This window comes from Chenopodium album, chromosome 2 (genome assembly GCF_948465745.1).
Source record: "Chenopodium album chromosome 2, dcCheAlbu1.1, whole genome shotgun sequence".
Lineage (NCBI taxonomy): Eukaryota > Viridiplantae > Streptophyta > Magnoliopsida > Caryophyllales > Amaranthaceae > Chenopodium > Chenopodium album.
In genome coordinates this window covers 8801249-8916299 of record NC_137835.1, presented here as the reverse complement: position 1 = coordinate 8916299, position 115051 = coordinate 8801249, and the positions used below count along the sequence as shown (strand labels likewise).

Genomic DNA, 115051 nt, shown 5'->3' with positions numbered 1-115051 from the left:
GAAGATTTCAAACAATTTGTAACAAAACCTTTGGGTTATTACCTAAGAAAAGATGAGTGCATCATCTAATTTAGGGGAAATTTGTTCATGATTACATATGAAAACACATTTGTAGGACAATGTTTTTTTCAAATTTGTTTTACACCCAATGTTAATAATTTTCAATTAAACGTTGTTGAATTTAAATTTATTTTATTCATTTTTAATAAGGTAAGCTAATTAGATTTAAATTAATTCTAGTGTATATAATGTGTGTTTTTTTGTAAAGAGTATGAGAGTAATTGAAATTGAAAATAAAATTAATACTCTGTTTTGCATCAAATTGTAGATCAAAGTTTTATTTAATATAAGTCTAAAGTAACTATGTTTACATAGGATAGATGAGAATGAGCTATCATTCTTCGTCATGTAGCATCAGCATTTCTTTTTTGTTTTTGGTCTTCTTTTTTTATGTTGTGGATTCTGCGTTATGTGCTACTTTTGCTGTTGACTCGATCTCTTCTATTTTTTGGCTTCTGTCGTCTTTCCTGTGAATTAATAATATTGATATGAGTAACAAAAGCAATTAAATCTCAGAAGCTCAATAATATAATGATTCAGAAAAGAGAACTCACAGTATCATGGACACACTCTTTGATTTCCTAAATCTAATCTCCCTCTTTCATCAACGTACTCCTTTTATTGTTCTTTAATTATATCTTAACATTGCTTTCATAATTATATCTTAACAGTGCTTAGCAACCAAAATTGACTCCATTATCTAATTAAGCTACAAACATAGATACATTCTTCTTGCTTAAGAATATTAACAAAAATTTCTCGTCATTACCTTACTTGATTTCATTAATTATAGGCAATAGTTCAATAATCCACATTAGAAGAACACTAATTTGATTGTACTGAAATTTAAATTAACAATGAATTCTTAATTGTTAAATTGATATTCGATTATTAAGAAAAGATAGAACAACATCATACCTCAGAAGCAACTTCAAGGAAGGAGAGAAACCTAAGAATACGCTGTAATGGAGAGACAGAGAAACAGGTGCAGCGTTAGAGTGAAACAAATGTGAAATAGAAGCAATTTCTAAATCTTGTTAATTAGGGGTTTCAATATAATGCAACAAATCAACAAAATCAGAATACTAAGAATAATAATCGAGTATAAAAAAAAAACCACAAGATGATAGAAACTCACTAAATGTGAAGGTCTTTCTGCATATAAATTTGATGATGGAGGTACTATGTTATAGAGAGTTAATATTGCATTGAGAGATGAGTGAATAAATACCCATAAATCATCATTATTATAATTATGGGCAAAATTTGTAACCGAAAACATGATTTAAGAAAATTAATTTGTGGGAATTGAAGAGTGGAGATGAAGAGGAAGAGTTGTGGGTTTAATTTGCTGAGGAAGAGTTGTGGGTTTAATTTGCTGAGGAAGAGTTGTGGGTTTAATTGATTGACATTGGAGCGGCTAGGGGATTATGAAGAGGAAGATTTGTAATATAGGCATATAGTAGACACCTCATAAAGGTTGAAGATGCTTATGTGGCTCACACCAAAAAAAAAAAAAAAAGGAAAATGCACATTTGTTTGTACTACCTTACAATTTGTTACTTTTTAAAACTTTTTGAGTGACAAAAATCGAGTAGTTTGGTAATATTAAAAATAATCGACTGTAAAAATCCAACCAATAATTTATTTTTAAAATATTATGTAATATTATTATAATGTAATATTATTATAAGTTTTAATAAATATTGATTTTCTGTCAAAAAATATTAATACTAATATTATTATGTATTGTTATTATTATTGGTTTTTAAGAAAATGAAGTATGAATTAACTACAAATTCTTTTTAATACTAATATGAATATGAATAGTCTTCAAAAAAAAATATGAATATGAATATGTGGCACATTTGATTAAAATAGTGAACATGTGGCACATTGAATTGAAATAGTGTACACTTGGACATTGGATTGGAGGAGTGAACATAGGATGAAGACATGTGTGTATTATGGTTAGAGTTTTTAAAGACTAAGTATAGAAGTGTATATATATATATAATCTTCAACATCAACAAAAAAATAAAATATTACAAATTATAGGGCCTCGATTTATTCTTTCGCCCTTGAGCCCCCGAAATCTCAAAAATGACCCTGAAAAAACCACACTTGTTCTTTTGTTTTTACGATATCAAATTCGAATAAAGGATTAATCTTTCTATGTGTTAAACCTAGAAATGATAATTTAAGATAATCATGGAGATTAAACTTTTTTTTAAAAAAGAAGGAACTTACTTTGTTATAATTAGCAGAAGTAGGAAGAAAGGAATAGTTGAAAAAAATCTTGAATACAGGTGAACGATAAGCAGTTGATGGTATGGCTACCAAAACGTTGCTAATTGCACTTGAAGCCAACATCCTCCTTGCAGGACAGAGATATCATAATATCCAATATCCATTGCTTTCAAATTCTTATTTACTAGAACGTACCCGTGCTACGGATCATATTTTTCGCGAAAGAAAATATGATAGAGCGAAATATTGGTAGTTATTAGAGCACCCATAATAGTGGGGAGCACCCTCCCCACAACTCTCTCTCTCTCTCTCATCCATTTGAGCTACCTCACCATTGTAGGAGGTGACTCATGGGTAACCCATAGGTTGGGGATGCCCTCTCTGGCGGGTCACCTGACGCCTCGGCCCACGTGAAGCTCAACTCATCTTTTCATTTTTTTTTCCATATTGTGAGTTAAAACGGTACTAATAAATCATGGTGGGGCATTGATAAAAGTATGAGAGAGAGTGGTGGGGTTACTCACCATTGTAGGAAAAATAAGGGAGTGACTCAAGATAGTGGAATATGATGTGGAGGGGGAAAAGTAGGGAAGAAAAAGTAGTGAGCCACCCCCAAAAAATGATCTGACGATGATGATGGAAGAAAAGCAGGAACAAGCCAAAAAAAGAAAAAATTCCCTCTTTGCCCCATTTCCTCTTTCTTTCCTGCTTTTCTCATTTTCCCTCAATCTTCTTCCTCAAATCGCCAAAAATAGGAGTTAAGCATCTTGCAGGGGACTGAACTTTCAACAAATTGAAAAGTAGGGGACTGCAGTTACAAAATGTAAATGTAGGGGACTGAAACCGGTTGTTCAAGTAATCACCGGTGTTGTTACCTGTTGTAGGGAGTTTGCAGTAGTTTAAAAAAAATTGAAAAGCCTCTGTACATTTGCAGACCTCGAGCTGTGTGATTAATTACAGCCGAGGAGAAATGCGGGAAACGAAGGGTATCTTGAAGCTTCTATTGGAAGCTGTCTCCTTTTCCTATAAAATTAGTACTTCCATCTTGTTTAATGCCAACACTTCCATTTTCAGAAAGCTTCAACATATATATATATAAATAAAAAAAAAATAAAAAATAAATAAAAAAAAAAAAAACCTTTATTCTCTGTTCAGCTCATGTATTGGGCTAGTGGTCCCAGCTTTGAGGAAACAGCTGGAAAAAAAGTCGCACGTTTGGGTTCTATTGAAGGTATATTCCCTTCCATTTTAGCTTTTTTGTGGTCCTGTACTAATGGTGTTTGTTGGATTTTGTTATTCTTGTTTTTTCTTAATAAATAAGCTGTTATAAAGTTGTTTTTTTTAGTATTTGGTGTTGTCATCTGAATTTGTGCTGTATAAACAAGTATTTTTGGCATTCTCTTTAAGTAAAACATGTGTGGATAAAAATTGTTTAAAAATTCAAGTTAATGTTGAATCTATTGTTATGTTAGGATTTGTAGTTGACTTTGTTCATGGAAATGTTTATTTTATTATGTGTGCTAATAATTTAATTTTAGTGTGATTAATTATTAAACATGTAGTTAGGGTTTTCATAGTTTTGTGTGTGTGTGCTTGAGACCTTAGTTACCAGTGTCTTACACTTCCTGTATGAAATGGCCTAGGTATGGATGCACTTGCAGATGCCCACCCACTTTTTAGCCAGCAGGACTTGCTGGTGACCCATGTGTTCCCGAAGGTGGACTGGGAAGGGAGGGATGCTGTTGAACAGACCTGCAAGAAATGGAGGATGTGGTGGAGGCTTAGGCACTTGGTTTTCACCTACCCCTTCAACGGTCCTAGGGTTGCCATCCAGGAGTGGGTCCTGAAGGATGTCTTGTACAACAATGGGAGGGATCTTCATGCCTGACTCAACAAAGACATGACCGTGTACTTTAACGGCTTCCCATTGCTGTTCAAGGAGGAGGAAGCCTAGGGGCTATGGGTCTGTTGGTGCAGCTGTTGGTTTTTGGGTTGGGTAGCTGCTAGGTTTAAGCTTTTTTTAGTTAATTCTGTAAAAAATTTAAGGGTAGTTCTAATCCTTTCTTTGTCATGGCAACTAGTAAAGACTTGTGACAAGCAATGGTATTTCTTTTTGTGCTTGTCCCTGCCATGACAAAGTTTAAGTTGTTTTAGTTGTTGTCTCTGAATCTGTTGAACTAATGATGATGATGATGATGGATGTAATTATTAAATATTTTGGATGTAATGAATGGTTTAATGGACTTAGGTCCATGTTATTATGAAATGAAGTTGGTTGAAGTACACACTGCTGTTTGATATGCACATATGCTTGTTTAATAGATTGTTCATACTTTTGATTGTTTGACATTGCTATTACTACTATCATTAGTAGTGTATGAAATGATAAATTAGATTAATTGCTATTACTACTATCATTAGTAGACTATGAAATGATAAATTAGATTAATTGCTTTGAATACTATCATTAGTAGACTATGAAATGATAAATTAGATTAATTGCTATTCCTCTATGACACACAGATAACATGAATCTAAAACCATGTATGATTGTTCATCATGGTGGGGAATGGGTACAAAGCACATGACACCTAATCTACAATGGTGGCAGAGTTAACCTCTATGATGACATTCCTGATAATGTTGATGCAAAGTACTTGAAAGAAGTTGTTGATTCTTTGGGGTACACTGATATTGTGAAATTGCACTTCTTGGACCCTAGGAAGGATATGCAGACTGGTATTAGGTACTTGGGGTTTGATAGCAGTAGTTGTGATCCTTTCCTGTCACTTTTGCTTGAGTTCAGACTTATTCATGTATATACAGAGCATGAGTTAGGTAATATCAGTACTGGTCAGAACAATGAGTTAGGAAGAGGTTCTTTAGTTCAATTATTAACTACAATGGAGGGCCTAGGTAGCTTCTCATCCATACCTAGAGATATGGATCCTGAAATTGATTATGATACAGAAGGATCAGATGAGGATGATATTGAGTTAGTTAATGCAAGGAATAGAGTAAATGAGGAAAAGGTGAAACAAAAGTCATATGAAGATGAGATAGAGATACTGAAGAGAGTAGATGAGTCTAAAGACCAGAATAAGAGGAGATATAACAGTGACTCAGAAGAATGGAGTGACAATGAAAAGCATACTGATTATTCAGCAGATGAAGAATCAGATGAAGATGATTTTGGATATCTTTTGCAACCTGAATCAAGTCATAAAAAGACACAAACAAGGAAAGAGTTTCACAAAAGTTCTCCCTTTTATGTTGGTAAAAGATTTGAAAGTGCTGTTGCCTTTAGAGAAGCTATCACCTCTCACTCAATTGAATCTGGCAGAGAAATTAAGTACTCAAAGAATGTGACTCAAAGGATTGGTTGTCACTGTGCAAATAAGGATAAAGGCTGCCCTTGGAAGATTTGGGGGTCATGGGATCAAAGCAGCAAATCATTCATGGTTAAAACTCATATCAGTGATCATACATGTGGTATAACCTCAAAAAATAAAAGAGTGACAACAGAATGGATTGCAAAAACCTTCCAGGACAAATTTAAGGTCAATCCATATATGAAACTTCATGACATTATGGAGACCATTTGGTTGGAGAAAGGTCTAAAAGTGAGCAAGTATAAGGCTTTCAAGGCTAGGCAGATTGGTCAGAGCTTGATAGTTGGAGAGTATGAAGAACAATATGCTTTACTTTATAGGTATGTTGCTGAGATCAAGAGAAGTAACAGAGAAAATACCATCAAATTGAAGTTGAATGGTTGTGTTTTTGAGAGAATTTACATATGTTTTGACTCCTTGAAAAAGGGTTTCCTGGCTGGGTGCAGACCCTTTCTATCCTTAGATGGTTGTTTCTTAAAAGGACCATTTGGAGGGCAACTTTTAATTGTTGTGGGCAGAGATGGGAACAATCAAATGTTCCCAGTAGTTTGGTCAGTGGTTGAAGTTGAGAGTACTGAGACATGGACTTGGTTTCTGGAACTTCTTGCTGATGACCTAGAGAATACTAAGGGTGCTGGGTATACAATGATGTCTAGCACTGTCAAAACGGTTTGACAGTTCGGTTTCGGTTCGGTTTGAAATCGGTTTGGTATTTAATCGGGTCGGTTTGGAATCGGTTTAATTGTCTCACGGGTCGGTTTTGGTTCGGTTTAAATAGTTATCGGTTCGATTCGGTTTCGGTTTATTCTTAAGCGGTTTTAATTCGGTTCGGGTTGTTAACAGTCCGGGTACTAAACGGTTCGATGCAGATGGGTTGCGGTTTGTTAACGGTGCGGTGTAAACGGTTTTTATCCCGGTTCAAACAGTTTCGGGTTGGAAACAGTTTCAGGTTAGAAACAGTTCGGTTCTTTTTTGGTTCAGTTTATAACTGGTTCGGTTCTTTTTCGGTTCAGTTTTTAACTGGTTCGGTTCTTTTCGGTTCAGTTTATAGCTGGTTCGGTTCTTCGATTGTTTAACCACTTTAACGTTATTCATATCGGTTCCATTTCAAGTTTACTAAATTATAGTTGAATCTGAATTAAAACATAGCCTAATAGTATATTCATGTCACTAGCACACTCCCATCTTTATTTCATTATTACTTACGGAATCAATGTAATCATATGCTTAATAGTCTCTGTGAATTAATTTTATTTATTGCGCCTTCATCCAAGCCTTGGTACTTAATATTACAAGCTTTTTGTTCATTTGGTTTCATCACCTCAATTATATACATGACTAGAGGCAGTAGTGTTGCTAATAGTTTGAGGCAGGGCCTGAGCCTGCTTGTTTTGCTCCTGTTTGTGAACACTGATTATCCTTAAGACCTTAATGAATGATTTGCCTTGCTATTTAAAAAAAAATATTCTAAGATTTCTAATATTTAATCCATTTAATTATATCCCCGTCAAAAAAAAAAATTCCATTTAATTATATAAAAAAGTTTGTAAACGGTTCGATTTAGAAGCGGTTTGGTTCATAAATGGTTCGGTTTATAACCAGTTCGGTTTACAATCAGTTCGGTTTTTAAATGGTTCGGTGCAAACGGGTAGCAGTTTGCTAACGGTTCGGTGTAAGCATTTTTTTGCCAGTTTAAACGGTTTCGGGTTAGATACGGTTCGGTTCTTTTTCGGTTCGGTTTTCTTTCAGTTTGGTTTATATTCGCTTCGGTTTGTTAACGGGTTCAGTTCTTATACGATTTAACATTATTCGGGTTGATTCGGTTTCGGGTTTACTAAAATACGGTTCGGGTCGGTTTTCGGTTTCAAAAAAATCGGTTTTTAATCGGTTCGGTTCTCATTTGGGTCGGTCGGTTTCGGGCAGTTAAAAGGTTACGGTTTGAAATTTGACAGCACTAGTGATGTCAGATCAACAAAAGGGCCTCCTTGCAGCAGTAGCAAATGTGTTGCCTTCAGCAGAGACAAGGGTTAAAGTATTTTACATATAAAGTTTTATAAAAGTAAAATATGTTTTGGGCCAAACATTTATTAATTATTGGGCAATGTAAATTATTCCTACATACTCTTATTGGAATAACCCATTCCAAAACCCATAACTTAAGCTCTATCCCATAACTCAAGCCCACATTTTTATAAGCCCAAATTTAACCCTACACTTTCTACTCTATAAATACCCCATGAATCCCAAAAAATTTCCCACACAAAAAGGTTAGTCTTATTTTCTCTCTCCTTTGTTTTATTAATTTGTGTAATTATAATTATTGATTTATGGGTTTTTATTTTATTGTTTGAAATTAATTTAATTAGTATCAAATTGTATTTTGATGATTAAACTTTATAAGTTTCAGATTTTATAAATTTTATAACCTAGGGTTTTTAATTATTGAAAATCATGATTTTAGGGTTTTTATGAATAATTGATTTAGGGCTTTTATAGTAATGATGTTTTGAAATTTTGGTGATTATAACTACTTATTAGTTTAACTTAATTCCAGATTATTTTGAACACGTAAATTCATGTTTTAATTATTAGATTTCCGTTTGTTAATATTAATCCCGTTTTAATCCCGATCAGGTTCTAAACTTCTCCGATTTTGATAAAAAAAGTAGTGTTTTTCGAGTGGAAACAACGTTTTAAGAAAGAGATAATTTCCTTTGGTAGTGAGCACCACCCTCTCGTGGCCAAATTCAGCCTCTAAATACGATTTTCGAGCAGTTTTTGATTTTTAACGAAGTTTTTTTTTATGCTTTAAATTTTATCTTTGAGTTTAAAAGGGGTAAAAGATAATTTAATGGTTCTATGGATAATTTAAGTATAAAGATGTATTTTGATGAAGTTTTAAAGGATTTTTGATTAGTTTAAAATGTTGGAATTTTATTTAAAGTAGTATAATTGTGATTTTTAATAAAAGGGTGTGATTATCCATTAAAAAGGAGTTTAATTAGGGGTTTTTAAATAATTTTTAGATTATTATAAGTTATTTAAAGTGAGTTTAAGTTGCTGGAAATTGTGTATACAAGGATAATTAATATAGTATTATTGTCCCTTTATGTAGGAGACTTGGTTCGGGAATTGTTGTAGTGTAATCGGCTACTTTAAGGGCTTATTTGAGGTACGTTCGCGTACTTAGCATATTTTGATGATGTAGAATCATGCTAGGCTTGATTTCAATCAATTACAAGTAGTATCATGCTAAGGTTTATGTATGGAATTGTGAATTAATGGTGTTGGTGATTGAATTGTGAAGCATGAATTATTTGTGATGGTTTATGGATTGGAAAATTATATTTTTGGCATGTTGTGTTTGAACCACATTTTTATTTATGGCATGTTAGAAGGCATGATTAATTAAACTACATGTTTAATTATGTTTGGAATATTGAAAAGGAATTTTATTATGGTTCAAATAATTTTTATTGATGCTTTAAGCATGAGGAAGGAGCTATATAAGTGTCTATGTACACAAGGAATAAATTGTATGTTGGTGCCTTTGTGCACTTAAGGTGTTTTTAACACCGAGGGATAGGATTTTTGGCGCATTATGCGTTTAAGGTGTCTTTGACACTGAGGTAGAATTAAAAAGGGTTCAACATTAAATAATATGTGGTCACTAATTATTCAAGAATTAAATTGGTATGTTTGGTCGATTGAATAATTATTGTTGATTGATTTATTATGCTTTGAGAGTCATCACCAAGTCCAATAACATGTAAATAACGTAAAGTGAAAGAGATTACGCACCAAAACTCTTGGAACGTATATACCTTGAGTATGAACAATGGGGGGAGTTATGGGGTTTTATATTTAACCATAACTTCTAATGGAGTACAGGACGCTGTACATTCCTTTTTTTTTATTTTTTATTATGCGCAGGAATTCTGCCACCTTTGAGTGGTTTTGTGGCTGGCACGGTTAGCTCCCGTGTCAGTTAACCTCAAATTTATTTGGGGGAGGTTAGGAGGTGGAAACCCGTTCGATGCGTAATCAACGCTAAATGAATTAATTAGTGTCTAGTCATTGTGTCTTGTTGATTGGTGTGTGTGTGCTTGTGAACAGGTGCATTGAGGTAAGGGTGTGTTGATAGGTGAAAGCATGTAAGTGTACGTGTTTATTTACGCTTATGTACTCAGCTTTGCTGATTGTGTGTGTTTGTGTGTTTGGCCATGTCTTTACTTTGGCCCTACGACGACTCATTTTCTAATGGCGAGTAGTGGGGACAAGTAGAGAGGAGGTTTTCAGGTGATGAAGCGTATTCATGAATGGGCATGGGTGAAGAGCGAATCATGCTAGTTTCTATAAGTATATGATGTGTTTAACGCTTTAATTATTTATGATATTATTATCATGCATGACTAACGCAAAAGTTTTAAAGTCGGTTTGGTTTTAATAAGGGCCTACAATGGTTCCAAGTTGTAGGATGGTTTTATTTTACTTCGTTTGACTTTGGTTTTGACTTTACTTTCGTTGGTTTCACTTTTCAAGTTGACTTGTTTTGAACGGTTTTGAAGTTAGTCTTCCGCTGTGTGTCTTTGATGGTTGCCTTAGCCGTTTTCACGGTGGCGGTAATATCTTAGATATTCCTATTTAAATTTTTAAACAGGGCAAAACGTGTATTTTGAAAGAAAGGAATTTCTAGGGTGTTACAAATTTATACTGTTTTGTTTGCATAGTCAATTTTGTGATTATATGTAATTGCATTTGCTATTTGAAACAGGACACTGGACCTAAGTTAACTTTAGGAAGGGAACCCAAAACCAAATCCTAAAAGCACAAGAAGATCAACCCTAAAGAAGGTTATGGTTCTCTTATCAAGGGTAAGTCCCTTTCAGAATTCATAATTAATCTATCAGTTTTTTTTTAATAAATTTTTTTTTTTGGGTAATCAAGAAAAACTTAGTTGTTTGCATCGGTATTCCGTTTGTATTACTGTAGGCGTCGTTCGAAGTGCGCCTACGTAAAAGCATGTTGTGAATATGCTTGGCACTCATAGGAAGTGGAAATTGACATATACGATTAGGGACAAGGAAAGTAGGGAGCCGCCAACAAGTTTTTAAGGAACTTGTAAACCGTTCACGGATCATAAAAGACAACCACGATAAAGGGACAACGATAGGAAATAACGATTGACCCGTGAAGGTTACACCCCATTCATAATCCATGATATTACTAACTCCATATGGTTCGGAACCACGAAAGGAGGATCGGGGATGATGGTACGAAGTGAGTCATGGAGTCACATTCGCCCGTATTGGCCTCTACTCGATTCTTATAGTGAAAAGTGATTCCTGCGATCTCAAAGGCATACAAACAAAGATTCAATTTGTTCCAAACTATTATTAAGCTAAATTGGTTGAATATTAATGCACCACATAATCCTAAAATATCGTGACCACTTGATTAAACAATAAGATTAAAAAGGAACCTAAACCGGTTGTCCAAATTATCTTATTAGGCATGATTTTCAATTACATATTCCCTTTAAACATGCAATATGGTGATCATAAAAATAATAGAATAAACATTAACATTGGAAGCAATTTAACAATAATAGCGTTAGTCAAATCAAATAATAAATAAATCTAATCATATACTAGCAACAAGAATAAAAATAAGAGTAATTAAGTGATTAATTACTCACTTTCCGCGCTTCCTTGAATTGCTACATCATGAATAAACTGTTAGTAACTTCAATAAAAATATAAATCAAATTGAAATAATTAAATTAAATTAAATAAAAAGTAGAGTTAATTTGGTCCAAACCCTCGGTTATTTGTACCTTTCACACCTTGGTTTAAGTATAGAACTTTGGGTGTTGTATGGACTCCTTGGAGTGCTTAAGGAAGAAATGATAGAATAGGGAGGCTTGTGTTTAGGATAAAGAGGGAGAAAAGAATTATTTGATGATCAAAATTGTTGATGATCGAAAAGGGGGAGATATGACCTCTATTTATAGAGAAAAAAGAAGGTCGAAGAATCAAGAAAAGATAAGAATTCGAATCGGATAAAACTCTTGCAATAGACAGCAGTTTTTGCGGTTTTTGTTTTTATCATATCTTTTGATCCAGAAATTGGAATAAGATAAATAAGATATCGTTGGAAAGCTCTTAAAGTATACTTTCTATCACAATTAGAATCAGATTAAAATATTTTGTATAACAAAAGATATAGCCGAAATAGTGAGACGGTGTCAGTTTTGGATAGAGTTTGACATTTTATTCATATCTTTTCCGTTATATCTCGATATTGATATTATAATATATCATTAGAAAGATAATTTCAAGGTCTATCCAACCATATAAAATTTGGATAAAAACTATGAGGGAAAAAATTAATATCTTTCTATCTTTGAAGGTCTTTCAATTCGGATAGAAATAGGATTTTCAAAAAGAAAAGTTTTATTCAATTTCAAACTCTTTTAATCTTATCTTTTCAAAACGGATAATTAAGATCTTTTAGAAACTTATAGAAGCTTCCAATTAATCCTAATTGGTTTAGGAATGGTATTAAATAATTTGGACCCTCCACATGATCATAGGGTCGTAGGTAAGGTGGGCTTAGGTTCGGTTTGGGCCATTTTAATATTTTGGCCATAACTTATTCGTTATAACTCGGATTTGGGCATATAATACATTGTTGGAAATCTCTTTTAAAGACCCATCCAACTATTTAATCATTGGACCCATATTATGGACAAAAATAAACTAGATTAAACGTTTTTATAAAAAGGACACGAAATGAATGATTTTAAAGGACACGAAATGAATTATTTTGGGTTTAAAGGCACGAAAAGAGGAAAATAAGTTATGGTTTGGGGAAATGGGATAGGATTTGGGTTGGTTTATGAAATGGAAATATGGATTTAAGCACTCCAAGATTAAATACTCAACCCGACCAATAATGGCGGTGAAAGGTTGTTCATCATTGGGTTTGGTTTTGGGGAGACATTTTTAGGTGTCTACAATTACTATTATATATGTTTTATTACAATTGTCGATGCTTCCTTGTCATGTAAGCCTACATGTTAGGGATTAGGTAAAAGTAATCATATGAGATTATGAGGTATTTTGTTAATAATCTACGGACTAAAGTAATATAAATTTGCTGCTTTTCCTGAAATAATGATGCTTTTTGTAAGAAAAGAAGTAAGAACAAACTATTTTTCCATCTGAAAAATGAAAAGTTTTTTGAAAAGTTGATAATAATTTCCCCATAAGTTGCTCCTCAAGGAAACAAGTCCAAAACCTAGGTCAATTAATAATTAGATGTGTACAATTTAATTGTATATAATATGTTGCTTGCAAACACACATTGTTATTATATCAGACAAATACAAAGTAATGTATCTGATTGAAATATAGGTAAATTTTTATCTCCTTATATATTCACTTCAATATATTTGTGAAGAATTTAGTCCAGAAACAATAGCATTAGATGTAAAACTGTAAAAGAAATTAATTAATGCATGTCTCAGTGGCATTGGGGCCATTCCCAGGTTTCCTGTTCTAAACATAGTTTTGTCGTCTGTATTATCTGTGAATTATGGTAAATTTTCTCCAATTAACCCCTGTAACAGTGTAACTTGCATAATTTAAATCCTGTTATAAATAAATATTTGTGCTATTAGGTAAAATTGGGGAAATTTATGTTTGTCTGGTGAAAAGACTAATGCTTAAAAACCTTCGGATTCAGAGAAGTGGAAAGAAGATCTGAAGCAACGAGTTTCTTACTTTGCAGCCGCGTCAGAGTTTACTCCTATATTCCAGAAATAGCTAATCTTCTCAAGGGGGTTGCTTTGCAACAAGTTTGTGAGAACAAGTGGGTTGCTGTGAGCTAGATTTTTCAAATTGAGAAAGGCAACTAATGAAGTAATGCTTAATTTATACTCCTGTGTAACTTATATTTTTTTATCTAGAAATCAGTTAGATTCTTAGATAAATTTTCTCGTACAGACATCTGAAAAAAAGACATTGAGACTTGTTTGTAACTTATAATGGACTAGCTAGGTGTGAACCTTATTTTCTATGATGCAGTTTTTTACTGTTTTATATCATTATTTTCAATCATCTATGATTAGTTGTCTGTGATTGTCATCTTATTTTGAGGTGATGAAAGTATATTCTAACGAAGAAAATATATAGTATGTTTGTTACTCCATAGTTAACAAGATGGTGCTCCAAGCCCAACTCGTGCAATATTCTATGTAATCATGTATTCGCCACCATTATACTTGTTTAAGGACAGTTGAATTTCGTTCCCAAAAAAAATAAAAGGACAGTTAAATTTTATTCATCAATTTCTAATTGTTACAAATATGAAAAATGCTCTATTGCAGTTTACTTTATACGAAGTATTTGCCAATTGTTAAGTTATGGTGATGGATTGATGAACCGAGAGTTTGATGGGTGTGCTTTCAAACGTATTTTAGTTTGACGAATCAATGATTCATAAATTTGCATGTTTACACATAAACTATGTGAAGGTATTATTTATATAGTTTAGTTTTTTTATATCGAGTAACCTATTATGATGCTAATATTATAATTTGTATACATTGCCTCTATTGAGGTGATGTTGTAAAGACAAGATTTTAAATGGATGGATTTGTTTGATGTGAAATTATTTATTTTAGGATTATAATTTAGATTTTGGTAATCAAAATCTATACTATTTGGCATACCTATTTATTTTGTAGGTTGGTTTCTAATACGGAGTACATAATAGTCTGTATAAATCTTTAATTTCTTCATATTGTTTTGCTCAATTTATGGAGCTGATTTCTTATTATTAAGCAACTATAATTATTACACCATCCTATTAAAATCACCTCAACGAAATACGTTGAATATTTTTGTTGGTTAGTACTTACGATGTAGTTATTGTGTTGAAATATTGGATGAGACACATATCACGCATTTGCAATATTTTAAGGAATTTAAGAAAACTTAGGAAATTATCTTAGGGGAAAGAGAGATGAATGAAGACAGAAAAAAAAAATAGGACAATTAGTTTAGAAAATAGACTTACTAAAATGCACGTGAGAGAGAGATAGAGACTACTTATGTAAGATCACTTAAGAAAATAAGACGATTAGCTTAAGAGAAAGAGATCACTTAAGAAAATCAGGTCAATAAATATAGGAAAGAGAAAGAGACCAATTAAGAAAAAATCACTTAAGAAAAATAGGACAATTAGCTTTGAAGAAAAGACAAATTAAGAAGAAAAAAAGGGGGGGGGTCAGCTTAGAAAAGCAGAATTATTGGCTTAGGAAAAGGTTTACTGAAATGCTTAAGAAAACATAATTAACTTAAGAAAACACAATTACCTTAGCTTAGAGCCTTAGAATGAGGGGTAAGCTAACATGTATTGCCTTTATAATATCAACAAAACCATTAAAACAATTTGGATATATTATAACATCAGCAAAACCTAAATTAATACTTTCAATAATTTTTTTTTTTTAAAAAAAATAAAGTATCAATATAGAAGGAAATATTTAGTAAAATAAAAGAAATTAGCATAAGAAATTAGCATAAGAAAAAGACTTCCTAAATGCTAGAGGGAGATCACTTAAGAAAGTTCACTGAAGAAGAAAAATCACTTCTTTTTTGAGGAAAAATCGATGTAGAAGTAGGATCACTTTTAAAAAATAAAGAACGCATAAGAAAATCAAGAGACCATTTTTAAAAAGATCACTTAAGAAATTCAGGGAAATTAAGGAAATTAGCTTAGGAGAAAGAAACCACATAAGAGATACTACGTATCACTTAAGTAAGTTAAGGCAATTAGCTTAAGAAAACTCTTTTTACCTACGAAAAAGGCTTATTAAAATGCCAAAGAGAAAGAGAGAGAAGACCACACAACAAATATCACTTAAGAATAACATGACAATTGTGGAAGAAAGAAGTGAGAAACAATTCAAGAGACCATTTTGAGTGTTAATTGTGGAAGAGACTTAGAAGCTATGGAAGAGGAAAATGGAGAAACAAATGGGAATATTAAATAAAGAAGGTAAAATAGTGATAGGTTTGAAAGAAGGATAAAAGGATGAAAAACTGTTTAGAGGATCATCTTTAGTATGTAATAAAGGAATAGGCAAACAATACTTTTCAAAAATATTTTAAATAATTTTGTAAAACCATATAAGTCAAGTATTAAAATGTAAAGGAAGATGAAAAAAGGTGAAAACAAATTAAACCCACCAAATTAACCTTATATTAAAGAGTCAAGAGAGGGCATGCCATAAGAGGAGAGAGCATACCGGGAAAGGAAAAGGGTCTAGAGAGATAGGGGGGAGGAGAAAAAGTGAGAAAAAGAAGGGTTAGGAATGAGCTATGAGAAGAGTGAGAGAAAGAGAGGCCGGTAGAAGAAAGTAAAAAAGGGGGACTGGAAAGAAAAGATTGTAAGATAGAAAGAGGGAGAGAAAGAGATAAAGCGCCAGAACAAATGGAAGGTGATCGAAATAGAAAGAAATTAATGGAGCGATAAAGAGAAAAAGGGGTCGATAGAGAGATATAGTGATAAAGACGGAGAGAGAGAGAGAGCGAAGGAAAGTGAAAGAGAGAGGTCGAAAGAAAGATAAAGATAAAAAGAAGTTGAGAGAGATAGAGGGACTAGGGGGAGAAGGAGAGGGGCCAGGAAAAAAAAGGAGCAAGTGCAATCTATAATTTTCAAAGCTTTTTAAAGAATAGTACATGGACATACAAGAGGTATAGGAAAGAAAGAAAGAAAATGAGAGAAAGAGTTTGGGCCAATAAAGGAAGGATTAAGTGAAAGTAGAGCAAGCGCGACCTATAATCTTCAAATCCATTAGAAAACATCTCTTGACTAACCTAGCCTCCTCTGTCCCTAGAGACCAACAAGGAGAAGTGACAAATAATGAAGCAAATGCAATAATATTTTGGCTAACAAGGAGTATGTCATTCTACGGTGCCCGTTTTTATAATAATGAAGCATGTCTAAGATACCTATGTCGGTTGGGCAAATAAGTCTGTAGTGACTGGGATAAAATATCTCGTATGCAAAAACTAGATGTTCACCCTATCAATCCCTTAGGGCCCAAACCGCGATCCAGAGGGTGTAGTTATCTAACAAAAAAATGTTTTTACTATTGGAAAGAGGAAAACATGGGGGAGCAAAGGGACAAGGCTAAGGCCGGAGAGATAGATAGATAGATAGATAGAGAGAGAGAGAGGAGGAGGAGGAGGAGATAAAGAAGGGTTGGGAGAGAGAGGGAGCCTTATCATGTGACATTGCATGATTGAATATGTATTTATTGGATGTGTGCCTGCTGGGTCACGTGACTCAGTAGGGGAAAAAAAATTAAGTTTATAAAAGAAGAAGAAGAAGAAGAAAAAAAAAAAAGAGAAAAAAAAGGCAAAACGCGTGAATTGAAGCAAACAAACCAAACTCAAACGACACAAGCAGTCAAGCACGCAACCCTAACTCTCCCTCTCTCACATTCGGATTGCCGACGCGGCAACGCCGGAAGAGCCACCAGGCTACTGTACCAGTACCGGCGTACCACAGTAGGCACTAACCACCATCTACGGCGACCACGGACCACCAGGCTTGAAGCCGTAAATCAGAGAAATTGAGCAAGGTTCATCGTTGTGTTTGGTTCATCATTGTGTTTGGTAGTGTGGGTTATTTGGTTATTGTTTGATACTTTGATTTGTTTCAGTTTTAATTGCTATTTGATTATGTTAATGTCTTCTATTGAATTGCTGAATTTCTATGACCTGTTCAATTGATGAATTTTTTTGTTAATTCTTTTAAAAATTTGTTAATTCTTAGCTTAATATTTTCAATTTTTTCCTACTAAAATTTCCAGTAATCTTCTAAAATTATTATTTTTGTTATGATAAAAAAGATAGAGTGGAAATGACTAATTTTGAATGCTAATTGACTTATCTTTAACATTTTTTTTAATTGGAAATGATGATAAACCATCGTATTTAATCATTTTCATCTTAGATTACTGGAAATTTTTGTACTTTCACATGGTGACTCACGGGTACGGAAATCCTGAAACTGGCACTGTATGTATTTCTAAGAAAGAAAACACATTATCAAGCATTACATGTTTACATGTACACATTAGTTTTCTTAGAAATACATATTCAATCAACCAATTAAATTAAAATTTAACTTACTCAAATGTACAAAGCCCTAAGAGCTCTTTCCTAAAACAACACTAGAAAACCTATTTATGTTTGTTTAAATACAACCTTAAAGATAAATATTAAGTGAATATATACAACTTATAATTATTATAAACTGATTAATTAAATTGATAGAGAATATCCATAGATTAAATAAAAAAAAAAAGAAATTTCAAAGAGCAATACTATTGCATAGCGGAAGCAAATTTATGAATCCCACCGGTGGGTTTAATATTCTAACCCACCGGCAGGGGGAGTATTTGTGTGAACGGTCCCAAGATTTAACCTGCTCTTGATACCATGATAGATAATATGAAACTCCTCGATCAGAGTGATTTCCATTGATCAATATTTATAGGGTTACAATGAGAAACCTAATCATATTAGGTAACATAAGATATGTATAGATATCAAAGATAATCTTATACAAAATATATCCTAAACCTAAGATGAGAATATTCTATGGATATTCTCTATCACACCCCCGCAGTCGGAGCGGGAGAAAATCGGATGCTCAGACTGGATCTGAATCACGCATCGAGCGGTAAGGATAGTATGGTAACCCATGATCAAAAGGGAAGTAGTAGACATGTGCCGATGATGACGATGAGAAGCAACAACCACGACCTACGTAGAGTAGAGATAAGCACTGCTAGGCCGGAGGAGAAGGAGAAGAGTCGCACACAGGCTTGGGCTAAGTTGCAGATCCAGAGAAGAAGAATTTAAGGGATCAAACCATCATCGGGGAGAAGACACTACACTACTACGTGAAATCACAGTTGAAGAAAAACAAATAAAATTGCGCAAGAAAAGATTAAATCCCACCGCTTGAAATTAATCAATTCTCAAAAGAGAAACCAGGTAGCAAGAATTAATACTCCACAAAGATTCCAAGTGCTGCAACAATAAAAGGAGCAAACTTGATAGCAAAAGAGATGTGCAAAAGTTGACCTTATTGTGATATACCACCACCAAAACAAAATCTATGTGATTATGTGTAAAAAAAACCAATGAGGCAATGTAAGGATCATTGTTGGTCATGGGGAGGTGGAAATAGAGTGCGGCACATGGAGTAGGTTGGCAGATGTGGTTACTGCCAGTAGTGGGAGGCGGTAGTGTATGCGATTGCCAACAACGATGGAGGAGGCTTTCGCGATTGCTACTGTTGGTAGGAGGCGCAAGGTTACATAAAGATTCTAAAAAAAAACTTTGAGAAAAGAAAAAAAAAATCTATATGTGTGTTTGCGGAAGCATAAAAAACTTTGTATATCCCGCCGGTGGGTTTAATTTTCTAACCCACCGGCAGGGTGATAATTTTTTGTATATGATCCCAAGATCTCACCTAAGCTGTGATACCATGTCAGATAATATGAAACTCCTCGATCAGAGTGATTTCCATTGATCAATATTTATAGGGTTACAATGAGAAACCTTATCATATTAGGTAACATAAGATATGTATAGATATCAAAGATAATCTTATACAAAATATATCCTAAACCTAAAATGAGAATATTCTATGGATATTCTCTATCATAAATCATAATAAACATATATCATCAACTGGGGATTATTATAGACCAAAGACGCTTGAGCGCTAAAATCATTTCCCAAACATTTATAGATTGTTTAAAGAGATTCCTCAGTATCCTACCTTTATAGTTTCTAATTCGTACACATATTTGTTACTAAAAACCATACAAAGTACTTGACTTCTCTAATAAGTCTAAAGTCATTTTCCAAACATTTATAGTTGTCAAGAACTACAGCTATAAGAACCTAACAAGTTGTTACACATTTACCTCTTTAAAGAGATTCCTCAGTATCCTACCTACAAATGTTTGGGAAATGACCTCTTTCATTAGTATTTGATGTCTAATACTGCACTAAAATGAGCATATGTTGTGGATCCTAAACAAGCCTAAAAAGAGTTAAGCATAAATGAATAACATCACCTAACTCCATAATTCATGGCAATCATGAAATCATATACTGTCATCGTATTAATAGGCATCTTGTATTACTGAGAAATCACACTTATTAGGTTACTTTTTTCTAATACGATGTTTTAGGTCACTTCTTTCTAATATGACGACTTTTATGAAATCAGTGGGTGTTATTAGACCTAAGATTTTAAACGGATTGTTATTTTGAACGATACAACACATTATGATGGCTAGCATTCTAAATTCTAACTAACAAGACAATATTAAAAGACTAGAGAGCTTCATTTTCGAAAATCAAACATAATTATAAATTAAAAATACCTAATCATAATAATTTAAATGCATACAAAATTTAAACACTTCGCAAACAATAATTGAGCGAGGCATAGCTTAGAGAAAGCCCTTTGTTTTTCTAGGTTTCAATGTTTCCCTATTACATTGGAAGTATCAATTTAAATGCATGTAAAATTTATACACTTCGCAAACAATATTAACATGTAACAATTCCATCGTATACATAATTTACAATTATCACCGCCATTGGGGGACCGCGTCTAAATAAAAATCAAGCCATGATCAAAGGGGGTCCATTAATCGTCTATAATCTAAAAACCATAAACCAATCAATCCGTTGATTCGATTCGTTTCAATTAATTGATCGAAGCCGGTATATTATATATGTAAATATCGGATATAGAATAAAGGATAGGAACATCATCTTCGCAAATATGAATCGATAAAAATATAACAAGGAAAAATTGATTTTTTATTTTAATTAACTCCTACAAAGAAATATTTTTTCGAAAAAAATCTTCTATTACATTACTCCTCGTTACGTTCTACTATTAGTTTGTTTATAGTCAAATAGTATAGTATTGGTGCGTTAATCCTAGTCGTACCTAATTTTATACAAACAAAAATCGAATATCGTCAGTAATAAAAATATCAACATAGTAATGGCTCGCTATTTCTTCGGTTTGAGTCATAATCATTGTGTATGAGAGATGGCCGAGCGGTTCAAGGCGTAGCATTGGAAGTGCTATATAGGATTTTGTTTACCGAGGGTTCGAATCCCTCTCTTTTCATCTTTTACTTTCACGTGATTGAATTCGCCAACATTTCTAACTTTAACAAATCAAATAACAAGAAATACTTTATTTAGAACATAAGAGTTAGATCCTTCTTGTATTTTGATATATATTTCTTCTATTTCAAATTGCTGCGATACCTAAAATACCGGAAATAAAATAATAGACAAGGAGTGAAAATTTTTCTGTGTATCTAGGATACATGAATAGGAAAAAACCGGGATGGGATAGAATATATGAGCGGGAGAAAATCTAGGGCAAACCCCCCACTTTTAACCTTAAGTCATTTTCCGTTTCCAAAGGAAAGGGGCCAAATTGTCCGAACCCCTTTCTTTTGTATTTTAGTTAGGGTTTCGTCTGACGTGAATAATATTCTACCACCAGCAATTCATTGATTTGCAAACCGACCCACTTACCTGTTCTCATTGACTGAACTGAACTGAACTGAACTAAACTGAGCTGAAATGAATATTTTATAAGAGATGGAAATTAGGAGCTGAACTGAACTGAATTTCAACGTATGAGAACAGGCCCTTACTATCTATTATTTGATTGACTAATCCAGTAATCCTTTATATGGAAATGGGTTAAGGGTCAAATGTTTAGGTAATTCCTCACGGGGGATAAATCAAGAGTGTTTTGAATTAGAGCTGGGATTTTTGTTCATCCCTCGCCATAATAGTATCCTTGGGTTTGCGACAATAACTTGGTATATCTACGGCCGTTAACTAAAATGTGTCTATGGTTAACTAATTGGCGGGCTCCAGGAATGGTCGGAGCTTTACCCAATCGAAAAAGGATATTATCCAAACGCATTTCAAGTAATTATAGTAAAACCTGTCCTGTTGACCCTTTGGCTTTTCTGGCGATATGAACGTTATTAAGTAATTGTCGTTCTGTAATACCATAATGAAAACGTAATTTTTGTTTTTCTTCTAGACAAATACGATATTGCGATCTTTTCCCAAAACAGGATTGGTTTCTGCGCTCGGGGCCACAACTAGTAAAACTAAAATATCAACAACCTAACTTAAATATCTACTGAAGACCTGAAGTAAGTAGACTTTTAATTAATATCAATACAAAGTTTCATATGTGGCTGGCTATCAATAAGTGGAAGACTCTTGAGTGGTTTTTCGATTTGATTTTTCGGCCCATGGCCACGCACGTCATTCACTTTTCTTTTTTGTTTTTTTTTTTTAAAAAAATAAATAAAAGCACACTAATAAGACTACTCAACTGCTGAACTTAAATAAGAAACTCAAATAGAGCGTGAGAAACAAGGGAATAAGGTATGAGAGAGAAAGTGATTACTAGAGAACAGAGCATTCCAAGAACAGAGAAAAATTATTCAACAGTTGCCATGATTCACGGCTGGGTAAGTATGAATTTTACAGGTATAGATGTACTGCTATTTGACATATCGAATGGATTATTAGGATTCTGTTCTCCTCCCCCCTTCCTCTAAGAAATTAAAAAAAAAAAAAAAAAAAATATATGTATGAAAAATATTAAAAAAAATTAGTATGCTTTAAACTGTGTTCCTTAGCTAGACAGTGTGCAAGGCTTTAAGAACCAGAACACATCCAATGTTCTTCCTTCTTTTGCAGCTTCTCAATGTTGTCATCATCAAGCTCATCCCTCAGTGTCTTCTTCTGTCCCAACTCTTGTAAAATCTCTAAGCTTAAATTTTTAAACTTGTCAACAGTATATGGAGCTGACCTTGTAATCCACATCATACAAAAAGGAACCAAATGCCATTGCCTCCAAAAGTAGTAATCGTAATCCATGGGGAGTTATCAAAATGACTTCATCGTTCTGTACCTTCATTTTCGTTTTAGCCACATCTGCACATCTGATGTCGGGGAGATCAAATAATGCTTTTACTTGCCTCTCCACCAATGACTTAGCTCTATCTGATAATAATTGTGCACAGCTCTCTAAAGTATCCTCATCAAGGTGCTGCACATAAGACCTTAAGTCTGTGTACCAGGGAGCTAAATCTTCAACGATTGAATCAGGGCTGTCATGCATTTTAATAAATGCTCTCTCACGTTCAAACCTACGTTCAACACTCCGGAGAAAATGTGCATACACAACAGAATCAGCATACAACAACCCGAGATCAATATTGCTGCTCTCTATAATGCTGATCTCATCATCAGGCAGTGTGGGATCACGAAGTTTGACCAGTATGCTATGCATCATGATAACCAACTGGCCTATGATCATATCTTGTAATCCTTTTGAGTGTACAGCTCTGAGTTTTTCTCCATTCAATGGCCAGAAATCTGAAGTTGTCAGGGTTCTCTTGGAAAACATCGAAATGTTTTTTTCCATAAACCTTTGTACAATTAAACAATACATAATATCTTCTACATCTCTTCTCTTTGCCTTCTCATATCTTTCAAGTGCTCCCCTGAAATCATTATACAGCAAAACTCAGTAATCAGAGGTCAAACAAAGGAATACATCAAATTATGCACTAAAAGCACTCAAAAAAAAAAGTTATTTAAATCCTAATGTACTTTTCTTCATATAAATGTGCATTACCACTGGATTTCAAAAATGACAGGCAAGGAAAATTATACCTGAATTGGTTTTTTCTACTAGATGGCGGAAATAAATTGTCATACTCATCCCTCTCATCTCGGAGGCTCACGAGCTCCTTTTCAACATTTGCAAAGAAAATATGTGGGGCTCTCTGCAAAATCCTTGTCAGCTTTTTCCCAACTGCAGACTCTAAGAAAAGAGGAGCAGAAGGTTTCGGATTCTCTACAAAATCATCAGTAGCTCTCACCAAAACTCTACGCTTTCCATTGCAGAACAAACTAAAGCCCTGCGTACATTGATCAAAGAAATGATATAATTAAAAATTTAGAATTATGGGCAGCCTACAAAGCTAAGCTAGTCTAAGTTAGTTAAATATATAGATAACAAATTTCTAATGCTACATGTAATCATGCAATTTTGAGTGTAAACCAAAGAGATGAGTGCTAGCCTACAAAGCTAAGCTAGTCTAAGTACTTTTTTATAGGTACCTGCAATAGATCAGGCTAGTCCATCCCAGCCATCCAAACCGATTCAAGTTTATGTAAGGAAAAGGCACAAAACAACAAAAGGGCAGGAGCAGTAGAGGACAAAAGAGAATTTTTCTCTGAAATTTTTGGTGTACAGCCACATGGCAGAGTATGACAGGGTTCTATGAATTCTAGGGTAACCTTGGGAAAGGGTGACTGAGTATTTAAGGGGAAAACAGGGTTTTGTAAGGGTATGCCGATTTTGATGTAATCTCTAGACTAGTAGTAGCAGTAGCATTTCTTCCAAGACTCCACCTTTATTGTAATAGCAGCAGTAGTACTATACCTTGTAGTAATCTTCCATTTTCAATTAAATACCCTTAAGCTTTCCTCCTATATTTCTGTGTGTGCTTGTGAGTACTGTTACATTGACCCTCAAACAACAGGCTAATCTACAGGCTACAGGATATAAGTCTCTAATCTCTCTATCATCAGAATTGCAAACAGGAAGTATAGAAAAAACAAAATTTAGTTCATCCAACAGGTTTTCCTGTCTCCCCAATAAGATTTTATTTATTTTGGAAAAAGCAAAATAAATTACTCTAATGCCTCTAAAGAATCTTTCGTCCAGGCAAGGCAAAGGGAGTTAGATGAACGCAGCCATGTCTATGCGATAACAGAGAAGCTGCTGACATATTCAGCAACTAGTGTAAGCTATTACAAATAAGTACAGGCTTATAGAAGGCTGTTAAATGGTGCCAATTTTTCCCCATTTTGACATTTATTGTACAATATTCAGATTTTCAGAATTAAGGAAATACGGATATGTTAAATGTATTTCGAGTCTTGTCAATTACAAAACTTAAAAGCAATAAGCACCCCCCTCCCTGATAAGAATATAAAAAGGTTATATAAAAAATTGACATGCCCTCACATAATCACATACTTATCTCCAAGTGGGAAAATAGCAAAAGGCAGAATTAAATCCAAAAGGAGAATTCAAAGTCTTGACTAGAAAATAAGTAAAGCAATTTTGCACTTCTACTTCGAAGTTGGGAAACAGGAAACAAATTGGGTTGATTGTGAAATAGCATTGATAAGGAAACTAGAGTCTGCCAGAAATACTTGAGGAGCAGAAGAGAATTTCTAATTTAAGGACCAGTTAAACATTGCAAATAATAATACGCAATCCCAGGGCTTCAAGGATACAAGCTTCATGCAATTGCAGAATGTATTTACTGTCTGATGAAAGATGGACATAGGTTAATGCGACATATGCCTCACATCCAATTAGACAAAAGAAATTCATAACAGCAGAAAATTTCCATTTGTTTGAAGAAATATAACCCAATTTCCAAAAATGGCTACAGATAGCATTCCAGGAAATGAATTGATCAATAATATAACTTACTGCGTTGCGATAGTAGTGAAAATGTTCCTCCGCTGCAGCAGTAACACCTTTAGGCAACCTTCCAGTTTCTGATTCTCTTTGTATTCCAGAAATCAGCTCTGCAGGGATATACAGATCGTTAAGGGAAGATATCACACACCCAAAAAAACAAATAAAAAATCTAGACTCCTTGGTCTTAAGAATGCCGATTTGAAGGTATTGACAAACTTTATCAATACATGTGTCAAAACATAGTTCAGTAGCAGACACTTCACAATGCCAAAGTACTTAACAAAATTTCTTCATTGTTTGATAATATAACAATAGACCCAAAATTACTTTGCAAAATATGGGAATCAACTCAATGATTCGAAGGTTAAAAGTATTTTCATTGGGAGGGAAGGAAACTGTCAAGAAACTCTGAAAAACAGTATTAAACTTGTCACTTGCTCTTTTAGTCCACAACCCTACAACAAGGTCAACAACTAGACATTACAGAGCTCAAGCATGCTTAACTGCATACAGTTGTCATCTACGAAAAAAACGAAAGGCTAAGTATAGAGATACACTTAACAAAACAGGCCACAAAAGCAGAGTCATCTTAACCTGAAATCCCTCCCTAAAGGACATCCTACATTTGGAAGTAGGAATCCTTTTTCAAACTTCACAGGAAGTGCATTAGGTTCCCAGACAGTCCTTAGATGGGTAGTCAAAAACTAAAGAAGCACTTAACAGTAAAAGAGATTTCATTGGCATTCAACACGGTCAAGTCATCATCACATCTAAGTTCCATATTGGACAGAACTTAATAACCTATCATTTAGAACAGCAATTCTGAAAAGATGTGGAGCTTGGAGCTTTAAAGGTTGAGCCCAGTACCATATATCATGCCAAAGAGGCATCCACTTTTACTTAAGACCATCTTGAAATCTACTGAATATACCATCATGAATCCCAGCAATAACATAATGTACTCTTAGATGATCAAAATCAAAATTTCAACAATAAATCAAAATCTCAAGCCTTCTTTTCTAAATTGTGATTTGTCATTAAATCAAAATGGTCATTTGTTGGGTTGATTATTGAAGCACAATTAGATTTAAAGGAAAGGAAAGGAAAAAATATTGCTCACCATAAGGCTATTGTATCAGACCAGCTAATAAAAGGTAGGCAACAAAAGCATGATATAAGAAGATGCATACAGCCATACAAGTTGCAAATTTTTCCTTCTCTCTCCACTTATTAAGTGTTGGTATGCGATATGTGAAAGCACAAGAACTCATCAGCAATTGAGCTGGCTAAAACAAACTCTAGCTAATCTCCACTATATCATACTTCCTAAGCAATTAGGCAGTGGTCACTCACTTCCAAAGAGAATGTCACTACTTATCCAAGTAAAGTTAGGGATGTTTCTACTTTCTAGTATGACACTCATCCTTTCACATTTCAACAGAAAGCCTAGAGTGATGCTACTTTCAGAAGTTAGAGCATTAGAAACAACTTAGAAATTACAAAGAGGAAAGGAAAACTTGTGAACTGGATTAGGAGGCAGGAATCTACTCTACATCATATGCTTCGTGGGAAAAAAAACAGCAAGTCCGCAACAATCTTGAACTATGCAGTTCAAGATTGTTTCATCCTAAGAAGTGAACCAACAAAGGACATCTCTCTCTCTCTCTCTCTTTCCTAAATCCCACATTGTTATCTTTTATATGATTCAAATTCTCTAATCACTACAGTACATCAGTCAAGTAAATGCAACCAAAACATCAAACGAGTAAACAAACAGAGCAGGAAAAGAATTGTTCAATTATCAATCAGTATATTATGTACCAGTTACGAATCCTGCAATACAAAGGATAAAGAACTTGTCTCCAATTTCTTCATCAACAAATAAACACTAATAATAATTATTCCGCCTCAAAAAAATTCTAATCAGATAAAGAAAAAATCAGTGCTCAGATGCTAATCCAACAGCAATCTACATTTTAGCATATTAAATAATTCAAGAAACTGCTTATAATAGTAAATTAATCAAGAAACTGCATATTAATCCAGCAGAAAATTGTCTCCAATTTTTTCATTAGCAAAGAAACACTAAATTGGACACTATCTCAAAATTTTCCGACCAGATAAACGGAAAATAACGCTTAGATGTTAATCAACTAAACTCTACATTGCAACATATTAATCAAATTATAGAAAACAAAAATATCAACAAAAGAAAACTGCATATTAATTCAACAGAAACTTATCGCCGATTTTTTCATAAGCAAATCAACATAGAATTGGACACCAAAAATTCTCAAAGAAAACTGCATATCATCTACATTTCAGGCATTCAGTTATAACAATAAAGTATAAACTAATCAAAATAACGCGCAACTAACTTATGGAATTTCTTCATTGCTAGCAATAAAATGCAGTAAAACGAATAATAAATAGAGAGATAATACACCTTCAGCAGAACGAACATCAAGGTAAGTTCGAGAACGAAGAGATTGATTCTTGAGTGCAATCTTGCGATTATCCTCTTCAGCAGCAGAATAAGAATCAGAATCAGCAGCAGAAACAGATGAAGAAGACGGAACAGCAGCATCCGCCATTAATTTGAGCTTGGAAGAGCAGCAACATAGTAACGAAGAGTTACTCCGAGTGAAAAAACTCCGACGAAGAACCACCGCAGAAAACGCCGAAGAAGACGCCGCCGACGAAGAAGAAATCCTATCTTTGAGCAGCTCAAGAACGAGAGGAGTAGAGGAGGATAGCACCGACATTGTTAATGGTTTCTGGAAATTGAAGAGAGAGAAAATGCGAGAAAGAGGAGAGAGAAAATCTGGAGGTTGAAGATGATGATTGGTGAAATTGAGTTGCAGGAAAAAAAGAGGGGAATGGAGGAGAGAGAAAGGATATATATGGTGTGGGTGTCTGAAGGAGTGTGGGCATGGGGTTCAAATGGGGTGGGTAGGGTCGAGTCAGGTGATTTTATATGTTTGAGCTGGTCATAAAATCAAGATGGGTTGAGTAAGAAATGTACGGAGTATGAACTAAATAATGGAGGTCAAGTAGAAGGGACAAAGGGTCATGAAAGTTCACGTGTTATTAGAATTATAATTTACACTTTTAGAGGAAATTTTGAGGTTTCGGGCCTGGTGATAAAAGGTATTGAGACCCTATGAGATATATCTCGGGGCCATATTATGCTGTTTCAAATCATATATGATCATTATATGTTGTCATAAACGTTCGTGGTAGGCTTGAGTTTACGAAACACTGCAAGTTGTTAACAGGTAAAATGATTGTTTAAGGGCATATTAGATGGTTCCACCGACCCAATTGAACTCCCGGAGGGGTATTAGGGACCATGGTAAACATCTCAACAATTTTTACTTCCGGACGAAAAAAGGTCAAAAAAAATTACAAAATTGAAGGCTATAATCCACGCTTTTTGAGGAAATTTTGAGGTTTCGGAGGCCAATGGCGAAAAGCCTTGAGACCCTAAAAGATACATCTCGAGGTCATATAATGTCGTTTGAAACCACATAGGATCATTATATGTTGTCACAAACGTCCGTGGTAGGCTTGAGTTTACACAATCACAACAAGTAGTAAATGGGTAAAATGACTGTTTAAGGGCATATTGGATGGTTCCACTGGACCTAATTGGACTCCCTCCCGAAGAGTATTAAGGACCATGGTAAACATCTCGGTAATTTTTATTTCTGAGCGAAAAAGGTCAAAAAACTACAAAATTGAAGGCTATAATCCACGTTTTTTGAGAAAATTTTGAGGTTTCAGGGCCCGCTGGCAAAAAGCCTTGAGACCTTAAGGGATACATCTTGGGGACATATAATGTCGTTTGAAACCACATATGATCATTATATGTTGTCATAAACGTCCATGGTAGGCTTGAGTTTACGAAATCACTACAAGTTGTGAACGGGTAAAATGACCGTTCAATGGCATATTGGATGGTTCCACCGACCCAATTGGACTCTCGGATGGTATTAGGGACCATGTTAAACATCTCAACAATTTTTATTTCTGGGCGAAAAAAGGTTAAAAATTTACAAAATTGAAGGTTATAATCCACGCTTTTTGAGGAAATTTTGAGGTTTCGGGGCCCGCTGGCGAAAAGCCTTTAGACCCTAAGGGATACATCTCAGGGCCATATAAATGTCGTTTGAAACCACATATGATCATTAAATGTTGTCATAAACGTCCGTGGTAGGCTTGACTACGTTTACGAAATTAGTGCAATTTGCGAACAGGTAAATGACCGATTAAGGACATATTGGATGGCTCCACCAATCCAATTGGACTCCCGGAGGGTATTAGAGACCATAGGTAAACATCTCGGCAATTTTTATTTCCGCGCAAAAAAAGTTCAAAAAATTACAAAATTGAAGGCTATAATCCACGCTTTTTAAGGAAATTTTGAGGTTTCGGGTCCCGGTGGCGAAAAGTGTTGAGACCCTATGGGATATATTTTGGTGTCATATAATGCCGTTTGAAACCATATATGATCATTATATGTTGTTATAAATGTCCGTGGTAGGCTTGAGTTTACGAAATCACTACAAGTTGTGAACATGTAAAATGATCGTTTAAGGGCATATTTGATGGTTTCACCGACCCAATTGGACTCCCGGAGGGTATTAGAGACTATGGTAAACATCTCGTCAATTTTTATTTCCGGGCGAAAGAAGGTTAAAAAAATAACAATATCCACGTTTTTTTTTTGAAATTTTGAGGTTTTTGGGCCCGGTGACGAAAAGTGTTGAGACCCTAGAGAATATGATGGCATATAATGTCGTTTGAAACCATATATGATCATTAGATGTTGTCATAAACGTACGTAGTAGGCTTGAGTTTACGAAATCACTACAAGTTGTGAACGGGTAAAATGACCGTTTAAGTCATATTGGATGGTTCTTTTAACCCAATTGGACTTCCGAAGGGTATTAGGGACCATGGTAAACATCTCGGCAATTTTTATTTCCAGGCAAAAAAAGGTCAAAAAAATTACAAAATTGGGCTATAATCCACGCCTTTTGAGGAAATTTGGAGGATTTGGGGCCTGGTAACGAAAAGCCTTGAGACCCTAAGGGATACATCTCAGGGCCATATAATGCCGTTTAAAACCACATTATTGTCATAAATGTCCGTGGTAGGCTTGAGTTTATGAAATCACTACAAGTAGTGAACAGGTAAAATGTTTGTTTAAGGGCATATTGGATAGATCCACCAACTCAATTGGACTCTCTGAGAGTATTAGGGACCATGGTAAACATCTCCACAATTTTTATTTCCAATATAAAAAAGGTCAAAAAATTACAAAATTGAAAGCTATAATCCACGTTTTTAAGGAAATTTTGAGGTTTCAGGGCCTGATGGCGAACAAATGAATAGGTAATAGTTAAATAATTATTTTCTTTCCTTTAATTGGTTTCATTTTCATTTCGTTTCCATTATTTGAACCAAACGACCCCTACTTCAAAAATAGATTAATATGGAATCTCTTGATCTCACACCAAGGGATAACAAATTACCAATAGAAACATGTCATGATAGCAAAAACGTTATTGTAAAGATGTGTTTCAGTTTATTTTCAAGCCAAGTTTAGTTCACCTTCACCTTATTACTAATTTCATATTAAACTAGACTAAATAAATTCTAAACTTAGGGTTCGTTTGACATTGATGTGGTTTTTTGTTTTTTGGTTTTTTGTTTTCTAAATGTATTTGATATGAGTCCCATAATGAATCAAAAATTATATAAACTTATTAAAATTATGATAATTTTGAAAACTGACAACAGAAAAGTAGAAACACCTTTTTTTTGTTTCCTTTTTTGGTTTTTGGTTTTTTTAAAAAAAGGAAACTGAAAACCAAAAATTGATGCCAAACAAGCCCTTAGTTTATTGTTTTATGTGCAATTTTTTATTGCTGAATTTCGTAAAAATTGATTGAATTAGGCAGTAACTTTGGATCAAATCGCGTAAGTAAGCAAAAATAAGATGAATTAAACGGAGACTAGACGGAGGAAGTTAGTTTGGGCTAGGCCCTAAGCCTATTATAGGCTAAATTTGGGGTTAAACTAGCCTAGTGGGCTTTTAGTTGAAAAAAAATGGGCCGACATAGGCTAAGATTTTCCTGTTAATCGTTGGATCTTGGTGGTGGTTTTTGTTTGTGTGTAATGTGGGATGTTGTTGTGAAGCTTACAATGCTGTTTCAGACCTTACTTAATTTCCCAATTGCATTGTCCTGTTAATTTCTTGTTATAGGAGCAGATTTCGGCTACGAGCACCGCGGCTGTGAATCCCGAGTGGGCCGGGTTATAGAATCATAGAATGCGCCTCTCTTTTATTTTTTTTTTTTTTTTTTTTTTTGTCCCCTTTTGTATTCAATTGTTTAATTTAGAATGCTGAAACTCGATTTTTGAATTCATCTTGTCATCTGTTTGTATTGATAACATGCTGTTACATTCCTTGTCTTGTTGGATACTATTTCAGCTCATTTTCCTGTGGTGGATCTTGTAAATTATGGCATGAATGGTTACTTCATAGTTTGTTTTGGATTATTAAATGTGTAGAATATCCATGAAATTGCTGAATTTGACACCTGAACGCGTAATCTTGTGCAACACTTGTAGTTGAGTTTTAGTGACATGGGTTTGGTGTGGAATGCTGATTTTGAGTAACACTAGTTTTTGATATTGAACGTTTATTAGCGAAAAGCCTTGAGATCCTAAGGGATACATCTCAGGGTCGTATAATGCTGTTTAAAACCATATATAATCATTATATGTCGTCATAAACGTCCGTGGTAGGCTTGAGTTTACGAAATCGGTGCAAGTTGCGAACGGGTAAAATGACCGTTTAAGGACATATTGGATGGTTCCACCGACCCAATTGGACGCCTGGAATGTATTAAGGACCATGGTAAACATCTCGTCAAATTTTATTTCCGAGCAAAAAAAAGATTAAAAAATTACAAAATTGAAGGCTATATCCACGTATTTTGAGGAAATTTTGAAGTTTTGGGGCCTGATGGCGAAAAGTGTTGAGACCCTAGGGGATATATCTCGGGGTCATATATTGTTGTTTGAAACCATATATGATTTTTATATGTTGTCATTTTTGTACGTGGTAGGCTTGAGTTTACGAAATCACTGCAAGTTGTGAACGGGTAAAATGACCGTTTAAGGGCATATTGGATGGTTCAACCAACCCAATTGGACTCCTGGTGGGTATTAAGGACCATGATAAATATCTCGGCAGTTTTTATTTTTGGGCGAAAAATGATTAAAAAATTACAAAATTGAAGGCTATAATCCACGTTTTTTGAGGAATTTTCGAGGTTTCGGAGCCTGGTGGCGAAAAGTGTTGAGACCCTAGGGGATATATCTCGGGGTCATATATTGATGTTTGAAATCATATATGATCATTATATGTTGTCATAAACGTACGTGGTAGGCTTGAGTTTACGAAATCAATGCAAATTGTGAACGGATAAAATGACCGTTTAAGGGGCATATTGGATGGTTCCACCGACCCAATTGGATTACCGGAGGGTATTAGGAACCATGGTAAACATCTCGGCAATTTTTATTTCCGAGCGAAAAAAGGTTAAAAAATTACAAAATTGAAGGCGATTATCCACGTTTTTTGAGGAAATTTTGAGGTTTAGGGGCTTGATGGCGAAAATCCTTGAGACCCTAAAGGATACATTTCGAGGTCGTATAATGCCGTTTGAAACCATATATGATCATTATATGTTGTCATAAATGTCCGTGGTAGGCTTGAGTTCGTTTACAAAATCGGTGCAAGTTGCGAACGGGTAAAATGACCGTTTAAGGGCATATTAGATGGTTTCATCGACAATATTGGACTTCCGGAGGGTATTAGGGACCATGGTAAACATCTCAGCAATTTTTATTTTCGGGCGAATAAAGGTCAAAAAATTACAAAATTGAAGGCTATAATCCACGTTTTTTGAAGAAATTTTGAGGTTTAGGAGCCCGAAGGCGAAAAGCCTTTAGACCCTAAGGGTTACATCTCAGGGTCGTATAATTTCGTTTGAAACCATATATGATCATTATATGTCGTCATAAACGTCCGTGGTAGGCTTGAGTTTACAAAATCGGTGCAAGTTGCGAAGGGGTAAAATGATCGTTTAAGGGCATATTGGATGGTTCCACCGACCCAATTGGACTCACGAAAGGTATTAGGGACCATGGTAAACATCTCGGCAATTTTATTTTCAGGCGAGAAAAGTTCAAAAAATTACAAATTTGAAGGCTATAATCCATCTTTTTTGAGAAATTTTTGAGGTTTAGAAGCCCGGTTGCGAAAAGTCTTGAGACCCTAAGGTATACATCTCGAGGTCATATAATGCCGTTTGAAACCATATATGATCATTATATGTTGTCATAAACGTCCGTGGTTGGTTTGAGTTTACGAAATCAATACAAGTTGTGAACGAGTAAAATTACCGTTTAAGGGCATATTGGATGGTTCCACCGACCCAATTGGACTCTCAGATGGTATTAGGGAGGCTATTAGATACCATGGTACACATCTCGGCAATTTTTATTTCCGGACGAAAAAAGGTTAAAAAATTACAAAATTGAAGGCCATAATCCACGTTTTTTGAGGAAATTCTTTTGGTTTAGGGGTCCGGTGACGAAAAGCCTTGGGACCCTAAGGGATACATCTCGGGGTCATATAATGACGTTTGAAACCATATATGATCATTTTATGTTGTCGTAAACGTCCGTGGTAGACTTGAGTTTACAAAATCGGTGTAAGTTGCAAACAGGTTAAATGACCGTTTAAGGGCATATTGGATGATTCCACGGACCCAATTGGAGTTCTAGAGGGTATTAGGGACCATGTAAACAATACGACAATTTTTATTTTCGGGCTAAAAAGCTCAAAAAATTACAAAATTGAAGGCTATAGTCCACCCTTTTTAAGGTAATTTTTAGGTTTTGGGGCCTGGTGGCGTAAAGTGGCAAAATTGAAGGCTATAATCCACCCCATTGTTCGAGTACAGGATGGGTTTAGATCATTGTCGGTTAAGGTCGGGTCCTTGGGTTTCAATTCGAGTCAAATTCAAATCGCATTCAATTTCAGGTTCGGGTTGTACATTAGTAGAAAATACGTAATGGCAAGCGGTTCAAACCCCTAATGGGAGGCGATTCTGAACCGCATGCCTTTAGAGGGCTTGCCAATTGGTCTTTAAAATGGCAAGCGATTAAGAACCGCTTGCCAATTGTAGTGAAGGGGCAGCGGTTTTGGCGCCAAACCGCTGCCCATTAGGGGTATTAAAAATAATTTTTTTTTTGGTTTTTTTCAATTAAATTGATATATAATCAAATCATATGTAAAAACATTAATATTTTTATTAATTAATTGTTATAATATTACAATTTCTAATTTTTCTTCAAAAAAAAAAAATTACAATTTCTGATTTTCAATCACAAAAAAAATAAGGAAATTTTGACTTTTACCACCAAAAAATTTGGACAAATTGTTTTTTACCACCTACTATTTTAAAAGTTGTATTTTACCACCAAATAATGTTCTAAAAATTGTTTTTCACCACCTACCGTTAAGAAAACCGTTAAATCTAACGGTGTTAAAAAACATTCTTCGATTTTCGTGCCCGAAATATGTTTTTTATAGGTCAAAATTGATAAAAAAAAAATGATCGAAAATACCTCGTTTTGCGTGTTCACGCAATTTAATGTATTTTTAAACACGCAAAACGAGGTATTTCCGATCATTTTTTCATCAATTTTGACTTCAAAATGGATCTATAGAGACAAAATGCCCCCTAAACCTATGAAGAACATATTTTGGGCACGAAAATCGAAGAATTTAACAAAATTCCGTTAGATTTAACGGTTTTCTAAACGGTAGGTGGTAAAAAACAATTTTTTGAGTTTTATTTGGTGGTAAAATACAACTTTTAAAATAGTAGGTGGTAAAAAACAATTTGTCCAAATTTTTTGGTGGTAAAAGTCAAAATTTCCAAAAAATAAATTAACAAAAAAATTAATAATAATTACAATTTTGGTTTTCAACCACCAAACACCACCAGCCACCACCACCACACACCACCATCCAACAACCACCACCCCACACCACCAGCACCACGACCCCCAGCCACTCAACCACCACGACCCCCCACCCAAACCACGACCCTACCCACCAAAAAAAAACCCTCACCAAAACTACAACCCCCAGCCACCCACCCACTACGACCCCCACCCAAAACCAGATCCCCACCCACCAAAAAACCCCTCATCGAAACCACGACCCCACCCACCAAACCAGATTCCCACCCAAATAACGACCTCCACCCACGACCCTAACCCAAACCACGACCCCCCACCAAAAATCAAATTAAAATAAAAAAATAAAACTAAAATCGAAATAAAAATTAAAAAAAACCATCGATCTAACCCACCACGACCATCTAACCCACCGATTTTGGCTTCAAATTATGGTTTTAAAGGTCAAATTCGACCATAAAAACTCTAGATCTAGAGTTTTCATGGTCGAATTTGACCTAAAAAACTTATACACCCACACGCATGCACGAATTTGCTCGAAATTGTTCGAAATTTGGTTGAAATTATCCTCGAAATTACCCAGTTATGTTCGAATTTGATGAGATGAGAAAGAACAAAGGAAAAAGAGAAAATGAAAGAAGAAAGGGGCGAATTAGAGGGAAGAGGAGAGAGAGGGAAAACGAGAGTAGAAAGAGGAGAGAGAGAGAGAGAGAGAGAGAGAGAGAGAGCAGCCGAAATGAAAGAGGAGAGAGAGAGAGCTGGGGTAAAGAAAGAGGAGAAGAGAAATAAAAGAAGAGGGGGCGCGCGGGTTTAGGGTTTTTTTTAAATGGCAAGCGGTTTGGGGTTGAACCGCTTGTCATTATATATATTGGCAAGCGGTTCGCGTCAAAACCGCTCGCCATTTAATATTACAGGTTTTTTTTTTAAAAAAAAAGGGTGAATGGCAAGCGGATTTTTAAAATCGCTTGCCATTTGGGGCTTCCCAGGCCATCACTTATTTTCTACTAGTGGTATGTGAGTCAGGTTTGAGTGGGTTAATAGATAATACATTCGGGTTCGAGTTAGTGCTATGTTGGGTTTTGGTTCAAGTTCAATTCCAATAAATATCGATGTGCTCAAGCTGAACCTATATGGTTACACCTTCCATAATTTGATACGCATTATCAAGATTTTATTAAACCTATATATGAGTAATATAGAACAAAAGGTATACAAGATGAATCAGATTGTGGGTTTACTGATTTGTACCAGTATATAAATTGAACAAATGACATATAAATTTTATTAAACCTTCTATGACTCGGGTACAGGTTCTAATTGGGTTGGGTACTAGTTCGGGTTCATAATGTTGTTGGGTCGGATTAAATCGGTTGACGGTTACTCTCAGGTCAGGTGCAGGTTCGGGTTCAGGTAAAAAGTATTGGATCAAGTTGGTTGTCGGTTAACATCAGGTCAGGTTCAGGTCGGGTTGTAGGTCACTAGTTTCATCCCATTGTCCGGGTACATGTTGGGTTCAGATCATTGTCGGTTCAGGTCGGGTTCTTGGGTCGGTTCAGTTTTTGACAACTCTACTTGTAACCTTGTTTGAGTAGTTCACAAATGTGTGCAGTGCGCATTGCATTTCAAATTTAAGCCAAAGCTTTAACAAGCTTACACTAGTAGAAAAAACGCATTAGGCAGCGGTTCAAACCCGGTCTAAGGCACCGGTTTGAACCGCTGCCTATTTGAGGGGTGCCAAAAACCTACTTTTTGGCACCGGTTCAAAACCGGTGCCATAGGGTTTAATAGGCACCGGTTAACCGGTGCCATAGGGTAGAATAGGCACCGGTTAACCGGTGCCTAATACTGCTCTCCCGCCATTTTTTTTGGGTGGTGGATAGTTTAGGCACCGGTTCCTGCCTAACCGGTGCCTTTTGTATAATTTTTTTTTTTCGTTTTTTTTTTCCATCGTGCAATAATATTTTTAAAAAAAAACCTGCAATAATAATAACCTGTAATTCCAGCAATTATATTAAATATAATAATTAATAATTTTATTATTATAATAACTAATGATAATATTATTAATTATTATATACAAAAATAATATTAGATACAAGAATTCAATTATATATATATATAGATATAAATATTCCCAAACGCAATACAAAAAAAAAAAGTTGATTACATATACAAATAATAGTAAGTACACATATATAATGAATAATAAGTTATATATAGTTCAAAAGTTAACATAAATAATTTACAATTACAATGCATGCCATTTACATGTTGAAGGTGATGAAAGACGCCAACATGTCACGAACTTCATTAAGCTCCTTGATTGTCAACGGACCATCCTTTTGGACCTTGCAAAACTTGAAATACAAAAACATTATTTTAAAAATAATTAATTAGGCAAAAAATATGTATTTTTATCAAATATTACCTATACGACTTCTATATAGCCCATTTACTACATTACTTATCAAATGAACTATTTCTTTCTCATAACATGTCAATGTTGGGTAGTTGTATGTGTGTAAGCCCTAAAATTGTATAGGAGAGCATTTTGTTAAGGTTTATGACGGTTTTTACCCAAAAGGGCCCGAATATGGCCTATATGACCTTACTTTGCCCATTTCCTACATTTCTTATTAAATGAACTTTATTTATCTCATAACATGTCAATATTATCTAGTTATAGGTGTATAAGGAAAGAAATCACATCAAAAGAGCATATTAACACAAAATGGCCCTAATATGGCCCATATGACTTCTATTCAACCCATTTTCTACCTTTCTTATGAAATAGCCTTTTTGTTTCTCATAACATGTCATTGTTGGATAATATTAGGTGTCTAAGGCTAGAAATCACATCAATATAGCATTTTAAGAAATTTAACAACGCATTTTACTCAACATGGCCCAAATAGGGCTTATATGACTTCTATGTAGCCCATTTTCTACATTACTTATCAAATGAACTATTTCTTTCTCATAACATGTCAATATTGGATAGTTGTATGTGTGTAAGCCCTAAAATTGTATAGGAGAGCATTTTGTTAAGGTTTATGACGGTTTTTACCCAAAAGGGCCCGAATATGGCCTATATGACCTTACTTTGCCCATTTCCTACATTTCTTATTAAATGAACTTTATTTATCTCATAACATGTCAATATTATCTAGTTATAGGTGTATAAGGAAAGAAATCACATCAAAAGAGCATATTAACACAAAATGGCCCTAATATGGCCCATATGACTTCTATTCAACCCATTTTCTACCTTTCTTGTGAAATAGCCTTTTTGTTTCTCATAACATGTCATTGTTGGATAATATTAGGTGTCTAAGGCTAGAAATCACATCAATATAGCATTTTAAGAAGTTTAACAACGCATTTTACTCAACATGGCCCAAATAGGGCTTATATGACTTCTATGTAGCCCATTTTCTACATTACTTATCAAATGAACTATTTCTTTCTCATAACATGTCAATGTTGGGTAGTTGTATGTGTGTAAGCCCTAAAATTGTATAGGAGAGCATTTTGTTAAGGTTTATGACGGTTTTTACTCAAAATGGCCCGAATATGGCCTATATGACCTTACTTTGCCCATTTCCTACATTTCTTATTAAATGAACTTTATTTATCTCATAACATGTCAATATTATCTAGTTATAGGTGTATAAGGAAAGAAATCACATCAAAAGAGCATATTAACACAAAATGGCCCTAATATGACCCATATGACTTCTATTCAACCCATTTTCTACCTTTCTTGTGAAATAGCCTTTTTGTTTCTCATAACATGTCATTGTTGGATAATATTAGGTGTCTAAGGCTAGAAATCACATCAATATAGCATTTCAAGAAGTTTTAGGACTTACCTCATCAAGCTGTTGAGTGTCCGTACAATGAGTCACAATGTCAAGCATGAATCTCATCACATACAAAGCACAATCAAGTCCATTCTCTTGTTGTGCGCACTAGCATATGACAAACAAATCACATCAGTGAAACGTGCAAAGGAAATGAGAAAATATTTACTACCATAGATTTTCAAGATAATCACAATAATATCATGTAAATTACCAACGGTGTCTTCCATGTTGGACCCTTTGGAGCACGACAATGTAGCTTCTTCATAACACTGTAGTATAAAAAAATACAATCAAATTTGATTAGTCGTATGATTACTAAATTAGTTATTATTAGCAATAATCATCACTATAGGTTGCTATATATATTTACTTTTGCAATATAGACTTCACGAGCCACTTCTCCGATGATCGAGCTGAATCAAGGTGATAAATTGTGTTAGTGGAATTACAAATCACCATGAGGCTCCAATGCTCCCTACATAAGTTCACAATAGACAAGGTAATTAATATTTAGGAGTCAACATATAATGAGGCCAAATCGATTGAATTTGACATGGTTAGACTTACTCTCTATAACATGGGGCGAATATGAACTTGTCTCCCGCACGCGTTGATTCCCTTATACTCTGTTCAACATAGTACAACACATCATGGGGGTTGCCTATGATTTTAGTAGTGGATAACTGCTCGGGGCATAACCACCCAACTTTACAAGGAGAATCAGTGTCAGTTAAGTGCTCCTGTAGTGCTCTGCGTGCATGAACATTGATTAATTTATCAGATGTAGGATAATCACCATCAATTTGAATAACTTGAAAAAAGTATAGATTATGTGGGCATTGAAGTACCTCATGAATGTTTGAATGAGGGAAATGTTAAGCTTTGCACCACGTAGAAATTCCTTCACATCTTCTTTGTTGATCCATGCAATTGCATCCTCATCATAGTGGAACATTGCCTTAGGAAGTGCAACTTCCATGGGATCGACCAAATGACAAGCACGGTTGTGAAGAAAGGTCATGTCAGTAGAGAGCGATTGAAGAACAATGTCTTCAACAAGTGGAGTAGGTGGCATGGGTGAACCTTTCGAAGAGTGCAACTTCGACGCTTGTGAACTCTTGGACTGTTGTTCACTTAGCTTCTTCTTAGGTTGATCAATTCTTTTATGCTTCTCCACCCTCTTTCTTTTTGAAGTTTTGCTTCCATTGGAAATCTGAAATAGTTTGAGAAATAATAAGTTTCAACTCACAATCACTTATAATAGCCAAGTGAGTAGCCATTTCGGGTCAAAATGGCTATTTTTGATGAATTGGACCCAAAAACTTAGAACTTGGCGATTTTTATGTAATTTCAAATTACAAACACTTATAAATATGTGATTATGAGTTATTTTGAGATGCAAGGAGTTTATAAGTTGAGAAATGAAGAAAATAGTCATGTGAGTAGCCATTTCGGGTCAAAATGGCTTTTTTTGATGAATTGGACCTAAAAACATAGAACTTGGCGATTTTTATGTAATTTCAAATTACAAACACTTATAAATATGTGATTATGAGTTGTTTTGAGATGCAAGGAGTTTATAAATTGAGAAATGAAGAAAATAGGCAAGTGAGTAGCCATTTCGGGTCAAAATGGCTTTTTTTGATGAATTGGACCCAAAAACTTAGAACTTGGCGATTTTTATGTAATTTCAAATGACAAACACTTATAAATATGTGATTATGAGTTGTTTTGAGATGCAAGGAGTTTATAAGTTGAGAAATGAAGAAAATAGGCAAGTAAGTAGCCATTTCGGGTCAAAATGGCTATTTTTGATGAATTTGACCCAAAAACTTAGAACTTGGCGATTTTTATGTAATTTCAAATGACAAACACTTATAAATATGTGATTATGAGTTGTTTTGAGATGCAAGGAGTTTATAAGTTGAGAAATGAAGAAAATAGTCATGTGAGTAGCCTTTCGGGTCAAAATGGCTTTTTTTGATGAATTTGACCCAAAAACTTAGAACTTGGCGATTTTTATGTAATTTCAAATGACAAACACTTATAAATTTGGAATCATGCAGAAAGGAAATCCCAAAAATCCCACTCTCAGACTTGTAGCATAATTAACATTGTGCTTTTATACACAGTTCTTTAAAGATTTGAATATGAATTTTGTTGCCCTTAGGTTGCATTTAAACTTAGTATAAATTATATTAATTAATCGGACAAACAAAAGCTGGGTTCTTTATCTAAATCAAATGTGCAAGTAACAAATAAAGGGGTTGCTAACTTAATGGTCAAACGGATCAAAAACTGCCTATCGAAGCGAAAAAAACTAAACTTATATTAAATCAGGTTCTCATACAAGTGTCTTAAGTAAAACTTATACTCGGTGCTAAATTCTTTTATATAGCAGTTAACATGTGAAAAGTTTTACAAAACATCAACTAAATGTAAACTCCTATCCTAATAGTAGGCTGACCATTAAAACAATGCAAGCACCAAGTTAAGAACAGCAAAAGCAGCAAACCTGAGGTAGAAAAAGTTGTAGGGGCTTAATGCTTGATTTACCAAGAAACAGATCAAGGATCAGGACCTAGTACATTTCAATTATATCCTGCGACGGAAGCACATCAATACTTTATTGTTCAATTTCAAAATAATTGTTCAATTTTTAACAAAAAAAATAAACACTTACCCTAAATTAGTTGGAGGTGGAAGAAGCTAAGGGGATGAGAGATTGAGGACGACTCTCGCGCTAGTGGAGGTAGCAGCGGTGGTGCGCACTAGTGGAGGCAGCGCGGAGGTGGAGGCGGTGCGCGCTGGTGGAGGGAACAACGCTGAGGTGGAGGCGGTGCGCTGCTGTTTCAATTCGACCAATGCTGGTGGCTGGAGGCCGGTGAAAGACAGAGAAGGGCAAGGGAGGGAAAAGACAACGACAGGGGATAAATAAGGCCGGTGGTTTTCGACAATTCGTACAATGCTGGTGGTGTTTCAATTCGTACAAGGCCGGTGTTTCAATTCGACAATTCGTACAAGGGCAGGGGAGAAATAAGGGCGGTGTTTCAATTCAAACAACGCTGGTGGCTGGAGGCCGGTGGCCGGTGAAGGTGGCGGCTGTGGTGGAGGGAAAAGGGGGAGGTTCGTTGTTCTTCTATTCGTCTCTAATGAAAGAAGTCAGGTTAGAAAGGAATGAATTGAAAGAGAAAGAGAGCGAGGAAGGAGAAGAAAGGAAGTAGGAAGGCCGCGGTTTTTTAGTTTTGAAAAAAGACCCGGTTCAATTGGCACCGGTTCAAACCGGTGCCTATTTTATTTTTGGCACCGGTTCAACGCAAACCGGTGCCTTTTGCCTTTGTTTAAAAACCCGCCCAATTTTGGGCCGATTTTTGGCTCCGATTTGGCCTGAACCGGTGCCATATGGGGGGTGCCTAATGCTTTTTTTCTACTAGTGTTAAGTCGAACTTTATAAACACGTAAGTGGGCCTCAAGAATAGAGGTGTCAATTCAGGTGTTTGGATCGAGTTTAGTGAGGTAAGGTCTAGCAAAATTATTGTGTTCATATAATTTGAAATTTAAATTAGGTTTTGTTTGGATTGAATTCAGATCGGGTCAGTTTTTAACGTACACCTCTACTTAAGAAAAGTTATCGAACCATGGAAATTCATAGACAAAGCATGATTTTAGGGAAATTCTTTAAATTTTGATTAAATAAAAAAGCCTTGAATTGCTTTTACAAAAATCTTTATACTTTTCATTTAATCTAATTAAAAAATTTCTTTATCTTTATAAAACGCAATTGCATATCTTTATAAAACTTGTATTTTATAAGCTGGTACAATTTTTAAGTTTTAATTTCCCATAAAGATATGCAATTGCGTTTAGACCGCTTATAAAATACAAGGTTTTTATTTTATAATTTTTTTTTGTTTCGAGTTTGAGTGAGCTTTTATAATTGAATATATATACTTCCTCTGTTAATGGTTAATTGCAACAAAGGAATATTATATATCTCACAAATAATGTCCCTTTGTTGCAATTAACCATTAACGGAGGAAGTAAATAAACTTATACAGAAACTTAAAAAGTTATTCATGAAAATTAACAAGGCAAGCATGAATTTGTTTTAGCTTGGTCCATTTACTTAACAAGTTTAACATTTTTGTTCAATCTTTTTATTAACTTAACAAACAATTCAAGCTTCAAAAGAAATTCAACAAAACATGTAAACAAGTCCTTCGTCGTAAACGTACCAGCTCATTTACTTAAAATTTTACGTAGTGTCTCTAACTTCTTTCAATAAGTCATATACTCATATATAAGTAGACTTATATCAAGTGTCCTTTCTGTGAGCTAAATGACATTAAGTTAGTAGGAATCTTATGATAACTCTAATCTTACTTACTAATATCTTAATTAGTACACATTCACAAAAAAATAATAAATCTATATCTTAGATTAACCGCTTAGACTTTAGCCATCATTTTTTCGCCTCTTTCCATACTTCATGTCGTATGTCTTCAATGTAGGAAACATGGCATTACATTGTTATTTTATTTTAGGATAATTAATTCACCAATGTTAATTAATAAACTAGCTGTATTACGCTTAGAGGTCATTACTTTTTCACATTATTATAATAGTTAGTCCACCTGTAAAAATGTGAGTGGTTGATTAATTGGCTTAATTATTCGTGTTAATAGTATGTTTGAGGCTTTAAGCAGAAGCTATCAGATCGAAGTGCATGTTTCCTAGGCGTCGTGATTCATGTTATACTATATTTTAGGTCATGCATGACCTAACATAACAAGGGGTCTTCGGTTGATTAACTGACTTAATTAAGGTTAATTTTTTTATTAAATTTTTATAATTATAAAAATTTTCTTTGGGGTACTTGTGTTTTTATTTGATAAATTAAGTGAATAGGGTATTTTGTACGTTATAATTAATGTCATCTCCGTGTTGAACCGTTGAATGTTTATTTAATCTTCTCCTACCTCTTGTTAAATTTTATGGGTAACATCAGAAAAGGGCTGATGTTTGGGTTAATTTTCTTGCATTTTAAATTATTACTTATGGAGAAGCAAGTCATTAGATTGGTGTTTTTAATTTTAAGCCTCAAAATGATCATATACGTAGTAGATTACATGTGATATCTAACCAAAATGAACAAACCGTGGAAATTATTAAGAGATTTAAGACACTTTAAAAATTAAGGGTATATGTCAAAACTTTTATAATAATATGCCTAAAGCTGTTTTCATCGAGTTAAATAGTTAATGTTATAAAGTGATGGATACATTGATATAACCTAATTAATCAATATTCAATACAATGGTTTAAAAAAAGAGTGCTGAACATGATTGAGATTTCTATAGAACATTTTAGTAAGATCAAATGATTGATCAAGTAATTTCAATTAATTTAAGGCCTATTCTGGTCACCTTATTTTCACTTATTTTAGATCTAATAATTTAAGTTCAGTTAAGTTAAGACAAGATAGGTTTAGAAAAAATAAATTCTGATAAGGGTTATTCAAATACAAATTATAACTAAATACACAGAAATCTTATAAGTTCAGATAACTAGTCAAGTACAAAATACAAAACAGGTGAATAGAACACACCTTTAGGGTCTGTTCCGATTTACTGAGCTGAACTAAACTAAGCTGAAATAAATTGTTTACGAAAGAAGGAAATTAGAAACGAACTGAAATGAAATGATTGGAGCTGAACTGAATTGAACTGAAATTAAGCTAAACATACTCCGTAATAGGGTGTTAATCAATTAAATTACGGAAATAATATTGATTCATACTTGTGATCAAATTGCATCTAAAAAGAAGATGAAGAAATGGAAGGTAATCGATCAAGTAAGTTGATGCAAATTGAGTAGAATCCAGCAGTCCCATGTGAAGTGCGGAGTTGCAGAACACCTGATTGCTGGCAATGATCAGCACCCATTTGTAGTATTTAAGATACTGATTAACTTATTTTAATCACTCTTTTAATTTACTCATTTCGTTGAAAAAACACAAACGCGTTGAAACTTTAAATTGTTAAGACTGACCAACAGTAACGACTTTTTAGTGAGATTACTCATTAAAATAAACAGAGTGGTAATAGATTAAAATCGTATACTGAGGATAATTAATTAACACACCCAAATATTAAGTAAATCAATCTTGCTAACGAGCGTCCCGGGGCGTTAGATAAGGATAAATTATATTAGTTGAAATAATATTAAGTTAGGAATTCATGACAAAATCACGCGTCGTTCGGTGTAATTAATGTTAATTTTACTCTAATATTTGCACTTTAATTCTTTTATCTAACGCCCCGAGGGGCTCATTAGCTTTTGCCTAAATAAAAATCCATGGTACAATGAAAAAGATTTAAAACAAAAATGTGGTTGTCAATCAGCTTAATTATTTAGGAGTACTTCATATGTTTTAGATTTGTTTTGACATTTAGTACAAAAATTATTACTTAATATTTGACACTTCCCTTTTACCAACCCTTTTGCTGTTAATCCTAGTCTCCTTTGTGGTTTGCTCATCAACAACAAAAATTACTCCGTCCTTCTCTCAAGTGCTCTACTAGTTCTTGCAACGACCCTGAAGTATGATCCAAGCCAAGTGAATTTGGTTTCAAGCAACCGAAATCCTTCAAACAAGAAGTTTTCAAGTTTTTGTTATTGCTTATGTTGGTTTGTAAGAGCTAGTTTAGCTCATCATTTAAGTGTTTTGATGTAGTTTGTATTAGTTTGATTTTGCTTTTGTCAAAAAAAATAAATAAATAAAATAAAATAAAATAAAAAATTAAAAAATAAATAATAAATAAATTAATAAATAAATAAATACAGTAAATAATTGGTACTATTCATACCAATGTTTATTTTAGTTGATGAAGAAGTAATTGGTACTATTCATACCAATGTTTATTTTAGTTTACACAAATACACACTCCTCTTTGTCAAAAAAAAATAAATCCTCTTAGTCATCTTTAGTATTTTTTATTTAATCTACTAGCTACCTCCGGTCCAAATTACTCGCAACTTTGAAATATTTTATATCTCACAAATAATACCCTAAAATTGCGAGGAATTTAAACCAGAAATAGTATATTAAACATATTGATGATCAAATATGGGCGTTAGCAAAACTAGCTCTTGAACTTTTTATGAACCAAATATAATCTCATTAAATAATTATAAACTACAAAGGTAGTTAACACAACTGTATGTCCAAACACACAGATCATATTAATGGATAATTTGTCATTTTGCCCTCATTTTAAGCCTTCCAAAATTCAGCTTTGACCTTTTTTATGTATAATTTTAAATTTGCAATGCACGTATGTCCCTTAAATAACTCAGACTAACTACGGTTGTCTCTATAAACCACTATTCCGTACTTAATCTTTACGCTTTTTCAATTAATTAAGAATTAAACAACTTTAAAACAAAGGCTGAGAATTGTATCCTTAATTCTTTAATTGATTTATCTTGAGGAGTGTTTGTTGCCACGTTCATGCATCTCTAACCTCTTCTTTTCTTCTAGGAATTTAGTGAACAACTATTTTTAAAAAAAATCATTACTCTCTCTTCCTTGCAATTTTAGATGAGTAATTCCTAATTCTTGTCACATTTAAGTATTTAACCAAGAATATAGCATCATATCATTAAAGAAAAAAAATCTTCTTAGTTTGAATTTTTCTGTGAGACAATCAAACATTTAGAGATGGAAGAATTTTTTTTTTTTTTTTTTCAATTGCGTAATTTAAGTCATCCCACGTTCAAAAACCTAATTATTTAAGCTAAGAGTATTACCTTTTTCACAAAATGATATGCATATTAATTGTTAAGTAATGGTTAATAAGTTCAGATAGGTTAAAATTATATTTATTTAAGAAAAATAAGTTAATATATATGTTCTAATACGGGTTGATAAGGCATAAGGATTATTCAAGTTCAATTTAAATTAAAACTATTCTAATAAGGTTTTATAAGTTTCAGATAAATTGATCACATAAGTTTAAGTAAGATAAGTAAAATACTAGTACTAGAAATTGGGTGAGTAAAATGCACCTTAGATAGATATGAGTCTAATGAGATATGTGCATTGATTGTGCACTAAAATCTCTTAGAGCTAAAATTTTTATAACATACTTGATCAACTAAAACTTAAAGAACCCTATCAACTTTTTATTTTAATTTCTATGTTCATGAGCAGGGTAAAGTTGGTGCAAAAACTTACGTATGAGGTATGACCATGTTATATGATATACGTCAAGTTTTTCTGGTGTTATCATGTTGAATATTTCATTAATAAAATAAGGGACATTATTGAATCAATTGATTATAATGGATTTTATGGATAAGCTGTGTTTTAACAGTTATTAAGACAAACCAGTCATCAAATTTTAAATCAAACAAAGAAACCAAGTTTATCAATGAGTTTTTTTTTTTTTTTTTTTAGATTATACTATTAGGTCTAGTAATAGTTCTCTGATCTCAAGCAATTGACTTTTTAAAGTGTTGTTGATGTTTAATAATGTGGCTATAGGACTATACTCCATTTGCACTAACAAAATAGAGCCTGGGTACATAACAGTGAAAAACCATTACCAAGATGACCCAATTCTTTCAATACTTACTGCCAAAGAAAAACTTAGGGCCTGTTCACTTCTGCTTAATTTTAGTTCAGTTCAGTTCAGTTCCTAATTTCCTTCTCTCATAAAATATTCATTTCAGCTCTATTAAGTTCTGTTCAGTTTAATTTAGCTCAGCTCAGTTCAATAAATGTGAACAAGCCCTTAGATTGATCTCTCAATTCTTAATACGAAGTTTCATACATGTATACTACGTACTTCTACTCTATATATATTATTAAATTTCGGACAAAGAAGTATTATATACAGAATTAGTACACAATTAGTATTTAAAAAGTTGATATACATTTTGAACCACTTTGAAGTTTGATGAATTGACTTTTGGTTCATTATATACTTACATACTCCGTAGGATACAAAGAAAAAAAAAATTAACACTATATAATTATATTACTCCATAGAGTTTGAATAAAACCAAACCCTAGCAACTATCGATCTTTGACTTTACTTAACAGCACCAAAACTACAAATAAATACTACCTCTGTTAATTGTTATGTACAACTTTGAGAGATTATTTGTGAAATATAAAATATTTCAAAGTTTCACATAACATTTAACGGATGTAGTAATTGGAATTTTATAATACTCTAATATACTTGTATATTTGCTCTTGTCAAATAAAATAAAATAAAAAAATTGCATCTTTCCCCACCCCTTGCCAATTTGTAAGATCATAACCCTCAATGTTGTGGAGTCCCCATGAATGAAGAAAAACTCAAATATTAATCATGTGTAAATCCTTATAATAATGTTTAAATTTAGAGCTTGATTTTACAAAGTTGCAATAGGTCATTGTCATTGTTAGTATTTGTAGTCTTGCCTCTACCCTTAATTTAATAAATATTTGTGTAAGATCCATCATATTATCATAAGACCGTTTTTGTGAGTCATTGCAATTATATGATCATATCTAATTAATTAAATTCTCTTTAGTTTTCACAGTCCAACTCACATATAAGGAGGTCTTATGAGCATAGTAGATTAGTAGTTATTCCTCGTATTACTAATTTATTTTAGGATATAAAACCTCCACTAAATAGTCATAGTCTCCTTCTCATTATTGATGAGTGTAGTTCAAACCCAATCATCTATGAAATTTAAAACTAAAAAAGGACATAATTGTACGAATTTCAATTCATGAACGTGACACTTAAAAAGTTGATTGTACGCATTTCCATTGATGAATGTGACACTTAGCTAGAAAGTTGATCAAGTCTAATTGCCTCAAGTTGCACTTAGAGAGGTAGTGAGGTTACCAATGTGGTGGCAAACACATGGTACACTTGCACGAAAAAATTGTACTCTTATTTTGATGATAATTATTTCGTCTATTGCGCATTCAATAACCAATAATACACGTATAATGTATGGATTTCTTCCTTTAATATTTTTTAAAAAATTAAGTTTTATTGGAAATGAACAAACACAATACATTTAGCTAGAAATATGATATACAGAATACAAAGTAGATGTTATGGGGTACTATGTATTGAACAATTTATGATAAAATAGTACACCAAACAACCTCACCTTAGTTAACAATAAAATTCGCTAAAGTGGTGATCAGATTATATAAATTAATTGGAGTTTTATAGAAATAAGGGTTAGAAAAAGAAAAACTCATCTTGAGGGGAATTTCTAATGCGAGACAATTAAATTTGATTGAGAAGATTCTACTATAAAATTTATACATATAAAACGTGGTATATCAATTTTAAAACATAAGAGCTTTCTTTTCATTATTTATATAGTTTCGCAACATGTATATAAAGTAGCTAGATTTGCAAGACAGTATAATTATTACTCAAAATTATATAGTAAATAATATGATGACATATTTTTAATAAATGGCTAGAAAATGAGTAATTCTTGCGATTATAATTAATACTATAGTTACATGCTTGAAGAATCTCGCAATATTCAAATTTTAGGAGACTTCATGCATGCATTTTGTCTATCAAGTGTATACAAATTATATAAAGAACAACCATAGTTTACTGTCGTATAGTATATTATTATTAGTCCTCAATAAGTTAATGAGCTATGCAATGACCTAATGCGGTATGAATGATTATTATCACTTGCTACACAAATGTCTAAATGTTTCTATATATACTTCGTATCTATTAACTTGGCTAAGTCGGCTGATATTTTAATGTTGATGAATTTGTTAAATGTTTTCAATTCTTGATAAACAAGAATAATGAATAACGCCGAGTTCAAATATAAAACATGAATAATGAATAATAATGCGAGTTCAAATATAAAACAAGAATAATGAATAATGCCGAGCTCAAATATAAAATTTTCAAACCGTGCTTAGCCATACTTTTGTCCCGTCCTTACTAACTATTTCTTACAATGTTGTCTAAACCTTACTTGGAGGAGGGGTGCTTATGATGCAAGTTGAGTTCGAGTTTGGGGTAACTCAACTTGAGTCGTTAACATATCAAGTCGAGCTTAATTGAGTTGAGTTTTGATCGAGTCGAGTTTTGACCAAATTTGACCGAGTCGAACTTTGACAGAGCCAATTGCAAGTAGCTTACAATTTAATTTCGTCTTAGTACGTAGATCTCTCTATTTAGAGTAACATCTCTCCATTCTCTTTAATTTTGTCATTTAAGAAATACACATATGATGATACGAGTACATAAAAAATGTTTTATTTATTAATTATTAATGTAAAAAAATTTATTTCAAAATATTTTAATTTTTAATGAATATAATATTATATAAAGGAATTCGAGCTTCTTACGAGCTTTCGAGTTTAGTAAGGAGCTAGGAGCTACTCGACTCAGCTCATTAACATTTCGAATCAATCTCGAGCCCGAGTCAAGTTTTGACCTAGTTGAACTCGAGTAGCTCACGAGTTGTCTCGTCTCATAAGCACCTCTAACTTTGAGACTTGGGATGAAGAGAATATTACATAATATTTTGGAAAATATTCCCTTTGATTCCCAAAAGTTCGACTTGCTTACTGGAAATTAACATGAAAAAAAATATATATATATATATATATATATATATATATAATTTAAGTAAGAGAAATAAGCAAAAAAGATGGGCAGTATAAGAAATAATGTGGGCTAGGGTATTAAATTAGGGGTAAGATAGAAAAGGAGTTTTCCAAAAAAAAAAAAAAAAAGTAAAAGCGAGTCAAACTTTATGAAACGACTTAAAATTATACTATAGAACGTTTGAAAGCTGATAGAGCATCAACAATACATAAAATAAGGCCAAAAAAAAAAAGAAAAAAAAAAGTAGAAGCATAAAATAAAAACACCTCAAAATAGAAAATACACAAAGGAAAGGTTATCGAGTCACACAAAGGAAGGGGTATCGAGTGTGATAGAGTATATAAATTGAACCATCAACTTAAACTTTTGGTTACGTTAATCCTCTAATATGGTATTAAGAGCCAACATGACATAAATATACATTTCGAGCTAGGTATGAAGGAACTCATTTTATATCTATACTTCAATTTCTAAAAAAATCTTATGTGAAGGAGCGTGATAGATTATATAAATCAATTATGGGTTTCAACCAATATGTTTGCTCATAATAATACCGACCAACTTTTTTTTTTGGTGTTTAGATAACCACAAGGACAGGTGATGAGAATCAATCCTAAGATTTCTTGAAATCGGAAGCGGAGCTTTAACCACTTGAGGTACCAACCAACTAACAAACTAATCTAGTTTACGTCAAAACTATCCACATTCATAGTTTAGTAGAGAGTTGGTGGTAAGGATAATTAAAAGTCAAAATGTCTATATAAAGGCAATTTGCCAAAATGGTCCAAGGTATATCTATTAATAAAATTAATATTACTAAATAAAAGTACGTGTCACATTTAATCCATATTCGTTAGATCCATAACTGGTCCTGCTCATATTCAGTAGAGAGATACCAAACACATACGGTAACATACATCAGTAACATGGGTCATATTTAATGTGAATGAATAATAATGGTAGATGCTAACATAAACTAACTTAACGAGAGAATTAAATTTTTCATACTTTATATTATAACTAATTTAGTAATGTTTTGACTAAATATCTGTAGTTAGTATGTAATCAGTAATACTGAATCAGTAGTCGGCAAACCTTGCTCTCTAAGAATCACAGAAACCCAAAATTACTGGCTAGCACATGTCAATGAGTTGTAGGCCTAATTTGGATTTTATTCTAATAGGTATATATGTAGCAAGCTACTATGCTTAACATATACACCAATCTTTAGCAAAATGTATGAAAACAACATTTTTAATTAATGTATCACGTCTTTAGATTAAAAATTACATAATGGTGTGTTTGGATTCTAGAATTTCATTTGAAATTCCGGAATTGGGACAATTATAGTGTTTGGATGTCCAAGAATTTCAAATGAGGAATTTGCCCAAATTATACAACTACCAAGTAATAACCCATGAAGGTAAGGATTTCAAATGACAAGGTAAACCATGTCATTTGAAATACTCAAATTCCATAATTCAAATGATGCATTTGAAATGAAATCTATCTTCCCAAACACAACCTAACCTAATTTATCTTGTCCTTCTTAACCATAAGATAGATATACTTCGTAACAGATATGTATTAGAGAAGAAAACAAATAGATCCTATTAACCGTGAGATTAGTTTCGTGAAAGATACAATGATAATAAATTTTAGAAAGCTACAACATCAAATTCCTAGTATCCCGAACAATGGCGTCCATAGATCCAATCAACTACTTGATTAGTTTACAGAAAGCTATGACATCAAACTCCTAGTATCCTAAACAAAGGCGTCGATCTTCTAAGGTAAAAAAAGCCTGCAACTTAAATGTAATAGCTATATATATAAAGAGCAGCAAAAGGAAGATCATCAAGAAAGGCAATACAACCTTACAAATAAATTATCAAAGACTGATAAGAATGATAGCTTTGCACCTCATAAGCGATTATGTTATACACAAATTCAATGATAATTTGTTTTTAATACTACTTTCATTTCATATTATTTGCAACAATTTGACATAAAGTAGAGAGAAAAAATGTCTAATCGTTGTAAATAATACGAAACGGAAGTAGTAGTTTTTTAATATATTCATTCAAATTCAGTTACTCCTTATAACTTGTTTCCCTCTCTTTCATTTTTCATAATATTTCACCCCTACCCCACATAAAGGTACTCATATGCATATATTTAACTAAACTGCAAAGTCTTTAGACCCTATCTCCTTTCTTAATACACGAGTAAACAAAAAATGTAACTTAGAGAATGGAGGGAGTGCATATATAGAATATTCGTATCGTCTTTAAGACCTGTGAAGATAAATGTACAAAGGTATATATATAAGTGCTAGATCATGCACACAGGCAGTTCACGCCCAAGTGTCCCAAACTTAAATTTTCTTCCATAAATGTCCTCCTATCTATCTGGTCAGGTTACCCCCAATTTTTTCTGTCAAACAAAAAATGCTCCTACACATGAAATTCAATCTGCATTTTATGCATATTATATAATCCCTGTAAAATATCAGACTACATAATAACAATAAAGAATTAGAGAAAGCATAAATAGTCCAACCTTATATGTAGAATCCTCTTTTGCAATTTCACCTGCATAAATATAATCCAATTCTTTACTGTGAATACTAGCTAAAAAATGGGTAAATCCAGAGTTTACGAAGATGTTCATAGTGTGTAACCCAGCTAGAATATAGCCTAATTAACTATTACATGAAAATTTAGGCTATTTGCAAGTAATTTAAATTTAAAAATGCAAAAAACCAACAGTATCTAAGTCAGTTGCTTGCATATCTTAGAAGGGTATTTTAGATCATAACATTGACATTCTATAAACATATTGACAAGAACATAACAATCCAAGATAAGATCTCATCCTCAAGGAAACTATCATAGATAATTCTAGCAACTAACATTGGTGATGGGAAAAAATCATATCAAATGCAGAAACCAACAGTTAAATATATCTGATAATCTTTGGTAAGATCCAGTTGCATCACACCTCTGTTTACACTTTTAACATTGTCAACACAACGAAAAAGTCCTCGACTTGTGATTCGGCCAGAGCTCCTAAAGAAAGGCCATAATTCAGCCTCGTGCTTCTTATCATGTTTTATGCCGTCATAAATGTAATGCACACATATAATACCAATCATAGGGGTATAAGCACGTAGCGCAAGGAGACTTAAAAGAGAGAGGGGGGAGAGGAAGTATCCAGTAGGCTTCATCGTCATGCTAGGCTTTAAAGAGAGTATTTTAAAGAAACCGTTGACAGCGGAATGAAGAGTGGAAGCAATATCCTTTTTAAAACTGAAGTTATTCTTCTAATCTTTATTTAAATCAATCTCCAACTACTTCTTACAAGTAACAACTATTACTATCATACAGCTTTTCAGAAAATTCCGCAATAGCATAGAAAATGATTACTAATTATATATACTAGTATTATTTTCCTCCAACTAGTTTGCAAGTCATCTTCTCTACCTATTTAAGTAACTTCAGTTAGTAATGCTAAGATGCATGCATGCCAGCACTTTCTGCTGTTCTTTGTCTTTCAATAACACCTTCCTCTATTTCATTTGTACGATAACTTCTGATTAACTCTGTAATCCCGAACATTATCTCATATAATCCCATATTCACCCTTAATCATCCAATTATCAACCATACATTAATCTAACAATCAAATGTTTCCGCTTGTTGTAAGCCTCATAGCAATCGCCATCATAAGTTTGACACATTGGCTGTTCAGATGGTGGAATCCAAAATGCAATGGGACACTTCCGCCAGGTTCAATGGGCTGGCCACTTATTGGCGAAACTCTTCAGTTCTTTGCCCCAAATACTACCTTCGACATTTCTCCCTTTGTCAAAGAACGGATGAAAAGGTAAATACTCTCTCTATCCCATAATAATTTTCACACTTTCTCGATGTAGATGGCCTAAATATTTTTTTTCACATCTCTTTTTGTGCAAAAAACACACATTGATTTCACATAATGCACTTTAAGGGCACATCTCGCAGTTGATGTTTTTTTTTTTTTTTTTCCCTCTTACCTATATGAATAATCAATGCCCCACTACCCCTTTTTAAATTCAACAACTTTGACATGCTGCTCCCTGCTCTTATTCAATATTTGTGCCAAACCCTGTTGCTGTAAGACACAATAAACAAGGGGCGGTCGGGCACTTGAAGTTACAATGTGCAACCACATTAATTTTTCAGTTCTGCTAATCTCTAATTCAACAGTGCATTTACTTTGGAATTTTCAGATTTGGGCCAGTATTCAAAACCAGTTTAGTTGGAAGACCGATTATAGTCTCAGCTGATCCAGAGCTTAGCCATATAATCTTTCAACAAGAAGGCCAAACATTTCAGAGCTGGTATCCAGACACATTTACAGAAATTTTTGGGAAAGAAAATGTCGGGTCCTTACACGGGTTCATGTACAAGTATCTTAAAAACATGGTATTAAGTCTTTTCGGTCCTGAAAGCCTAAAGAAGATGCTACCTGAAGTTGAAGATACAGTGCTTAGACAGCTAAATCAGTGGTCTGAACTGGATACAGTGGAGATTAAAGATGCAACAGCTAGCGTAAGCTATCTGAATTGCAATTGGTGGTCACAATATAATACGATACAACTTAGATTTCTGAGTACTAATTTTTATTCTATTTCCGTGCAGATGATTTTCAATCTCACAGCCAAAAAGCTTATCAGTCATGACGCGGAAAACTCTCCAGAAAATCTAAGGGAGAGTTTTGTTGCTTTCATTAAGGGACTAATCTCCTTCCCTTTGAACATTCCCGGTACGGCATACCACAAATGCTTACAGGTAAACATCAAATGACCCCTCAACTAAACAAGTCTTTATTGTGTCATAGAAAATTATAGTGATGAAATACAAAACTTTTACACACTGAGCGTACAATAGCTTAGTTAGCCCAAATCACATACGAGTAGAAGTTAACCTCACATAGTGGTGACTTTTATGTGATTTGGAGTGAGTAGTCCGTTTTTTTTACAACTGCACCAGTAGTATACAAAACCTGTTGATTATAAACAATAACAGTTTTTAAGTTTGAGCAATCATTGTAACAAACCCCGGAACTTCCAATTCTTAAGATACTACTGTTGTGGCCACAGGGAAGAAATAAGGCAATGAAGATGCTGAAAAAAATGCTACAGGAGAGAAGAATGATGCCTAGAAAACAGAACACGGACTTTTTTGATTATGTCCTCATTGAACTGGCAAAGGAGGGAACACCACTAACAGAAGGAATTGCTTTGGACCTAATGTTTGTGCTTCTCTTTGCTAGCTTTGAGACAACCTCCCTGGCTCTAACTGTTGCCTTGAAATATCTCTCAGATTACCCTCTGGTCCTACAAACACTGACGGTAATATTCATTGAGTCGAAAACTGACTAAATTTTTCTGTTCCCTCCCAATTACATCTTCTATTTCGATGGAACCCAACTCACACAATGACAAATTGACAGGAAGAGCACGAAGCGATTCTAAAGAGACGTGAAAATCCAGATTCTCACCTTACATGGAGTGAATACAAATCAATGACATTCACTTTTCAGGTTAGTTAAAAAAGCTTACCATCACAACAAGTTCACTGACAATCCATCCCAAAATAGAACTAACTAGTTTATAATGCAGTTTATCAATGAAACAGTTAGGATGGCAAATATAGTTCCAGGAATTTTCAGAAAAGCACTAAGAGATGTCAGCTACAAGGGTATGCATAATCTATCATTACAAAATTTATGAAGAACTTCAATCTTTATATCAATGTTTATGTTACTCGAGTATACATACCTTAACATAGAATTTTATCAATGCAGGCTATACCATACCAGCTGGTTGGGGTGTCATGGTCTGTCCTCCAGCTGTACACTTGAACCCTGCCAGATATGAAAATCCCCTTGACTTCAATCCGTGGAGATGGGAGGTATGCAGCATATACTTTCGTATTCCTGCCAATCATATGGGAAAAAAATGATACTGTATAACTTTGGTTCTGTATACATACAAAATATAAACATGAAATTTAATTGTTTGTAGGGAGGAGAAATAAACGGTGCATCCAAACATTTCATGGCTTTCGGGGGAGGTATGAGATTTTGTGTCGGGACAGACTTTACCAAGGTGCAAATGGCAGTATTTCTACACTGCTTAGTTACAAAATACAGGTACAGGCAAATATATATTCCCACCATTTTAAATATTTAAATGAATATTATAAGAGAATAAAAGATTTAACTTATATTCTTCAACAAATGGAATCTCAGGTGGAATCCAGTGAAAGGAGGGAACATGGTTCGGACCCCTGGCTTACAGTTTCCAGATGGCTTTCACATTCAGTTGGCTAAGAAACAGAATCTATCAAATGATTCTCCTTCATAAATATAGCATTACAAGTGATTTCAGGCCACAATAATAAGAGACCAATACTAACAAAAAAGGAATGGAGAACAAATATTTACAGTTTCTCCACCAAAAAAAGAGCAACCGTGAACAGTTTTCTTGTAATAGTTACAGTTTTTGTATACATTGTCTATTTTTTTACCCTTCATCTTTTCAACATCTGTGAAAGAACATATGTTTGAAAAAGAAGGGGTTTAGGTTTCCGATACTTATAAAAATCATTGTTAAAATTCATATCACCTTTCATGTTGCAAGTGTATAAAACATCTATAAAGACAATCACAAATTTTCCCAGTGTTATGACTGCCAATTATATCGATTGAATTACTAGATTACCTCATCTATAAACGCGGACCAGAATGCAGCTAATCGCAAAGCAAACAAGTTAAACAATATGACATCTTAGCAACCTGATTCCTAACTGAAATAAAGTCTAATCACTCAACTACAAGTTACAAACATACTTAACTAGCTAACTTGATATTTTTTTATTTTTTTTAAAAAAAAATGGAAGGAAAGCCCTGAATAACAATTGAATATATAGTAGAATTAATAAAAAGGGTAAGGAAAAATTGAAGTATTAAACCCCTTCCTATACACCTACTTAAGAATGTTAATCTATTACTAGAACTACATGGAACATAGCTATCCATCAACTGCCTGCCTTTTTGCAGGCGGAATTCCATTTTTAACAGCAAATTCACCAAAAACAGATTTAAAAGTTAACCAATCAAGATATACTGTCAGGAGACTGATTAAGTATCCCAATATCCAGAGGCAATTGTGGCTGCTGTCAGGTTGAATATATCCTCTAGATTACATTCAATCTTAACTATGTCCTACAAAGGCTAGTTATCTTCAAATACACAAGCAAGCCATTTGCCTAGAAAAAGTGGTCATCATCATGCTAGTCGATTTTTGAGGTCAGCCAAACAAATGTTAGGCATTCCCTGCATCCATAGTGATTGTCTGACCATACTCCTTCTTGGTATATTGATTGATTAAACAAGGCCTAGAGATTTCAAATTCTCATATGTTTACCAAAACATTACAAATACAAATATTATAAAGCCGTTAAAGGAAACTCCAAATCTTACACAGATGGTTGAACCCCAAGATCGGTTCATACTTCATATACTCTATCAATTATCAAGGGAAATTGAAGTTGGTTCCTTAAAAAACCCTTATAACCATGTAAAAATTGAAAAGAATAATCCCACCTTTGCCCAATCTGCTCAAAACGAGCCAACCTTTGAGTATTCTGGGAACAAGCCCACCTTTCACCTCTATTTTCTTAAAATGGGTCTTTTGACTTGCAACCTCTTAAGCAGGTTAATTTTTTTTTTCCTTAATATTTTCTCCTTAATCTCTCTCCTCTAACTTTCACCACCATTACCCCTCCAATCTTCCATAACAGCCACCTCATCACCACCACTACCCCTCCATAACAGTCACTCCCACCACCTATCACAGCTTACCTCTGCTCGCCACCATCCTAGTTTACATCTGATCACCACCACTCCAGGCCACCACTAACCCCTACCACAAAGCCTCCCTCAATCGAACCACCACTTTTCACCTCACCACCACTCAACTGCGCGAAACACCAGCCAACCCCCAAACACGCTGCATCAGACCAAATCTCCACCGCCCATGGCCCTACTACTGACCCCCACAGACCATGTCCCCTTTAATCGAACCCTATCCCCACCTAACTGAAATCCAACCTTCTCTCACCTAACCACCACTCCATCGAAATCCCATCCCCGAAACCCGCTGCGTCGGACCTAAACCCACCCATTCTGACCCAATTGGACCGAAAACATACATTGTATTATAGTGACATACATACATTGTATTACTTGTACTCGTAATACATAAGTTCGATAAGGAAGAGGTGACCATAAAAGACTAATTCAGCATTTAAAGTATTCGTTTGGTAGACAAAAATACATGGAAAGTTAGATTTTCTAGGAAGTAGATGCATCTACACATGTTTAGTTATCAAGTTCAAAGGAATTAAAACTTCATTACCTACAAAAAGGACGAATTAGCTAACCAAGTCTCCTAAGTACATGAATCTTAAAAATGAAATTCCCATAACAATTTTATAGAACTTTTTATATACACCCAATGCGCCTAAGATAGGTGCAAGTGCAACCATGGGTGATATTTTTTCACATTTATTACAGTATTTTTTTTTTCTCATTTTAAAATTTAAAATGAGCGATAAATATTAAATGAATAGAAAACATGTCCACCTTACACCCGGATGTATATAAAAAATTTCACAGTTTTATATGCATAGTAACGGAAGCAATACTTAGCACATCTAACCAAACAACCACAAATAGCGGAGTATCAATTTAAAAAAAAAAAAAAAAAAAAGAGTTATAAGGCTAAGTATAAGCATTTAATATCGTTCCTTATTTAGTGTTGTATAAATTTAGGAATGCACAACAAAATCACGCTAGAATAAGTGTAAATGAGTAATTAATGTTACAGATATTTTCATTTGTTTTTCTAATTTTAGCTCCTTATATGCACCCCTAAAAGTTATGTATAGCATTTTTCATAAATTAATTAATTAACATGCATAAGTAATACTTTCTCGGTTACGAATTACTCACAACAACAAAGGGTATTATTTGTGACATAAAATATTCATTTGTTGAGTAATATGTAACCGAGTGAGTAAAATGTTAACCCTACAATATAGAAATTTGCAACTAAAAAACTAACATAGAAGAAATGCGTCCATCATGTCTAATCGAAATTTTAATAATTGCGGCATTCTACAATTGTTTATAACTCATAGATTTTAGCATTAAAATACTCCCGCACTCCATTCTTTTTTCTTCTAGAAGATTCAAATTAGATTAACAAAAAAAAAAAATAAGTAATTCACATAGATGGCATCAAATTTTTGTTAGAGCATATATAATTGTTCTTTTTCTATGATATAAAATAAAATGTTGGTGAAATACCTAGGATATTTCAGAGATGACAGCTATTGAGATCGATGAGGGAAGGCAGAGTCGCCGTTGTTATATCGGCCACCTCAAATAGAGGGCATTTGTGAATTACTACCCTAAAATAAAAAAAAAATAAAAAAAGTTGTTGATTACTACCTTTAAAATTGATTAATTGTATCGATAACAACCTTTTTCTCTTTTCCAATTACTTAAGCTTACTAATTACATTATTTTCCGGTCAAATTATAATTAGTGACTTTTAATCCTAATTAATTAAATAAACCCTAAATTACTACCTATCCACCTCCACACCACCGTTGCTCCACTTCCGACAGCCCATTTACCCCGTTCCCACCACCAAAAATTCCCCCCTTCCCTAGCCCCACCACCGAAAATCCACCCTTTACCTTTCCCCCACCACGAAACCCATCCCCTTCCCTTCCCCAACCCCCGATCATTGCCCCCCACCTTCCCGTAACACTTGAAAATCGTCTTATTCCCATACATAACCCCCGATTGCTGCTCCCTTCTTTCCCCAAACCTTGAAATTAAACAGCCCCCCCCCCCCCCCCCTTGCATAGCCCCCGATAACAGTCGATTCCCCTTCCTCAGCCCCTATAATTTCCCTCCACCCTTTCCTTAGCCGCGAAAACCGCCCCCATCCCTAACCTCAAAACCTCATTTCCCCGCGTTCATGGTGTTCGGCGGTGAAGGGGGGATGAACTCATGGTGTTCACCCGGGGAGGGAGGTGGGTTTATGGTGGCGTGGTCCACGATGAGGGAGGGGAGTCGCCGCTAGGAGAGGAGGGGGTTCAGTTTGTGGTAGGTGATAGCCGGATCAATTTTTATATTAGGATTAAAATGATTAAATTAGGATTAAGATGACAAATGACGTTATTAATGAGTTGATTAGCCGGAAAATCCACTTAGGTAGTAATCAGTACAATTTATCACAATTACGGGTAGTAATTTACAATTTTTTTAGGGGTAGTAATTCACAAATGCCCCCTTTTTAAAGTAGTAATTAACAATTTTTTCTAATTTAAGCTAAGTTCACTTCACCCTAAAAAATAATAAAAATCAGTAAAATTGATTTTAGTTTCGTGATAAGCCTAGTTCATTAAAAATAATTTGATTTCATCAAAATTGGTAACTTTAAAAAGAAATATATATAATAGAGAGTTAATAAAAATAATTTATGTGTTAGCAAAAATAAGGTGAACTGAACAAGGTTTTACATTGAGTATTATTTTGTCATAAATTTAAAAACTAACAGTAACTAAGATGTACATTATCTTTAATTGCAAGTTTGTAATATTATTTTTTTTAAGGTGAGTGAACATAGTTTTATACTAGTCGCTACAAGTTTAGATTATGTTATAAATATGATGTGCATTCTCTTTAATTGCTAGTTTTCATATATAGCTAAGTCTTACCTGGTAATGTGGTTTGGCCTATGGGGGTAAGGTAAATTGAAATCAAGTTATGTTATCTCATATGAAATACAAGTATAAATTTCAATAATTAATGAAAAATAATAAAAATAGAAAACTTAAGGCCCTGTTTTTTAAAATATAATAAAATTAAAAAAAAAAAAGTTGAAATTAATTTTATTAGTTGATTTGACAAGCTGATGTTTTTAGCTAATTTGATTGTTTGATTGTATAATGCAAATATGCAAGTAATAATCCTTGTACTACTACCCTTTATAGGCACCACTAATACCCATTAATGGGCTTATTGGGTAGACAATGTGAGCTTAAAACCCAAACTCAAAACCACAAAAAATAGTAAGTAGAAATCCAATTAAAGAAGTTTGGAGGCAAACCTCAACTTTCCAGAAGCAATCAACGGTAACGAATCAATCATATTCCTCTTCTATAAACCATTAAAATAAGAAGAAAAAAAATAATCCCACCACAATATTTAATTCAGTGTATCCCCCATCTATTTCATGTCTTACAAGTCCAATTTCTTACACTCTTGTCTTTTCAACTAACTTACGTGAATCAGCTAACCAAAATGACATAAATTTTGTGTATAAGCTACAACAAACTTGTAAAATTAAAACTTAACGAAGATAATTACTAATTGCATGTCTTTGTTATAGTGACTTTGAAACAGATAGAACAAAATTGTGTGGATTAGCTCTCTTTTTTGTGATTTTGGAAGTGAGTCACTACTAGTATCATATTGACTTTATGGATGAGCTCTGATCAAATGAAAAACAAACAAAAACACAAAAAAGATTTCAAAATTTTTAGTTTAGCCGTTCAAATCCAAACTATATACCCTCATTGTCATGGCCTCATATGCTCCTTAGATCATGAGATCATTATATTGCCCACCATAATTTAAGAGCATACATAACTGTTGAGCCCATGAGAAACCCACATGTGAGTGAAAATGTTGTCCCACATTGAAATAATATAAAAGTGAAGAGAAATATTGGGATGTGTATCCATTACTACAAAATGAGTGTTTTTTCGACACTATAGCCTCGACGCCAGAGCAAGGGCGTCAACAACTAATTATGATGTCCGTGTTTCCTCGACGCTTTTTAAAGTCGAAAGTAATTTTAGACTCTAAAAAGCGTCGAGAATACTAACATGTGGCCCGCACGTGAACTCAAATATCTATACCGCATTCCAAAAAACCACCCACCATTAGGAACCCCTACCCCCACTCCTCATATTCGAACATCTCGAAAACTACTATCTTTTTTATCCTTCATTAGATCTGAGTTCTTTACATAGATTCATGGAGTCATGGCCTAGAGTTTGAATTCAGATCCTCTTTCTTCTTGTGTTTCTCATAATCTATCACAATAATTTATATATCATGGCGAAAATTATTGTCTTTCTATCAGATCTGATGGTTTGCATTTAAATTCGATTTTGCGGCAGCCATTGCTCTTGTTCTCCTCACAGGTTACATTTTTACATGAATCTTTGTTAATTTTCTACTCTTAATAGATATAAATTGCTTCTTTCATTTTTTGTGTGATTTTAATTGATAATTGCAAGTTGCAATTATTCAATTTTACTCGTGTTCAAACCCTAGGTTATAGATCTTGTTGGATTTCTATTTCTACAATTAATCTCTTAGTTTCTAGATATTTTCTTACACATTAGTGATTTATTGGATTGCTAATTTCATTTGTTTGGATCTATTTTTTTACGACATGTAAAACTTGATGTTGATTTTGTTACTCCATTCTTTCAGAGTTATTGGTTGGACCAAAGCAGAGTTGAATCACCGAGTCTCTAATAGCAAGGGCGAATATTGTTGAATGTATGTCTCTTTGCGATTTGCAGTTTATAAAATTGATATGAATTTTTTTATTTCTTTTTTGTTGCTTTGATGTGATTTATTATTGGTGATTTCTCAACTTATTAGGCTATTAGCTTAGATGCATTCATTTTTCTAGGTAAGAAGAGTTCTTGATGTTAGTTTGTTTTTTTCAATTGCAGAATTGTTTCAGATTTATAGTCAGATTCTAAAATACTCAACTTCATAATTTTAATTATATTGATTTGCATTAATTTTGTTCAAATATTGCTTTTGTTTTAACTGAATCAACAGTTCATATAGTAGTTACGACCTCCGTTGTTGTGGTGCCTAGTTCAATTAAGCTCTGCGTGTTTATATATTTGATACTAAAATGCCCCATTGTGCATAATCTCTCTCATTTTGATGCTAGTAAGATATTGACTAATTGAAGACAAGTACTCTTGGTTCACGTTTTTGTACAAGCCTGTAGAAGACAAAAAAGCTAATTCTGATTCAGGACTCGAAAGACTAAAACTTAATTGCAAAATTTCCCTTCTATTGACCAAATTAAAATCATTTAAACCCAAAAGGAAGAAACATAGAGATATTTTCTGACCAAATCAAAATCATTACAATAATGATATCAAGGAAAAGACTTCTACATGGTGCTATAGTTTTCCTGGTAGAATCCTGCTTAGGGACTTAAGGGTAGCATCTAGTTGCAATAACTTCTAACTTTGACACTGCTCCCAGCTTCTACAGGCCTAAATCTTGCTTCCTTGAGTTCCCAGCAACGCACTTGGCCATATGAATTAAAGTTTGCTGACTCCCTAGTGATATTAATCAATTCCCTAGACTGATACAAAATCCACCAAACACAACACAATTTATCAAAAGGGTGATAATCAAATTTCACAATTGACAACAAAATTTTGAACAAAACTCGCAGTATTATGAGATGGGTACTTTAGAGAGGATAAAAGAGAAATGCATGACAACAAAAGTAAAAATTCATACAGTTCTTGAAATCACAGTTTTGACGTCATATTATCAATTTATCATATAAAAGCAGCATAGGGAAAAAATGTCATTATAATTCGGAACCACACTAACCATATCTAAGATCTTAGGCTATTAATGAATAGAAATAAACAGAATCATAATGCCAAAAAAAATCCGTTGCCGTTTTTATTAACATCTCATTAAGTATGTTTCTAAAATATCCCTTGCATACACACACATACACTAAATAACCCGAACCAAATATTCTGACATATTGACATTAGTAGCAATTTCAGCTTATTCTCCCCCCTAGAAACATTACCATCCATATCTTAGTTGACTTTTGTGCATTTCTTTACAAAATTGAGGGATCCAGATTACTTGTGAATATCTTATGAAGGTATTGATTGTTTGATTTTCAATGTTGTCTGAATTATGTTGCTACTTTTGGTCAACTCATTACAATAATCCTGATGAATTTTACCTTCCTGTTAGTAATTTCTTTGTTAGTATTGTTTAAATATTTGATTCATAGACAGTAGATATTTCAAGGTTTTTACATGTATACAAAGTATTATTATGTTCATTGTGCTTCTATTTTATGTCTATTCTGAAACTTTAGCTTTTTGTTCTGCATTTGAAGCACGATTATGATAACTTTTGAGTTGTTTGATAGCCTCTTTTCGATAAATTTTTTATTTTGTTTAATTGTTTTTGGTTCCGTATGTAAAAATCAACATTCTTTGATCCTTTTCTCTTTTGTAAATTTTATCTCCAGGTGGCCTCTCACACTATTAGCCATGTTCTTGACATGGATATGTGGCCAAACATTCATCGTCGAAAGAAATACCTTTAAGAAGCTTAAGGTGTAGTCATTGGATGTACTACGCTACAGGGTACATGTAAGTTTTTTTTACCACTTTACAGAATACATGTCAGTTTTATGTATTTACTAGAAATGGAAGTTCTAAAACCCCTTACAAAATTATTATGTTGAAAATGAAAAAATATTTGACTTTTCCTATGCTTGCTGGTTTGTAGTATCTTTTTCAATGGCAGCAAGATGTTATATTAACAAGTTGATCAAATAAGCTGCTATCAAATGGATAAAAATTCAGATCAACTTGCACTTTCCATTATGAGACATGATTATAACTAGATTGAATCTTGGTTTTCTGAAATCTTTGTGGCTTTCACCCTACCTAGTGAGGCATATACAAATTGCTAAATTCACCTAAGTCATCTGCCTTTTACTTGTTATCTGTCTCCAGTATTATTTCCCATAGAGGAGAAAACTTTGTAAGCCAAAGTCATGTTCAGTAGGGTGGTTAATGGGTTGTCTTGATTAAATTTTAACAAGCATTTTCCATTATGATTCTGACTTCCACTCGCTAGATAGATGTGGTCAAGTTGCTAGGTATTCTAGTTTTCTTGAGATAAATTAATATTATTTGATGTTCTGAAGTCTAAACGGTTGATCAAACATGATATCTCAAACTTTATTAACCAGCTTCAAAGTATTTGCTCGAACAACCTGCAAGCCAATTTGAGACCCCAACTGCCACCTTCACTTCCCATTTATCCCCACACTGAAAAGTCCTTGCAGCCAATACTACTCCTGCACTATCCCTAATCACAGCACCTAATTCACTACCCACACTATCAATACAGTACGCTTCCACATTTATCTTGCACCATCCAATTCCAGGAGGTGCCCAAGCCGAGGGAAACCCAGCAAGCCTTGCAGACCCACCACTTGAGCCTGCAGCCTTCTCACTCGTATCAACTACTTCTGCAACAATCATTGTAGCATAATCTGAAAGTTGTGGACAACCCAGCAGACCCTGCAGACCCACCACTTGTGGACTAGTTCTTAATATGCTCTGAAAGTTGTAGTTTTCTCAGCATGTGTATGTTCTGGTTTAAATACATTGGTCTTTTCATTGTTGTTTAAATACGACATGTTGAATCTTGAGCCTATATTGTGTAATATACTAATTTGTACTTTGTATTTTTTTTTTTAAGATTGAAAAAGGCAATGTAGGCGCAACAAGAGAATAGGCCGGGACACTTGAGCATCAAAACAAGAGACTATATCATCTACAAGGCCATCATCTATCTATTTTGGTTTAGTCTTATATTAGTGATGTATTTATTTAGGGACAAGCTACTATAATATGCGTTTTTATTTTTTATTAATTGTGTTGATGTTTTCTTTTATAAATTTGGTATTAACTACGTACTCTTATTATTGTTGATTAATTATTGTTTTTTTTTAATCTAGTTATGTAGAATATTTGTATATTTTAATTTTAATGTTATTAATTTAATTTATGATAAATTTAAATAACTATAATGTAAGTATGATGGTAATAATTTAATAAAAGGAAAAAAAAAAAAGCTTAAAAAAAATTATGGACGCTTTTTAATGTCTACCTATTTTGCACATTTTCATATTTCAAGAGTTTCCCGCCATAACATAGGCTGACAAGAATAAATGCAAGACAACAAAAAGCGTCGCTAAATTTGAGTATGTGGACATGTAAAAGCGTCGCTAAAAAACTACACAAATTTGGGATAATGTGCGAAATGAGTATTTTCCGACACTTCGTATATTAGTTAGGACACATAAAAGCGTCGATATTCTCGACGCTTTTTTGTGTCCCTCAAAATTCTCGACTCACGTATTCTCGACGCTTTTTAGCAGCGTCGAGAAATATTTTTGCGACGCTTTTTAACGTCGAAAAAAGGCCTAAAAAGCGTCCAAAAAACACACTTTTTGTAGTAGTGATCCCGCATTGAAAAAAAAGAGAAAGTCGTGTCCACTTTATAAGGCTAAAGGGCTACTCCCCTCATTGCCATATGCTTTTGAGGTGGAACCTCCTTGGTCGTATAAAGTGGACAATTGTGACGGCTATGGCCCAGACCCGTTTATCATGGTATCAGAGCCCAGGTTTGTTGGGTCATTTATAACTGGGCATTTGTCAAGCCACTGGTTAAGGGGCCTCTATTGAATGTCCATTCCCAAAGAGGATTTATATTGTACCTTCTGGTGTGCTCTAAGTTATAAGGACACTCACAAGTGAGGGGGCTCCAAAGCCTTGTTTGTGGACCAAACTCTCCTCCTCCTTGTTCGGGTTGCCCAGGCCCATTTTATATTGTTTCAAAATTTATCAATAACACTTTTTCTCCATTATTTATATTTATATCGAATTTGATACACAAATTAGCTATATGATATGTGTAGTTCCTTAAATCATACCGACTTTATAGGGCTTAGCTTTATTAACATGAAAATTTAGGGTAATCAAATGCTTAATCAGAATTATCATCTCACCAATGCTTAATTTGATGCTTGTTATCTCCACTTTTAAGTTTAACTTTTGATATGTTAGCAATGAAATAAAGTCATATCATCATTTAATTACTCATTGAGTCATTGCCTTTTGCTTGTTCAATCGTGATTTTAATAAATAATGTTGGACTATTCTTTTTTTTTTTTTTTTTTTTTTTTGTTAACTTTGAAGGTGGCAGGTTACGACATGCAAACTTAGGAGAAACACTATTTCACGTGTTTTATATTGCACATAAATAAATAAACGTATTGTAATTCATGTGCTAGAGTACAAAGTTCTTCTTTCCCTAATTTGTTCCTCATAATTAGATGTGCTACTTTTAAAAGTTAATGTATATTTACTTACTTTTTTCCAAAACAGTCATGTTTAGTGTGAATTCCCACCAAACTTATTTATTACATGAGTTTTATTAAAATTTGAGGCAGCTCTAATTTAAGGAGTTATCTAGGGTTTATATAAGATAATCCGTAATCTGATCTGAATTTAATCAGGTTTAATCTTAAGTTTTTTTATCTAGTCTGATTTGGTGTATTAATCTAACTAGATTTTTAGTTCTTTTCACTAATTTTATAAGAAAAAAACATTATCATCTCATCAGCATGTGCTTTTCAAATGTCTTATTTTCATAATTTTTTTAATACACAATTAAAAATATATTAAGCAATAAGTAAATGAGAATTTGTCAAAAAAAAAAAAGTATTACCTCTGTTTCGTAATAATTGTAATATTTTTTAATTATGTGCAACAAAGGGGTATTATTTGTGAGACATAAAATATTCCTTTGTTGCACATAATAAGAAATAGAGGTAGTAATTTTTATTTGCTACCTATCCCACTTACACTACTCATTGTTTTACTGTAATATTTTTTTTGTGCTACTAACATTTAAATATATCGCCCCCACTAAATATATCAAAACTTTGGACGGAAAATACCCTTCTCTTTATTTTTAAGGAGCCTAACTTGCTAGTCCAGGCTAGCCAATCGGGATTTTGACCCATTAGGATTCTTCTCCTTAATTACAAAATAAAAATGGATAATAATTACTACCTTTAGTAGAGAAAACAAATGTCTAATCGTTATGAAACAGAGGTAGTATAACACACGTCATCCTGTGAGTTACCTTTCCATGCCGGTTTGGACATTACGTGGAGAGCGACTAAGCGGTGCGCCCTCAAACCGTCATACACCCTCCAATCCACTCTATAATATGATACTCACATTTTTTTTGGGCAACGTACTCAATACTTAATTTTAACTAACAAGCCAAATAAAACTTCACCACTCATATAAAACCATTCAAATAAAAAAACTATATACTATACATGATTATTCATCAATCCCCACGTAATACAAAGTTGCTTAAATAACAACAACAATCGATACTCTAGAAAATCCATTTGCATCAATGAAGACCATCTCTGATAATAACAACAGAAGAGGGAGAGAGGGCAAGAAGAAGAGGTCCGAGGCGAACGAGCCAGACGCGCCGGGTTGGTGTCGGGTTATCGTAAAGAGGTTGTCGAAACTCGAAGTGAATCAAGCGAGATTGAAGGATCAATTTTACGAGTTAGCTCAAGAGTTGAGGTATTCTTCGTCAAAAAAGAAGAAGAATGATTTAAGAAGAGAGGATCGAGCGGAGTGGCTTTGGGGTCCTACGTTTACCGGGAACTTTGATAATGCTTATGGTCGTGTGTTACAGTCGTTGGGTCATGCTTTACTTGTTAGCTCTATTTCGTCCGGGAATATCATTTTCTGGTTAGTACGTACTATTTACAAACTCTACTTTGATTTTCGCTGTTTACAATATAGCATTTGTTTGGTTCGTTTTGTTGGGGTAGCTAGGGGTGATTAGGGGTTTAACGGTTTGATTAATTTTTAAAACGGGTTAATGATTATGAAATTAAAGTACGGATTAATTATTACGTCTAAAGTCAAATTAGTGTACAAAATTTGATAGCGTAATAAAGAGAAAATGATATTTGAGCAAATAATAGTATGAGGGAATAAGAGGTGGGAGGATTACCAAGTCCAATTTATGCCTTAGGTCCAATTTCTTTTTGGATATTATAATTGTAAAATAAAGTCGGTATTGGATAATGTTTTATGGCTATATATATAGATTCTATTCACACACATCATATCAAAGGAAACATTATATAGTAAAGTAAGTAATAATACTCCTAGTCAATTACATTATACTAAAGGCGAAACTTAGAGAACACTTGGAAAAATATTATAAAAAGTTTTCCCTCCAAAACCACTTACTAAAAAAAGCTTATTGTAATTAAATTATGACTTTTATTTTGTATAAAATCTAAAATAAATGACCTTAAATATCAAATTACCCATTAAAACTATTACATGTTTAATTAATTTCTTTCCCAATATTTCATACTTTTTAAGCTGATGGTTGAGACCCACGAATATGTTTTATACTCTATCACGCCCCCTCACACGAGAGCCCGTTTGGGTTAGAAGTGTGGATGCAACATGGGCCCTCCTCATACCCAGCGCTTAATATTCCACTTGAAAGTGGGGGGTGGATGAGATTCGAACTCATGACCTTTATGTCACGCTGACTCTGATACCATGTTAGTGGACCAACTCAACTAAAAGCTTAAACTGATGGTTGAGGCCCAAAAATATATTTTATATATATATATATATATATATATATATATATATATATATATATATATATATATATATATATATATATATATATATATATATATTGACGATGTGTAATTTTATTCAATTCTTAATACAGCAAATTATATTTGGAGACATCTTTTTTAGAGGCGGATGATGTGTATGACAACACAAATCCAATACTCTAGTAGTCTAGTGTACTACGTTTTTTTTTTTTTGTCGGTTTGGTTGAGAATTTGAGATAAGTAAACTTTTATAATTTGTACTCCGTAGTATCTCACCATCTATTTTCTAATAATATAAGTAAAATTTTATAATAAAAATGAATATTATATTATCCTTTGAATTTTACTTTTTCTTTCTTTTTTAAAAATAATTTATAATTATGGAATCATAATTTAATAAATTGAGAGAACGAGGACTATGTCATAAAAATAACAGTTTTTTTGGTTCAAAAAGCAATGGTAGTTGAACGTTGTCCAACAACGTATGTTGTATGAGACAATGTTGGGTATGATTTTCCAAATAAAAATACCTTAAAAATGTACTCTCTCCATTTCTAGAGATGGCAACGGGTCGGATTCGGAGCGGATTATGCTAAATCCGACTCCGACCCGACAGAAAATCGAAGGTTAAATCCGACATCCGACTCCGACTCCACTTTTCTATTGAATCCGAGGTTATATTACATTGTTATCTCCACCTAATTAACATCTAAGTAATTTAATGTTAATTGCTAACTAAATGCAGTAATTATCTTTTTAAAAAGTAGTTTTTTTTAATGAGTAAAAATTACAGAGTAAAATTCTACAGCTATGCAAACTGTTTCCCTACCTTATAAAAAGTAGAAAACTACTCTTATGAATAGTGTAATGCCAATTATACCCTTCAAAATGTGTATTTACATACATACCCTCATTAATATGTACAAGCTACTTTTAATGATTAGTGTTTAGACAACTATACCCTCTAAAATATTTATTTACTTTTATGCTTTCATTAATGTTAATTATCTTGAACATTTATACTACCCACATAGTTGTTTATATATTTTCTCTTATAGTTAATTTAACTAAATTTGTGATTTAAAAGCCAAACCGAAAAAAACCTTCTAGATATGACTAGCTATGATTGCGCGTTTGCTGCCCTAGTTATTTTAAAAAATAAATAAATTTGGGCCCCTTTCTAACGTGGGCTCTAAGACCACTCTTACTCATGGATAAAAAATAAAAATGCCACTCTCTCTCTACTCACTTTCTCACTCCTCTTTTCCATTTTTTCTTATGGGCATTTTATTTAAGAACTCTTCCCACACTCATAGGCTAAACAAAAAAAAAAGCACACCACCATCTCTCCTATATTTTCTCTCACAAACACTCATGAGCCCATAGGTACTGTAACAATTTATTTTTGTCATTTCTATGGGCATTTGATAATCTTCTCATGAGCATATTTTTTTTTTTCTCATGAGTGGGATAACATTTTTAGCATTTTTACCATTAAATTCTCCTCATGGGCATTTTTTTGCCCATAAATAAGAGTGCTCTAAGCAGTCGCACTCGAGGCCTATCCCTACAGGCCGGCCTTGGAGTTTGACCCAGAGCATGAAAATTGAATTATTAAAAATACTCCGTACAAACTATATCTCTTCCTGCTCCCCTATAAGTAAGAGAGAGATCACATGTGATTATGGGAGCCTTTGGTATTCTCGCACAATCTTTATTGGGTAAATACAAGTAAAGAAGAACAAATTAATCTTAATCACAAAATTAAGTTTTAAAATGAAAAAGGTGAGGTGAAAAAGTCTTGACTCTTCATGACCAAGAAAAGGTGTCTTGAGATTTGAGAAGTGAATATAATAGTACGAGTAGTAGGGCACAAAAGCGCTTAGTTAGGAGTAGTAAGATTCAAATTAAATAAAAGGGAAAAAAAAAAGTGAATGATGCATTTTAATTAAGGGCCGGCAACCGTGTACTTTAGGGGACACCGAAGTTGATATGTGAGTAGCCTCACAGTCACTTATGGTTGGTGTTTGTTTGATAAGTTAAGCTTGAGAGCTGGATTCCAATCTCGTACTCCGTGGGTGTTGTGACTTGTATTTGGCCCGCAATTACTGTGCTCAAATGACCCTAATCTAATCTACTCCATTCGTTTCTTTTTGTTCATTTGGTTTTAAATACTCTGTACGTATGAAATCAATTAGGGCGTGATGATGCGGTGACACCATGATTCCCCACAACTAGTCATGTTCGGAGATCAATTTGAATTTGGTCTTATGTTACATATTTAGGACTTGTTCTCTTCAGAATATTTTCAGTTCAGTTCATTTCAGTTCAACTCTAATAAGTTCAGTTAGTTCTTAATTTTCTTCTCTCATAAAATATTCAGTTCATTTCAATTCAGCTCAGTTCCAATAAGTTTAGTTTATTTCAGCAGTCAATCTGAACCAGACCCTTAGTTGTTGGCAAGATTAATAATGAAGAATATGAAAACAAATATTTTTATGGATATAAATGTCTACCCACATTCTTAATAGACAGTTAACAATAAAGAGGGTAAATAAGTAAATAAACATATAAGAGAATATAATTGTTCAAACACTATTAATAAGAGTTATTTTAAATTTTTTAAAGTTAGAGATTCATGTGGCTTCTATTTTTTTCTATTTTTTTAATAAATATGTGAGAAAAATATTGAACATATGCATAAACTACAAAGCCTAAAACATGATTAACAAAAAGAAACTAAGAGAATATTAGATCATGTCAATTTCTTCTTTTTGTTGAAGATCTTAATGGTAGCTTTATATACTCGATTTTTTTGTCAATATGAATATAATTAAATGTCTAAATTATTAAAGTTACATTAATTGAATATAAAAAGATTTCATGTAGAGAAATGAATTAATGATGACACCCAAAAAGACTTTCACTAAAGTTGTATTTATACCTCTTACATAACATCTACTTTAGAAGTAGAACAAAAAAACTCCCATTGCAATTTTTTTTTTTTTTTTTTTTGGGTAAGGAGAAAGATCTTGACCAAACTTACCCTCACGGTTTTTTTAGCCCGGTATTTGTGCGTCACACACTTTGAGAATGAAGGAAAAAGGATAAGGGATCCCCACTCTTAAAGTACTTCAAATGGAGATTGAACCCCCAACGTCAAAGTTGAAAGATATTCCGTATAATCTTTCCAACTAGACCAAACTAAACTCTCATTGCAAATTTGCAATTGCTATAAACAAAGTCCATAAAAGTTTAAAAGTAGAAATACAATAATAATATTCCCAAACTTGCCGCCTTTAAGGTTAAATCTACTCCATATGAATCCATTCGGCCATCCCCATCCCAATTGCTGGTTTGCTTTTAGGTATCGCATGCCACACGTCAATCTCTAATTGGCTCCCTACTCAAACAATTTATTTTAGTACAACTTGATGTACTTGTAAAATTTAACAACATTAAATTTGTACATCTCACTTAATTTTCTCAACTCATCCAACAAGCAATTTGATTCATTAAACACAATTATTAATAAAAATAAAATTATTTATTCATAAAAAAATAAGTCCCCATTTTTTTGCAACTTGCATAGAAGAGAGAGAAACAAAAAAAAAGAAAGAAAGGTCATTATGCCCAGAAATTTCCCTGCATTTTCACAACCACCATCACCGGTAAAAAATATTCCGGCGAAGAGAGAGAAAATATGGGCTCCGACGAGTCAAACCCGGCTTTACTCCGAATTCTTGTCAACAAATGTGCCGAATTAGAAGCATGTCAAACCAATCTCCGATCAAAGCTTCACCAAGTCGTTAAACACGATACCAATAGTTATTCAAATATTAAGACTGATAATATTCCGGGAAGTAAACACGGTGTGACGTCATTTTCCGGTGGGATGACGTTTCCTGGTAACTTCAGGGATAGTAATCCGTATAATCACGTGCTTCAGTCGATTAATCATGCTGTTCACGTGACTTCGCCTACTTCAGGGGAGATCGTTTTCTGGTATTTTCATTGACTTTTTTTTTTTTTTTTTTTTTGTTTGTTTTTGTTTTTTTGAGGTTTAATTTGTTTTATGGTTTGGATAATGGTAATATAACAGTAGGATTGGAGTGTGAATGTTTGAATTGTTTTTGGTGTTTCTAAATTTGGGTATTGTTTGAAATTAGGTAATTTCTATATATAGAGTATTATATTAGTGATTTGTTGTTTCTATATTTGTGTTGTATTCATGTAATAGTATGTTGAAATGATATTATAAAGGATTAATTTCAGATTTTCAGGGCTACAAATGAATTTATATTGTAGTCAACGACTTTGATGTTGTATTTGAGTGTTTCAGCTTGGCAATAACTATACATCTTTGGTGTAGCTGATTAATGTTATGCTTCTATTGGTGTCGAAAACTAACTAAGATCGATTTTTCGAGTTTTCCGATTGTACTATCACTGAGATATGATTTTAGAACACAAGGATGAGGATTGCTAGTTACTAATTGAAGGAAGTACTGTATTAGATTTGAGATTTGACATAGTATATGATTTTATAACATAAGGTTTTGGACAATTTTTATGATGTTAAGGAGTATTAGTTACTAGTTGAAGGAAGAATTCAAGGGGCTCAGTACTTTTCAAGTCTTTAGTATTTGGCAATGGCATTTCAATTACCTGTCATAATTCATAATTGTGTTGTGATACTCGTGTTCCTGGCGAAGGGGATCAAGATTATCTAATGCGAATAAAGGGGCTTCTATGTGTATATTGTTTCAAAAAGCACTGCAGCAGCTGAAATTCTTCTACTTTGACTACCACAAGTCTTTTGTTCATAAAATCTACTGTAATTTTTAATGGTTTCATAAATTTGTGTCATATAGACCTGCAATAATGTGTAACAGGAACCGTGCTGCAGAGAAGCTTTATGGATGGAAGGACTATGAAGCAACAGGGAGACGTTTTTCGGAGCTTATTATAGAAGTAGAGTATGTTCCATACATCGAGAAAATCAGGGAAAAGTTGCGCTTTGGCCATTCATGGTCAGGTCAGTTCCCTTTTAAGAAGAGGTCCGGTGAAGTTTTTATGGCGCTAGTGACTGAGAGCCCGTTATATGAGGATGGGGAGCTTGTTGGTGTTGTTACTGTTTCAAGTGATGCAGCTGTTTTTAATAGCATTAGATCAAACCAGCCTACTGTACCACGGGGTAACGTGAAAAAGATTCAGTGGCAACAAAGACCACAGATTGCATCAGTGCCACAGATGGCTTCTTCTATTACAGATCTGGTGCTTATATGTTACTGCAACATACCCCTTTTCTTCATTCCTTGTTTTCTCTTGTTCCAGTTGCTGAAAGAGTGATGATGTGACTAATTAGGCCTCGAAGGTCCTTGGGCGTATGCGTGGAGATGACACTTCCAGAGATGGAGAGGGATTTGTTTCGGAAGCTGAAGATATTAATCTAGATAAGAAGGAAGCTGATGTATGTGTACTTATCTTGTCAATATCCTACGTCTATAATGATGATGCTGATATGTATATTTACATTTTGTGCTAAGCTTTTAGGGGTGATTCTTGCTTGCAGATAGCTAAGAATACAGACGAAGGTAAAAGCTCTCATGAAGAGGAATCTGTGATGGCTCAACCTGCAAAAATGGTACACCACTACCCCCCCCCCCCCCCCCCCCCCTCCTTTTTTTTTTTGTAACTTATTTTAGCCGTTAGAGTATTAGTCTGATAGTGTTTTGCCAACATATTGGCCTTACAACTTTAGAAACTTATTCCTGGTTCATGTGTGGATAATTTCAGTGTTTGTGGAAATGTCGGCTACTTCACTTCTACAAGTCTAATCAATTATGCAAGCATTACAAATATCTAGGGGGTGCACACTGCACAGTGTGAACCCTTGTGTTTATGATTGTGCTCAGTACCCTTGGTCCTTATTTTTCAATAAACCATTACTTATGCTTTGACTGTAACCTCTGTTATGTTTGGCTTTGATAAAGAAGTTCCTTGTGGTATCAAAACCATATGTTCTTTATTTCCTAATAAGTTTCCTAAGTGATGATATTTTTTTCAGGGGAGTAGTGTTACAGCTTGAGTAGTCTGTTTGGTTTAATTTGACTTGTAGCAATGATATGGGTAATATAATGGATTTTGTGTGTTGTGTTCAAATGGGCTTACATTTTCTACAAATCAAATTAATCTTAACTGCAAGTTAGTATTTCATCCGGATACTATAAGTCTTCTAATTAGTAGCCTATGCTGAATTAATGCAGGCAGCTAAACTTTTGGCGAGATTCAGAAAGAACAGTGGCAACAATGCTGAAACAAGTGATAAAATCCCTGTACCAAACAGCCTATTGAAAAAAACTGCTGATGAATCATGTTCTACCAAAGGTTCAAAATATATTACATCAGATAATTCTATTTATGATGTCAGACTTTTCCCTTTTCCTGGTAATGGACATGTGAATGAAAATATGAAGTTCTATGATTGGGAAAGGGCTACTTCACTTTGAGTATGCCATGAATATTCTAAATAGCCTAATCAACCAACTTTGTTGTGCCAACATTAGGTTTGCATGATAAAGATGCCGACCCTCAATTGGAAAAGCCTAAAGCTACAGAAGTAGAAGATGCTGCTTCACGTCAAGCAGGAGCCAAAAGTTCTTCAGGCTCAGGGGATAACATGTCTGGAAGTCCTGGTAGCTCTTCAAGCAAAGGTGACAGTGAGTCAAGTCGTTCAATGGTTGATTCTGATATTCTATGGGAGGACCTTCAGTTGGGTGAGGAGATTGGTCAAGGTAACTAGATGTCTAGATCATACGGAGTATTATTTATTTCCACATCTCATCCGTTTGTTTTGATGGTAGAGTAGTTGTTTAAAATCTTTCACTGAAGTGTCATCATTTATAGACCTTTGTGTAATTTTATTAGTAATCACTTCCGGCTCCATTGTACAGGTTCATATGCTGTTGTATATCACGGACTTTGGAATGGATCGGTAAGTTTAATTTAGAAATTAGAATGTCAAACTAATGTGTAGTGTAAAAAATAAGGGTACTTCCAGTATAAAAACTGATTTTTCTTACACAAGTCATGCAGGATGTTGCTATCAAAGTTTTCTTTGGGAAAGATTACAATGAAGGGACTCTACTAGATTACAAAAAAGAGGTGAGGGTGTTTGGATTTCAATGACTCCTGAATCATTAGTTGAACCTCGAAATGAGCTCACATGCAATATCCTATTGTATGACACTGCAGATTAGTATAATGAGAAAATTGAGGCATCCAAATGTCTTGCTCTTCATGGGAGCATGTTATTCACAGGAACGACTTGCTATTGTAACCGAGTTTCTTCCAAGGTAATACTGAAATGTTAAAGCATGCAGATATTTTTTGGACCTTTCTTTCCTGTCTATTTAAGATACAGCTTTGTAATCGATTAAAGCAATGATATTGCCTGGGTGAGAGAATGTTGAAATGTGTAAAATGTTAATACAAGTTTTTTAATTTTGAGTTGTAACTCCCATGATATTACTTTCAGAATTATTTTTTTACTTAAATGATGCAAGAAATGTGTTACTTATATTCAAATTTGTTTATATTATAGGGGAAGTCTTTTTAAGATACTTCACAGGAGCAATCAGGTTTTGGATCTCAAGCGGCGTTTGAGAATGGCCCTTGATGTCGTATGAATCTCCTCAGACTAAACATTAGATTTTTGTTGCTCCACATTAGATTTTTGTTGCTCTTTCTTGTTTTGCTGCTTGAAAAGTATGGCTCAAACACTTTATATGGCTGCAGGCTAGGGGCATGAATTATTTGCATCGCAGAAATCCTCCTATAGTTCATCGGGACTTGAAGTCTTCAAACTTGCTGGTTGACAAGAACTGGAACGTGAAGGTCTCTATTGAGAATCAAAGCAACTTATCTCTTCTTCCTTCCATTGTAGTGTAGCATTTAAGTGTCAACGTCACTCACGCTAAAGCTCTTATTTTAGGTTGGTGACTTTGGGCTATCGAAATTGAAGCACGCAACCTTCCTAACAGCGAAGTCTGGAGGAGGAACTGTAAGATATTCGTCAAGTCAAAGTTCAGCTCTATGTCCAGTTGTCCACTATGAACACTGACTGTATAATAGGATTTGGTGGTTTTATTTAGTTTAATTATTTCTGTGTATGGTTAGCTCACAATCTTATTTGTTTGTATACTGATTCGCCTATAATTGTCATGCAGCCTCAGTGGATGGCGCCAGAAATACTCCGGAATGACCCCTCCGATGAAAAGTAAATTCTTGATTACTGAAAACTCTTGTTTTTGTTTATTATGGTATACGCTTGTTGAAATGCACTACCATAAGTCCTTCATGCCATTTAACAGCTCACCATATATAATTACTTCCTTAAATCACAGAAATTATATTTACATGATTTAGCTACCCTTTTTGGGTTGTTCCCAGGGATGGTCTAACTTTAGATACAGTCTCCAGCAATCCATTGTAAACTTTTCCAGTATGCTACACTCACATAAAGCGAGTCTCCTTCAAATCCTTAACCTTCTGCCTCCCTCTCCAATTTAGGTCCCTTATTTGGGTGTTGATTTATAACTTTGATCTTTTTGTGATTTGGAAAAAGATAATTTTGATGTCTTGTAAATAGTGCAACAAAAAAATACTGTGGTTTCTCCCTACCCTTGTTAAATTCTGGCCAAACACGTATCTGTATCTATCTATATTCTATACTGAAGTATTTTCTTCATGCTTACTTTTGACAGGTCCGATGTGTTCAGTTTTGGTGTCATCCTATGGGAACTGGTAACTGTGAAAATCCCTTGGGAGAGTCTAAATGCTTTGCAGGTTCTTGCTCTCTTCTTTCATTCCATATGCTTCTGTCTAGAAGAAGCTATATATACGCAGATCATTATAAAAAACCTTAAACTATTATTTTGTTGACCATCTGTTTTCATTTGGAAAGGTTGTTGGTGTAGTAGGATTCATGGATAGAAGGTTAGACTTACCGGAAGGCCTTGATCCTCACATTGCATCCATCATAAAGGAATGCTGGCTAAGGTAAATCTTTTTACTCTTTTCAGGTGTTTTGCTTTACTGATTAAGACACTATTAAGACACAAATTTCAGATCAAATCATTCTTGATCCATTAATTAAGTTCTAACTATTAAAAAAAAAAGTATAAATTATGATTAATAACTGTCTACGACAAACTCTAGTAGATCACAATAAATCAGTTGTTTTTAATAAAATATCAGTTTATCTGTATTAGTTGTTATTATTATTAACATCTGTGCAAGATTGCAAGTAGCAAAAGACAATATTATGCAATGCTAATGCTATTATTACGCAATAATCAATGAGCAGCAAGCCAGAACTGCGTCCTTCATTCGAAAACATCATACAGAAAATGACCAGAATAGTTCAAATTACTCCGTCTTCAGCAACCACTCCTGTTCGAAAAAGTTTATCATTACCACCATAGAATTACACACATCACAATGCAAGAGCAATACAACAACGGAGTTCAGGACTGTACTTGTCTACTGCATCAAAATCTGCCATAGTGTGTATATCTTGTTTATGGCTGTTGTTGAGCTACAATTTGGTTGATGGGAGTGGTAATGTTTATAGTGGTAAATTGTGCTTAAGATACGACATTACTGCTGTAAGTTAATTGTGCAAATACTGTAAACCACTCGCTACCAACTAAATGTGCCATATATAGCAGAAATAGTCCTAGGTTTGGCGGGCGTTTGTTGAGAAGGTTATAGCAGATTTCTTAGGGGATTATAATTTCTGTTGCTCCCCTTCTTTTTCCTCAATTTTTTGATGATTTTTTTTGGGGACTATGGTTTCTAGTCCTTGTTACAATGTATAATTAGTTGATTGTTTGGTTAAATTATTAACCCTTATAATCATTGATTAGGAAGCATTTCTTCTTGTTTTTCTTTCTTGTCATTCCTTGTAGAAGCGATTTTTTTTACTCGTAACTATTTCAGTCCATTGTGGATGTATGCATAGGCCGGGGAGCAATTGTATGTTATGCCCCATTGTCGCGGGATCGATCCAAAAATAAGCTAAAAAATCTTTTTGAACAGGCAGTTTATGTTAAACAGCTGCTCAAACAACTTTTATGAAGCAGTGTTAAACATCACAATTAATTGACAAACAAGTCATTAGCCGAGGATAGCTTCTTAAAATTTCCTCTTGCTTACTTATGGAATAGCTAACACATTAGTAGTGAATCATGTAACTTTGTGTATGTGTTTTCATTTATTCTTAGTTAATCTTACTTGTGCTGGTCTAATCATTCCTTTTTCATGCCATTGCTTTTATAGTTTTCCATGATAAATAATAGTGTGATTAATTGATGAATTAGAAAAGGTATTACTCCAATATGTCCCTTCTCATCATTACAAATTGTGAGTATTCAATACAAGAAAGAGGAGGATAAACTAAAATAAAAAATTATAGAAACACAAGGTCAAACGTCGGCAGGACGGCAGGTAGATGGATTTTATAGTTGAAATTGTAAGGGTGGGTGAAGTTAGGAGGATCAAGGGTGCTAACATTGCTAAGTGTAAGTATGATTGTTACACATTTGTCTCATATTTTGAAGATTCTAGTCTCTTTATTTTGAATATCTTTCAAAGTAATATTTTATGTAGGCACAGGCTAATAAATGCTTTAAGACGTTGGATAAGATAACTAAAAAGAAATTTTTTAAAATAAAACAAACATTAATTATACTGATAGGCATGTAGTTTTGTCATACACTCTCAATTTATAACCTTAAGAAATATTTTAAATTATTATCTAACATCTCGAGAGCCGTGTTAGCAAGATGCTTTAATGTTATGCATAGAAAGTCAGCAATAGTAATACTCGTAGTATGCATTTTGCATAACAACTTTTTGATGTAGCAGGTCACAGCAGGTGACAAGGATTGGGATTACCCGAGTTATTTTGTTAGGGGTAACCCGAGTTATTCGTCAGAGTTACTCGATCAGGGGTTACTTGAGGGGTTCGGACAAGAGTTACTCGAGGGGTTCACACGGTCAGGGGTTACTCGAGTTACTCGGTCAGGGGTTGCTTTAGCTACTCGATTAGGGGTTACTCGATCATAGGTTACTCGGCCAGGGGTTACTCGAGGTACTCGGCCAGGGGTTATTTAAGGAGTTCAGTCAAGGGTTACTCGAGTAATTCAGTCAGGGGTTACTTGATGGTTCAGTCAGGGGTTACTTGAGAGGTTACTTAGTGAAGGATTACTAGATCAGGAGTAACTCAAGTAACCCCCGACCGAGTAACTCAAGTAACCCCGACAACTCGAGTAACCCCAGATCGAGAAAATCGAGTAACATCGACAACTCGAATAACCCCTAACCGAGTAAATCGATTAATCGAGTAACCCTTGTCGCACGGTATAGCAAGCCGCATACAAAATTGTGTTTGCCTAATTGTATACCACCGCATGTCCGCATTATTAATTAAGTTTATTATTGGTATCACTTCAAAGGGTCCAATGTGATTTCTTTGAAAGAAAGCGATTGGACGGGTGTTCAACGGGCTGGGCCTAAACACGATTAACTTTTAAGGGTCATTTCAATTAAATACCCCTTATCTTCATCTACATTGAAATTTCAATTGACAAGTCTAATCTTATTTTTATATGAAATTTCCTTAACTTTAATAATTGTTTGAAGTTGTTAGATTTTGAAAAATACGGAGTACTATGCTTTAATTGTTTTCAAGAGTCAACATAATTTTCACTGATATAGTTCTTTGATTAGCTTAGAAAGCTCTAGTTGACAAATTTAGTGAGACAAGTGTATTCAATGTTTTTTGACATTTCTTGTTGGATGGAGCCATGAAGGTTGTATCAGTATGAGAAAATTTGAACTAGAGCTTTCTAAATTGCTTATGTAAATTTCGTGATTACATAAATTATTAAAGTTGTTAATTTTGTATCATGTTAAATTCTACGGCACCTCATTTCTAGAAAATATTGATTTAGAAGCCCACGAGTTGTGTTTAGTTGACAATCTTGGCCTCCTTTACTTTAGTATTTGACTTGGTCATGCCATGTCTTGCTACTCCGTTTAACTTTAGCTTAAATATGAACCAACGTGAGTTGGCTAGGCCCGACCCATGAGCTATATGCGTCTCATGTCATGTTGAAGTTCCAAAAGGTGTTATACGGTTATGCTTACACTGTGTTGTACCATACTTTTTGTGATGGTTCGTGTTGTGCTTTGAGTGAACTCGTTAGATTGCCATCTATACCCTTGTGTTCATGTTGGTTCATCCCAAAAATAGGTAATTCACCCTATAGACGCAAGCAATTCCATTTTGTAGACACACAATAGTAACATTCATTTTCAATTCATTTGTACCCTTCCACAACTCTACAAGTATTGTTAAACATTACAAGTAACATAATTTATTTTGAAAAATTACGGAGTACAAAATACCACCTCCGATTCATATTATATGCAACTTTGGTGTATTGTTATATAAAATAATCCAAAGTTGCATATTATACGAACCGGAGGTAGTGATTACAAATTTATTATTTTTAGGCTAATGTTTCTCCTCATTACACTAATCTACATTTATATCTTCCTCTATATCTCTCCTCTCCTTCATTATGCATTTATGCAATATGAATAAGAAGTGTCTTTCCAAATTACTCATATTATTTGTAGTGTTTGTACTCCATTGTTCTATCTTTAACAAAAAAATGAACTTTTCCTAGGCTCCTATACTCCTAGCTAAAAAGAGTAGGATGTTTTGTAAGAAGAATCAATGATGCCTAGTACAGATTCTCAAAACATCATTAGTCTTGTCTTGTTAAAGTGTATATCAATATCAATTCAGTAAAAAGTGCATTAAAACAATACAAAGAGAATCACGGAATTGTTGAAGAACTTGCCAATTTTATTTTTTTTCTCTGTTTTAACACTGTTTAATGAGCAGAAAGCAGATATGCTTAAGTTTGGTTCAATGATCTTTATAGGAAAAAGAGTAAAAAGAATGTGACTATCACATTTATTGGTCCTAAATTTTTGTCATTTTTTTTTATATTCTGAATTTAGGGGTTTGGCATGGCCCTAACTATATAGGTCTGGTGCTACTATTGCTACAATACTACTCCATAGTCCATAGTACTCAAGTTTGGATATCTCTATAGTCTTAGATTAGGACATTTTGCTTTTGTAATCTTTTGGAAAAGTACTCATATTATATAATCTTGATTTATTTGTTAAATGAAAAAGATTAATGTGAAAAATAAATCAAAATATGAAAATATGCACTAATTTACGTGGTTTATTAATAATGTGTTAGCTACATCCACTTATACTTCGTATAATGAGACAAAGTTTTGTTGATATTGGGGATTATACATAGGGCGTCCCCAGTTGCTCTTCTTGAGAAACAAGAAGTGTTTCTCTAGTGGCAGTTGTGTAATATTTGTGCTTTGGGAATTGTAAACAAATATTATTCTCTGCTGACTGTAATAAACACTGAAGTTGCTGATGTGGGCATTGGAAAGACGGATTTAACTCGTAGCAAAAAATTCCGTCAGTTCTGATTTTCCAACAACACCACGATCGGCAGCCTAACAATACAATTATGCTATTCTTCTTCTTCCTCCTTTTCTCAAATCAAGCTCCATTAATGGAGCTCGAACTTTCATCTTCACCCATCCCCCACCACACCACCATTTTCGGCGGCAAAGCCGCCGAATTAAACGAAAAACCTAATATAAAGGGGAGAAAAAAAAAAGGCAAGATCAACCCTTAAGGGTAAGGGTGTCATCTTCCTCCATTGAAGTAGCCTTTGAGCTTTTGAAACTCCATTGAAGAGAAGGATGAAAGTTGAGAGAAGGGGGTAACTACGGGAACAGTGACATAACGTTTTCAAGGATATTGGTTTCTTCCGTCAAATTATTGAGTTAACACCTGTCTATTCTAGAGTTTGCAAATAGTCGGTCATACCCTTACCTGCTCATGGGAAATTCCCAATTCACCCTCATGAGAAACACTTCTTGTTTCTCAAGAAGAGCAACTTGGGTTTTCCCTTATACATATTACTTAATGAAATAGGTTAGTAAATAGTTTGTAGAATTTTTATAAATTTCAGCTTGCTTTCTCATATTAATTCATCATCCGAATATATAACACAAGAGCCCAAAAAAAGATAAAACTCTAACTCTAGAAATACTCTAACTTTTGGTGAATCTAGAATTAGAAAACACTATAATAATTTTTTAACTACCAAAAAGATATCCTTAGAATCTAAAAATCTTGAAGCAAATACAAAATAACCTCCATAATAGGTTCAAAATAAAAAAAATAAAAATAAAAAATTGTATCTCACATAGTGAGACTTTGATAATGGGTTGTTATTAAGGGGTAAATAGACTTATGACATATTCTAACAAATTGGGTATCGCATGTTTAATTAAGAGCACTCTTAACTATGTTAATATATATGTGATCATGAAAATTCCAAAAAAATTTCCTCGTTGAGTGAATAAGAAAAGGTAGTAGGGCCTGTTTAGTTCAGCTTAATTTTAGTTCAGTTCATAGCTAATTTTTTTCCTCTCATAAACAATTCATTTCAACTCAATTTAGTTTAGTCCAATTCAGTTATGTTGTTTTCAGTAAATCGAAACAGGCCCTATTCACTTCAGCTTAATTTTAGTTCAGTTAAGTTCAGCTCAAATCAGTTCAGTTCAGCTCTAATCAGTTCAGTTCGGTTTAGTTTCAGATCCAATCAGTTCAGTTTAGCTCCTAATTTCCTTCTCTCATAAAATATTTATTTTAGTTCAGTTTAGCTCCAATCAATTTTGTTCAATTCAGTTCAGCTCAGCTCCAATCAGTTTAGGGCCTGTTCTCTTACGTTGAAATTCTGTTCAGTTCAGTTCAGTTTAGTTTAGTTTAGTTCAGTTCAGCTCCTAATTTCCTTCTCTTATAAAATATTCAGTTCAGTTCAGTCCAGCTCAGCTCAATTCAATTCAGTTCAGCTAAGTTTAGTCAATGAGAACAGGCCCTTAGTTCAGTTCAGTAAATGTGAACATGCCCTTAGTGTGCAGGTTGGACTTACAAAAAAAAAAGAAGAGGCAGCAAGGGACAAATAGTTTTTTGACTTCTTGAAAATTGAAACGACTTTTTGAGTTTGTGAAGCCAATAAATGAAAAAATTCGCTAATAGGTGTTGGAAAAATACCTGATTAAAAAAGATAAAAGAGAACAAAGTGGATAATTACTTGATTATTGATAATCACAAAATATAGTTTTGTCGTGGTCTGGAGTCCACTGTCTTAGAAGCAAAATAATCCACCACCGGTATAGATATCTTGGTGACAAATGCCCCCCAAGGTTTACACAACTTCCTCCATAATTTGTGTACTTGAACTCAAATGATGGAATTGCTACAAGAATGGTTCAAACCTCTTAAGGGCGGATTTGTATTTTTGTGTTTATGGTTCATGAATAAATGAATAATGAATTGCTAAATGATAATAAGAAGATTCGTATTTATAGATATGGAAAAAAGAAGCTCAAAATAGCTACCTTGAAAAACCAACACGCAAACTTACATCTATTGGGCGATTGTTGCGGGCAAAATAAATTACCACAAAGGGTTGTAGGCGCAGCTCGAACTACGGGCGCAACACTAAAAGGTTAGCTTGGGGTTCATTATCTTTGATTTGCATCACTAGAGTTATTACTCCAACAATAGGGTGGGTCAACAAGTATTATTAGGGTGTCATGTTTCCTTCTTGAAACAACTCCATCTAATGTGAAATAGGATCCATATTCTACAACTTCTCTAGCCAATTAGCCGAAACAGTTGAAACATCTAATTAGAAAAAAAGAAGGATAATGTTGTGGTAGTATAACTACAGTTTATCATTCATATTAAAGTATGTTCCATTAACTATGAAAACCACAATTTATCATTCATATTAAAGATTTAAAGGATGTTCCATAAACTATGAAAATGGAGAGGGAATTGACTAATATGGAGTAGGGATGACAGTGGGTCGGATTAAATGGGAGACCCGCCCCATCCCCGCCCAAGTGGGGCGGGGATGGAGGGAGGTTTGGCGGGTGATGGGGCGGGGATGGGTATAAAATGTGTACCCACCATGGGTGATGGGGCGGGTATGGATTTTAGAGTAGACCCGCCCCATATCCGCCCCGCCCCATACCCACCTTATACCCGCACCATATTTCTTTTAGATGAGTTGAGAATTTATGAAACTTGATACCCCTTGAGACCCAATAAGCTTGAATAGTGAAAGTGCCAATTTTCTTAACCTAATTTGATATAATCATCATTAATGTGATACAATAGATCATCATGGCAAAGGGTTTGGGACAATTTTGGGGCGTGTATGAGGTGGGTATGAATATCCAAGTGGGTGATGGGGCGGGGATGGATCATATCTTGTACCCGGTGGGGCGGGTATGGATGTGGATATTGTACCCGTCATGGGTGGTGGGGCAGGGATGGGTATAAGATTTTTAGGCGGGTATGGGTATGGAGGTACCATCATCCGCATCCGACCCGCCCCATTGCCATCCCTAATATGGAGTACTTCTTTCTCATATTGTTTTGGCTAATTGGCTTAATATATACTTGTACAAAGTACGTTTTATTTCCCCACATAAATGAATAGATATGTTTTATTTCCCTACATATAGTACTCCGTAAATGAATAGATTTGCCCTATTAACCCATCCATCTTAGATGTTGATTCTTCCAACCCTAATTTAGCTCCCACACCACCACTACACTTACATTTCACCACAAGTCTAATGACTTGTTCTATTCGGCTTAATTTCAATTCAGTTCAGTTCCTAATTTTCTTTTTTCATAAACAATTCAATTTATCTCAATTAAGTTCAATAAATCAGAACAGATCCTAGACTCTAGTCACCATCACCAATCACTATCTCTACTATTCCTACCTATTGCCTTCCATCAACTACATACACCATCAATCCACCACTATTTTACCCGTCCACATTATAATTGCACAACAATCATATTTATTAAATTTGGATAGATTAGTTAATACAAAAAGTATAATAAAAACAAACTTTAAGAATTACCGACAATTCTCTACTAATCAAGAATTGACTTGAAGAGACCAAAGGAAAACGCTACGAGTAGCATAGTTACTTATACATGTGAAGAAAAGTAAAATCAAATTAAAAACCCTAATTAGATGATTAGTCCTCCAAAAAGAAGATTAACAACTCCATTAATTAATAACATAATAATAGAATGAATAAGACGGTCCACGTGGGAAGTAAGAAAGAGACATGGAATCGTCACTTTCACACACTCCCACTTTACAAGATTATTATTAAAACACTAATTTACTCCCAATTATTCATTTCAAAGTACACTCCATTTCATTTATATATCTCCATTCCTCTTCATTTTCTCTCTCTTCAATTCAAATGCCCCTCTTATGGGCAAAGCTTCAAGATGGTTCCGGGCCTTATTGGGCTTAAAACAACCCGACCCGAACCCAACCCCGAAGAAACAACCCAAAGACAAGCGCAGGTGGAGCTTCGTCAAATCCTACCGTGACAAATCCACCACTAAACCCCCACCTCCCTTGTCACGCCCTTCCGATACTACGACTGCAGTCAGCGGAGACGATGACGCGAATAAACACGCAATTGCCGTAGCAGCAGCCACTGCAGCCGTAGCGGAAGCCGCTGTTGCTGCCGCACAAGCCGCTGCTGCGGTTGTCCGGCTCACCAACAGCGGCTTGTGTAATAGTAATAGTAATAGTAGTAGTAATAATAATAATAGTAATAATTGGAATGACAAAGGTGGTGCATTATCGGCGAAAGGTAGCAGAGAGCAATGGAGTTCTGCTGCTGTCATCATCCAGTCCCACTTTCGCGGTTATTTGGTTAGTTTTTTATTTTTTAATGTTTCTGTTTTAAGTAAAACGGTGTCGTACGGTGTGGTTGTTTGTTTGAGAGTGATTGATTGAGTGAGCTGGGTTGAAGTGTCGTGATGTGTTTTCGTGGGTATGAGTAAGTGGTTTACGACGCTACCAAACGCGGGAAATTGGTAACCCACATTCCCCCACTTAGAAGAGTGTGAGAGTGTAGACTCTAGAGTAATGGAATTTGGAAAGGTAGGGATAGTAGCATGTGCAATTTTAAGAGCTTTTGTTTTTGTGGGAATTCATTATTACTGCTTTTTACTCATTTTATGCTTACTTTTCTCAACTTGTTTATCCATTTTAAGTGTCTTCTCTGTATGAAAACGGTGATGTAGACGAGATTTTGATATTAGTACTAAGAGCTTTGTAGGCAAGGTTCCAAGTCGCAACTCTTGCAAGGTGCAGTGATATAGACGAGGTTTGATCTGAGGTGTTAGGGTGTTTTCTTTATATGGTGTTATGTAGACAAAATTCGATATTAGGGGCGGATCATACTCCATAAAAATCAAGTCTTGATTTGTGTGATTGGTTTATTAGGTTTAATGTTTGGTTCATGTACTGAATTATTATTAAAACTTGGGAAGAACACAAATAATCGGGATTAGGGAATAACTAATTGGGATTTAGGAGAATTAATTAATTATACATAGCATTATATGTTCGGTATGCTCTTTCCAATTATAGGGGATATATTGGTAAATGGTAATTATCTATGTATGAACAATTGGACATTAATAATATATTGTGGTACAAGGATTATTTAATGGAACTCCTATAGTAGGTGTATGAACATAGGAAGAAATAGGAGTATATTGTAAGTTGGTGGTTTAATGGTTGATAATGCCAATACACGAATTTGGCAAAAATACAGCTCATGAGTTGTTTCTTGTTACGAGTACCCTCAAGCAAGTACCCAGCAATTGCTGTTGTACGTGCTTTCGTTGTACCTATACGAATTTTGTCGCCCCCCATTTTGTGTTTTACTCGTCCTCTACATTTATACTAGTAATGTAACAATTAAATTTGGACAAAGATAGTTTCTTTTTTGTTTTAATGTTCATTTGGTCAATCATCTTCCCATCATTAACCACATGTAAATTTACATCTACAATTTATGGATCAAGTTTTTAGATTAAAGAGGTCAAAATTGGCGAGAATTAGATGCAAAATGAGACATATAGTCTTATTGGTCAACTCCCATTGAACACTTGTTTGTCTCAATGTCATCTGGTTTTTGGTTGTGGGGTTTAAGCTGGACATTTTGGACTTGCCGACCCTCGAAAACCACATGATTGCTGATTAATATATGCTAGCTGATGATAACAATGCATTTTTTAATGGGTGTGTTGTGATCTTAAATAATTTTGGACCGACAATGAATGATGCACACGAAGTTTATGTGTAATCTATATTGTAAGGTTGTGTCATGTACGTGTATAATTGAGCTATGATACTTTGGTTAATGGTTTAAACTTGTAGAGGTATTATGATAATGAGCAAGTGATTTAGATTAGATTTGGAAGACTCGAGCTTATTAACGAGTCTATTACCTTTGTATTTTAAGAAACTGTTTTCATGTTCCTTGTTCAACTAATAATCCCTCCTTTTCTCTATCGCTTGGCTTTTTATTACTCCGTAATACTGTAATATACTCATCACTAGTAGATGTACGATTGTTGTTTGTATTACTCCATTGATATAAAAAGTGATAAGAGAGATTTTATCCAATGGAGCTTATTCTTGTTTCTTCTTTAAACTTTAGTGGTAACTACTGTCTATTGGTAATACCCAAAGGACAAATAGGGACTTTGACAAAACGTGCATGCATACATACATTGGATCATTTTACTTTTCTTCTTGATTTTAAAACATGGAGTTGGCAAACTGTCCTTTTGGCTTTTGTTATCCTTTTTGTTCTAGCTCTTGAGTCTTGAGCTTTGTGGGATATTGTGGACTCTCCCTAAAGTCCCCACATTTCTTTTGTGATTAATGGGAAAAAAAGCCTCTAAATCACTATTTCCAATAGTGAAAAGTAATTAGTCTTGTGACGAAAGACATTTTTTGGTTTTTATAAGCAATGTAGCATCTCTACTTCCAAATAAAAGTTTTATTTAGTACGGATTATAAAATGGTCTTTAAACAAAATTTTCAATTTTCACTAATTTGTTTTATTGTATGTACCTTAACTTTTAAATTGATTTATACTGGGTGATTAACAAAGGTTATCTTATCCACTTTTAATTAATCAAATCTTATTTTTTCCTCGTTCTTTATTCACCTTTAATCAATTAATCCGCCCTGTTTTCTTATTTGTCGTTCACTTTTCGAAAAACATGTACAAAGCCCAAGTGAGATTTCTATTTAGGGTCAAAGTGAGTAAAAATTGTTCTAGCATTCAAAATTTAGGGTGTTGACCCTTTGAGATTATGGGATCTAACTCTGGTACTAAAGAACAAATTCAGAGTAAAGTATTTGCATGAATACTGTTTATGTTTGGATTATAGTCAGAATTGTGTTTATTTAGGCACCTGCAAATCTGAACTCTGTATTAGTTGAATTGTCTCTGTCTTTCTTGAATATTTTGTCCTTTCCCTTATTTTCAGGGAAACTGTGCACAAAAAAGCTTCTCTTTTGGCTCTTTGTTGCCTTTTTTTTTTTAATAAAAAAATCATGTTATTTTGTGCATTACTCTTTGGCGCCAAAATCTTTGTACATGTAACTAATTGATTGAATTGAAATGAAATGTTGGTTGTAATGTTTTTAGTTGGTTCAGAAAATATTGAATGCATTAATCAAATTGTTATGTTAATCATACATGCAGGCCAGGAGAGCATTGCGAGCATTGAAAGGGTTGGTAAAACTACAGGCTCTTGTCAGGGGACACATTATGAGACGAAAAACAACCGAAACGATGCGTTGCATGCAAGCCATGCTACGGGCTCAAGCGCGGGCCAGATCGGTCCGCGCTTATATCCCTGAATCTCCTTTCTCATCTACCAAATCTTGCCCAATTCTTCTTCACCCAGTAAGCACTATTTCTTTATAAAGTTGAATTTGTAGGAAGCTTCTTTTAGTTTTTTTCTTAGGAATGTTGACAAAAATATGACCAATTTGCATTATTTTTCTACTTTTATTCTGCTTTAGTCAATGGTGACAGTATGGATTTAGTTCTTTATAATCTTTTGGAAAATAATCAGTTGTTTAGTAGGTAGAAAAGTGAAGGGGTAGTTGGAGTTGAAATTTTATGATTGAGAGCTAGAAAGACTTGGTCAATCATTTTTTTTGGTCAATCATTTTTTTGGTAGCTGCTTTTGTTTACAATTTGGTTCTGCAAGCTTAGTTTGACCAATTTATCAGCTTGTTAGCCAAATTTTATTATGGGAAATCTTAAATCTGATGTATGCAAAATCTGATCTTAGCATTAGTCCGTTTCGTTAGTTTTAGCTTTGACAATCTCCAAAGCCTCGATCTTTCGTGATTATTCAATGTAGGTCTTTTCGCCTAAAGTTAGTTGGCCGATATTAATTCTGATAGATGGTTAATCGTATTCATTATTGATCTTAAAGATGCATGATATAGCCCAAGTAGTATCAAAATCTAATAATTGTTAACCATGAAACTAGGGAAGTACATTGGAATTCTTCCTGCTTCTTGATGAAATTGTAGTCTAAACTTGATTGTGTTGTTGATCTCATGTGTATGAATTGTGTCGTACAGGGACCCCCAACGCCTGATAAACCTGAGCAAGTTGTTCGAGTGAAAAGCATAAAGCAGGATCATTCACCAAACATTAAGGTATATATACTCTAAATAGCTTATTACGATTTACGAAGTACTCCCCTAGTCCCCTTGTCCCAATTTGCTTGCCCCATAAACTATAACGAGATGTCCCTTAAAGATTGTCCCTTTTTCTAATAGAGTCACCACTAACCCACTTGAATACACTCACAAAAGTGAAAAGACAAATACACCCTCATTCACTTGCAACTTTTTGGTTCAATCTTTAATAAAGCATATTTAATTATGAGGCAAACAACTAGAGACAGAGAGAGTATAGTTTTGTCTGTCAAATGAACCACAGTGCCAAAGAATTAAGGGTAAGCTTCGGAGAAATTAAAAGTCGTTGCTATGATCTAGTTAATTAGCCTCAGTCTTTAATCTTTTCTTCTCTAATAGTTAAGCAACATGCATTGACTTCAATTCTTTTTTCTTGCCTCAGAGGAATAGTTCAAAGTCAAGCAGCCGAATGAACTCCATGAACCAGGATAAAATAAACTTGGGCTCATCCTGGTCAGACCCTCGAATGGAGGACTCAATGTGGGATTCACGAGCTACAGCCTCCTCAAGAACATGCCTAACAGATGATGATCGAGTAGATAAAATCCTCGAGATAGACACAGGGAAACCCCATCACACCTTTAGAAGGAGAAGCCTCTTCGAGTCCTCTCACTCAGGCTTATTAACTTCAGAGCTTCTAAGCCACAGCCAGACTACCTCAAAGGACTCGACAACTCACCACACAGTCCAAAGCCCCGTGTCATGTGAAGTAGTTCAATCCCTAAAACCTCTTTTACTTCCACAAGACTTCATCGAAGAAAAGAACTCATATTGCACAGCAGAAAACAGCCCACAATACTGCTCAGCTGCCTCTCAGGGAGGCAACAGTTCAAGGACATTCACCCCTACTAAGAGCGACGGTTGTTTTAGTGGGTACTCGGACTGTCCTAGCTACATGGCTTACACAGAATCAGCTAAGGCAAAAATGAGATCCCTTAGCGCGCCAAAGCAAAGGCCTCAGTACGAAAGAACAAGTTCGACTAAAAGGTACTCGATTCACGGCCTTGGCGAGCACCACCCTAGATCAAATGCACAAAGGGCTTCTGCTATGCATGCAAGTTTCACAAGCAAGGCTTACCCGGGATCAGGCCGATTGGATAGGCTCGGCATGCCAGTCAGGGACAGTACAGTAGTTTACTACAGTGGGTATCTCAATTAGAACAGAAAGTTTGTTTTGTTTAAATCTCTAATTAGTCTAACTTGTTGCAATTTCTTAGGATTAGTGTGTGTTATCTCTTTTATTAATCAAGTGTTATACTACTCATATGGCTAACCCAAAAGAAGGAAGCTAATGCTTCATATTCAGTATTGTTGAACCTAGATTGTCATTATTATTGTTATTAACTAATGTTATCTTATTAAATGTTTTATAAAAATAAGTACAATAGCTAAATGACCAAGATATGAGTGTGGTCCATAGAAATGTATATGAATGAAGGAACATTATAAATCCCAAGATGAAGTTGGTTGAGATTGTGTATAGTTATAATAATATTGAAGTGTTACAAATAATAATAATGTGGGATTTCAATAAGGTTAGTCGTCGGTGGTGGTGGTAATCATTATTGGCACCACAGTGCCGGTCAGGGTACGGTCACATTAACCCATGTAGCCAAGCTGTATACAACCCCATCTTAATTTAATGCTTGTGATTTTATGGTAATGTTTGTTTCTTACTTGGTATGGTTGCTTAACAAGTACTACTTCACCCACATGAACATTGCTAAATGTACGCGATGAGTAAGGCTATTTAGAGAACTGTTCGGTGTGAATAAGAGAGGAAAACGGATTTTGGTAAATTTACTTGTAGGCTCCTTTCTCTATCTCTTGTTTTTTGTCGTACATGTCCTCAATAATCATGCCTATTTAATTGTGATGAAAAAGTAATAATAATTTAGAAAACTATACGATTGGGAATATAAGATAGGAAATTGGATTGCTTGTAGGCCTTGCTCCTTTTCCTCAACACATGACATACCCTTTTTTTTTCTTCTTCTGTAATGGGTCACCCTATTAATTATAATTTTTTGTTTTTTGGTTACAAACCCTATTAATTATAATGATTTTATTATTCCAATATTGTTGTTATTAGCCGGTGCCCGGTCTTAATAATAAGAATTTGACATTTTTGCAACATATGATGAGATGATGAGTTTAATCAAGAATTCAGCACAAATATACAAGTATATATTATAAAGTTGTGCGTTGCATTAATTTCATAGGCTTTCATTAATCATCATTGGGTATTTCTAAAAAATTATTAAGAAATGATGGCAAACAATGAGGTCCTAAAATTCCAAATTTCCCAACATCAACTGATGACGACTTCCACTACCTAATACTTTCCTGTTTTCATCGAATCATTTAAGTATATTCATCAATTTTGTACCATGTAAATTAGATTAACTAATTGTATTTTTTTTTTTTTTTTCTTTTAATGATTGATATTGTACAAGAGAAAGCCACACACATCATTTTCTTCTTCAGACTGGCGAAAAGGACATTATTTTCTTTATTAGGATTGATTGGTTAAGAATTTTAATGCTGTTTATCACCTGTTATTGTCGTCTAGAGCTCACTAAAACCTAAACATAAATAGCATCTTTTAAATTATGCTCTATTACAAGATTTTGATCCAAACAGAAATTGACCTAGCCCATTCAAATTTGATGTTAATGTGAATCATTTTTATTGTTATCGATTTTAAGCTAATTAACCGTAAGATAAAAGACATATTGGAAAGCTCATCACGTGAATATGACTCAATCAGCATTGACGTGAAAGACTTCGCTCTCCTATGCTTGGAAGGAAATACTGAATTGAAATTGTGTATTGTAGTATCAGCGTGAATAACTGCACGTACCCATACTATTTAAGAGTCTTAACACTTATTCTATGGAGAGAAGCCATAGCCCGTCGAAAGTATTGCAAAGTAGAAATGAAAAAAAAAAAAAAACGAAAGTAATAAAAAAAAATGTTACACTGTTGCTGATTCACAACATAATAAGAGAACAATTACACACACCTTTCCATTTAATAAATCATTCTATTAACACACTGCTTAAGAAGAAAAAAAAAACAAAAAAAAAACAGGTATACGTATCACTATCTACTACTCCATGTACAATGATAACCGATATCCATCTATAAAAACCAAAACCAAAAGCGGATAAAGAAGAAAAAAACTTGAAACTAGCGTGGAAGCGAACATATATTAACGCATAGAAAAGAAGAGGATCAGAAAATCTGACATTTTCTTCTCAGTTTCCACACTTCCATTTTGAAGTTGGCACACAGCTCAGGTAACGGCACCATTTGCAATGGTCATTTCCATTCTTTCCTTGGAAGAGCATTACCAATCCAACAGTAAATCTGTGACAAACAACACGTACGATGATTATTTGATCAATCTACCAACAACATGAAACAGAACATACAGCGTACCATCAAATGAGAAGATGATTGAAAACAGTTAACCTAGGACCAGAGTGGTGCTTTAGGTTTTGGATAAGGGTCAAGAAACATTAGATATGAGCAGTGAACACATGTCTGTATGATGTTGTATGATCTCTCTAGGAGTCAAAAGAAAGGGGGGAGGGGGGGGGGGGGGGGGGATCATATAAACGGGGAGTATGTCTGTAAGATGTATGATCTCAAAGGAAAAAACTTCTAGAATAAAAATCCAGCTGAGTTCCATCATAGAAAAAAGTCTTACCCAGCTATAAGCAGCGCTGCAGCAATAAAGAACAACACCAACTGATACGCCATGTATTTGGATTTCACACGTGCATGTTCTGGCATTTCGTGACGCTCCAGCCACCCAAATCGAGGACGTAAGAGTAACACAAACCCAAATAGGAACCCTGATATAAATCCTCCAATGTGTGCAAAGTTGTCAACGTGAGGAAGGATTCCGACTGCCAAGTTGATTGCGATCATGATTATAAGTGTGAACAATGCAGCAGCCTACAAAAATGCAAAGAAACTCAGAGACTTATAAACTTGAGGTGTACTTCAACATATTTTAGGTATTCTGCAGTTATTGGTGTTTATAACATACTTTTATGTTAAAAGCTAAAAAACAAAAACAAAAATTAGTTGATACTATAGGGTTTACAATTGAAGCACTAGTAATCATCTACACTCCTAGACTGGATCAACTAGGTATCGAATAAGCACACAAATATAAAAACCCTTGTTCAATTTTACTTGGTCAGTAAGATCATAGCAACAGAGAATTTGTTACCTTGTTTGCGTAAATTGTCCAATTAGTAAAGAGCTCGGAAAGCATTGCCCCAAGTAGTCCAAACAAAGCACCAGAGGCTCCAACAGAAATTTGTTGTTGGAGAAAGAGAGAAGACATTACAGATCCACCAATACCAGTACACAGGTATAATATTCCAATTCTCACTGCCACAGGTAAGATAAAAAACAACTTGAGTTCCCAACAATGTATTTACTTTTACATTTAGTCACCCACACATAGAGAATATAAAATTTATTTTATGATTATGGAAGAGAGACCATACCAAATCCAAATTGCTGTTCAAGGCGGATACCAATGAAAACCAAACTCAACATATTAACAAGAAGATGGATTACACCAGCATGCAACCAGATACATGTAATGAGTCTCCAGCCTTGATGCTGATGTACCACCTTATCCCATTTAAGAGCCCCCAGTTTCACTAATCTGCAGGAGTCAATTACACACCAATCAAAATAAGGACATGCTTAGGGTAACAAAAAAATTGGTTTTGTGTTGAGTGTTGACTAGTCTGACAACACTGCTATGCTATTCCAAGAAATGGGGGATAAATAAAAGAGAAATTTTCATACAACACAATTAAAATTCACAAACTTTCTATTGCTCATTAATAATATATTCTTTCCGATCTCAAAAATATTTCTCAAGAAAATCAACGCTAAAGCCAACATACACTAGAATTCTAAAATTAAGCACAAAATACTCGTACACAACAGCTATCCCATAATGTCATTCTAAGTCATATTCAGTACAACCAATAGTGAGATCCTATTTAGCTAACTAATGGACATCAAAACAATCATCTTTACAGTTACCTAACACCTATAATGCCAGAGTATTGTTTAAAGTTTTTTTGCTAATTATAGCCATTGCCCATTAGGGCTATGAATAAAAGGACTGATAAGTATAAGGACTAGTAAGTATCCCAAAATGATATTAAGTTGAGAATTTATGACAACAGCTAAGTTTGGTACTTCGTTTATATACTTTTAAGTTTTTGATTAAAACTTCTCATTCATAGCCCTTGAGAAAACTCCATCACTTTTATTGTTTCAAAATAGATATTAATGTTATACTCCTTTATAGTAGTAATAATCAAATTATGATTATCAAGAAGTTGAAAGAATATGGAAATTGATTTTAACCATCAAGCGAACTTATTAGTTCATGCTACAGTCATTTGACAGTTCAAATTAGTTAAGCTGTTTCACAAACACGCACTTCCTCCGTTGGACAGTAAACTTTTCCATTGTCCAGCCAAGCACAATGACATAATGGCATGCATACAAGGAAGAAATATTCCAAAAAAAAAAAAACGTCCATAGATATGTAAGCAATATAAAACTTATGTAATGCTCACCATTCACCAAGTACATGCAACAATATCAGCCAAAAAAGCAAGGAAAACATATTCAAAATGGTTTTCTATTTGCAAATAAACCCGGTCATCACATGAAGAAGTCAAAAACAAATTAAAGCAGATTTTTTTGCTTTTAAATATGGAAAGAAAGCATAAAATTGAGGAAAAATCCCATGATTGAATCAATAAAGATTGTTTGAAGGTGACAGCCACATAGTCTCATACCATGATTTACTATGTATTGAATCATACTCCTAAACACCCAATCAAACAAAAGTTCATTGACATATTGAGAGAAAAAATCCCAATAAAAATTGATTTTGACTAACGAATTCAAGCAATCCCAGATGCCTAGGTTAAAATTAAGAATCAGTATTTCTGAGTTCCACAAGTCCACATTCTCAAAACTCACTCAGACAGCAGTTGCAAATATAGTAAATTTAGCAATAAAAATCAAGCAAAAACAACTACTTTGGAATTACTAACCACACCAATCACTAAAAAATCTAAAACCCCAAATCAATTAATCAGACACCCACATTTAATTTACAAAGATTGAGCATAATAAGAAACCCCACAATAATTCTTCAAAAATCCATACTAAATATTCTAAATTCAAGCTAAAAACTGACTAAATTCACTTTAATAACATTATTTATCATTAACTTACACTAAATGAGCTGAAAATAAGAAAAAAAAAAAATCACAATAAAAGCCCAAAACAAAGCTAACTTCATCATAAACCTATCCTAAATCAGCTTGAAAGAAGAACAAAATCACAATAAAAGCCAAAATTCAAGCTAAACTCAGAATAAATCAGCTAAAAGAAGGCAATATCACAGAAAAAAAAAAAAAAAACCCAAATAAAAACAACTAAAATCAACCCAAAAAAGAGGGGTAGAAAATTACGTGTTAGAAGAAGGGCCGAGAAGAGGATTCTCATTAAGAGGTTGAAAGGAGAAGCGACCCAGAAATCGAGCAACACAAGTATTAAACCCAAAATTATTTTTAGGGCAATTGTTGACGAACATAACAATTATAAACATGGCAACATTTGCAACAACAATCATGGGTACCAACCAAGATGTCCATTGTCTTGCAGAAGATTCAATGTGATACCCAGATGCTGCAACTGGGTAATTCGACTGATTTGCGTAATTAACATTATTCACGTTTACATTTCTGTTCTTCTCTGGATCTCTACTACCCATGTTTAATTAATTGATTGATTTTCTCTCTCTGAGTTTTAACGGTGGATTGAAGAAGAATTGAGAGTGGTTGATATATGAGGAAGAAGATGAAGTGGGTGTTGGTGATTGGGTGGGTATTGATTGAATTGAATTGAATTTTATGCGAGTCGGTGAAGTTACTCTTACAGGGGAGATATTGGGAGAGAAGAGAGGAGAGAGAAAGTGAGATTATTTGAAGAGGTTGTGTTGTGATTGACTTGAAATTGATCAAATCCCAGCTAATTTGTCCTGTGTTTCTATGAATTTTGTAACATTATTTTATCTATCTAACCATGTCTTAATCGCGTTTTATGTAAAGGATAATGACTTATATGGTGAAGTGGGAAGATTGGGAGAAGGATCCTATCTTTACTCGGGTGTAAAATTACACTGGGATGCTGTATCATATTTTTAATGTGTTTTTTTTTTTACTATATATATGAATATATCTATTTATTGTTTTTGTCGTATTGGAATCCACGATGTATATGAATAATTTTTGTTGATTTAATTATAAATTTGTCACTTGGTTTGCAAATCAATAAAAATGACATGTTGATATTATACGGAGTATTTTATAGAGTATGAATAATTTTATTGATTTAATTACAAAATGTCAATTAGTTTTGTAATAATGCTACTAGCAAGTTTATTATGTTAGTGATCACTTAGGAAGGAGAATGTGATGGGTGTACACAATACACCAGCCTAGCTAAATGTTGTAATAAATACAATTAGAAAAATTCGGAAGCAAGAGCAAACTTTAGTAATAAAAAATATTTACCTTGTGATAAAATGTGACTTGATTTTAAGTGAAGAGAAGAAAAAAATGTGTATGTTAATTTGAAGCAAACAGATTGAAAATGTTAGTTGAAAGTCACTTGTGTCGAGAATAATTCTTTTGTATTTTGTTAATCAAAATGCAATGGGGATCAATGAAAATATTCCAAAAAAAGAACAATATTAATAGGAATAGCAATATTAATCCTATTTCATTCAAAAAAAAAAAACAATATTAATCCTATTAATATTGAAGGTGACAACTCATGTCATATCATCAATAATAAATTAATAATGTCTTTTAATGTTTATTGCCCATTGAAAATTCATTTCCTCTTGGACAATACTCATCTATACTGCTATACGTAGAAGATACTGAACCCATGTCACTTTTGGGGGAGATGGAGGGACAGTTTTGTCCCTCCACTCCATGATCCTCGTTATTTTTTATTTGACTACTATCCCAACATATGTCAAAAACTCAAAATATAATTGTTTATAAAATAATGAAAATTCATTATAATGACGGTAATAATTCTAGGGTTCTTCATTGTCCAGATTACTCTTTTATGGCAAAATTGGGTTCATCCTCTTTATCAACGAAGATTATCACCATGGACGACAAGCTTGAGTGGGTGAAGTTTGTGACCTGTAAATGTTCTCCTTCAAAAATCGCTATTTTTCAAGTGTAGGGGTTGCGATAATTTTGCTTGGGTGAAGGAAGGAGATGCAGTCAGGGCAGGGGATGAATTCGAGGTTGAAGGAGGTTCATCCGGTTCTTTGAAGACAAAAGTTGAGGATTTGGCCAATTTCATGAAAGTTGCTGAGAAAATGGCGCTTATATTGTATTTTGTGTTGTTGTCTGTTGTTTCTAAGTACTAATGTATGCATCCCTTATTGGTATGCTTTGATTAATTCATGTACTGTGAAAGGCTTTTGTGCTATTATCAATAAAATGGTTGGTTTTGAATTTATGAAATGTATTGCATCCAATATAACAGTAACCATAATATAGTCAATTGCATCCAATAGAATAGTAATTACAGAATTGCAAAATGATATAAGTCAATTCCTGCCAAAAGTCAGATTGCTTACAAAATGATATCAAATCAAGTTTCACTACTACTGCCATGTCCACTAACTATTGTCAAAGATGTGTCTACTAACATCTTTTACTTAGAGAAAATACATCACAACTTTTAAATATGTCCAAAAAAAACATAAACAGCAAAATAGCTCCACAAAATAACAGTTGCATTCTAAATAAATCAACTAAGCAGGCTGAGAGGCAGAGACACCCTTCCTTGTTCTTGGTGAACTTCTTATAGGCTGGGATGATGATGCATTTGTTGTTGGATCAGGTTGGGACAGAGAGATCCCCTTTGGCTTTGGTTTGGGTCCCTGTTTCTTGTTCTTCTTCCCTTCAGTTGCTGCCTTGGATACTTTTTCTTTCCCAGTGAGCCCTCCTTGGCATGTCTGAGATTTATGCCCATAGTTCTGGCACTTGTTGCACTTAACAGTCTTGGACCTTTTACCCTTGGCCTGCTCACCTTCCTCCCTTCTTCTATTTCTTGCAGGCCTACCAATACCTCTTTTCATATTGGGTGGGGCTATTTCTGGGTAGGTGTTGTCAGGCCATTGTTCAACATCTGGGATGGATTTGATTGTGTTGCCATATGTGAGCTTGTACCTTCTCAAGGAGTACCATTCACTCACATACTTCTTAGGATCCTCATGTGCATGTATAATAGCCCTCATAGCATGCTTACATGGCAATCCAGACAGCTGCCACACATTACATGCACAAGTTTTGTCATTTAAGTTGACAGGCAACACTGATTTACCATCTAACACTTCATACTCTCCAGCTCCAGCCTTCAAACACCTACAAGTCCTAGACTCATGACTAAGCACTTGCAATCTTCTAATGATATTTGAACAAATATCATCATTCCAACTCTCACACTGCTCCCTTCTAGTGGCCAGTCTGACCATAGTCAGTCTTCTGATCCCTGCATTAAAATGTAAACAAATTCAGTTCTTGCTACTAAGTTTGGTAATGCAACTCAGGATAAGCATAAGTGTTTAGGGTAATTTTACCCCGCCACGTGGTCCAATCAGAGGATGACACGTGTCAGCCTCAGGATGGCCCAAAGTGGACCAATCTCTGCTGGACACGTGTCACTCCAGAAAATAAGGGGAAAAAGGCGGCCTTCGGGCCCAAATCCCGAGAAAGCCGCAAAGCGGCACAGCCCACCACTGATTAGGGTACGGTGACCTAATCAGGGGCACAAATCCCAAAGACCCTATAAATAGGGAGATGTCCCTCTTTTTAAGGGCACGTTTTTTTATCATTCATTACACGTTTACTCTTTGATAGAGACATCCTGAGCTTGGAATCTGAGCAGATCCTTACCTAAATTTCCGCAGCTTTTTCTCCCTTCAAGTTTCTAACTTGTGCGTCGGAGGCGTAGCACCACCCAACAGGTGTCTCCGTTTGTTTTGCAGGTACAGCTCGCCTCGGATCAGTCTTCGTGTTGTAAATCTCCCGAGGGACAAAAACACCCAAAACATTTGGCGCCGTCTGTGGGGAGAGTACCTCGAAGATGGTTCAAGAGTCTGTACCACCCCCTAACCGTCTGGGCGAAGACCCATAAGTCTTTACAGACCAGGAGGATGAAGATCCTCAGGTCGAAACCTTTACAGCCGAAGACGGCTCTCTCAGAATCAAGCGCATCCGGCCCAGAGAGACTCTGGAGCGGGGTGCCTCCCAGGCGGGTGCAAATAGACCCCCTGGGCAGCCGGAAGGGGAAACCCATGCGGCAGCTGGATCAGCGCCTGTCACCCGAGACGAGCTCATGAGATTCATGACAAGTTTTAAGGGTGAAATTAAAGAGCTGATCACCCAGAGCCGGGCTGGCCCAAGTAGAGGTCAGTCGGCCAAGAAGACTCCTCTGGAAAAGGGGAAGTCAGTCAAAGATCGGCAGCCCACTCCTCATCCAAAGGAGAAGGCAGCCGGGACCATTGATTGGTCCAAAATTCTTCTTCCCAAGGGGAATAAAAATAACTCCCGCCGGACTCAACAGCCGGTGAGAAGTAAGAAGTCATCTCTTGATGCCCGGGAGATCATCAACCGGAAGAGAAATCAGCAGCTGTCTGAGTCGGCTTCTATGTCGAACTTTCCTGACAGCTTTAACAATACCTCTGCCGGGAATGCATCTTCCTTGCATGAGAGTCAGACAGACGGTAATACCGTCCATTCTGGCCCTCATATGATTGGAGCTGTACCGTATGTGCCTACTCAGGTCTACGACCAGTATCCCCCTCATTTCATGCAGCCGGCCCTCTTTGGAGGTCAGGCGACATATCCAAATGTCCAGCCATTGGACTGGCAGCTTCGTCTACTGCGCCTGGGTGAACAGCCTTCTGCGTTCACCTGGGAGATAACCGAGGCGGCCCAGCCGGCCAAGGTTAAGAATGTGTTGGTTGGTACCTATGATGGTACCACCAACCCGGAAGACCACCTCATGGCTTACACCAACCTCATGTATCTGCAGGGGTTGGATGATGCCACTTGGTGTCGGTGCTTCCCGGCTACATTAAAGGGCATTGCCCAACAATGGTTTGGCAACTTGCCGGCCGGATCCATCGATAGCTTCAGGAAGCTCGCCTTCCTGTTTGCTTCCAACTTCTCAATGAACATCCCTGCTAAGAAAACAAGCCTTGATTTGAGCACTGTTAAGCAGGGAGAGAGAGAAGGGCTACGCTCCTATGTCAGGTGGTTCAATCTGATCAGAATTCAGATTCAAGGACTGTCTGACGAGGTAGCTTTTACAGACTTCTTCAAGGGTCTGAGAGACGGGTCGACTTTTAAGTTCGACCTAGTCAGAAAAGGGGCTTTCACCTTACAGGCGGCCCTGAGGGAGGCGGAAAGTTACATTCAAGCTACCGACCTCTGCTCGCCTGGTAACCAGTCGGACTCCAAGAAGTCCGACAAACCGAAAGACAGCCGGTCTGCTCAGCCGGCCAAAAATAAAGAAGAGAGCAAGAAAAGAAAAGAAATTTAGGCGGTTAATGATTCTGACCAGCCGTCTCAGAAGAAAAAGAAAGAGTTTAAACCGTACATCCCCAAGTACGAGTTTAACAAAGACTGCAACTCCATCCTCATGGAGGTAAAGGACCGGTTGTCCATTGAGAAGCCGAATCCTATGAAGAGTTCTGTCCAGTCACGGAACAAAAATAAATTCTGTCAGTTCCATGAGGAGGTCGGCCATGATACCAACGACTGCTTCAGTCTTCAGCGGGCGTTGGACCGTCTGGCTGACAAAGGGCTGTTGAAGTCCTACATTTCTAAGTCCCCAGCCGGGGCAAAAAAGAAAAGCAAGGGTCAGTCCTCCAAGACTACCCCCCAGCCTGCTAGTAGCTCGGATACCGACAAGGAGCCGGTCTACACAATAGCAGGCGGGTTCTCCTGTGGTGGCCCTACCATCTGGGGCACCAAGAGCCATCTTCGAAAGATGGACAAGGATGATGATGAGCAAACGTCTGCAAGCACCTCCTTCCCAGACGTCTTGAAAACTGAGAAGGATAGGGGCAGCGTCCGCCGTCCGCATGATGACCTGGTTGTCATTGAATGTAAGGTTGCTAACCAGCTGGTTGGACGGATCCTTATTGACACCGGCAGCTCATCAGACATCATCAGCCTCCGGTGCCTGCAAAAGCTGAAATACAATGTCAGCAGCATGCATCCGGTCACCCACCCCTTGGTTGGTTTTGGGGGTGGGATGGTCTACCCAGCCGGAAGAATTGACTTGCCCATCCGGCTGGGAGAGAAAGGCCAGGGCAGTAATCATTATCCTTGGCCGACCAACCCTCAACGTAGCCAAGGCAGTAATCATCCCGTCTCTGATGCTCATCAAATATGAGAGGGATGACGGCTCTGTTGGTTCCTTGAATGGGGATCAGAAGACGGCCCGGGAGTGCTATCTCTCAGCCGTCAGGGACACTGTGGCCCCAGGCGGTCAGGAACCAATTGACCTTGACAATGTCAAGGATGCCGATCCAGCACCTGCCCCACCAGCAGCCGGAAAGAAAAGAAAGGCACCTCTGCTGGTGGAGGTGAAGAAGAAGAAAAAATAGCAATCACTGACCGGTGAACGGTCAGATGAGCTCCGTCCCCAACCGGCTGGTGAAAGCATTGATCTCGTTCTGGATGACAGCCGTCCGGAACGTACTGTAAAGGTTGGGACGGTTGCTCATGCTACTTTGGGTGCAGAATTGCACCTTCTGTTGAAGGAATCCAAAGATATTTTTGCCTTTGAAGTGGAAGAGATGCCAGGCGTCAGCCCGGATCTTGCTGTCCACAAGCTCGCCGTGGATCCCAAAAAGAAGCCCATCCGGCAAAAGAAAAGAAACCACGGTGAGGAAAGAAGTCAGGCGGCAGCTGCCGAAGTAAAAAAGCTGCTAGACGACAGGTTCATCCGGCCTTGTAATTTTCCCGACTGGGTGGCCAATGCGGTCCTTGTTAAGAAAACCGAATGGGACCTGGCGCATGTGTGTTGATTACACAGACCTCAACAAGGCGTGTCCAAAGGAAAGTTACCCGCTTCCAAAGATCGACAGTCTGGTCGATTCTACAGCCGGTCACGCCTTAATGAGCTTCATGGATGCCTACTCCGGCTTCCATCAGATACCCCTGTGGAAGAAAGATCAAGAGAAGACGGCCTTTGTCACTGATCAGGGGTTATTCTGTTATACTGTGATGCCGTTTGGCTTGAAAAATGCGCCTGCCACTTTCCAACGGATGATTAATACGGTCTTCATTAATCAGATTGGGAGGAATGTGGAGGCGTACATTGACGATATGATAGTCAAATCCGAGCTCCAGACGGATCACCTTGTTGATCTCCGAGAAACATTCACCACCCTCAGGCGGCATAAGGTTATGTTAAATCCTAAGAAATGCGTCTTTGGTGTTGAGTCTGGGAAGTTTCTCGGATTCCTGATTGATCAAAGGGGGATAGAGGCTAACCTTGAAAAGATACAGGCGGTGATAGACATGAAGTCACCCCGTTCTGTCAAGGAAGTGCAGAGACTCACCGGCTGTCTGGCCGCCCTGGGGAGGTTCCTCAGCCGGTCAGGCGACAAGTGCCTCTACTTCTTCCAAGCAATCAGGAAGAAGACCAGATTTGAATGGGGGGATGATGCTGAGACGACATTCCAGAGGTTGAAAGAGCATTTACATTCTCTACCTAGGTTGGTCAGTTCTTTACCTAGGGAGACGTTGTACATGTACTTAGCCGTCTCAGATCATGCCCTCAGTGCCGTTCTCCTTGCTGAGCGAGACGGCGTGCAGCTCCCGGTTTACTTCATTAGCCATGTTCTTAAAATTGCTGAGCTCCGGTATCCCATTGTTGAAAAATTTGGCCTTTCTCTGTATATGGCTTTCAAAAAATTGAAGCCCTACTTTCTGGCACATCCGGTAGTGATTTACACCGACCAGCCACTCAAGCGGCCAATGTCTACCTTGGACTCATCCGGGAGAATGTTGAAATGGGCTATTGAAATGCAAAGTCTTGAAATCACTTACGAACCAAGAAAGGCAGTGAAAGGTCAGGCGTTTGCCGACTTCATTGTTGAAATGACCCGTCCGGTGGCTCCGGATAATCTTGATCAGGTTTGAAAAGTATATGTAGACGGGAGCTCTACAAAGAACAGCTGTGGTGCAGGCGTAATCTACGAGTCTCCTGAAGGGGACATATTTGAGTATGCACTACGCTTCAAATTTCAAGCCTCTAACAATGAAGCAGAATATGAAGCCCTGCTAGCCGGCATTCGCATGTGTAAGGCGGCAGGGGCCATGAAAATTGACGCCTACTCTGATTCTCAATTGGTTGTTAGCCAGTATGAGGGAAGCTACGAGGCTACTCATCCGGCTATGATTAAATACCTTCAGGCAGTCAAAGAAGAGACCAAGGCACTTGAGGAATTCCGGCTGAGTCAAGTGCCTAGGTCGGAAAACAATCAGGCGGATGCATTGTCAAAACTGGCGTCTTCCGCCTGCCATGATACGCCTCGGTCAGTCTTCTGGGAAGTCCTTGAAAAGAGAAGCATCTATGAGGACCCCATTGGAATTCTAGACCGAAGCTCTACCTGGATAGATGGCATCCGGGCCTACCTTTCAGACGGCACACTTCCTGATTCGCCACAGGAGGCAGTCGTCCTGAAAAAACGAGCTGCAAGATTCGAGTTGAAAAATGGAGAACTCTTCAAGGCGGGGTTTCTGAAGCCTTTGTTGAAGTGTGTCACCCCAGAAAAGGGGAAAGAAGTTCTCGAAGAATTTCACTCGGGATTCTGCGCCTCTCACATAGGCGGCAAGTCCCTAGCCGTCAGAGCCAGACGACATTATTTTTGGCCCACTCTTGAGGCAGACGCTAAGGAGTTGGTAAAGAAATGTGACAAGTGCCAAAAATTTGGCAAACTCATTCACCGTCCGGCTACTGATCTGACGGCCATCCACAGCCCAATCCCGTTTGCAAAATGGGGCATGGACATTCTAGGTCCTTACACGCCTGCTCCAGGCGGAAAGCGCTACATCTTGGTGGATGTGGATTATTTCACCAAGTGGGTAGAAGCTGAGGCGGTTAAAAATATCAAAACCTCAGACGTGATTTCCTTCATCTGGAAAAACATTATCACTCGGTATGGGGTACCTATGTCTATGGTGTTTGATAATGGTCCTCAGTTTGAGACGCCTCAGCTAAAAACTTGGTTGGGATATCAGGGGATCTCAAGCTATTTTGCATCGTTTGGTCGGCCCTAAGCAAACGGCCAAGTTGAAGCCTTCAATAAACTCATCTCAGACGGCATTAAAAAGAAAATAAAAAGAGCCGGTGGCTTATGGGCAGAAGAGTTAATCCATGTCCTATGGGCCATCCGGACAACAGCAAAAGGGGCAACCGGTGAAACCCCATTTCTCATGGTTTACGGTGCTGAAGCCGTCTTGCCCATCGAACATTACGAGCCGACCCTCAGAGTCATGCTATATGATGAAGAGGCAAATTGGGAAGCAATGCGCTTGGCATTGGATTCACTCCCAGAACGGAGGGGCAATGCCGCCTTGCGTCATGAGATTTACCGTCTGAGAATGACGAGAGCCTACAACAAAAAAGTACACAAGCGTCCTTTGAAAGTTGACGACTTAGTGTTACGAAAAATGGAGGCAACCGGTAGGGCCAATGAGTTGGGGAAGCTAACCCCAAATTGGGAAGGCCCCTACCGGATCTATGAAGAAGTAAGGGATGACACCTACCGCCTGGAAACTCCAGACGGCAGGCGTCTGCCTAGATATTGGAATGTAGACAATCTAAAAAAGTACTACTTCTGAGATTGTAAACTTTTTGTAAACAGTGAGTCAATTAATGAAGATTCAGAATTTGTTTGCAAAATTGAGTTATCGTTTGATTATCCATCCGGGTAATACCCACGCGGATTCTTCTTTTACCTAACTAAGTTTGACACTTAGTAAAGGTTACATTTGTTGGACCGCCTGGGTAATACTCGGATCCCTTGTTTATTTAAGTTTGATACTTTGTTTATTCAACTGCCTGATTATCTGCCTGGGTAATACTCAGACGGATCCTTCATTTACCTAACTAAGTTTGATACTTAGTATGATCAAATATTTGCCTGTCCGTCTGGGTAATACCCAGACAGAATCGCTTGTTTAAAAAACTAAGTTCGATACTTAGTGTAAATTCAATACTGACTAAAAACTAAGCACAAAAACGTTTAGTGGCTATACAACCGGTCTCAAACAAGACCAGAGGCTAAAATGGCCGGATGGTTGCTCATTTTATAAAATCGCCTGTCCCAACATGGACAAAGGCGTCCGGTGACACCCCTCCGGGTGCAATCGTCGCAGAGAACAGACTTTGTCGGTTCTACGTACCCATGCAGACGACAAAAATTGAACGACCAAATTGGTCAACTCATAGCCGTCTGACCAAAATGATCGGTGAAGAATGATCAAGTTGCCGAATACCGAATGCCCTGGGGCATTAGTCGGTCACCGGCTGAAGATCTCACTTGGTTATTTATTCCAAATTGCAATTCCTACCTCAATTGGGGCAAAGGAGTCGTGCAATGGCTATGAAATCTCTACCAAGACGGATAAGCACCGTCTGGGTAGTAACTGGAACGCCTGTTGGTGTACGGCTGTGCACTTGGTTTGGGGCAATCACTATTGTGATTGATTGACTTGCAAACATATCATGCTCTTTACAGCATCAGACGTTTTCAAGTCAATCAACCAACTCCACTTGAAACCAACCACACAGCCGTCCAGGGGCAAGGACAGCCGGACTATTGATTAGTTAGGCAAAAATGAAAAATCGCCGCATGCTTTTGATAAGTTGGGCAAAAATGAAAAATGAAAAATTAAAAATTCAAATGCAAAATTATCAAAACCGACTCAGTCGGTGCATTTCATAAAGACCACCCAACCAAACGGTTGTGATGGATCAAATGTTAACCGGACCTCGTCCGGGAGAAAGAGAAATTGTTAATTAACCCGGCTCCTTAGCCGATAAATACAAATATACTCGGCACGCAGGCCGTAAAAAACAAGTTTTGGCATACTTCCGCTGAATAAAAGAAAGACAAAAAACAGAGATTGGCATACTGCCGCTGAAAAGTCACTTCTGGCCTGCAAGCGGCTCCTCCTGAACCTCCTCCTCATCATCTGAGGGTATCTCCTGCGCTTCACCCGGACCAGGTAGCTGAGGTACGAGGGGCTCATTGTTGGCATTAACCCAGGCGTCGAAGGATTCAGGCTCTGGGTCACCCTTCTCTCTTAGGTAAACCACGTCCTCGGCGTACCTGTGAGCCAGTGCCCAGACGCCATAATCCGCGTCCGGGTACAGGGCAGCCCAGGCGATCTTCATCCGGGCGTCATTATCAGCGTCACTCTCAGCAACTAGACGGTTTTGCTCCGCCTCCAGGGTTGCTGCAAAGTTTATCTGAGCCTGAGCAGCCTCCTTCTCCAGTTTTTGAACCTTGGTCTTCAGATTGGTGTTCTCTTCAGAAACACCCTGAAGATTGCCAAGGTCCGTCTGGGCCTTCTGGAGCGCCTCATCAGCCTTTTTGGCACTATCAGCAACTTTCTTCTGGGCCTCCTCCGCCTTCTTCCGAGCCGTCTCAGCATCAGTCGCCCGCTGCTTGGCCGCCTCCAGATCTTACTCCAGCTGCTGGATTCTAGACGCCTGTGTCATAATGATTGCTTTAGTTTCAAGTTCATTTATGATAGTTGAGTGTAAAGCAATATTGTCAGCGTCTATGGCGGACTTCTTGGCCCTTTTTACCTCTTCCTGTTTGCGGGAATAAGGACGTTTGAGCCCGTCCACCCGCAGCATAGCCTGCAGAAAAGCAAGCAGTGTGAGTATTGCAGGCGGGATAAAACACTTGGAAAAAATAAAATTGAATTGACAAGTTTCTTACCTCAGCCAGAAGGGATAGAATGCGTTCAAGATTGAACGTCTCTATCCCAGGGATACTGTCTTTATCCCTCTTCCGGACGGCTTCCAGCATGGCCTTTGCGTGCTTTTGGACGTCTGGCCAGCGGGGAGATTGATCTGCACCACAATCAATACGTGATGAGTGCGAAACTAAGGCAGCACCTATTTGTTGCCGGCCGTCTGAAGATGACGTCTGTTGAGAATGGGATTTCACCCGCAAAGGCCACCCGAGCTCAAGCGGGGATTCAAAAGGGTTCTTACCTTCAGAGCCAGCCAAGCGGGAACCGCTTGCAGGCGTGGAGAACCCCCCGGTCGCTGTTACGGGGTTAACGAGGCTGAGGCCCAGGCTGCCGCCTACCTTCTCATTACGCCCCGCTATCCGCATCTGCTGATGACCGGCTGAGGCGCCAGGAGTTGACGCAGAGGTGGATTTTTTTATTTTGTTGAGAACGGCAGGGGTCTCCTCCCTAGCCCATTTGAGTTGTTTCTCAAACGACTTTCCAACCTCTCCTCCCTGCAAAAATAACCAAAGTTAAGGTTAGCATCCGGGAAAAATGATTTTAAAAGATCAACTTATGAAAGGGTCAGGCGTTTGTTACCTTGGCTTTGACCTTAGCCGCAGCCTTTTCCGCAAGCGCCTTGCGGATGACAGCAGAGGATCGCTTTGGGGTTTTCTCCGTCTGCAACATGTTTAATGCTTCCTCTGCAAAAAGAAGGAAGTTGGTCAATATCATAAAACAATTTCGATAGAAAAATACTACAGACGGATATAAACTCAGGCGCATACGTTTGGAAAACATGTGCCCTAGCCCGCAGGCGGCTAGGAAGCACTCGTCCCTGAACCAAGCACTCTTGGGGATCCAGTTCTTGGGGACCTTTATTGTCTCCCCGGTTGACAAGGTCGCGTCTGTGAGGCCAAAAAATCCTGCCTCAATGATCTTGTCAAAGTCTTCCTCTGGAACCCGAGGAAGAGCACACTTCCGGCCCAACAAGTCGGGCTTCTTATTGTACAGACGGAATTCATAATTCTCCCGTCTGGTTGGAGCTGACATCAGGAAGAACCTGTGCTTCCAGCCGTTGAATTTCGAGACCTTGTCCAAGGTCATCATATATTGGGGCTGCGTGGTTAGAGTGTACCACGCTCTCCAGCCGCCTGGGCTTCTGCTAAGATAATGTATGCTAGCAAAAGCCTCCCAGCCGGGGTTAAGCCCTTGAAACTCGCAGGCGGCAACATACCCCAGAATATTTGTCCAAGAGTTGGGGGTAAGTTGCCAGACTCCGAGGTCGTAGCCTCTCAAAATTGCCTTCACCGCCTGGTGAAGGGGAAAGCGGAGACCAGCCTTGAACGCCGCCTCATAACAGCCGAAATAGCTGTTGGCGTTCTCCTGATCGTCCTCCCAGGCGACGGTGCCATTCTCAGGCGGCACTCGGATCCTATACCCGTCTCCAAGCGGGTGCATTTTAGTGAAATTCTTCAAGTTCTCCTCCATTTGGATCCGGTCCTTGGAGGAGACGTGGATGTTGAAGGGATCATCCTTCTCGTTCCACTTTTTCCTTTCTTCCTCCTCGCTATCCGGAAGCGGGGGTAAATCGTCACTACTCTTAGAGGTAGAGGCGAAGCTGTCGCTCTCCGTCTCCTCCTCACTTTGACCCAAGGGGGCAGAGACGGCCTCGTCGCCGCCTTGGTCGCACTCTTCCAAAAAAGAGTCAGCAGGGGTTGAAGGGCGCGCGGAGGGGATCTCTCCAGAGCCGTCTGGTCACCCTGACCGGACGTTTCTCCCTCAGGCGTTTGGCCGCCTGAGCCTTCGCTCTTGTAATTTGGATCAGTCGCCGTCTGCATTATCCGAGCCATTGTGTCCTGCACAGACACGTAACTGGTCGGAATCCGAGGCAAAGGGTGGTCCCAACACCCCAAGACGGCACTCCCAGTCCTAGACTCAGCCGTCCCTGGTGACCGGCTGGACTCTAACCTAGGCTGTGCCGTGTGTGTTGGTGATGCATCCATTTATTGCAAGAAATATGTACAAGCGGTGAAAAAAGAAAAAGAGCTGAGAGAGGCAGAGATGGTACCTTTTGAAGAGATATCTGAAACTAGGCGGGTCCGGCTGGGTCTCTGGAGGACGAGCTTTCTTGCTTGCGCTTGACTCAAACGGATGACTTCTGCTCTCTCAAAGTTCTCTCTAGAAATTTTTTTGTAAACGTACCAAAAATTATGAGGGTAAACGACTATATATAGAGGGTAAATACGGGGGCATTTCCGTAATTTACCCAGAAGGTGAACGGCTACTCTTTAATGGTAATATTACCGCCAATCGGAGAGTGACACATGTCACAGATGCCACGTAGCGTGCCACGTCACATCTGTGAGGGGCAAATGTTAAGGGTAATTTTACCCCGCCACGTGGTCCAATCAGAGGATGACACGTGTCAGCCTCAGGATGTCCCAAAGTGGACCAATCTCTGCTTGACACGTGTCACTCCAGAAAATAAGGTAAAAAAGGCGGCCTTCGGGCCCAAATCCCGAGAAAGCCGCAAAGCGGCGCAGCCCACCACTGATTAGGGCACGGTGACCTAATCAGGGGCACAAATCCCAAAGACCCTATAAATAGGGAGATGTCCCTCTTTTTGAGGGCACGTTTTTTTATCATTCATTACACGTTTACTCTTTGATAGAGACATCCTGAGCTTGGAATCTGAGAAGATCCCTACCTAAATTTCCGCACCTTTTTCTCCCTTCAAGTTTCTAACTTGTGCGTCGGAGGCGGAGCACCACCCAACCGGTGTCTCCGTTTGTTTTGCAGGTACAGCTCGCCTCGGATCAGTCTTCGTGTTATAACTCTCCCGAGGGACAAAAACACCTAAAACAATAAGCATAAGGCTACCTTCAAGTAAAGTGAGAACAGGTCTGCATCTGTTGATTCCTAGAGAAGCATTAAAGCTCTCTACAAAATTTGACTTATTCACATCACACTTTATGTTAGGGTTGAAAGCATGTTTTGACCATGTTGATTGGGGTCCCACTTTTGACAACCAAACTAATGCCAAGGGATTAGCCTTCTGGAGAGCTTCCATTGCTTTTCTGAAAGTAAAAGGGTTATAAGCCCCAGCTGCCTTCCAAAAGAGTGAGAACATGAGTAATCCTGGGAATTCCCCCTTGAAGTTCTTGACAAGATGTTTGCAGCAGTATCTTCTACCAGATTTAGGCCATAATTCAGTTAGTGCAGCTTGTATACCCTAGATTTCACACACATGTTCATAAGTGAGTCAGCAACAAAATTTAGTAAACTATGAACTAAAAAACCAGGACAAGTCATAAGAGTTTACCTTTTGCCTATCTGAGATGATACACCATTCATCTCCTCTTCCACTATCCTTCAATGCATTCTTCAAATGCCAGATGAAAAACTTCCATGTATCAGTGTTTTCAGCTTCAACTATTGCCCAGGCAACTGGAAACAATTCATTGTTTGCATCCAAAGCAATAGCTGAAAGTAGAACTCCACCATAGTTCCCCTTTAGGTGAGTCCCATCCACCCCAATAATGCTTCTACAGCCAGCAAATAGTCCATCCAAAACAGGTTTAAATGATATGAAAATGCTCTTGAATGCTAATGGGCTTTCTGGATGGGTTGCTGGATTCCAAACACAGTGTGCCAATGAATTGGGGTTCAAATTTTTAATAACATCACAATAAAGTGGCAGCAGCTTGTAAGATACATCATGCCCTCCATGGATTTCTTCTAATGTCTTTGCTCTCACTCTGTACAGTGTTGACTGAGCCATTTCTACACCAAACCTTTTCCAAAGAAGTTCATTCAATGACTTAGCAGGTATGTCATTGTTTGCTCTAATGTCCTCCAGCAAGACCCTTTTTGCCCACCTAACATTAACCATACTGTTCCTAGACTCCAACCCTTGGCAGGTGTGTTCAGAGTTTTGAATCCCCTTAATGGCCCAAGTGGTTCCATCTGGCATAACAGCAGCATGTAATCTCCACTAACAATGTGCATCAGAACATCTAACTGTGTATCTTAAGTTGTTTGCATAGTCCACTACCAATGAAAAGCCACATTGAATACAATAGTCCCTTACAACATCCCTAAGATGTTGTTTGTCCATGAATAGTTGCCAAGGTTTCAACTCTATTCTCCCAAAACCCATATCCTGATACACTTCCCCATTATTGTAAAGCTTACTAAAGTAATTATCCTCATCCTTAACACACTCAAAAGCAGGCTCATCAAATAGATCAAAAGTATCCTCAACCATTGGGCCATACTCATCCTGAGATAATTCATCTTCAGTGTCAACACTCTCATCAGTATCTGACCCCTCATCACTCTCATTTGGTTCATAACCCCCATCATCTTATTCTTCATATAAAGA

The 115051-nt window shown here is 35.7% G+C and overlaps 5 protein-coding genes, 1 long non-coding RNA gene and 1 pseudogene across 10 annotated transcripts; 4 read left to right on the top strand and 3 right to left on the bottom strand.

Annotated features, from left to right (window-relative positions):
- Positions 1 to 20919: 20919 nt before the first annotated feature.
- Positions 20920 to 22130, bottom strand: LOC145567939 (small ribosomal subunit protein uS4c pseudogene; annotated as a pseudogene). Its single transcript, XR_014095754.1, has 3 exons — positions 22126 to 22130; positions 21496 to 21966; positions 20920 to 21373 (listed from the first exon to the last, which is right to left on the bottom strand). The product of XR_014095754.1 is annotated as a small ribosomal subunit protein uS4c pseudogene (transcript).
- Positions 22131 to 22245: 115 nt separating this feature from the next.
- LOC145582444 (UV-B-induced protein At3g17800, chloroplastic-like) lies at positions 22246 to 28237 on the bottom strand. The gene is made up of 4 exons (XM_081639446.1): positions 27826 to 28237; positions 25389 to 25486; positions 23549 to 23796; positions 22246 to 23376 (listed from the first exon to the last, which is right to left on the bottom strand). Exons 1-4 carry the CDS (start codon positions 28142 to 28144, stop codon positions 22659 to 22661), a joined length of 1383 nt encoding a protein of 460 aa, XP_081495572.1. The 5' UTR covers positions 28145 to 28237; the 3' UTR covers positions 22246 to 22658.
- Positions 28238 to 54676: 26439 nt separating this feature from the next.
- Positions 54677 to 57658, top strand: LOC145582434 (cytochrome P450 87A3-like). The gene is made up of 9 exons (XM_081639437.1): positions 54677 to 54876; positions 55262 to 55583; positions 55674 to 55823; positions 56135 to 56386; positions 56488 to 56577; positions 56657 to 56735; positions 56827 to 56948; positions 57062 to 57189; positions 57289 to 57658. The coding sequence occupies exons 1-9, from the start codon at positions 54677 to 54679 to the stop codon at positions 57401 to 57403; spliced, it is 1458 nt and encodes a 485-aa protein (XP_081495563.1). The 3' UTR covers positions 57404 to 57658.
- A 5814-nt stretch (positions 57659 to 63472) lies between these two features.
- LOC145582428 (uncharacterized) lies at positions 63473 to 66978 on the top strand. Its single transcript, XR_014099875.1, has 3 exons — positions 63473 to 63693; positions 65453 to 65576; positions 66700 to 66978. It is a non-coding gene; the product is annotated as an uncharacterized LOC145582428 (long non-coding RNA).
- Positions 66979 to 69304: 2326 nt separating this feature from the next.
- LOC145595363 (uncharacterized) lies at positions 69305 to 80643 on the top strand. 4 transcript variants are annotated; one of them, XM_081651778.1, is made up of 16 exons: positions 69305 to 69788; positions 75585 to 75966; positions 76058 to 76162; positions 76265 to 76336; positions 76959 to 77079; positions 77259 to 77486; positions 77646 to 77686; positions 77788 to 77856; positions 77947 to 78047; positions 78296 to 78374; positions 78490 to 78588; positions 78686 to 78754; positions 78921 to 78970; positions 79458 to 79539; positions 79658 to 79752; positions 80060 to 80643. In XM_081651778.1, the coding sequence occupies exons 1-16, from the start codon at positions 69439 to 69441 to the stop codon at positions 80175 to 80177; spliced, it is 2061 nt and encodes a 686-aa protein (XP_081507904.1). In that variant the 5' UTR covers positions 69305 to 69438; the 3' UTR covers positions 80178 to 80643. The 4 variants fall into 4 exon arrangements, 3 of the variants coding, with proteins under 3 accessions (XP_081507904.1, XP_081507889.1, XP_081507897.1); XM_081651763.1 differs by having other exon boundaries at positions 76959 to 77139; XM_081651771.1 differs by lacking the exon at positions 69305 to 69788 and adding an exon at positions 74271 to 74695 and having other exon boundaries at positions 76959 to 77139.
- A 7221-nt stretch (positions 80644 to 87864) lies between these two features.
- On the top strand, positions 87865 to 93831 carry LOC145582418 (protein IQ-DOMAIN 22-like). Its single transcript, XM_081639417.1, has 4 exons — positions 87865 to 88639; positions 91500 to 91703; positions 92396 to 92473; positions 92898 to 93831. Exons 1-4 carry the CDS (start codon positions 88187 to 88189, stop codon positions 93672 to 93674), a joined length of 1512 nt encoding a protein of 503 aa, XP_081495543.1. The 5' UTR covers positions 87865 to 88186; the 3' UTR covers positions 93675 to 93831.
- Positions 93832 to 95519: 1688 nt separating this feature from the next.
- Positions 95520 to 99626, bottom strand: LOC145582408 (RHOMBOID-like protein 2). Its single transcript, XM_081639407.1, has 5 exons — positions 99052 to 99626; positions 97045 to 97208; positions 96762 to 96925; positions 96231 to 96481; positions 95520 to 95887 (listed from the first exon to the last, which is right to left on the bottom strand). The coding sequence occupies exons 1-5, from the start codon at positions 99351 to 99353 to the stop codon at positions 95776 to 95778; spliced, it is 993 nt and encodes a 330-aa protein (XP_081495533.1). The 5' UTR covers positions 99354 to 99626; the 3' UTR covers positions 95520 to 95775.
- Between the last annotated feature and the right edge of the window lie 15425 nt (positions 99627 to 115051).

What these genes read in the sequence shown, in the direction of transcription:
- LOC145582444 (XM_081639446.1), bottom strand. Translation starts at nt 28,144, where the DNA reads ATGTCGGTGCTATCCTCCTCTACTCCTCTCGTTCTTGAGCTGCTCAAA. An exon ending in TGATGTTCGTTCTGCTGAAG is followed by an intron (nt 25,487 to 27,825) that starts GTGTATTATCTC and finishes ATATCCCTGCAG; the next exon opens with AGCTGATTTCTGGAATACAA. An exon ending in AGTAGAAAAAACCAATTCAG is followed by an intron (nt 23,377 to 23,548) that starts GTATAATTTTCC and finishes TAATGATTTCAG; the next exon opens with GGGAGCACTTGAAAGATATG.
- LOC145582434 (XM_081639437.1), top strand. Translation starts at nt 54,677, where the DNA reads ATGTTTCCGCTTGTTGTAAGCCTCATAGCAATCGCCATCATAAGTTTG. An exon ending in CATACCACAAATGCTTACAG is followed by an intron (nt 55,824 to 56,134) that starts GTAAACATCAAA and finishes TTGTGGCCACAG; the next exon opens with GGAAGAAATAAGGCAATGAA. An exon ending in CAATGACATTCACTTTTCAG is followed by an intron (nt 56,578 to 56,656) that starts GTTAGTTAAAAA and finishes TTTATAATGCAG; the next exon opens with TTTATCAATGAAACAGTTAG.
- LOC145595363 (XM_081651763.1), top strand. Translation starts at nt 69,439, where the DNA reads ATGAAGACCATCTCTGATAATAACAACAGAAGAGGGAGAGAGGGCAAG. An exon ending in TAGATAAGAAGGAAGCTGAT is followed by an intron (nt 76,163 to 76,264) that starts GTATGTGTACTT and finishes TCTTGCTTGCAG; the next exon opens with ATAGCTAAGAATACAGACGA. An exon ending in AGAGTCTAAATGCTTTGCAG is followed by an intron (nt 79,540 to 79,657) that starts GTTCTTGCTCTC and finishes TCATTTGGAAAG; the next exon opens with GTTGTTGGTGTAGTAGGATT.
- LOC145582418 (XM_081639417.1), top strand. Translation starts at nt 88,187, where the DNA reads ATGGGCAAAGCTTCAAGATGGTTCCGGGCCTTATTGGGCTTAAAACAA. An exon ending in CCCACTTTCGCGGTTATTTG is followed by an intron (nt 88,640 to 91,499) that starts GTTAGTTTTTTA and finishes TCATACATGCAG; the next exon opens with GCCAGGAGAGCATTGCGAGC. An exon ending in ATCATTCACCAAACATTAAG is followed by an intron (nt 92,474 to 92,897) that starts GTATATATACTC and finishes TTCTTGCCTCAG; the next exon opens with AGGAATAGTTCAAAGTCAAG.
- LOC145582408 (XM_081639407.1), bottom strand. Translation starts at nt 99,353, where the DNA reads ATGGGTAGTAGAGATCCAGAGAAGAACAGAAATGTAAACGTGAATAAT. An exon ending in CTCGGCCCTTCTTCTAACAC is followed by an intron (nt 97,209 to 99,051) that starts GTAATTTTCTAC and finishes TGACTCCTGCAG; the next exon opens with ATTAGTGAAACTGGGGGCTC. An exon ending in TGAACAGCAATTTGGATTTG is followed by an intron (nt 96,926 to 97,044) that starts GTATGGTCTCTC and finishes TACCTGTGGCAG; the next exon opens with TGAGAATTGGAATATTATAC.